Source organism: Dromiciops gliroides, chromosome 2, assembly GCF_019393635.1.
Source record: "Dromiciops gliroides isolate mDroGli1 chromosome 2, mDroGli1.pri, whole genome shotgun sequence".
Lineage (NCBI taxonomy): Eukaryota > Metazoa > Chordata > Mammalia > Microbiotheria > Microbiotheriidae > Dromiciops > Dromiciops gliroides.
Window position 1 is genome coordinate 148,946,299 of NC_057862.1, and position 101,672 is coordinate 149,047,970.

At 44.8% G+C, this 101,672-nt stretch overlaps 1 protein-coding gene and 1 pseudogene across 1 annotated transcript; both read right to left on the minus strand.

The window, feature by feature from the left end:
- Positions 1–16,577: 16,577 nt before the first annotated feature.
- Positions 16,578–90,019, minus strand: IGDCC3 (immunoglobulin superfamily DCC subclass member 3). Its single transcript, XM_043986444.1, has 14 exons — positions 89,896–90,019; positions 85,423–85,728; positions 32,921–33,065; positions 30,708–30,838; positions 28,848–28,985; positions 27,331–27,489; positions 25,189–25,354; positions 22,198–22,445; positions 21,534–21,698; positions 21,112–21,303; positions 20,075–20,179; positions 19,678–19,816; positions 18,197–18,404; positions 16,578–17,134 (listed from the first exon to the last, which is right to left on the minus strand). Exons 1-14 carry the CDS (start codon positions 89,981–89,983, stop codon positions 16,967–16,969), a joined length of 2,358 nt encoding a protein of 785 aa, XP_043842379.1. The 5' UTR covers positions 89,984–90,019; the 3' UTR covers positions 16,578–16,966.
- Positions 90,020–95,032: 5,013 nt separating this feature from the next.
- LOC122738413 lies at positions 95,033–95,525 on the minus strand (annotated as a pseudogene).
- Positions 95,526–101,672: the final 6,147 nt, after the last annotated feature.

A 101,672-nucleotide genomic window follows, 5' to 3' on the forward strand; every position in this document is an offset into this window, starting at 1 on the left:
AGAAGAGGAAAAGGGACTTCAAGTCACCTGGATGGAGAAGTCACACAAGGGACAACAACTGCTAGAAGCTTAGGTGATGGGGAGGGCTGCATATAGGCAGGCATCATTATTTTTCCATGAGATGGGAAGGAATATTATTTGTTTTCTTTGAATGTACTTAAATCTATACATTCCTTTAGTAAGCGATCTTCTTAATTTGCCAATCTGACCTTGTCATCTTCCTACTCAATAAACTCTAGTGGCTCCCTATTACCTCCAAGATCAAATAAAAGATCTTCCATTTGACTTTTTTTTTCAATTCAGGGTAAAGAGGGTTAAGTGACTTGTCCAGGGTCACACAGCTAGTAAGTATCAAGTGTCTGAGGTCAGATTTGAACTCAGGTCCTCCTGAATCCAGGGCCAGTGCTTTATCCACTGCACCACCTAGCTGCCCCTCTTTGACTTTTAAAAACCCTTCATAACCTGGCTCTGTTCTATCTTTCAAAGCTTCTTGCACTTTGCTCCCCACAATGTGTTCTGCAATCCAGGGACACTGACCTTCTTGCTGCTCTTTATTTTATTTTTTTGCAGGGCAGTGAGGGTTAAGTGACTTTCCCAGGGTCATACAGCTAGTAAGTGTCAAGTGTCTGAGGTTGTATTTGAACTCACGTCCTCCTGAATCCAGGGCCGGTGCTTTATCCACTGCACCACCTAGCTGCCCCCTCCTTGCTGCTCTTTAAACCAAGCACTCTATCTGGGCATTTTTGCTGGCTGTCCTCTTGCTGGAATGCCCCCCCTTCCTTATCTCCACCTCCTAGTTTCTCTGGATCTCTTCAGGTGTCAGCTAAAATCCTACCTTCTTCAAAAAGCCTTTCTTGGTCAACCTCAATGCCTTCCCTCTGAGATTATCTCCGGTTTACTTTGTTTATATCTCATTTGTATATAGGTATATATTGTCTCTCTCCATCATCATTAGATTGTCAACTTCTGAGAGCAAGGAGTATGTTTTTGCTTCCCTTTCTATCCCAATATTTAGCACAGTGCCTGGTACATAATAAATGATTAATCAATGCTTGTTGACTGACTATGAGTCAGTCAACAAGCATTTATTAAGTTTACGGTCTAATGGGGGAAGAAGCATGCAAAAAAAAATGTACAAACAAGATACACACAGGATAAATTGGAGATAACCAAGAGAGGCATTGAAGGGGATAGGGAAAGGCAAGATTTTTAGCTGAGACTTATAGGAAGTTGGGAGGTAGAGATGAGGGGGGAGAGCATTCCAAGCTTGAGGGACAGCCAATGAAAATGTCCAGCATCCAGAGATGGATTGTCTTGTTCAAGGACTAGCAAGGGGTCAGTGTCACCACATCAGAGTATGTGGGCAGGGCAGCTAGGTGGCACAGTGGATGGAGCACCGGCCCTGGATTCAGGAGGACCTGAGTTCAAATCTGACCTCAGATACTTGACATTTACTAACTGTGTGACCCTGGGCAAGTTACTTAACCCCCATTGCCCTGCCCCAAAACAAAAACAAAACAAAACAGAGTATGTGGGCAATGGGCAAGATAAGATTAAGAAGACCAATGTTCTTTGAGCTCTGTGATCCTTGTATATACAAACAAAGGTGGTGACAACTTCATGGATGGTATCTGATGGCAAAATGCCTACATTACCTGGGTGGGGATGAGTCAGAATAGTGAGAAGTAAGGCAGCACAGTGCACTAGAAATAGGCCTACATTAGGGCCAAGGTTCAAATTCTGCCTGGAGGATCAAGATGTGGTGAAATATCCTGCATGTTTGCTGGGAGTCTTTACCTTCCAGGAGAGTATAATGGGGGTAATGGGTCATTGATTCATGTTTAAAGTATTTGTTGATGTGGGATTAGAAGTATTTTATGTTTTAAGCATTTATTTTTTGGTAATAGAAATAAATGTCTTATACTCGATATCTAGTTTGTATCCCTTCCTAGAAAGGCCCTTGTTCATTCTTTTTGGGAGGATCCTAGATATGAGCTGTTTAAAATAGATATTTTCCCTAGAACTCCAGATTGGGGGCATATCCTCTCTTCCTTTTAAGATACAACTTGGGGCAGCTAGGTGGCACAGTGGATAGAGCACTGGCCCTGGAGTCAGAAGTACCTGAGTTCAAATCCGACCTCAGACACTTACCACTTACTAGTTGTGTGACCCTGGGCAAGTTACTTGACCCCTATTGCCTCACTAAAAAAAATAAATAAATAAAGACACAACTCAATCACCAGCTCCTGAATAAACCTTTTCTTGGTTTTGTTTTTTGGTTTTTTTGAGGGGCAATGAGGGTTGAGTGACTTGCCCAGGGTCACACAGCTAGTGTCAAGTGTATGAGGACGGACCTGAACTCAGGTCCTCTTGAATCCAAGGCCAGTGCTTATCTACTTCACCACCTAGCTGCCCCCAAATAAACCCTTTCTTGATCATCCCAAGTGCTAGTGACATTCCTTCCCAAATACTTTGTATTTAATCTCCAGGCCTACCAACTAAGGTAGGGCTGGGCCCTCATGAAAGACTTAGTTTTCAGGTTGTCCAAAAACTGTGCTGAAGTGTCTGCTACACAGCATTCAGGGAACCATTCAGAATTCTGCCACCCAGACTATATGAAGATTCTTTAGGGAAAGCATCAAAAGCACAATGCCTGAGCCTCTCCAAGTACCCACAGAACTTTCCAGAATTTGGAAGTGTGAGATGTAGCTATTTGTCTACAAGGCAGTTAAAAATAAGCACGCACGATGATCAGCTGTGATAGACTTGACTCTTCTCAGCAGTGCAATGATCCAAGACAACTCCAAAGGACTCATGATGGAAAGTGCTCTCCACACCCAGAAAAAAGAACTGTGGATTCTCAATGCAGATTGAACCGTACTGTTTCTACTTTGTTTTTTTCTTTTTTGAGGTTTTCCCTTGTGTTCTGATTCTTCTTTCACAACATGACTAATGAAGAAAAATGTTTAATGTGATGGTACATATATAACCTATATCAGATTGCTTTTTGTCTTGGGGAGCGGGGAGGGAAAAGAGGGAGGGAGAAAAGTTTGGAACTAAAAATCTTATAAAAAGAAATGTTGAAAACTATCTTTATATGTAACTGGAAAATAAAATACTTTTATGATTAAAAAAATAAGCACCAAACAGTTGGGGTACGGAAGAGAGGGTGGGGACCAGAAAAGGTTTCATACCAAAGATGCTACACAGCAGCATCTTTTTGTTGTTGTTGTTTATTTGTTTTGTTTTTGTGGGGCAATGAGAGTTAAGTGACTTGCCCAGGGTCACACAGCCAGTAAGTATCAAGTGTCCGGAGCTGGATTTGAACTCAGGTCCTCCATGAATCCAAGTCTGGTGCTTTATCCACTGCACCACCTAGCTCCGCCCTTATACAGCAGCATCTTGAAGGGAGACTCTATAAGACAGAGGTAAGGAGGGCAGCTAGGTGGCACCATAGTGCTCAGAGCACTGGGCCTGAAGTCAGGAAAACTCATCTTCCCAAGTTCAAATCCGGCCTCAGACACTCACTAGCTGTGTGACCTCAGGTGAATCACTAAACCGGTTGTGCCTCAGTTTCCCCATCTATAAAATGAGCTGGAGAAGGAAATGGCAAACCACTCCAGTATCTCTGCCAAGAAAACCTCAAATGGGGTCACAGAGTCAGACACGACTGAACAACTGAACACACTGAAGGAAGGAGTACCTTCAGGGTATATGGGATGGACAGCACAAAAGCACAGTGGCTGGAGATGGGGTGTCCTGTGTGGGGGACAAAGAGAAGGCCAATTCGACTGGATTGCAGAGTGTGGGAGGGGCAGTAACATCCAATGGTGCTGGTTGGGGTCAGGCTATGAAAGACTTTAAAAGTTTTAACAAGGGCAGCTAGGTGGCGCAGTGGATAAAGCACTAGCCCTGGATTCAGGAGGACCTGAGTTCAAATGCGACCTCAGACACTTGACACTTACTAGCTGTGTGACCCTGGGCAAGTCACTTAACCCCAATTGCCTCACCAAAAAAAAAAAAAAAAAGCTTTTCAGTTTATATTTGATTCCAGAAGCAAGAGACAATCACGAGAGTTGGTTAAATAGGGGAGTCAGATATGTGCTTGACAAAAATCACTTCGGCAGCAGTATGGACTCTGGACTGGAGGAGGGAGAGGCTGAGGCTGGCAGACCCAGCAGGAGGCTGTTGCAGTCATCCGGGTGAGAGGTGGCCAGGACCTGAACCGTAGCGGTATCTGTGTGAGTAGGGAGGAGATGTGAAGGTAGAGGCAACACAATGCGGCATCTGGTTGTCTGTGCATAGTTGGGAGGCTGAGGAGTCAAGAACAAAGCTGAAACTGTGCACCTGAGGAAGTGCCTTCAACAGAAACAGGGAGATGTGCAATAAATACCTGTTGACTCCACTTTGGGTGGTCTATCCACATCACAGACCCCAGAAGAGCCTACCCAGCATCTCTGGGGTAAAAGCAAATGGGGAAGATGTGGATCTGAAATATACTGAAACCTCCTACCAAGTTATCCCAGCTGAGCCCCTTCAAAGAGAATAGCATCTCATACATTCAAGGCTCCTGTTGCCCTTGTTCCTTGTCCCAGGTGAGAAGCAGCAACATAATAGAAAGAAATCTGGTCCCAGGATGGAAAGACCTGGGTTTGAATCTCTGTCTTGATGCTTATCTCTTCTGTGACTTGGGGCAGATACTTTGCCTCAGTTTCCTTCTCTGTAAAATGAGAGACTCTAAACTATCGACTCTAAAATCCCATGATGCTGGTATGTTTCAGTCTCTCAAAGCTGGCCAGCTCCATCTCTGTTCCCAAGAGCTCCCCCTCCTTTTAAAAGCTGGAATAAGATTCACACAGCTATTGATTTTTCAAGGAAAAATATCACCCTTGTTGGTTAAATATTATGTCTAAGGAGGGGTTGGCCTGGGATTCTTTAATAGCTGAAGGGGATCCTGGCCACAGTATAGTGTGTGTGGATCAGGTCTCTGTGTGTGGTTCCTTATAAAATTAAGAACCTATTAGTGGGAGATGCAGTCCTGGAGTTTTCCCCACCCTGATCAGTTTTCCTCCCCCTCCCCCTGCTAGCTCTGGAAGGGAGGCCTCTAGCATTGAATTCCAACAGCTGCCTTCCGAATGAAAATGTGGTTTAAATCCCCTTCCTGGATTCCCAGCAAATTAAAATTTATCTCTGCCAGAGGAAATGAGGGTTTTTCTCCCCTTCTTTTTCTTCTTGTTCTTAATGAGCACTGATGAAGGAAATGAGGGTAGAGTAGAAAAACAGAGCTAAGATCAGGCACTGAGCAGCTCAGAAAGATATGGGGCTCTCTATTCCTGTGGGGGTGGGGAGGGGGCAGCTGGCCACAGGCTGTTTTATTATATAATTAACCTTGACCTCCCTGGGTTCAAAGAGAGAGGTTAGATGGAAATAAATCAATAGTCTGGTCCGGTCACTTCAAAGGCTACCAAGTTAGACAAGGGACATTCCAGGCTCTTTCAGTGAATAAATTGAAATAGGATGTATAATTTGGGGGTTTTTTAGAGGTTGGTACTTTGAGGGGGAAAATTGGAACTAGGTCACATATTTCTTTAATCAACAGGAAGAGGCAAGCTGACTTCCCCTGTGTCACACAGCTAGTAAATAGAAGAGGGCCTAGAACCTAGTTCTTCTGATGCTCTGTCCACTGACACTGTATTTTTCTCCAAGACCTCTCAGCTGGTTGGTGAAGGGAAAAATCCCATTGTTCTAAGATGACTTCCTCTCATGGCACCTCAGTTAGACTAAATGACTTCTAAGTGAAACTATTGGGCTAGTAATAGAACCTATGATCTTATTGATGTAGGAGACTCCCATATGAGGAAGCTCTCTCTACCAATACAGATCTCAACAACTTCTCTGCAACTCAGTCTTAGAGATTTGCCTAGAACAGTGGTGTCAGATTCCTTCCAGTGGCATATTGACTTAGAAAACCACAAATTAATAATCTCTATGTTGTATTACATTGTTATTTATTTTGTTAAATGTTTCCCAATTACATATTTTTTTTTGGTGGGGCAATGGAGGTTAAGTGACTTGCCCATGATCATACAGCAAGTGTCAAGTGTCTGAGGTCAGATTTGAACTCAGGTTCCCCTGAATCCAAGGCCGGAGCTTCATCCACTACACCACCTAGCTGCCCCCTCCCAATTACATTTTGTCTTTTTTTTTTTTTAAGTGAGGCAATTGGGGTTAAGTGACTTGCCCAGGGTCACACAGCTAGTAAGTGTTAAGTGTCTGAGGCTGGATTTGAACTCAGGTACTCCTGACTCCAGGGCCGGTGCTCTATCCACTGCGCCACCTAGCTGCCCCACAATTACATTTTAATCTGGATCTGATTGAGGCTGTTTGACACTCTGTTCTAGAATGCTTAGAAGTTAAGTGATTTGCCCAGGGTCACAACATAGCCAGTTAATGTGCCAGAGACAGAACTTGAACCCAGGTTTTCTGGTCTCTAAATCCAGATCTCTACCCACAACACCATACTACCTCTAAGAGCCATAGCTAAAGAAAAAAAACAGAGGCAGGTGTTATAGCTGGGGCCAGTGCAGAGAACAGTCTGACAATAACTGTTATCATGCCAGAGAAGGAAGTTTAATAGTGGCGATAATGGGCATCCTTGCATTACCCGAGAACTTATTGGAAAGGCCTCTAGCATTTCACCATTATGGATTATTAATTTTTCTTTTAGAGCAGAGGTTCTTAACCTTTTTCTTTGCATTATGGATTCCTTTGTTGGTCTGGTGAAGCCTATGAACCTCTGCTAAGAGTGCTGTTTTTAATGTAGAAAAGCAAATATTATATTACAAAGGAAAGCAAAAATTAGTGAAAATAGGGATGAATTTCTTTCTACCCCAGTTCACAGGCCCCCTGAAATCTGCCCATAGACCCCTGTGGACACCATGTCCTATTTTAGGTAGATACTATTTACCATATTAAGCAAATATCTAGGATTTTTCTTTTCTTTCTTTTTTTTTTTCTTTTTTTGGGCGAAGCAATTGGGGTTAAGTGACTTGCCCAGGGTCACACAGCTAGTAAGTGTTAAGTGTCTGAGGCCAGATTTGAACTCAGGTCCTCCTGAATCCAGGGCTGGTGCTCTATCCACTGCGCCACCTAGCTGCCCCTCATTTTTTAAAAAAGAAATTAGTATTATATTTCACTAAATGTTTTTAATGTATCTATTAGTGACATGATTTTTATTGTTCCCCCTTCTCCTAGCATAGAAGTTCTTAACCTGGGGTCCATTAACTTGTTTTATTTTGTTTTTTATTATTTTGATAACTGTTTTTCAGTTATCAAAACTGGTTTCCTTTGTAATCTTATGTACTTTATTTTATCCATTGAAAAACATTATTCTGAGAACATGTCTATAGGTTTCACCAGACTCCCAAAAGGATCTATGACACAAAAAGGTTAAAAACCCCTGCTCTAACTCTTGTGGGGTTGGAGAAAAAGAGGAGCCACAGTGATAGGCTCCTGAGGGAGGTGGCTATGCCAAGTAATAATAATAATGATAGTATTTATATAGTACTTTAAGATCTCGTTTCATATTTAGGAGTCTACCTTCCAAGACAAACTCAGGAAATATATGAATACAATTACAAAACACTTTCTACACAAAGTCAGACCTAAACGATTGGAAAAATATCAATTACTCATGAGTTGACTGAGCTAATATGATAAAATGACAATTCTACCTAAATTAATTTACTTATTCAGTGCCATACCAAAAACTTATTTTATATAGCTAGAAAAAAATCATAACAAAATTCATCCAGAAGAACAAAAGGTCAAGAATATCAAGGGAATTAATGGGAAAAAATGCAAAGCAAGGTGGCCTAGCCATACCAGATCTAAAACAATATTATAAAGCAGCAATCATCAAAACTATTTGGTACTGACTAAGAAATAGAGTGGTAGATCAGTAGAATAGGTTATACACATAAGACACAGTAGTAAATGACTACAGTAATCTACTGTTTGAGAAACCTGAAGACTTCAGCTTCTGGAATAAGAGCTCACTATTTGACAAAAACTGCTGGGGAAACTGGAAAATAATATGGTGGAAGCTAGGCATAGACCAACATCTCACACCAAGATAAGGTCAAAATGGACACATGATTTAAACATAAAGGGTGATACCATAAGCAAACTAGCAGAACAAAGAATAGTTTACCTGTCAGATCTATGGAGAAGGAAAGAATTTATGACCAAAGAAGAGATAGAGACAATTATGAATGCAAAGTGGATAATTTTAATTACATTGAATTAAGAAGTTTTTTGCACAAACAAAACCAATGCAACCAAGATTAGAAGAAAAGCAGAGGGGGCAGCTAGGTGGCGCAGTGGATAGAGCACTGGCCCTGGAGTCAGGAGTACCTGAGTTTAAATCCGGCCTCAGACCCTTAACACTTACTAGCTGTGTGACCCTGGGCAAGTCACAACCCCAATTGCCTCACTAAAAAAAAAAACAAAAAACAAAGAAAAAAAAACCAAAAAGAAGGAAAGCAGAAAGCTGGGAAATAATTTTTATAGCCTGTGTTTCTGATAAAGGTCTCATTTCTCAAATATATGGAGACTACAAGTCATTCCCCAAATGATAAATGGTTAAAGGATATGAACAAGCAGTTTTCAGATGAAGAAATTAAAGCTATCCATGGTCATATGAAAAAATGCTCTAAATCATTATTATTAGAGAAATGAAAATCAAAACAACTCTGAGGTACCACCTCACACCTATCAGATTAACTAATATGGCAAAAAAAGAAAATGATAAATATTGGAAGTGTGGGAAAATTGGAATGCTAATGCATTGTTGGTGGAGTTATAAATTCATCTAACCATTCTGGAGAGCAATTTGGAACTATGCCCAAAGGGCTACAAAACTATGTATACCCATTGATCCAGCAATATCACTACCAGGTCTGTATCCTAGAGAGATCACAAAATAGGTGAAAGGGCCCATGTGTACAAAAATATTTATAACAGTTCTTTTTGTGGTGGCAAAGAATTGGAAATTATGGGGATGACCATCAATTAAGGAACAGTTTAACAAGTTGTGGTATATGAATGTAATGGAATACTATTGTGCTATAAGAAATGATGAACAGGCAAATTTCAGAAAAACTTGGAAAGACTTACATGAACTGATGCTAAGTGAAGTGAACAGAACCAGGAGAACATTGTACACAATAATAGCAACATTGTACATTGATCAACTATGATGAACTTAGTTCTTAGCAATGCAATGATCCAAGACAGTTCCAAAAGACTCATGATAGAAAATGCTCTCCACATACAGAAAAAAGAACTATGGAGTCTGAATGCAAATTGAAGCATATATCTTCACTTTTTTGTTGTTTTTTCTTTCTCCTGGTTCTTCCCTTTTGTTCTGATTCTTCTTTCACAACATGACTAATGCGGAAATATGTTTAACATGATTGTACTATATTAAAAAAAGGTCTCATTTTATTCCTCATAGTAGCACTAGGAGATTTGGTGCTATTATTATCCTCATTTTGCTGATGAAGAAACCAAGGCAGACAGACCAGAGTCACACAGCTAGTAAGTTTCTGAGGCTAGATTTGAACTCAGGTTTTCCTGATTTTGTGTGAGGGGGGTGGAGTTGGGGAAGAGAGTGTAAGTGACAAGGCCTAACTGAATCAGTTAATCAGTCAATAAACATTTATTAAACACCTACTATGTGCTAGGTACCGGGCTAAGTAAAGGACCATGAGGCATAGGGATGGCAGTTGCTTCAAGAAAGGAAATGTGACTGACTCCCCTGAGAGTCTCCTATGGGCATGGAGGTTCAGTGACTTGCTCAGGGGCTCTCAGTCATTATTAGGTGTCTGAGGTGACTTTTCCTGACTTCAAGATCAGCTCTCTCTCCTCTAGGCCACTCTTAAGTAACAATCAAATAGCTAAGTTGAAAACAGCAGGAAGTCTGTGGCCAATTGCTTAACAAGAGTGGTATAGCTGAGACAATAGGTAGAACACATACCAGCCCTTACTCTGCTCAGTTGGCAACTCAAGCTCAGATGTGATATGTCATACATACACACCCTCCTTCACTAAACTCCAATGGATTCCTATTTCCTCCAGGATCAAATATAAACTCCCCTGTGTAGCTGGCCCCTTCCTACCTTTGCCATTCTCTTATATTTTACTACCCTTTACATATTTTTCTAATTAAGTAACACTGGACTTCTTGCTGTACCTCCCATACAAAACTCTATCTCCCCACCCTTTGCCTTTTCATTGGCTCTCCTCCATTTCTGGGACATTTTTCCACCTCATTGGTACTTCTTGGCTTCTCTCAATTCCTTCAAGACTCAGCTCAAATCCCACTTTCAGCAAGATGTCTTTCCTGATGTCTCCCTACTCCTGTACCCAGCTGCATATATCTCACATATACAAAATTATTTGCATGTTGTCACCCCATTAGAGGGGACAGCTAGGTGGCACAGTGGATAGAGCACTAGGTCTGGAATCAGGAGGAGCTGAGTTCAAATTTGGCTTCAGACACTAGCTATGTGACCCTAAGCATGTCACATAATCCTATTTGCCTCAGTTTCCACAACTGTAAAATGAGCTGGAGAAGGATGGCAAACCACTCCCATATCTTTGCCAAGAAAACCTCAAAAGAGGTCATGAAGAGTCAGACATGACTGAAAACCACTACAACAACAACTCCAGTAAAATGTGAGCACGTTGAGAGCGGGGACTGTGTTTTTGCCTTTGTTTTTATCCTTAGCATTCAGCATAGCACCTAGAGCTTACTAATCACTAATAAATGCATGCTGACTGGTTATTGAGTAAAGGAGCAAGAAGAGAGAGATAGATCAGTGTGAGCTGGAGTAGTCTGGAAAGGACTCCCAGAAGAAATGAGGGTCAAGTCTCTGAGGGACTTAATGGATTTGGATAATTGAGGAGAAAAGGTGAGGGCAATACCCAGAAAAGGGGAAAGCAAAAGACAACACATGTAGGCTTGACACATCATCTCTGTGAAACTCTCCCTGAACAATCAAACTCTGATTAATCTCCCTTGTCTGAAATATTTGTAGCTTGAACCATAGAGTCCTATTTGAACTGTTCTCTCTTAGCATATAGGACAGATTTAAGCATACTGCTGTGTAGACCAAGACAGGTAAAATGGTCTACTGGTGGAAAGAGCACAAGCCTTAGAATCTTAAAAGATATTTATAAGTCTTTCTAAGTTGTTTGTTTTTATAGTGTTGTTTTTATGACATAAATTGTTCTCTCATTCTACTCACCTTACTCTTCATCAGTTTATGCAAATCTTTCCAAATTTCTCTGAAACCGTCCCTTTCACTGACATGAGAACTGTTATCAATGCAATGGCCAATGATGATTCTAGAGGATTGATAATGAAACATGGCAGAGAAGTGATAGACTCAGGGTATAGAATGAGACTTGCATTTTTGGAAATGGCCAATGCAGAAAATTGATTTACTTGGCTGTCCATATTTGTTACAAAGGGTTTCTTTTCTTTTATTTTCTTTTTCCAGTAGAGAGGGATGGGATGTAGAGGGGGAAAGTGCTTTTTAATTGAAAAAATTAATTAGAAGAATTGGAAGATGTGGGGCAGCTAGGTGGCTCAGGAGTCAAAAGGACCTGAGTTCAAATCCGGCCTGAGACACTTGACACTTACTAGCTGTGTGACCCTGGGCAAGTCACTTAACTCCAAGTGCCTTACCCCCCCCAAAAAAAAAAGAATTGGAAGATGCCTGTTTAAACCATAGTCATAAGTGTGCAAAGAACATGAGCTGGGTGTGTTGGCACATATAATCTGGGGAGAGCCTTTACAGGGAGGAACTTCTATGTTCACGTGCCCATGGTCCCAGTTCTGATACTCACTAGCTGCAGAACCTCTTCTTCTCTGGGGATCACTTTCCTTTTCTACAGAATGAGGAGGCTCTGGAAGAGAGGACCTCTAAGGTTCCTGCTAGTACTAACATTTCACAATGCTTTATAATCCACTGAAACTTGTAATCCCCAATTTCCCCATGTGATGGCAGCAGGAGCAACCTCAACACAGCCCCTGGAGTGACAAAGTTCCTCTCATAGAGAGGAATAGATCTGGGGTTTCTCCCTCTAGAAGTCCCAAGCTGACCATAGGCATCCCTGCCTTCAGAACTTCCTCTCCAGTTCCATTGCATGTGTATCTAACCCCATCTTCTCCAATGGCTCTCTGAAGCCAGAATGGTCAACATTCCCAGTGAATCCCCATTCTCCCTCATCCCCTTGTGTCAAAGAGCATAGATCTTACACACTCAAAGCTAGAAGGGACCTTGAAGGTCATCCAGTACCCTTCCACCCTCATTTTGCAGATAAGGAAACTGAGTCATAGAGAGGAGAAGTGATTTGCTCAAGGTTACACAGCTAATTAATTGCAAAGTTCAAATTAGAACCCAGAACTGGTAGACTCCCACTATGGCATTATCACTGTCTCTTAACTTGGAGGCAACTCAACTGGAGTGAATAGTTCAAATCCTGTCGCACTCTATGTAAGCATTACTTTTCAGAGCCTCGGTTTTCACATCTTTAAAATGGGTTCAAAATGGGTTATGAGCCATAGGGTCATCTGATGCCATCCTCTGGACAGACTCCAGTTATTCAATGTTACTCTTGGAATGTGGAGCCCAGAAGTGAACTCAATACTGTAGATGTGGTCTGAGTTGCCCAGAGAACAAAGTGACTATTGCTTCTCGTGATTTGGACACCATACTTCCATTAATGTAACCTAAGATTGGGTTAGCTTTTGTAAGCAGCTGCCTCCCATGTCGGTTCATGGTAAGTTTGTGGTCTACTAATCACCTCCCTTCCCTACCCCCCCCCCAGCCCCCAGATACTTTTCACATGATTGGCTACTAATCCAGGTTTCTGAAATCCTCTACTTGTATCATTACTGTTCTCTTCTCCACCCCTCACCTAGGAACAAGAAAGGGGAGGATTGTTAGGGAAGAGGGAAGACAGAGAATAGTGGAATGAAGGCTCCTTAAAGTTGACCATGGCCCCAGATTGGAAAGGGTTGGCTCAGAGGGTAAAATCTAAGGAGGTAGGATGAGAGATTTTCTGAGGTACTTTATTTGTGGATGGTAAGGATGATCCTACTCCATATCTGAAGGGGGCACAAATTTTTGTATTAGGAAAGTAGGGGATAGGAATTTGGGCGTGTCAGAGCCATGATAATGTGGAGCAAAACCTAACGGCAGCTTATCAGAATCTAGAATAAGCCGAATATCAGTGGAAGAGCAGTAAAGAAAAGGCCAGTGATGAAGTCGAGAAAGTTGGACATCAAATCCAACAGAGCAGGCAAAAGCAGAAACCAAAGAGATGTCTAATAGAACAATAATACAAAGAGGTACAGACCAAGCCAGAATAGGCAAGTCTGAAGGAGAAAACTCAAATGAAAAAGCCAGAGATCAAAACCTCATGAAAACTGAATGAATACCAAATGAGGACATGGTACAGATCAGTTGTCAGGACAACAGTTTGGCTGGTTTCTTCTGGTCTTTGGCTTCCTTTAGACAAGGTATTGGGCTGCAACAATTACTTCTAAGTAGGTAGTCTAAAGGAAATGGAGAAATTTCCCATGAGAAATTGAAGTCTGATCTTATATCACAGTTAAGGTAGAGTTGGACACTGTCCAGGGTTCTTGCCCGGTCAATTGGTCCCATCCCTACTAAGAAAGTTCAGAAGAGGAAGAATGAAGCAAACAACAACAACAACAACAACAACAAAAACACAAACAACTATTGTGGTTCCATACAGTTATAGAAGAAAACTTACTAAAGTATCACTAAACCCACTACTGGGCACATACATGACAGAAAGAAAGGTACCACATGTACCAATGTATTCATGAGAACATGTTTCATAGTAGCAAAAAACTAGAAATAAGTGAGTGTCCTCCTAATGGGGAATGCTGTGGTATGTGAGTATAATGGAATATTATTGTCTTAAGAAATGGCAAGAGTAAGGGATTCTGGGAAATGTGGGAAGACTTGCATCAAGTGGTAGAGATCAAAGAAAGTCAAGCCAAAAGAAAAAAAGCTATAGATTACAATAATGTAATTGAAAACAAGTCTAAGAAGACACGGTACCAAGTGAAATCTTTTGGGGGGGTAGGGCAATGAGGGTTAAGTGATTTGCCCAGGGTCACACAGTAAGTGTCAAGTGTCTGAGGTCGAATTTGAACTCAGGTCCTCCTAAATTCAGGGCCCGTGCTTTCTCCACTGCGTCACCTAGCTGCCCCACCAAGTGAAATCTAAGACCAGTCTTGGTTCCAGAAGATTGCTTTGGGAGTACACTTCTCTCCTCCAGGCAGAGAGGTGGTGATCTGTGGGCATGGAATGTTGTATACATAGTTCCTGAATCAGTTGGCTTTGTTTAACTATTCTGTTATATGTGGGGGCTGGGACTGGGCGTTAATCGATAAAACATTTTCTTTAAAAAGAGCCATAGGCAGCCTTCTTTTTCGACCATCCCAAATGCATCCCAACATTACAACTCCCACCCCACAGCTCCCTCCCTCCCTCCCCACCTTTGACCACCATCAGTACAACCACATACACAGGTGTTCACTTTGGCAACAGGACTTTATTCAGTCAGACAGAGCAGACAGCAAGAAATTCCTAGGTAGCCCAGGGCTCCAGCTCCCCCTTCCTTCTCTCCCTACTCCCTCTCCAGTACCCTCTTTTTCTACTCTATCACCCCAATAAGGATAGAAACAGGGATTGGAGGTGGAAGGAAATATACGAATTTTCTGATGAAAGAAGTGGTCTCCAGTGGATCCAACCCTCCAGCCTCCTTGACTTGGCTGGTCAGTGAGACTGAGATTCTCTGAGAACCCCTGTTTGCCAACAGAGCATCTGGGGAAGAGGAACATTTTTGTTACTGTATTATCACCCATTGAAACCCCATGGACACACAACCCTACAGCTATTACAACACCACAATTCTTTAACCTAATCAGCTAGTGAGGGAAAGGGGTGGGGTTGAAGGCCAGGATCCTAATAGTCTAATCTCTCATATTTGAGGGGGTACATTTTAAAGGGGTGAGGTTGCTTTTTTTGCTAATAAAATGTTTCTGTGCTTAATCAAAAATAGTTATTTTGTTTCTTCTCATTTCTGTTCATTGAGTAATCACAAACAAAACCAAACAAAACCCATACAGACCATGAAAATTCAAATCTTGAACATGCCACAATTTAAAAATAGCTTCAGCCCAATCTGGCAATGGAGGCCATGTCAACAGCCCAGGGGTGGTATGGGATACATAGGCCTAGTTGGTGTCCCAGTAGTCTTTGCCTGGGCATGTACTTTAACACACACATACATACGTGCACACACACACACACACACACACACTCATCACAATCATAGTACATTCTAGGGTATCTACTCCATCCACCTCCAGTCACTTGGGATCCACACCTGGATGGGAGCAAATGGAGATGGGAGAGATGTACCACTGTGGGATCTGGGCCAGGGGGAGACTGGTAGGGATAAGGGAGAGGTGGGGCCAGAATCAGGCAGGGGGATGAGTTGAGTAGGATGAGTTACTTAGGGGATGAGATAGAGATCTGTGGGGGTAAGTTTGGAGATAGCATAGATGTGAAATTTTAATGGAATAGAGATGAATGGGGCAAGCTTGGAGACTGGATGGAGGAGAAAGGGGAATATCCAGGAGTGGGAATTAAGGAAGATGTGATAGAAAGTAGGAGATGGCTCATTTGGTGTGGGGCGGGGGAGTGGTAACCATGAGAATATCACCAGGATTTTCAGGTCCACATTTTTTTCCTTTTTTTAATTCTCTCTTTAAAAGAAAAAGTTGTCTTTATGCAAGGTTGGGTAGGGTGGAGGAGGTGGGGAAAAGGGATAAGGTCTCTATGCAATAGGCAACTCTATCTACCCTTTCTCCTCTCACAGCAGATCCCAGGGCTATCTTTAGCAAGGACAGTTCAAATGGAAACAGAGGGGAGGAGGAAGACCACAGGAGGACAGGAGGCCCAGGGACACAAACAAGTGACCTGGAGTGAACCTTGAGGTAGAAAAAGTTTTGCTTTTGCGCCTAGAAGTGCTTTTTTCTCTCTCTTTACATCTGGACTAAACAAGGCCCTGAAGCTCGGGGGCCCAAAGCCAGGACCTGAGGTAGGATAGAGTGAGGACCAAGCTCCTCTAGGGCTCTATGGGGTCAGAGGGGTGGGTGCTTGGACCTCCCCTCCCCCAAGGACATTCATTCCGGCTGAGGTAGGTGCTGAGGTGCCTCTGACGCTTTGTAGTCGAGTCAAAACAGCCAAAAACCATCCTGAGAAAAAGAGGAAGTGAACAGAGCCACTTGGCCAGGGTGGGACGGAGTCAAGTGGGAGAACAACAGTCTAAGAGGGACCCGGCCAGGGCCAAGGATGATGAGGGAAGAAGGAGCATATTTTTGGAGTCACATTGGAAGGATTCACCTTCCTTTCTCTCTCTCTCTCTCTCTCTCTCTCTCTCTCTCTCTCTCTCTCTCTCTCTCTCTCTCTCTCTCTCTCTTTTTTTAGTTTTTTTTTTTTTTAAAGAAAATTAACCCCGAGTCATGAAGGTATCAGGGAGCTGGCTATAAGGATTGCCAGAGGAGACACCCTCTCCACATTACTCCCATGGAAGCATCTCTTGCAGTAGGATCAGGCCTAAGTGACCTGAAGGAAAAAAGGGCATATTCCCTAGCAGTGGCCTCCAGCCCAGATAAGCACTGGGGGAGTGAGTGCCCTTGGAGGCTCTGGTCAGACACAGCTTGATAGAAGAAAACTTTTCTTTCACCTGAGATTTAAGAAGTCACCATTCAGAACCTGACAGATACTGGCTATTGTCCAAATGCGGCCAGCTGGGGCACCTTGGAGGGGGTATGGTAAGACTTGGCAAACTATCCTTCATTGGTGGGACTGGGGCTGGGCACTTCATCCCGTTGGGGTGGGATGCCTGCAGACAGACAGGACATCTCAGTGATCTGTTCTTCCAGGATGCTGAGTTCATCAGGTGGAAGGGTCGAGAGCTGGGTCTCATCACATGGGGCCGGGGATCCGGGGTCCAGCTAAGGGAAGAGGGAAAGGGCAATATTAGGAACAGTACCTCCCCACTAACCCCAGTACTGATATTAGGAACAGTACCTTCCCACTAACTTCCATAGGGAAGCTGCAGTTCACCAAGACTGAGTACCTCCAAAATTTAATGCATGGGCTGACTATGTCTTACTGTAGTAGAAGCAGGTGCCTCAGCGGGTACTTCTCCTTTCCTGCTCCTACCACCCAGTTCCCAACAAGAACCAGGGGGACTAGAGGTGCAGGCACTATGAGGAACCCTTACCGCAACTTTCCTGCCAGTGTCCCCCCTTCTTCTTTCCCAGCCTGGGACTGTTGGGAGGAGAATGAGACACCCTCCCCCATCCCCCAACAATTCCCACAGTCCATGGGAGGGAACTCAGAGCCCATGTCTCATTTTCCTCCCAACAGTCCCAGGCTGGGATTCTTCTCCCTACAACCCAAGGAGAGGACATAACTGCTTACATTACTTGGATCAACAAAGACTTACCAATTAGAATTCTTTAGTAAGATGGAAGACTAGCAGACATCACTATCTGCTATGCCACTGTACCCTAAAGTCCACTGAGGTACCCTAAGGGCTCATAGGCTATGCCCTTTGGCCCACTGCACTGTTCCATTCACCCTGCAGCTAAACCGTCCTGTACCTATTGTCTTCCTCATTTCAAGAGGGAGCTCCCTGAGAACAGAGACATCTTGCTTTTCCATTGGTATCCCCAAAGTACTTAGTACTTTGTACATAATGCATGCTTAATCAGCTCTTTTATTCATTCATTGCTAAATGATCCCAGATAGCTGGCTTAGCCTCTTTTGACTTCAGTCGCTTAGTAAGAGGACCAAGGAGCACAGTCCACAACAGGGGTTAGTGTCTAGAAGGAACTCAGGCATGGGAGAAGCCTGAGGGCAGCTGGGGCTTGGGACAAGTGATGTGTCTAGGAGTCTGCCATCAGATGGCCACAAGTGAATTGGTCAGAATATTAATCCTTCTGCACGTAAGACTATGCTCCATGCCTCCTAAGCAGACACCAACACGTGCAGTTCTCTTGCTAACTTACCATAAGCCTGTTGCTCTGCTGCCCCGAAGCCAGAGAGAGTGGGAAAAGCTGCTCCAGTTCATTCATATCCAGACGCTTTTCATCCCCTCCAAGTTGGCCTCGGTCTCCTTGGCCCATTCCATTCAGAGCCAGAATGCCTAGGTCCCTCTGGCTCCGGGGCCCCTGGGGTGGGGACAGTTGATCCTCCACATCCTTACACTGGAGGAGCCTGGGGGGAGACACATGCACAATCTAATTCAAGAATCTCTTATTAAGGGGGCAGCTAGGTGGCACAGTGGATAAAGCACCGGCCCTGAATTCAGGAGGACCTGAGTTCAAATCTGACCTCAGACACTTGACACTTACTAGCTGTGTGACCCTGGACAAGTCACTTAACCCCCATTGCCCCGCAAAAAAAAAAAAAAAAATCACTTATTAAGCATCTGCTATGTGCCAGGAAGTAGGCTAGGGATGGGGTTAAAAATAAAACAGGAATAATGAAACAACACCTGCCCCTCAAGAAGCTTACGTTCTGTTGGAGAGCTATAATACAGAGACAAAGAGGGGCAGCTAGGTGGTGCAGTGGATAGAGCACTGGCCCTGGAGTAAGGAGGACCTGAGTTCAAATCTGGCCTCAGACACTTGACACTTACTAGCTGTGTGACCCTGGGCAAGTCACTTAATCCCAATTGCCTCACCAAAAAAAAGAAAAAAGAATACAGAGACAAAGAACAAGAGGAAAGACATACTGAGACAGAAATGTAGAGAAGGGAAGGAGGAGTGAGAGAATCATAGAAATGGTGATCAAAGAATTGGTAGAAAGAGAGAATGACAAAGACAAAGACAAAGAATGAATGAAATTCTTTGTTATGAGGAGTACTCTGTGACAGGAGAGGGGGGAGGGATACAGGAGAAACTTTACTTGATGGAAAAACAAAAGATAGTAATAACATTTTATTTTCCAAAAATCGAATGAGAAGTATTGAGTAAAGGAGAAATAATTAGGAAGGCAGATCAAGAGAGCAGCTAGGGGCAGGGCAGTGGATAAAGCACCGGGGCCCTGGATTCAGGAGGAACTCAGTTCAAATCCGGCCCCAGACACTTGACACTTACTAGCTGTGTGACCCTGGGCAAGTCACTTAACCCTCATTGCCCTGCCCACCCCCCCCCCAAAAAAAATGCAGGTCAAAAACATATGATTGAAGGAGAAAAGACAGTGAATAAACTAAATGGATAAAATGACTAAGCTGAACCTCTGTCCATCATTTTCTGCCCATCCTCCATCTAAGCTGATCCTTCCTTTACCCCCAGGCTGGGTGTCCCTAGCTTGGGCACAAAACCCAACCAAATCCTCCCCTCTCTACAGTTAGAAGACCTGGCAGGAAGAGGTTGTCTCCCTCCCGACCCGGGACTCCCCAGCAGTAAAACCCTCTCCTCCAATCACTCCCTCCTGCTCCTTCTTCTCCTCTCCCTCCCCATCCCTGGCCCACCCTGGCTCCTACCTGCCCCTGTAGCCAAACATAAGGAAGAGGACACAAAAAATGATGCAGGTGACTCCGATGTGGATGCCAATGATGATGCCTGTGGCAGAGGTCTTATTGCTTGTCTCATCCTTCCTGCAGTCACAGGGGGGACTCAGTGCTAAAACAAGGGCGGAGGAAGGAGGGCCAGGTTAGGGGGACTACAGTGACTCAGTCTCTAGGATCTCCTTGCTCCCTTCCCCCACCCTATGATCTCGGCTATTAGTCTGGGCAGAGCTAGGAGCCGAGCAGAGCTCCAGCCAACTCTGGAGCGCCGGCCCACAACCCCAAATCCTGATCCTCCAAGATGCCAAATCGCCACAGACTTCCTAAACTTCTGGGCTCAGTGTCTTCCCTCTTGTGCTCCATTTCCCTTTACCTGTCCTCTCAGAGGCTCCCCTCAGGGACACAAATCGGACGGTGGCATTGCCATCCCCGTGTTGGTTGTAGGCCAGGAGCTTCACTTCATACACCTCAGTTGGATCTGTGGGCAAAAAGGGAGGGGCTCCTTAGAGCAGAGATGGGTACCAAACCAGCCTGCACCAGGGGGATTTGTCTTCTTAGGGCTAGAGGGCTCTGGGCGTAGCCTGGGAAACCAGAGGCCATGGTTTAGGAAGGAGTGACAGGGATAATGGATAGCCTACTTATAGCTACTAAACAAATCTTGCTAATGTACAATTCTCCATGGGGCACTCCTCTGCTCAAAATCTTCCGCTTGTTCCCTATTGCCTACTGAGTACTGTTTCCTTGTCTGGCATTCAAAGCCCTCCTTATGAACAACCTCCATAGAACTTCTGTTCTAGCCACACTCGACCACTCTACTTTCCAGGCTCTGTGTTTCCTGTGCCTGCAATACAATTCCTTCCCCTCTTCACCTGCTGAATTTCTACCTGCTTCAACTCCAATGCCATCTCCTTCATAAAGCTTTCCTCAACCATACCAGTGGTAATGACCTCACACAGACCTTTGTTTGCATCTCTCTAAAGCATTTATCATGTAATCGAGTATATTATGGTTATCTATATTTGTGTCATCTCTTATTGCTAGACTGGAAATTAATTTAAAGTTTATATCTCCCTTGGGGGATATAATGAAGACTTGGATTAAGTGACCTCCAACAACTACACACCACCCCTTTTGCACCATACTTTGGTCAATAAGGCGTAGTTTGTGATGTCTAATGAGGGCAAATAGCTCACCCCTCACCAGCCCAATCAGCCACCATATGTTGGTTCATGGTGACTTCATAGCTCCTTTACTAAGCACACTAAAACACACACCCACCTTTACCATCACTGTGTACCATTCTTCCTCACATTACTGACCACCCCAACAATCTCATACCACTCCCTTCCTGACAAGACCATGAGGTTAGATCCACCCAGATGGGTGGTGAGACTCCCTGGGCTCCCTTACCCAGCTGGGTGATGTTGTAGGCTGTGAGGGTTCCTGGCAGTACAATGGGCCCTGTGAAGAGCGCTTGACTTGCTGGGCGGTAAAAAAGCTTGAAACCACCATCACGCTGTGTCAGCTTGGGGGACAGTTCCCATAGTAGCTGGACAGAGGAGCTGCTCAGAACTCGGATAGAGACTGGAGGTGGGGCAGGAACTGGAGAGGGGTGGGTGGGTTTAGAAGGAGACAGAAACAGAACAGCTAAATGTAAGTACCAGGTCCTCCTTCTCCCTAAGAGTATAGACCTACACCCAGCCTTCCTAGCACCTTCTTCCCCTGCCTGAGACCCCAGTTACTACCTTGTCACCACCTCTGGCTTCAGGATTCCCAGTGGTCCATCCTCCCCATCTCTCCCTCCCCTTCCACTGCCAAGGTCCAGTACTTACCCTCTCCCAGAGTGCTGGCCAGGGTGGGGACAGAGGCCAAGCTGGCTCCCCGAGGAGTATAGGCCTTGATGTAGAAGCTATAGCTTGTCGAAGGTTCCAGGTCACTCACCAGCTGCTGGAAGGTACTCTTGCTAACAGCTTCTTGATATTCCAGCTCAGGGGGGTCTGAGGAATGTGAAGAATAGAGGAAAGAGTGTAAGAGTCCAAAGGGAGGCTCTGGAGTGAAAAGTTCCCAAGCCTTGGGAAGAGAGCCAGGTTCAGAGGGAAAGCCAGTGGGGGAAAAAGTAGAGACTCAGAATATGGGAGGAGGGAGAAACCAGTATTGGGAAGGGGAAAGTAGATAAGGGGCAGCCAGGATAGGGAGAGAGCCCCATATGGGAATTGCAAAAGTATAGCAATGTAGGGGCAGCTAGGTGGCACAGTGGATAAAGCATGGGCCTGGGATTCAGGAGGACCTGAGTTCAAATTCGGCCTCAGACACTTGATACGTACTAGCTGTGTGACCCTGGGCAAGTCACTTAACCCCAAGTACCTCACAAAAAAAAAGAAGGAAAGGGAAAACCAGGATTGGGGGTGGGGGGAGGAGAGCCCCAAAATAATGGGGTAACGATAGAAAGAAGGGGACAGGGAGATTCAAGTTGAGGGATGCCACCCCTGGCCCCACCTGCTGCCTTCCTGATGTGTAGGACGTAGCCAATGATCTCCTTGGTATTCAGCAGTGGCTCACTCCAGGACACACGGACAGAAGTAGCAGACACAGAGACAGCACGTACATCCCGGGGAGGGCCTGGGAGGCCCTCAGCCCACAGCACAGTCAGCCGGGCGCTGGCCTGGGAGGACCCGGCACTGTTCTCAGCCACACACTGATAGATGGCCTCATCTTCAGGGCCAATCCCCGAAATGGTCAGTGTGCTGGAAGGAAAGAGAGATGGAGAATAACAGCAGTATAGTGGAGAAGATTCCCATCCTCCTGCATAGATGCCACTTAGAACTTTCCAAAGCATTTTTTATATCCACTTAATCATTTTGAAATTGCCAAACTCATGATTTCATCCATCTGGGGGCCTTCCAGGGGTTGAACCTTCCCCTACTGACACATAGTCTTAAGAGAGTTGCCTGGGGCACTGAGATCTTAAATAAATTGGCTAGACTTGAACTCTGGGCTTCCAGACTATAAGGCTGGCCCTCTATTAACTATGTCATGTCTTTTTCTGTTAGATCTAACAGAATTAGTGTAGGCAGATAGGGCAGCTGTCATTAACCCCATCTGTTTCAGTTGAAGGAACTAAGGCTGAGACTAAGGCTGTCTACAGAAAAGTCAAGACCAGAACCCAGTTCTTCTGGTTCTTAGGAATGATCTCTTTTGATCATACCCACTGCTCTCTGTCCTAGTTAAATGAAGACACTACCTTACATGTGAAAGTAAGCTCTGATGAGCAATTCTCCATGTATGCTGAGGCATCACTATTTTGCTGATTACAGACAGATCTCCCCTACCCCCAATTCCTTCCTCCCTCCCTCCCCCCTCCCTCCCTTCCTTCCTTCCTTCCTTCCTTCCTTCCTTCCTTCCTTCCTTCCTTCCTTCCTTCCTTCCTTCCTTCCTTCCTCCTTTCCTCCCTACCTTCCTATCTATGTGATGTGTGCCCAGACATACCCCAGCTCCTCCTGAGAAATCTAATAAACCTTGTCTGTCTTCTTGTGGACTTCCTAAACAAGATGTGAATTCCCTAGGAATTCTGTTCTGGTACTGACTCAAGTTCCCGTCTAGTTCACTCATTTGATTTGTTATTCTTGGACCTGGCTTTTAAAGGGGTAGGGGGATGATGATGCTAGATGGCACAGTGGATAGAACACTGGATCTGGAGTCAGGAAGACCTCAGACGCGTATTAGCTGTGTGCCCCTTGGGCAGGTCACTTCACCTCTCTTTGCCTCAGGTTCTTCATCTATAAAATGGGGCTAAAAATAGCACCTGCCTCCCAGAGTTGTTGTGAAGATAAAATAAGATAATATTTGTAAACACTTAACGCAGTGCCTAGGACATAGTAGATGCTATATAAATGTTAGAAATTGTTATCATTGTTGTTATTATTACTTCATTTTTAAAATGGAGCTGAAAGGAAAGGGTTATTTTATTCTGTAGTAACCCTGAGTTAATTCTTCTTACACGGGAGAACAGTGAGGCCCAATGGAAAGGAAAGGAGTTGTCTTGACTACTTAAGGGCTCAGATACCAGTTCTTTGCATTTTTCTTATAATAAAACTTGCCCTGTCTTTGATGTTTTGTTAGCTTCAGTGCTTGCATAGAAGTCAAGTATCCATCTAGACACAAGGCTGATCCTACTTTCCCCAGATAAATCCTGAATGGGAGCATGAGCCAAAGAGATTTATGATTAGGAAGCCTCTAAGATATGAACGCAGTTCCATATTTATCCAGACTTTTGAGCCACAGGTTACACACATGTTTTCTTTTTCTTTTTCTTTTTTTTGGCAGGGCAATGAGGGTTGTGACTTGCCCAGGGTCACACAGCCAGTAAGTGTAAAGTGTCTGAGGCTGAATTTGAACTCAGGTCCTCCTGAATCCAGGGCTGGTGCTTTATCTACTGTACCACCTAGCTGCCCCCTTACATATAAGTTTTCTAAAAAGGTATATGCAAAATGGATGTTGTAAGTAAAATCACACGTTTAAATGAACTAGGAATGTTGATCTATGGTGAGCCTGTGATGACTCTTTCAGAAAAGCCAAGAATCCTTCTGGAAAATGAAATTATCCACTGAACCCTCTCTCACCCTACCATGTGTCCAAGTTTCCAAATACTGCATGGGGTTTGCTTAGAGCCCCACCTATATTCATGTAGCAAACACTTACTGGAGGACCCCCTTTTGGATCTGCCCCTCCTACCTCTATCACTCAAAAGCACACCTGTTCTATTTTTTTTTTATTTTATTTTGCAGGGCAATGAGGGTTAAGTGACTTGCCCAGGGTCACACAGCTAGTTAAGTGTCTGAGGCTGGATTTGAACTCAGGTCCTCCTGAATCCAAGGCCAGTGCTTTATCCACTGCACCACCTAGCTGTCCCCAAGCACACCTGTTCTGAACATAACTAGTACCTGTTACTCTGCTGGCCTATGTTGAAGAAAATTCTTTTTCAAGTTTAAGGTACTTTATAAAAGTTAATATGAACAGGATGCTATCAGAAAAACCTGGAAAGACCTACATGAACTAAAGCAGAGTGAAATGCACTGTATACAAAATTACAGCAATAGTGTAAGATGATCTGCTGGGAAGCATGTGGTTATTTTCTGCAAGGCAATGATCCAGTATAACTCTGAAGCACTTATGAAAATTGCAATCCACCTACAGAGAAAGAACTGATGGTATCTGAAAACAGACTGAAACACATTTTTTTTTCCTTAATCTTAAGTTTTGTTTTTATCTGTTTTCTCTCATAACTAGCTAATATGGAGATGTTTTCCATGACTACTCATGTATAACTTATATTGAATTGAGTTCTTGGAAGTAGGGGGTGGAAAGGGAGGGAGGAAGAGAAGTTGGAACACAAAGCTTTAAAAAAATTGATGTCAAAATTTGTTTTTACATCTAATTTGGAAAATAAAATTCTAAACAGAAAAAAATATATAAAAAAATAACTAGTACCTGTTATTGTTCCTGAGACGAACATGACCTCCAGGGCCCAGGACCTGTCCATTCTTCAGCCACGTAACATGGGGGGGTGGCTCCCCCTGGGCCTGGCAAGTAAACATTGCTGTGGTTCCAGCTGGGCGGGAGATAGACTGGGGATGCTGGATGAACTCTGCAGGGGCTGGTGGGAGGGAGAGACAGGCATGAAGAAGAAGGGTGGGGGCAGCTAGATGGCGCAGTGGATAGAGTACCGGCCCTGGAGTCAGGAGGACCTGAGTTCAAATCCAGCCTCAGACACTTAACACTTACTGGCTGTGTGACCCCAGGCAAGTCACTTAACCCCAATTGCCTCACCAAAAAAAAAAAAGAAAGAAAGAAAGAAAGAAAGAAAGAAAGAAAGAAAGAAAGAAAGAGAGAAAGAAGAGAAAGAAGGGTGAGGATGGGGAGGCAGGAAAATGGGAGGGAAGAAGGGCAGGAACCCAGAAATTTCTGGATGACAGGACAGGCTCAGAAATAACGTCTCATCTCCGATGACTAAAAAGAGGAGGGTATTCCATTCCCTAAGGCTCCCAAGCCTCCGATGTTTCTTCCTCCTAGGTTTTTCCTGCTATTGTGTCTTGCTCTCCCCATCTTGGTCCCTACTGACCCTGATCCTCACTGATCCTTCATCCAGTTTCCTTAACTTCCAGCATATACACACTCCATGATTTTGTCCTCTATCAGGTGGAGATGGGGAAGAGGGGAGTTGGTGAGAGGTGAGAGATTTTGGAGTTAAGGCGCCCTGTGCAGAATCTGGGAGCATCCTGGCTGGATCCTTCTCCAGGCGTATATGAGAGATGCTTCCACTTTAATGCCAATGCCTGACGTTTCTATCCGAAAACGATCAAGCTGAGCTCCCCATTCGGAAATTGTTAAATAAATAAATGTGCTAATAGGTTTGGCTGTTCCTTGCAGGCTATAATGACTTGGAAGATGGATGGCCCATGAGCACCACCCCCTGCTACCCGCCTGCCTGCATTCCACTTCCCACCAATCCTGAGGCAGAAGGCTCCATTAACACTCCACAAATGAAACGCTCCGTCACTTTCATTTAGACAGATTAGTAGCACATGGAATGCTAAACAAGCGAGCATTTAAGTCACTAATTTTCTCTTTACCCCCATCTCCTACCCACAGCTCTCATGAGGAAACAACCAAGGATTAACCCTGAAAACTGAAATATGGGTCCAAGCTCTGGCTCTGAGGGATAGCTCACTGTGGAGGCAAGGATGCATGCAGATCCAATGTGATTGGTTTTTGTTCTTAATCCTGTATGTGATACTATATAGTAATGGAACTAATGATTACTCTATGGTAATGGTCCTAGAAGGGTAAGTGGAAAGACCTTGGGTATATAGAGGAAGATTCTATAAGTCTGGGAGCCTGTAGAAGTGTGCGGGCAGCAATAGCAATATTGTATGAAGATACAGCTGTGATAGACTCAGCTCTTCTCAGCAATACAATGATCCAAGACGAGGCCAAAAGACTCATGATGGGAAATGCTCTCCCCATCCAGAAAAAGAACCATGGAGGTTGAATACGGATAGAATCATACTATTTTTACTTTTGTTGTTGTTTTTTGTTTGTTTTTTCTTTCTCATGGTTTTTCCCTTTTGTTCTGATTCTTCTCTCACGACATGACTAATATGGAAATATGTTTATCATGATTGTACTTATAACTTATATCAGATTGCTTGCTTCTTGGGGAGGGGGGAGGGAAGGGAGGAAGGGAGAAAAATTTGGAACTTAAAATCTTACAAAAATGAATGTTGAAAACTCTCTTTGCATGTAATTGGAAAAATAAAATAAAATACTCTTAATCCCCCCAAAAAATAAAATAAAAAGGAGTGTGGGAATGATGAGAATAAGGAGATAAAGATGAGGGATGGAGACAAAGGATGGGATTGAGAAATAGGAATGAAGGATGAGGGACGAGGGATAGGGAAATAGGGCGAAAGGTGGGTGGGGGGCACGTGGGATGGGAGTGAGGATAAGAATGGAACTAATGATGGATGAGCATGCAGGGTGGGAATTCAGATGAGGATCAAAGAAAGGAATGAGTGGTGGGGCTAAGGAAGAGAGCTCCTCTCTCCTTTGGTCTCCCCTCAAAGTCCGTACCTTGAACTACAAGCCGGCCCTGGGCTGTACGTCGTACCCTTGTGCCAGGCCTGTTGGCAGCACAGACGTAGACTCCGGAGTGCTGGACAGTGACGTCAGAGATGATGAGGTTCCCCGTCCCCAGGACCTGGATCCCCTCCACTCCAATGGGGCGGCCATCTAGACAGGAGAGGGTATGGAAGCAGGCAGAAAGAGACATGGCAGGGAGAGGGGAGGGAAGAGTCAGAGAGGCATTGAGAGGGAAGATGATGGTGGTATTAATTGTCCCCCAGTTCTTCTTCTCGCACCCTGTTTCCCAAAGGATGGTGAAACCCTGACCTTTTGGTTTCTCTTCTCCTCAGACTGGAGGATGAAAGAACCAGCATGACAGAGTATTGAGAATACTAAATCAAATGTTAAGAATGCTGGTTCTAATACCATCAATGTCACTGCCAAGCTATATGACTTTAGGCACCTCAGTTTCCCTCTCTGTAAATTGAGAGACGTAGGCTAGACAGTCCCTAAGGCCCCTTCTAATTCAAACACAATGGGATTTTCTCATTGGCATCTTGCTGCAACAGCAGGGGGCGGGGTAGGGTGGGGTGGGGGAGGAGGATGGGGTGGCAGCAGCCCTGCCACTGGCTGTCCTAATGGTCACTTAGCTTGTTAGGAGTTCTTTGTCCAGCTCCTTGCCCTGGGACCTGAGCACTCCCCCTCCCCAGGAGCGGATCAGTACAGTCATAATACACATGGACAGCTCCCCATTCAGCCCCTGAAGTGGTGAAATTTACTCTATTATCCATCCCCCCTCCCCAGTTACCAATTACTTGGCTGCTACAATGTGGTACGGTCTCCTTCATGAATACTTACCTACCCTCCCCTACCCCTCCCACCTCCTCCTTTCCCCCTTTCTCAGGGATGGTGGTGGCGCACGGTCACTCTTTTTTCCCCCTCTCCTTCAGTAACTCAAGGATTCAGGCAGTGGGTAGAGGGGGGGAAGGGAGGGGGGGGGAAGCGGGCAACCAGGGATTGGAATGCTGGGACTCCAGGCTTAGGGGTGGGAGATTAGAGGAGTCTGGTGAGGATCCAGAGCAGGACAGAGGCTCCAGGCAGAGATTGGGAGGCTAGGACAATAGTCCTGTGGGGTTAGCAGAGATTGAAATCTGTCTAAGGTAAGGAACCAAGGTCGGAGATCAGGAGCTAGGCTGAAAGCAGAGTCGTGTACCCTAAAGGGGCCAAGTACAGATAGGACTCTGGGAGTCATATGTAGTTGGCTGCAGGGATGGTGGGGGGTGGGGCTAAGGTTAGCCCTAAAATAAGGTAGGATGATGAAACCCAGACACTATGACGTTTGCTCCCAGGGCCAGAGGATCCAATGGCTAGCCCAGCCACCCACATCCCATCATGCAGGGTCAAGTCATTGGCCTACTATCCATAAAGAGCACAGAGTCCACAGAGAACAAATAGAATTTGGAGTCTCCAAGTAATTGAACAAGACCAGCACTCCAGGGTTTATGGGATGGGAGAATGGGGCTCACCAAGTCGGCTCCAAGACACGATGGGGCGGGGGTTGCCTGTGGCAACACACTCCAACACAGCAGTCTGGTGCACAGTCAGGGTCAGGTTCTCAGGCCCCACGAGGATCGTCGGCTCCTTGTAGGCACTGGAGCCAGAGCCTGGGAAGACACCACCATGTTCTCCTTCCTGACTTAGCTAAAAGCTACCGTGGGAGTCACACCCTGCTGGACCTCTATTCTGACAACTCAGTGTGCACAAGCAACGGAGGAGGAAGCTGCAACTCAAGAAGACTCATCCCAGAGTCTAGAACTCAGGGGAAATAATAGCCACCAACCATGGGAAGACACTTCCTGCAAATGAACTCCCCTCTCCCCTGTTTGTGGAAACGAGGCCTCAACTCAGAGTTGAATGATGGAGGAGATATTCGAGCTGAGCAGTCATCCTGCCCTACCCCAACCCCACTCACTAAGTCCCAGAGGCCATTCTGAACTCAGGAACACCTAGGGCATTCCAGGGATACTCCCAAGGTTTGAACATCTTCTGGCTGAGTCCAGCATGACCCAAAGTCTGGGTTCAAAGTCACCTCAATCTATCCCTGCAGTCCTAGATTTGCGAAGCTCTTTATATATGTTATTCCACTTTCTCCCCATAGCAATCCCATATTACAGAGGAAGAACCTAAGACTGAAAACAGTTAAATTACTTACCCAGGGTCACACAGTAAGTATCTGAGGCAGGATTTGAAGTCAGGGTTTCCTGACTCCATGTCAAATACTCTATTCACTCTACCACCTAGCTGCCCAAGTCTTATTAAGTTGTATCCTGCCTCACAGGCAACTATATCATTATAGCTTCCACACACACACACACACACATTGGATCAAGCTGGTAATTAGGAGATGGGCTTCCTTTAGCTAAAGTAGAAACTCTCTGAGAGCAGGGACCAATTCTTTTCTTTCTTATGGATTCCCCATAGCAAGTAGTATAACACTCTTCAATAAATAGATGTTCAGCTTGTGCCTATTAACTACATCAATGGTTATCAAATCTTTGGGTCCCCTTTTATACTCTTAAAATTATTGAGGACCCCAAAGAGCTTTTACTTATATGAGTTATATCTATCAACAGTTACTATATTAGAAATGAAAACAACTTAGTATTATTATTCTATCATCCTACATTCAATGTGAAAACGTTTGAAAATTTAAAAATATGGTCAACAGTTTTAATTCATTGAAGGTATTATTTTATTATTTTACTTTAAATAACTAGGAATTTTTCCTGAAAACTCTCTCTACCTCTTCTTGAGCTCTATGTTGTTTTAATAATATGATTAATAAATATTTAAATAATGAAAAAACAAGAAAATAGTTTTGATCTTGAGGACCCCCTGAAAACATCTCAAGGACCCCCAGAAGTTCCCCAGACCACACTTTGAGAACTACCGAATTAGAGGAGAGTTAGCAGCCACAGAATTAGTGAATGGGAGGAAACAAGGAATGGTTGATAAAGGGGTCACCTCAGCAGAGAGGCTGGGGACTACTACAACCAGGTTGCTAGAAGGGTCACTGGACTTGATGTTTTTGCTTAATTATTTTTCTTTGTTACAAGGGGAGATTCAATTGGGTGGATGGAGGTAGTTTGGTATATTTCCCAAAATGACTACAGTGTCGAAAGGCACCCAAAAGACTTTTCTAAAAAACAAGATGTTAATTAGAGTTCTAGCTATTAACATTCTAATAATCATCATAATTAATAGGAGGGTAGTTGGTGAGAAGGGATTAGGATAATTATCCAGGGGAGATGGGAATCATCCAGGAAGAGGGCAGTGGGAAGTAGTAGTTAGTCCGGGAGGAGGGGAGGAGCAGGTGGAACTCTCACCTGACACAGTGAGGCTGGCTCCCCGACTGACTCGGACACTAGCGATGTTGGAGGCCACACAGTGAAAGATGCCGCTGTCCTCAGCCCGGAGCCCCGTGATCTGCAGGACACCCTTGGGCAGCAGAGTGTATCTGCCAGAGTCAGGGACAGAGATACACGGTTCATCACAATCACAGAAACAAAATGCCAGGCAGGAAGCCAACCACAGCCCTAGTCAGGACCGCACAGGCATAGTCCACATGCAAGAGATAGCCACAGCACTTTACAACCCAGTGGGGTCAAAGAGAGAGGGAAAGGCCTCATATCTGAAAAAAATATTCACAACAGCATTTTTTTTTGTAGAAACAAAAAACAGGAAGGGAAGTGGCTTCCCAGTGATTGGGCAAAGGCCAAATAAGTCATTGTACATGACAGTAATGGGATATTAGGGATAGGGACTCCATCACTGGCCTAAGGAACTCCTGGGTGAGAAAAGTCCCTCTACTAATGCAGTCATCCCAATCCTTCCATTCAGAGTTAAATTGAGGGTCCGAGAAATGAAGAGGCTTGGCCAAGGTTCCACAGTTAGTGACAGTCAGGTTTGAACCTCTTTCTCTGATTCCAAATTCAGCACTCATTCCAGTACACCACATGACTTCTTGCCTTCTTCAAACTCTTAAGCCATTTTGTGTCTACCACTTTTTTGCATTTATCATGAACAAAAGCTGGAACCCAGAGCCTCTTACTTCAAGCTCAGTTTTGTTTTGTTTTGTTTTTGTAAGCGGGGCAACAAGGGTTAAGTGACTTGCCCAAGGTCACACAGCTAGTAAGTGTCAAGTGTCTGAAGTCAGATTTAAACTCGGGTCCTCCTGAGTCCAGGGCCAGTGCTTTATCCACTTCACCACCTAGCTGCCCCCTCAAGCTCAGTTTTCTTTTGACTCATTAGATATTAACCAAGGTTCTGGGGACATCTCATCTGCCCTCCCCCCACTTTCTGCAGTCTCCTTTTGCTCCCTCAATGCAACGTCTAGCCTTAGAGAATTTCCTAGAGGACTGAGAGGTTAGATTATCCTAATCTCTTGTCATACGGGGGTCACACAGCCAGTAGGTGTCAGAACTTGAACTCCAGATCCTTCTGGCTTTTGGGTCATTTCTCTATCCACTTCATTATGCTACATCTCAATGGAATGTTGCTGTTGTTGTTGTTGTTTGTCCTTCAATCTCAAAGAGGACCATGATATCAGGAGGTGATGTTACGATTTACACTGAACTGGATTTAAGTGAGGGAGGGCTGTGTGCAAGGTCACTAACCTCACTCTCTCCTCCAGAGCCATCTGAGTCCAGTGGCAAGATATACATCAGGACAACTGGAGATGGCCCTGGATGTTTAAGGCAATTGGGGTTAAGTGACTTACCCAGGATCACACAGCTAGTAAATGTCTCAGGTGAGATTTGAACTCAGATCCTCCCAACTTCAGGGCCAGTGCTCTATCCACTGGGCCACCATAAAATGATGAAAAGAAGTATTTCAGAGAAACTTAGGGATTTGAACTGATGTTAAGTGAAGCAAGAAGAGCCAGGACAATTTACAAAATGATCATAATAATGGAAAAGAAAACCACACTCTTAAGACTTCAGATCTCTGATCAATACAATGACCACCTGTGACTACAGAATATATCAGGTGGAACAGAGTGGTGGTGGCCAATGGGTGCAGGATAAGGTACACATTTTTAGATATGGTCAATGTGTTGATTTATTTTATTTGACTGTGACTTACTGTTACTAATGAGGATTATATTCATATAGAGGAAGAAATCATTGGGAAGTAACAGTGATATTTTAAAAGGATATCAATGAAACATTTTAAAAAGAATTCTTTAGTTAAAAGGATCCATAGATATTTAGTCCAAGATATCCACAGATATGTAGTCTATCCACCCACTCCCCATTTTATAAATGAAGAAACCACACCTTAGACCAATGAAGTGGCCCTTAGTTGACAAGAGAACCAGGTTTCCTGGTTCCCTGGTTGATGCCAATTCCATTACCACTCCATGACATAGATAGTAACATTTGCAAATATACTCTTGCACACGGGGCTACAGTCACCTTATAGCACAAATGTCAGCAGTGAGCTCCTCTCCCAGGCATTAATGTCTCTAACAGCTCCCTATGACCACCATGACTTTGTATCTTCGTTAGTTTCTTTCCCATGGCAGATGCTCACTCACCTGTCATTTCTTGTATCAATGGGGATATGGTTCTTCTCCCACAAGATGAGGGGCTTGGGAAGCCCATGGATCTGGCACTGGAACCTGGCCACTCCACCCTCCTCACCCACCGTAGCCTGTGGGTGCACATGAAAGTCTGACATGGCTGGCAGGAGAGAAGAGGAGAAGGGAGGGAAATGGAGGTTAGAAAGGGCATCAGATGGGGCAACTAGGTGGCGCAGTGGATAAAGCACTGGCCCTGGATTCAGGAGGACCTGAGTTCAAAACCGACCTCAGACACTTGACATTTACTAGCTATGTGACCTGGGTAAGTCACTTAACCCTCATTGCCCCATCAAAAAAAAAAATAAGAAAGGTCATCAAAAATTTGACTCAAAGAGGACTCTGGGGTGACATCCTTCCATATACCACCTCATTCCTGGCTACAGATTTTGCATTTAAAAATGTGTGCAAAGACAATGATACTGGAAATGGAAAGAAAAATCAAAAAAGGAATAATGCAAAACTCCAAAGAACAAGAATGTCCCCAAAGAATAGATCAGAGAAGATATTTTCTTTATTCTTTTGCAGAGGTTGGAGGTCTATGAGTGTGAAATGCTGCATATAGTTTCAGATTTTTTGGCGGTGTATTGGGCTTTTACTGACTTTTTGCTCTTTTTTTAATCCTTTGTTCTATGCAATGGATCTCTGGTAAAGAAAGGAGGGCTCCAAGGGAGAAACTTAAGGGATGTAAAAACAAAAGGAGGGAAGGAGGGGAGGGTGGGAGAAAAATTTGAAACTAGAAATCTTATAAAAACAAATGTTGCGGGGCAGCTAGGTGGTGCAGTAAATAAAGCACTGGCTTTGGATTCAGGAGGACCTGAGTTCAAATCCAGCCTCAGACACTTGACACTTAACTAGCTGTGACCCTGGGCAAGTCACTTAACCCTCATTGCCCTGCAAAATAAAAATGTTGAAAACTACAAAATTAATTAATTTTTTAAAAAGCCATTGCATATCCTAAATGGCAGTGGTACATGGTGTTGCCTCCCCATTTAGAATGTAAGCTCCTTGAGAGCAGGCCTGTATCATTTTTGTCCTTGTATCCCCAGAGATCCTTCAGTACCTGGAATATAGTATTCAATACATGCTTTTTTTATTAGTTGGCTGGTTGGGCAGCTCACACCTTCCTTGTATCTGTATTGGGGTTTCCCACCTCTAAATCTTGCTGTATCTTCCACACCTTCAATTTGATCTCCTTCCAACTCTAATAATATTTGTGCCTTGAAATGCTATCAATCTTTCATGACCAAATAGCATCACCTCTATGAAGTCTTCCTTTATTCTCACCTCCCCACAATTGGAAAAAAAAAGATTATAGGACTTGGAATTCAAAGGGACCTCAGATCTAATCCAGAGGTTCTTAACCTAGGGTTCCTGGATACATTTCAAGGGATCAGTAAATTGGATGGAGAGGAGAGGAACTACATCTTTATTTCAACATAACTTTTTCCTTTGTGTACTATGCACTTTATTTTATGCATTTCATATTTTCATGAGAAGAGGTTCATAGATTTAAGCAGACTGCCAAAGGGTTCCATGACACAAAAAGGTTAAGAACCCCTGATCTAGTCCAACCCCTTCATTTTACAAGAAAAAAACCCTCACAACCTGGGACTCAGTAGGGTGCAGGGTCTTGGCTAAGGTCACACAGGTACTAAGTAGTAGGGTAGGGACTTGAACCTTTTTCTTCTGGCTCCAAATTCAGCACTCATTCATTCCTATGCACCACATTACCTCTGGTCCCTACCTAGCAGCAATTTGTGTCTCCCTCTTTTCTGTAGTTATCATGGACAAAGCTGGGACCCAGGTCATCTTACTTCCAGTTCATTCTTGTTTTTTACTATAACTAGATGTGAACGCAGGTCCTGGGAGCATCTCATCTGTACCCCACTTTCTTTGGTCTCCTGCTGTACCCTTAGTTCTGGAACCAGGGCCCCACCCCAATAAGACCCTTTCTTACAGCAAGGAAGGAGGATTGGGATTTAATCATCGAAGTGACAGACAAGTGGATGGTGGATTCTCAGACCCACCAATCTACATTTCAATGTGTCATAAATATTCAGAACTCTCTCCTCCACCCCCACCCCCACCACCTTTTGGGGCTCTAAATTAACCCCTTGGACTCTGGGTCCAGGGGAATGTGTACAGGGATGGCTGACCAAGCTCTCCCCCACCCCCCGCCCCCCCAAAAAAGTCCCAGTTGATGTTTTCGCCTTTTAAAATTGTATCATACCTCACACAAAGCCACTGGGAAATGAGGGGTGGGGGGAGGTGGCCAAGAGGCTGCTACAGCTTCAGGGTTCCTATTTCATTAATATCCATTTTGCTTCAAGTGCTGCGAGCCTAACTCACCATCTGTCCTCCCAGGCAGGCCGGGCCCCCTCCTTTCTGCCTGAGGCACTCCATCAACAGGGACAGTTGTTTCTCCCTCCCCTAAGGTGCCTCTTCCCCCTCCCCTATTCCCCGCCATTAGGGAGAAGAAGGGAAGCTCAGGAAGGCCCAAGGCCCTACACTGTCTGGTACCAATTCTGGTACTCACTTCCCAAGGCTTCCTCCTTTGGCCCTGGCCCCTTGGCCCACCACTATCCTTCGCTGGGAGCAGGATCTGCCACAGAATCATAGATTTAGGGTTCACCGAGTCTAATCCACTCATTTTGCAGACAAGGAAAATGAGGCCCAGAGAAATTAAGTGACCTGCCCAGGGTCCCACAGCTAGTAAGTGTCAAGTGTCTGAGGCCAGATTTGAACTCAGGTCCTCCTGAATCCAAGGCTGGTGCTTTATTCACTGTGCCAACCTAGCTGCCCCAACAAAATCTAGTTTTGAAGTGCCCACTATGTTCCAGGCACAATGTTAAATGCTAGACATATAAAGACAAAAAAGTAATATGAAACAGTCCTTCCCTCAAGGAGCTTACATTCTACTGATATTGTCCCTATCATTCACATGTCGTTCAATATCAAAACGCACTGAAAATCTGCTGGACCCATTCCTCTCTTTACATGGCCTCCCGAGTATCTGTGAACATGTGATTATGTATCTATACACATCAGCCTCCATGAATGTGTATGAGCAGTGATGTGGTGGTAAACGTTTAACAACAGGCTCTCCACCCTCTACCCTTCCCGAATGTACCATTTTAAGTTGCATTATTAAGCCTAGACAATGAACAAAATAATAAATGAAGCCCTGATTTATAGCATTTGGTGATTTTAGAATTCAAGAGGTTCCAGCACTCTCCTGTAACATCTAGGGATATGTGTCTGAAAGTGTGTATTTGTAGCTATGTCTCTATATAATTTGTTTCTTTTTATATAGGCATGTGTGTTAGTCTATGCAGGTATGTACATTTATGTAGAGATTCATGAGATTTAAAGCCAAGAAGGACCTTGGAGGTCATCTGTTCCAACTCCTTCGTTTTAGAGAGAAGAAAACTGAAGTTCATACCAGTTAAGTGACTTGCTTAATATAAGGCAATAAATAAGTGGCAGCATTGGGATTCAAACCCAGGTCCGACTGACTCAAAAACCAATATTTGTTCCACTAGACCATACTTTTATGTGTGAGGAATTGGTGACTGTAGTAAAATAACAAACAAACAAAAAATCCAAACACACACACACACACACACACACACACACACACACACACACACACTTGATCTGGTCTCAAAGGACCTGGGTTCAAGTCCTGCCTGGCTGCCCAGTCAGTTCTGAAACATTGGACAAATCACTTTACCTCTCTGAATCTCAGTTTTCTTATCTATAAAATGGGGGCAGTAACAATTGCACTACTCTAATGGGCTTCAGTGTGACCCTGGAGTCCACCAATTTAGAATTCAGGGCACAATGAACAAGTCTGGCTCCAGGTGCAGCCCCCCAGTTCATCTGCATTGGAGGCAGAGAAATCAGGGCTCCAGGCTGACATCTCTTCCACTCTACCGAGTTCTTTAGTCAATGGAAGGAAAATATTCATTCAACCCGCAAAACTAAATCTTCCTTGGTTCTAAAGAAGAGATGTTGGGGCAGCTGGGTGGCACAGTGGATAGGGCACTGGCCCTGGATTCAGGAGGACCTGAGTTCAAATCCAGCCTCAGACACTTGACATTTACTGTGTGACCCTGGGCAAGTCACTTAACTCCCATTGCCCCGCAAAAAAGAAAAAAAAAAGAAAAAAGAAAACCCTTCAGCCCCTCCCCCTATTCTTTTGAAGAGAGTGGGGGAATACATAGGTATCGAACATTGCACATGATGTCAGATTTTTTCCATATATTGACCAATTTTTTCGAATTGTTTTTCTTTTCTTTATTTTAAAAAAATATATCCTTTGTTATAGGGGATAACTCTCTGGGAGGGAGAAAGAAAGGGACACTCAGAAATCTCGGTGATATAAAAACAAAAGGTATTAATAAAATATTTTTAAAAGATGAAGCTAGATCACACACACACACACACACTCACCCCCCTCACCATAGTCAGGTACTTTTCTTGTTCATCCGCCTTCACCCAGATCACCTCCCACCTCAGTCTCAACACACATTGTTCACCTGACAGCTGAGGCCAAGAGCACGAGGCCAACCGGAAGATGCTGAAGCTAATCTTATCCAGTCATTGGATGTCTCCTTTCTTTGCAGAAATGGATCTCTACAAGTCCTCTTTGCTCTTTAGAGAATCCCTGCCCTTTTTCCTGGGCACAGAGAGAATGACCCCAACCTTGTACCGTGGTCTATTTCCTGGTCTTGTGTCACAGTTTATAATTAAGCTGGGGGGGGGGAGCGGATTGAGAGCTGGGTTCCACCAGCTCCTTCCCTCATCCTGGTGTCAAAGCCATAAGGACAGCCAAGAAGGTTTTGGCCTTGACCTCTGCACCAGGAAGGCACATGAAATTGGGAGAGGAAGAGAAAATTAGGGGCTTTTCTAACAAATCCCAGCTGGAACCAGCAGCGGAAGACTTACTGAGCATCCCAAGTCTGGGTCCCCATCCCTAAACCGTAACTTGTAGAACAAAGGGATCGTTCTCTTGTGTGTCGTGGATTTGTGCTCCAGAATAATATTTTTGACTAATTGAAGAAAATGCCAAATTTCAAATAGACTATAGTGAAAAATAAAGATGTAATTTATTCCCATCCAAGTGCACAGACTCCCTGAAATCTATCCCATGGACCCCTGACCCCAGGTTAAAAACACTCCTCTAAAGAAACAGTGAAACTTCCTAGCTCCTGACTCCCTAGCTGTGAGGACCAGATGTGGCCCCAGGGCCCTGCTTCACCCAGGGAGCTGGGAGGGAGGGGGTGCCGCCTGGAGCCAGGGGGCGAGGTGGGGGTGGGGGAAGGAGCCCTTTCTCCCCTCCATACTCCAGCTGGCGAGGAGCCTGTGCTGCCTCTACCCCAGGGACCCTGGGGAGGAACTAATGCAGTTGCCTCCTCATTAAAGGGCTTAATCCTTTTGTGTTTCCCTCCTCCTCTCCCTAGAGACTTACCAGCTAAAGGCAAAGCTGAATTGTTACCGAAGGGAAAGGGCTGGTGGAAGGATAAGGCGGGGAGAGAATGAATTCTGTCTTGGGGAGCATTGGAGATAGAGAAAATGTAGCCCCAACTAGCACTCATGCCCTTACATCCCCCCTTCCCCTGCCACCCTCCCTCCCCCTCTCTACTCCACTGCTCTAAGTCATGGGGTATATTAGAAATAGGATTTTGGAATCACAGAATGTTAGAGTTGGAAGGTACTTTAGAAATGACTGAAGCTGATGATTCAGAGGCAAAATGACCTATCCAGGGTCACAAGACTAGTTAGTGTCTCTGAAACAGGACTTCCCATTAGAATCGGGCACCTGGGGGTAGGTATGAGATTAATGTTTTTCTTTGTTTCCTCAGCATATAATCAATGTTTGTTGATTGATTAACGCCCACAAATCCCTTGAATTGGCCCCAAAATACCTGTATATACACAATTATATACACATATATGATATATAAGTGTATGTATGCTTATATATCCATATAATATATAGGTATATAATCTTAAATGTATATCATATATCATATTCTATATACCCTAATATCTAATATTTAGTAATAAATATATAAATATAATATATTTTAAAGTGAGGCTTTAGTCTCCCCCTCCCCCAATTTATTCATGTCAAAAGGAATAGGAGCTGGACAGTATATCATTTCATGGGCACTGGGAACTCCTTATGAGGAAGGTACCTCTACAGAGGCCAGTGGGTACCTCATAGTCTTAGAGAGTTGCCCAGGGCACTGAGAGATTAAATAATTGGCTCAGGATCATACAGCCACCAGGTATCAGAGACAAGATTTGAATGTTGATCCTCTTGGGTCCAAGTTTAATTTTTCATCTGCCATAGCATGTTGTCTCAGCATTCACGTCAATACCCAGAAAAATACCCACTTCCACCAGAGAGCAATAGGTGGTGACCACCAGGCCATTTGGGGCATGCAACTCATATTCAGCCATGCAAAGAAAGCTTCCTCCCAGAAGACCCTATCGGCCTGACCCAAGCCCAGCCCTCCTAGGTGATGTAATTCGGCATGGAGTGGGAATTCAGGGAAGTGGAAGCAATGTGTCTGAAGCCATCACCAGCCCCTCCCCCAAGTCACCCTGGTTCCAGCTAACAAGAGAGGTGTTTATTACTGCACAGTGCTGCAGGTGATGTGTGGGCTCCAGAGACCGGGCTCCATCTGCCTGGGGAAATGGTTCTTCTCCCTACACCTGCTCCGCCCGTGAGCACAACCTGTGGGGAAACTGGATGATGGCTCCTTGCAGATATGTAAGGGGTGGATGAATGAGGAAATCACTCTAGGCTTATCTGAAGACATGGTGTTTTCCACTAAGCTCCCCTGCTGCTATTCCACAGTAGGGTGAAGGAAGGAAGGAAGGAAGGAAGGAAGGAATGAATGAATGAATGAATGAATGAATGAATGAGGGAAGCATTTACTAAGCACCTACTATGTTCAACCCACTATACAAAAGTTAGAGTCCTTGCTCTCAAGAAACTCACATTATAATTGTTGTTCTTCAGTCATATCTGACTCTTCTTGACCCCATTTGGGGTATTCTTGGCAGAGACACTGGAATGGCTTGCCATTTCCTTCTCCAGCTCATTTTACAGAAGAAGAAACTGAAGCCAACAGGGTTGAGTGACTTGCCCCGGGTCACACAGCTATTAAGTGTCTGAGGCTGGATTTGAACTCAGGTCCTCCTGACTCCAGGCCTCCCACTTGCTGCATTTCACTGCCCCTTCACATTGTAATAAGGAGAGACAAAATACATAGGACAACAGTTTGTTTCTCCAATTCCTCAGCCAGACTTGCCAAAGCTAACTGGATTCATTAGGAACCTCTGGGAATCTTCCAAGGCACTTCCAATTTCTAGGCAGAATTCTTCTTTTAGGAATAATGACAATCCTCTCTCCAATAGCTCCCATTCTCTCCACTCGTGTTCCAGAATGGGAATGTGCCTGGCTGACAAGCCTGTTCTTGGCTCTGGTTAGCCTCCCTGGGATAGGACATGAATAGGGACTGTTTCATTCTTTGTACTTGTATGCCCAAGGCCTATCATAGTGCCTGACACTTAGTAGGTACTTAAAAACACTTTGATAATATCCTAGAAGCATAAGCTTAAGGTATAAGCAAATTCCAAAACCCAGCAGGAAGAATTTGGCAGGCCCATCTTACTGTCAGCCACAAACATTTCCCCAAATCACAAGTTCATGGGATCATAGGATTTAAAGCTAGAAGGGACCTGAGCCACCATATACTCTAAAGCACAGTGATCCCAGAGTCAGAGGATCTGGGTTCAGATCTCAGCCTCAAGTGTGACCTTGGCAAAGTCAATCTCCTTCCCTGGGGTACTTGTAAAATGAAGGGGTTGGATTAGATGACCTCTGAGATCTCTTCCAGCTCTGAATCTATGGTCCTCTCCTCTCATTCTAACTCTCTAATTTTATTGTATTTTTTTACTGATGTTTTTGTTTCCCTCCCCTATCCCGTGAATCTTCCCTTGTAACAAAGGTTTACAAAGGGGGGGAAAAGCAATTTCCAACTAAATGACACATCAGCCAAGTCTGACAGTTTATGTGATGCTCAACACCCATTATCCCCAATTTCTACAAAGAGGGAGGGAGGGAGGTACATTTTCTCATTTCTCTGCCTTCATTTGACAGAAGTAGAAGCTCAGTGGCACTCCAGGGAGATGTTCCCGCAGGACTGCATGGTGACTCAAGGCCTGGAAGCTGTATTTGAGATCCCAGGAGCTTAGGAGAAAACAACACTTTAAAAAGATGGGGAAAATTCACCTTGCCCCCAATTTGGTGCCCACCTGCATTGGAGCTTCTACGTTCCACAGCCTGGGCTGAAACTGATTAGCCAGTGTGCTGATTAATGGTTAGCCACCATTAGGGGCATACAATACACACACACACACACACACACACACACACTCACACACCCCTTAGGGAATCTGAGACAGAAATATACTCCCTCTCCCCTTTCCTTTTCTTGAAGGCAGAGCCTGATAGTAGAAAGTAGTCAGAGGGCCTGGGTTCAAATATTGCCTCTTAGCTTAGGCAAATCACTTAACTCACCTGAGCCTCAGTTTTCTCATTTGTAAAATGAGGAAGTTATACTAGATTAGGGACTCTTAAACTTTTTCCACTCAAGACCCCTTTTCACCAGAGATATTTTTAGGCAACCCTGGGTATGAAATAGGTGTACATAACCTTTTATTGTTGTCAAATTGTTCTCAACTCTCACATTCAGTTACATGACCCCATATGGGGTGGAGACCCACAGTTTAAGAAGCTAGGAACTAGATAGCTTCTAAGGGCCCTTTGGCTCTAGAGGTGAGATCCAAAGACATGAGACTGGTGTGCTAGGCTGTGGGAGGTTTTCCTGAACCCGCCTTCCAGAATCGAATACTGAGGATGGACCTTGGTCAATACAGTGTATGGATCAGAAAAACTGGCAGGATGAAGGCCCTGGGGGAGGAGGAGAAATGAAACATTTACTCCCAATAAGTTTAGGGATAGAATTCCCCCTATCCCTCCCTGCCCCTATGGCCACTGGGCTCCACACTTCATGGCAGGGATTGGGGGGGGGGGGCGGGTAAGGGGCCAGCTTTAGAGCGAGGCAATCCAAAGAAGGAGGAAGGAAACAAAAATGGTAGGGCAGGAAATGACTCCCTGATACCCTCTATAAATCACCCAGGGGGAGGGGGGCCTACTAGGAGGCCAAAGGCAGCTCAGGAAGGGGAGGAAAGGGCTTTCCTGGAGGAAGGGAGGGACTTATGTCTTGCCTGGTCCTGATTAGAGAGGATGGGGAAGAGAAGCTGCTAAAGGAGTTGAGGGGTGGGCTTGGGGGAAGAAACAAGGATGAGGATGGTGGAGAACAATGCTGGTGAAATGAAGCTGACTGATTAATACACCCAAATTTGGGACTTTGGGGCCTTGAGACCTTCTCCATCACTGAGGGGACCAGTCCCAAAGGTGCCCTGTTAGGGACCCTGGTAATGAAGGTTTACAATTATCTGAAATTCAGAGAAACATGGGTCAAAATCAGTAGCTCCCACCCTCACCCCAATATCACACAGTTGAGCTGTAAAAGCCCAATAGAAGAGGATGAGCCTGAGACAAACCCCTGGCCCATAGTCTCCCTCCAAAAGGGGCCCACCATACTTAAATTATTTTACCAAAGGGGCAACTAGGTGGCATAGTGGATAGAGCACTGGCCCTGGAGTCAGGAGTACCTGAGTTCAAATCCGGCCTTAGACACTTAACACTTACTAGCTGTGTGACCCTGGGCAAGTCACTTAACCCCAACTGCCTCACTAAAAAAATAAATAAATAAAATCATTTTACCAAGATCTCCCCTAATGGATTCCTTTGTGACAGAAGGGCTCTGTGTTGACATAGAATACTCTATCATCTCTCTTCTCTTTTGGAGGCAGAGGATCCAGCTATAAATCCTTCCTCTGATACTTCGATCAATAAACATTTATTAAATGCCTACTAGGTGTCAGTCACTGTGCTAAGAGCTAGGGATACAAGAAGAGGCAAAAGACAATATTTGCCTTTAAGGAACTCACAATCTATTAAAGGAGGCAAAATAGAAACAAATATGGGGGGCAGTTAGGTGGTACAGTAGATAAAGCACCAGCCCTGGATTCTGGAGGACCTGAGTTCAAATCCTGCCTCAGACACTTGACATTTACTAGCTGTGTGACCCTAGGCAAGTCACTTAACCCCCATTGCCTTGGGAAGAAAAAAAAAAGAAACAAATATGGACAAATAGGAACCATTAAGACAGGGAAAGCACTAAAATTAAGAGGGGTTGGGGAAGACTGCCAGTAAAAGATGGAATTTTGGTGATACTTAAAGGAAGCCAAAGTATAACCTTAGGCACATAACCCTTCTGCGCCTCAGTTTCCTTTTCTGTAAAACGAGGAGGCTAGACTAGATGATCTTTAAAGTCTCTTCCATTTCTAAATCTATAATTTCTCTCACCGTCCCCAACAGGGTAGAACCCTTTCCACCCAACAGGCCTAGTAAGTAGAGGCTCATAAATCCAAGTTCCCAGCCACTCTCCAACCCTGCCTCCACTCCTCCATTACTGGCCAGGAAGACCCATCCTTCAGACCTTTGTCCCTACACTCACCGACTTCTCTCCATTCACCCCCAACAGATTTTTTAAATTAATGCCCTTTGTTAAAATTTATGCCCTCAATTCTGATGCACAGAACCCAGCCTTGGAACAAAGAAAAACAACTTAGCAATACCAGCTCTATCTGGCAAGTGTAAGCAATGGTATATACCCATAGCCTCCCACCTTTCTTCCAAGAAGAGGAGCCTGTTTTATCCTTTTTGTTGGAAAGATTTTTCATTGCAATTATTCTGAATGCAACTACCTTTTATGTCTTGCATTACTTTTCGTTTTTCTTTTTCTTTTCTTTTTTTCTTTTTTGGTGAGGCAATTGGGCTTAAGTGATTTGCTTAGGGTCACACAGATAGTAACTGTTAAGTGTCTGAGGCCAGATTTGAACTCAGGTCCTCCTGAATCCAGGGCCAGTACTCTATCCACTTCACCATCTAGCTGCCCCATTACTTTTCAACCTATGCTAATTTCTAGTAAACCGCACACATCCTAGAACATCAACAGAGAAGTAACTTAAGAGATCAACAAAATGAGTCTAGCCTTCTTATTTTTGTAGATGGAAAAACTGGGGCCCAGTTAAGTGACATAACCCGTCCACCCATCACACAGTTAGGAAATGGCAGAGACTCATGGTTTTCTGTCCCTTCTCCTAGGGAGACTTACACGTTGGAATTTGTAGCCTCTACACAGATGATGGGTGGGTGGGGGAGTGGAAGGGAGGGGAGTGAGCACATTATAAATCAAAGTCAACCCAACCACTGAGACTTGCCAGCTTCTTGCTTCTTTGGTATGGGGCCTTTTAAGAGGCCCTAATAAACACACTCTTCATAGGAAGAAGCCAGGCCCAGTAATTGCGGCCTTGATTTCTCCAGTAAAATGTTTACAAAGCCCATAAACTCATGCCTTTATTAGTCCTGGCTCATTCACTGGATTGGGAGTAGCTCTCGGAGGTGTAATTAAAGCACCTGCTGTTGGCCAGCATCTAGCTTTACTCTCCAACCCAGTCCCCTACTAGAGACCTTAGCACCAGGGACATCACGTGTGAGTGTCCCAGCCTAGTTGTGGGGCAGGACTGCTGCCCTGATAATCACACCAATGAACCTTCTCACATGTGTGCTGTGCCTCTAACCTTTCACAGTCCCCTCCTTTTGATCTTTGAAACACCGTGGGAAGCAGGAGTTATTATTATCCCAGCTAATAGATGAGAACACTGAGGCTCTAGAAAGATTCTGTGACTTGTTATAGGAAATCTGGAAAGTTAGCGCCAGGGTCGACAGAGACCTCTTGATATCTGCCACACAGTGATGGCCTCTCTACTCTCCCCACCAGCTATGCTCCAGCTGTGTCGCTGGACATTGGCTTTGATCCAGGGCCGTTCCCACCCAACCCAGCTGTGGGAGAGCAGGAAAAGTAAGGGGATGGAGTGAAGAACTTTCTATTTTTTCCTTCCCTTGAACCCTGCCCCACTGGGCGCGGGGGGGGGGGGGGGGGGGGGCGACACCAAAGTGAAGGCCTAGGTTTAGATTCTAACCCCTAAATAGGAGCTCTGAGGGGAGGCATGGCCTGGGGGGGGGGGGAAGGGAAGTAGCTGGTGGGGGGGGAGAGATTCCCCGGATTTACAAATAGAATAAAAGAATCACAACAGGCCCCACTCAGTCTCGCTGAAAGGAATGATTTATTTATCTGGGGCCTTTGCCTGGATGACCCTGCCCTGGGGAGCCTCTGAATCCTCTTTGTCTGCCCCTGGGCCTCCTCACCTCCCACTCTCAGACCCAAGCCCCAGAATCCTACCCCCCTCCTTCTCTCATCAGCTCCCACCCCTACCCGATCCCTGGGCCCCATTTCTTAAACAAAAGCCAACTTTGTCTTTAAAGTGAGCAGCCATAAATCCACACTTCTTCTGTCCTTTGCCTCCTAAAACAGGGAATAGAAAGGGCACTGGGAAAGGGGCGGAAGGTGCTCCGCTTGAGAAAGGCAGCTTCTTCAGCTGCCCATTGGCCAGTCCAGGGTGAGGGAGCAGGTTGCCTTATGGCCTCATCTTGGCTTGAGATGGACAACAAAATGCACAGAGCAGCTGCCGGGGAGACACAATATGGGGGGGGGAGTCTCTGTCTGGCTCCATACTAGGCTTTTTATAACACAGAGGAAATGAAAGCCTCCGATCTTTGGCCAGTATCCTAGAATCTCTATAACGAGGAAGCCCTTCCCCAGTACCACAACAACTCACCTTTCCATATGGCATTATGGGGTTCAAAGCTCTCTACACAAACCCTAGTTTGAGCTTTACAACAATCTTGTGCTGTTGTCCATGACCCCATTTTATTGATGTGGAGCCCGAGGACAATTTGCAACTGGCCTAGGGTCCCTAGCTAGTTAGTAAGCAAGAACTCAGAATTTGCTGAGCCCAGGTTCCGTACTCTATCCATGACTCCATTTTCCCCTTTTGGAGAGTATAGGTTAAAAGCTAGGTAGGTATCCTTTTACCAAGCCCCAGGGGTTGTCTGATTCTCCCAATCACCATTATCATTACTACCAATATAATCACCACCACCTGCTCAACAAGAACTTTTTATAGTGTGTGAAGTGTGCTTTCTATCCCTTAATCTATCAATCAACAAGCATTTATTTATTGACCACCACATGTTGGGCGCTGTGATAGGCACTGAAAATAACAAAGACAAAAGGAAAACAATGCCTGCCCTCAAGGAGCTTAAATTCTTTTGGTAGAAAGTGGGAGAGCAACATACCATGTGGGTGGTGTAGGGTGTTGTGTAGGGGTATACTTGATAAAGTATCTTCTTTTTTTCCTTTCCTTTCCTTTCCTTTTCTCTTTCTTCCTTTCCTTTCCTTCCTTCTTTCCTTTCCTTTCCTTTCCTTTCTTTCTTGGTCAGCAAAGCTACTGTCCGTGATATTTTATTTTTTATTGATTTTTTTTATATACTTCAATCTGTATTCAGACACCATCACTTCTCTCTCTGTAGATGGACTGCATTTTTCATAGGACCTTCAGAGTGATACAGTATCTTCTTCTTCTTCTTTTGGTGAGGCAATTGGGGTTAAGTGACTTGGCCAGGGTCACACAGCTAGTAAGTGTTAAGTGTCTGAGGTCGAATTTGAACTCAGATCCTTCTGAATCCAGGGCCCGTGCTTTATCCACTGCACCACCTAGCTGCCCCCTACAGTATCTTCTTAAATAAAGTTGTATACATTGTCTGGGTGTTTACTTTATATCTTCTGAAACTCAGATCTGATCTTATCGTACCCCTATCCCACTCCAGCCAGCATCTAGGTGGTGCAACGGATAAGGTGCTGGGCCTGGAGACAGGAAGATTCATCTCTCTGAGCTCAAATCTGACCTCAGATGTTACTGGCTGTGTGACCCTGGTTGTAAAGAATTGTTATTTGAGGTTTTTACGCCTCGGAGTGCACTGGCCTGGGGCTCCGCAAACCGCCACATGGTGCTCCACCCACTGGTTGTAGCCGTTGCCATGGCGCTGGCTGGCACCTCACATTATCACCACTCCCCGATGCCTACATGGGCCTGGCAAAATTATAATGATTGGAAGCCTAGTGAGGGCAGTCACGTGACTGTCAGAGCGGCCAGACAATTGGTTGGGGGCTGTGTGGGGTTTCGGGGAACGGGGAGAAGTCGCTGGAAGGCGACAGGAGCGGGGCTGTGTATTCTCAGCTGATTCCTGGTCGGTAGTATTTTTTCAGGTTGCATAATTTCCCTTTCCCCATTTTATTTCCTTTCCCTTGATCCTACTGATCCTGTTTGTGTTTTTTTTTTTAAAGTTCGTTCTTGTTAAAATAAATCCTGTTCTATTTTGAGGGAGGCTGCCGGTCTCTTTCTGCGGTGAACCACTTAGCTAACACTCCCCAATTAAAAATTGGTCCCCACATGGTTAAGTCACTGAACCCTGTTTGCCTCAATTTCCTCATCTGTAAAATGAGCTAGTGAAGAAATGGCAAATGACTCCAGTATCTTTGCCAAGAAAATCCCAAATGGGGCCACAAAGAGTTGGACCGGACTGAAAACAACGCTGCAACCGAAACCCACTCCAGTGGCTCCCTGTTACCTCCAGGATCAAATGGAAAATCTTGTTTGTCTTTTTTTGTTTTATTTTGTTGTTTTTGGGGGGCGGGACAGGGAGGATTAAGTGACTTGCCCAAGGTCACACAGCTAGTAAGTGTCAAGTGTCTGAGGTCAGATTTGAACACAGGTACTCCTGACTCTAGGGCCAGTGCTTTATACACTGCGCCACCTAGCTGCACACCCCCCCCCCACCCCGTTTGTCTTTTAAAGTTATTTACAACCTGACTCCTTTCCTACCTGTGCTGGTTTCTTATGCCTTACTTTACCTCCACTTTACTCTGGCCTCTGAGCAGTTTCTGGAACAAAAACTCTGCCTGCCAACTGCAGATGTTTTTACTGGCTGTTCCCCATAACTGGAACATTCTCTCTCCTCATTTCTGCCTCCTGGCTTCCTTGGTTTCATTCATTATCCTGTATAGATCTTGTATATAAATGGTTGTTTGTCATATTATCTCCCCTATTAGACTGTGAACTCCTTGAGGGCAGAGATGGTTTGGTTTTTTTGCCTTTTTTGTATCCCCAGTGCTTAGCACAATGCCTGGAACATCAAGTCCTTGATAAACACCAGTTGGCTGACAATAGAATAAGAAATGTGGGGTATGCCTTAGAGATTGTGGGAATATCTTATAAAGTATGAGTTGAGGGGAACCTTACAGAATATGTGGGATGTCAAAGGTAATATAGAATACAAGTTACATTAGGGGCAGCTAGGTGGGGCAGGAGATAAAGCACCAGCCTTGGATTTAGGAGGACCTGAGTTCAAATCCAGCCTCAGACACTTGACACTTACTAGCTGTGTGGCCCTGGGCAAGTCACTTAACCCTCCTTGCCCTGCAAAAAACCCAAAACAATACAAAACAATACAAACCAAGTTACATTGCCAGATCCTGTCTCACAGGGCCTCCCCGGCACCCCTATCTATCATGGTAGCCACCTTCCCAAATATAACAGAGAGGCAGAAAAGATGTTTTGCTGTGACTCTGTCAAATGTAAGCTCCTTGAAGGCAAAGAATTGTTTTCATTTTTGTTTTTGTGCACCTGATTCCAAGAACAGGGCCCGGTATATAGTTGCCCCTTAAATACATGTTCACTGAATTGATTTCGATTGATCCCTTCCCTGAGCCTCCAGGTGGTTGGATTTTAGGCATGGGAAAGAGAGACAGAGTGAGGATAGGGCAGGACTGAAGCTACAAAAAGAATTATTGGGTAAGCAAGCCCTTCTGGAGAATCAGTCCAGGGGTATACAGCGTGACACCAGACGATGTTTGAGGTGAAAGAGACTGATCTACTATGGCACCAGATAATTATTTAGTTGAAAGGGACCTTAGAACCCTTCCTTTTATGTAAAGCTCAGCCTCCCAGGGTTGAGACTCCAGAGGGCCTTGACAACTTGTGCTCTTACTGAGAACAAAGAAATTTCAGAAATCACAAATTGATCAAGCAACACCTTCCCAGAGTCCTGAAGCACTTCCTGGGGATTACTGAATTTAACCCACCCCCAAAACCCAGAATCATCTGCCATGATAACTACTCACATTTATAAAGTTCTTTCAAATCTAAGTGTACTTTCCTCACAACAACCTTTCGAAAAAGATACTGCAAAAAGTACTAACCCCATTTTACAGGGGAAAAAATTGAGGCTGAGAAAGGGTGAGGCAAAGTGGTAGAAAGGCTGTTGTTATTGTTTAGTTGTTTCCAACTCTTTGTGACCCCATTTGGACTTTTCTTGGCAAAGACAATGGAGTGGATTTGCCATTTCCTTCTCCAGCTCATTTTACAGAAGAGGAAATTGAGGCAAGCAGGGTTAAGGGACTTGCCCAGGGTTACGCCAGTAGTGTCTGAAGCTAGATTTGAACTCAGGTCTTCCTGGCTCCAGGCCTGGCACTCTGTGCTTCCTAGCTGTATAAAGAACAGAGCCCTTATTCCACCCTAGGGTCTATTGTTGTTGTTATTATTATTGTTGTTGTTGTTGTTGTTGGGGTTTTAGGGCATAGGCTCCCCCCACCACCCCGAAGACCAGGCAAGTCTTAGAACATCCCATGTCAAGAGCTCCCAAACTCGGAATATAGTTCAATGACAGGGTAACATTCCTGAGAGAATGTGCACTCAGACCCCATGTACCTTTTCCCAAGAACCTTGAGCAGATCCAGGTCTATACTCTGGAACCTCCAAATGCCTCCTAGACATTTCCCTGTCTGTGGCCTGCTCTCATCTTAAACTTAACATGTTTTAAATCTCATCTTCCCTGAAAAGCCAATCCATCTTCCACTTCCCCTTATTTTGAAGGCAAGGAAGCCAAGACATGGAGATGTGAAATAATTCACTCTCTGCCACTTAAATAAGTTCAGAATCAGGATCTGAATCCAGGTCTCCTGACTCCAAGTTCAAAACACTTCCCACTCTCCTGCCTTGCCCCCTCTGCAGAAATAGACACATCGGTACACCTATCCAGGCTGAGATCACAAGTTTACTTATCTACAAAAAGCAGAAAAGCACAATTACCCAAGATGCATAGCAACAAAGATATACACACACACATAGAGGCACACATATCCATGCAAAGATACCAGCAAGCCTAGGAATTCGAAGAAAGAGCTCCACACCAGCACACACACACACACACACACACACACACACACACACACACACACACACACACACACACACAGCTCTTCACAGAGCTCCACACAGCTGACTTCATTTTAATTGAATCCCCTCAGGGTTTTTGGTACAGGCTTTATAGTGCATAACTAATACCGATGAGCAAGCTTGATAAAGGTGGCATTATCACTCTACTAATGGGTCACTTCATCCACAAAGGCTTCCTAATTTATTTGAAAACAGGTTCCTGAGCCACAAGTAATGGGGCATATATACCAGACTGGCTCCCCCCCTGCCCCGCTCTAAGGCCAGGACCTTTTCAAATGTGGGCAAGTATTATATGGGCTAATCAAAAGCTGGAAACAAAATGCTTAAGCATTGGGGAATGGCTGAACAAAGTGTGGCATATGAATGCAATTAGTCCTTTGGGCATCCACTGTAAGGACTGATGACTATGAAGTATTCAGAGAAGTCTGGGGAGACTTGAGAGTAGTGATTTGGGCATGAAGAGAGTGGAGGCAAAAGAAAGAAATACACGACTGGAACAACGTAAATACCCACCCCCTCCAAAAAAAGGTGTACGGGCCACCAAATTCTGCTCAAACACAACCGTCAATGTTAGCATCCCATTGGCAAAGCTCTCCTTTCTTTTAACATGGGATGAACCGTTTCCAGGAAAGGTGCTTTGTAGAGGCACTTTGGTATTTGTTGGGAAGTTTGCTTTGTCCAAACAAAATGCATTCACAAAGAATTTAGAGCTGGGAAAGGCCTTAGCATGCTAGGAACATAAATCTAGAGATAGAAGGTACCTCCAAGATTTTTCAGATGTGGAAGGTAGGACCCAGGAAAGTTAATGATTTGCCCCTTGGTTACCAAGGTCAGGTCTCCTGATTCCAGAGCCAACACTGTTTCCACTGTACCTTCTATGATCTTATAAATGAGGAAACTGAGGCATAAAGAGACGCTGACTTGCCTATAAAGTAGTCTTGCCCAGTGAATGATACAATTTGGAACTGAATGCTGGTGTTCAGACTCTCAATCCAAGGTTTGTTCCACTATACCATAAGAGCTAACTAAGAAATGGTGGTTGAGTGAACTGAACCCTGGGATGGGGTTAGGGGCCTGAGTTCTAGTCCTGGCTTTGCTATTGGCTAGCTGTGGTGGTCATTTCTCCTCATCAGGCCTCAGTTTTCTCATCCATAAAATGGTCATAGAGAATCATAGATTTAAGAGCTGGAAGGGAACTTAGAGGTTGTGTATACAAAACCCCCACATTTTATTGGTGAGAAATGGGAGGCCTAGAGAGATTAAGTGATTCTCCCAAGGTGGGTTGATAGTAAAAGTGCCGAGCTGTTATTCAAACCTAGGTGAGCTTATCTCCAAGGTTTCTCACAGTCCTAAAAGTTGTTCCAGTCGTGTATTTCTTTCTTTTGCCTCCACTCTCTTCATGCCCAAATTTAAGGTCCCAGAATTCAGAGATCATAGATTTAGAATTGCATGAGACCTTAAGGGCATCAAATCCAACTCCCCATTCTATAGCTGAGGAAACAATCGCAGAGAGTTTAGGTAACTTGCCCATAGTCACACAGCTAATAAGTGTCCAAATCAGGCTTCCAAACTAAGGTCTTCTTTGTTTCAGGTCTAATTTCCCCTTGGCCTGCTTCTCTTGGGAGACTAGGTACTAGAAACAGAGGTGGAGATGCAGGCCTGTCTAGGCCAGACAGAGGAACAGAAGCCTTGGCTCCCTATGGACTGAGCGTCAGGGCTAGGGCTGGAGGGAGGCAAGACCTTCACCTAGGATGTCAGATGGGAGAGAGAAGCGGGAGACTAGTGTACAGCCAGAGAGAATCCTCCCCAAATCTACAAAAGCCTTACTTTATATAAAATGCAAATATTGTAATGCCCAAAATTTCCATTTTCCAAAGCCACAGGTATTCATTTTCTGACAATCAGTCACAGCATCAGTTATGGCCAAGGCCTGAAATCTCTCGGGGACAGTCAGTCATGGGGAGGCAGAGGCACCATTTCCAAGCCTGGCCCGGGGCTCAGTTGGGCACAGACCTTGCCTCCAGAGGCTCTATTCTCTAGCCTAGACGGAAGGCTCCCAATTTTCTTTCACAAAAATGGGATCTATCCCACAGCATCTCATCATTAGACCCTTTTTGTTAGGACACAAGATCCCCTCATCCTCCGGAAAGGGGACTTGGAAGGAGTGGGGGTGGGGGTGGGGGCTGGCCTGGAGCTATTAAGTAAATTGCTTGCACATGAATGTCTGCTCCTTTCAACAAGGGAATGAAGCTTATTGGGGATTTGTAGGTCCTGAGGCATCCTAATGTAGTGAAAAGAATGCTGATCAAGGCATTGGGAGACCTCAGATTCTAGTCTTGGCTCTGCTACCATCTAGCTGTGTGACCTAGGGCAAATCACCCGACCTCTCTGAGTCTCATTTTCCTTAAAGAAGAACTTGGAATAGATGGGTTCTAAAGTTCCTTCCTGCGCTAAGATTCTAAGACTTTAATGAGAAATGCAGTGATTCTTCCATCCTCGTTTGGAGGCTTCCCCACTCCATACCAATAATTCCCAAGTTCCCTGTTCATCTTGCAAGATAACTCAATTCTGGAGTCTCTGTGCACCAAACCTTGGGGTCTGGAAGAACAAAGATACAGATATGAAGATCCTCAACCCAGAAGGGAGGGTGAATGGGAGTAAGAGGTGGGAAGGGGGAATATTACTTCCCAAAGAACTATTGTAAAACTCTGAAAATGACTAGGTGGTGCAGTGGATAGAGTACCAGGACTGGAGTTAGGAAGACCTGAGTTCAAATCCAACCTCAGACACTCACTAGCTGTGTGACCCTGGGAAAGTCACTTAACACTGTTGGCTTTAGTTTTCTCATCTGTAAAATGAGTTGGAGAAAGAAATGGCAAACCACTCCAGTATCTTTACTAAGAAAACTCTAAACGGGGTCACAAAGAGACATGACTAAAAAAATGACTGAGCAACAAAACAACAAGCCCTTAGCTTTCTTCACATTTTGCCCACTATGCTAGACTGGTCTAACTTCACCTTTGGAACTCACAGGTACACATTCATTCATTCATTCATTCATTCATTCATTCTTTTTTTTTTTTGGTGAAGCCATCGGGGTTAAGTGACTTGCCCAGGATCACACAGCTTGACACAGTGTCAAATGTCTGAGGCCAAATTTGAACTCATGTCCTTCTGACTCTGGGGCCAGTGCTCCTCTATCCACTGCACCACCTAGCTGCCCCTCCACATTCATTCTTTTTTTTTTCTCCCACATTCATTCTTTTTTTTTTTTTAAGTGAGGCAATTGGGGTTAAGTGACTTGCCCAGGGTCACACAGCTAGTGTTAAGTGTCTGAGGCCGGATTTGAACTCAGGTACTCCTGACTCCAGGGCTGGTGCTCTATCCACTGCGCCACCTAGCTGCCCCCACATTCATTCTTAAAGAACCTTTGCTGGACTGGAACTCAGGTTTCTTGACACCTCCTTCAGCACTTTTTTCACAGGACATATTCTAATCTATAAGTTCCACAGTCATGTGCAAGCAATTTGCTAAAAATCAATTTACTTAGTAGTGACCCTCTTCCCTTTTATTATGGGGTGGGGGAAGGGGGCCAAGGAGTCTCCTTAAAATCTATAAAAAGCCTACCTTTTACCACTGGGCTTGGAATATGTTTCTTCTTAAGGCCAAAGGGACAAAGTCAATCCCAGCTCTCGATGTCCACCAACCTGCACCCTGTGTCTAGAATCTGACAACTCAGCCTTCACAAAATCCCAAAAGAAAAACTGGGAAGCCAACGGGGTCCACTACCCAGAACACAGATTCTTTCATCCCACTCAGGCATACAAATTAATTTCCCAGGAGAGGATATTCCCCTCATCTTTCCTGCTCATTCTTGAGCCCTCAAACTGAAGGATTTAGTAGCACTGCCGAGTTTCAGTGCATTGGGAAGAGCATCCGGATCGGGAGATTTGAAGTCTTGAGGGCAATGGAATCCCAGCATGATACTTACCAGCTATGTGAACCTGGGCCAGTCTCTAACAGGATTTAGCCTCAGTTATTTCATCTATCTAATGGGGACAACACTTGCACAACGATGCTAGTGTCTTCCCTCTAGGAAATCTAGGTCGAATTTATACCGTTTATATATTGTTTGTACCTAGTTGTTTGCAAGTTGTTTCCCCCATTAGACCGAGTTCCTCTTTAGCCTTTCTAGCATATAGTAGGTACTTCATAAATGCTTATTAACTGACTGACAACCCATCTCACAAGATTGTTGTGAGGAAAGTCCTGTAGAAATGTGAGCTGTCAGAAATACTCCTGTGCCGGGTCACTTAGTGGGCAGTATCTGATCTCCCTTCACCTGCCAATGCATTCACCCATAGTCCAAGGGCCCAAGGGTCCGGGTGGGAGCCCCGGGAGGGAGTATGAGCGTCTGAGTGCAATCCCATCGAAACCAGGCAGAATGCACGCTGGAGGAGGGAAGCTGAGCCCCAGCTGGGGCCCCCAGAGTTCAGGCATTCAGATGGCAGGCAGGGTCAGAGCCCCTGGCCTCGGGGCCATGAGAGAGCCGCTCAGAGGAAAAAGAGGGGCCATCTGCTCCAGACTCCTCCAGAGGTCACTGCTGGGGGTCAAGCTTCCCCACCCCCACTCCTCACACTCCCTCCTTCCCTCCTTGCCCTCTGACTCCTGGCACTGAAAGGAAGAAAGCTCCCGCTTGCCGGAGCCCGGATGAAAGTGGAACCCTGATAGCAGAGGACAAGCTGCAAAGGCTCTAAGCAAAACCAGCCACATGCTCTCCCCCTACCCAGTTAAAGGAGCCGAGCTTCATTTCCCAGCTCCGGGGGACTCAGCGGTGCAGAAGGAACGGAACGGGAGCTCCGGGGGAATTAGCAAGGGATATTCAGCACCAGACAGCACTGCAGAGGGCTGGCCACCCCCGGACCAGAGGGTGCAGAACTCGAGCCGAGAGAGGGATGCACCGTGCCCCAGAACACACGCACACACACGCTCACACGCACCGATGCAGAGGGGAGGGAGGCTGGTCTGCAGCCAGGGGGAATATCGCTGGTTCCCACCACGCCACTGCCCCAGTGGGGCCCCTTTGAAGTGCCCGGCAGCTGCACACCCCAGCACCAGGCGGCTAATCCCAGCCAGACACGGGGCGTTCTCCTCCCCAGCCGCCCCCCTCCACCCGCGAATAGCAATAGTGTCTTCGCTGAATAGCGCTGGCTAATTACCTTGTTTCGCACCACCGCTGGTGAATGAGAGAATCCGCCATTGTGCTAGGGCAAATGGGAGAAAATAAGCTGCCCATTGTCCTCCAAAGCCAAACGAGGGTTTGATGTCGCTGTCGTTAGAGAGATACCATTTCCCTTCCCTCCTGTCCCCCCCCCTCCATCTTGAAATGAAATCCACCCCCACCTCCTCCCATCCGGGCCCGGGGCTCTCCCCTGAAAAGTGCCGCTATTAGTTGCTTCTGCAAGGAGATGAGGAGTTCAGTAGGAAAATGAGGCGGCTTTTCCTGACTCCCCGAAAATGTATTCTTACGCAACCATTCTTTTCATGAGAAACATTCATTCAACAAACAATTCATTCCACAAATATTTACTGAGCGCTCGCTATGGGCCCACAAACACAGTTCTGCCTCTTCCACCCACCCTTCGTTCCTCATACTCATCTTGGCCCGGCAGAGCCCAGAGAGTTCCCTCAAGTCCATTCAGTTCAATTCAGCGTTTATTAAATTCCTAATACATCCTAAGCCCTGTGGTTGCGATGCTGACTGGCTGCTGTAAATGTCATTTCTTCATGTAAGTGCCTGTCGAATGAAGGAAAATGAAAACCCCTGTCCTCAATGAGTTTAAAATCTAGGAGGTAGGTAAGATCTTAGGGAGAAAAGCGAGCTAGATTTCGGTCCAGAAGATTTGAGGCTCAAATCCCAGCTCTGCTACTGACTCCCTAAGTAAACCCGAGCAAATCGCTTATCATCATTGAGCCTCAGTTTCCTCATTTGTAAAATGAGGGGTAAGGGAGAGTGTACAGGATGACAATGAAGTCCCTTCCAGCTCTAAAGTTATGGTGATTTGCAGTAACGGCAACATTTTATGATGATCAGCTGTGATAGATTTGGCTCTTCTCAGCAGTGCAAAGATCTAAGACAGTTCCAAGAGCACTCATGATGGAAAATGTTCTCTTCACCCAGAAAAAAAAAAGAACTGTGGATTCTGAATGCAGATTGAGCCATACTGTTTCTTCTTTTTTATTGTTTTCTTTCCTTTTTTGAGTTTTTTCCCTTGTGTTCCGAGTGTTCTTTCACAATATGACTAATGCAAAAATGTTTAATGTGATTATACATATATAACCTATATCAGATTGCTTGCTGTCTATGGGAGGGGGGAGGGAAGGGAGGGAGGGAGAAAAATTCAGAAGTAAAAATCTTATGGAAACAAATGTTGAAAACTATCTTCACATGTAACTGGAAAATAAAATACTTTTATGATTTAAAAAAAGCTATGGTGATTTGCTTTGACTTTAATATACCTATACTCTTCAGTATAGGGCTGATCTTTTTCTACATTGCTAGGTACAGAGCAGTGCAATACCATAGATGAGAAACACTTAAAATCTCTTAGGGTTTAGGGTCAGAGGCACATGAAAATGGACCCGTTGAGGGTTGAAGCAAATCTATCAGCTGTGACATTATATGATTCCCTCCCCTACCCTAGGGTTGGCCTTATATATAGGCAGAATAAGCAGCTACCTCAAATTTGGCCTTAGATACTTACTAGCTGTGTGACCTTGGACAAGTCACTTAACCCTATTGGCCTCAGTTGCCTCATCTGTAAAATGAGCTGCAGAAGGAAATGGCGAATCACTCCAGTATCTTTGCCAAGAAAACCCTAAATGAGGTCACAAAGAGTTAGAAACCACTGGAAAAAAAAAAAAAGGACTGAAAACTATGAACCAACTAATCCCAAACCTCTAGTTAAGGAGGCAACATGCTGAAGTAGAATTATCACTGAATTCACACTCAGAAGACCTGGGTTTGAGTGTGAACCCTCCCAATTACTACCTGTATGGCTTTGATGCCCAGTGCTAGATTCAGAATTGGAAGACCTGGGTTCAAACCCTGGTTCTTCTAGGTAGCCTTAAGCTATGTGGTCTTGGGCAAGTCACTTCTCTGAGCCTCAGTTTTCCTCCACTACAAAATGAGGGGTTTGGATCAGACGATCTTTAAGGTCCCTTCCAGCTCAAAAAGTCTGTGATTCTAAATCTCTTACCTGATCCTGGCCTCAGTTTCATCATCAGTAAAATGATCGAGTTGACTGGACTTACAAGTCAATTAAAAAGTATTTAAGGTAGGGCAGCTAGGTATCGAAGTGGATAGAGCACTGGCCCTGGAGTAAGGAGGACCTGAGTTCAAATCCAGCCTCAGACACTTAACACTTACTAGCTGTGTGACCCTAGGCAAGTCACTTAACCCCAACTGCCTCACCAAAAAAAAAAAAAAAATTAAGGTGTGCCTACTGCCTGCCAGGCAAAGTAATAGGTATTAAAGTCACAAAGGAAAAAAAGAATCTGAAAAGAAGCTCACATTCTACCAAGAGAGACAAGATGGCATATATAACACAATGCATATATGAAATAAAATACAAAGTAATTTCAGGGTAGCAGTCCCTGGGAGAAGGGATCATGACAGGCCTCTTACCTACAGGAGATGGAGTTTGAGTTGTGCCTTTAAGGAAGGATTCTAGGGAACTAAGACCAGGAGGGAGTGTATTTTCCCCATGTGAAAGCAGGGAGACCTGAGATGTCATGTTGGGTAGAAGGAGCAGCCCATGGGCCCATTTGATTAGAATGTAAAGTCTGTGGATCGAGATGATGTGTTGTAGTCCTGGAGAGGGACCTTCCAAGCCAAAGAGAGAGAGAGAGAGATTTGCATTTTATTCCAAAAGCTGCAAGGTTTCCCTTGAGTTTTTTGAGCAGGGGATTAGAATGGCCAGATTGTACATTTAGAATGCCCTTCTTCAGTCAACATCCTCAAAACCTAGCAGGGTGTTACTTCTTTCTCTTTTCCCATCACCAAAAAGCAAAAACCAAACCAAACCATAAGAACCTGCTTCAGATCTTGGCTCATGGTTTTAAGTATGAACCATTTCTCTCAGTACACGTTTTTTAAGATGTTCTATTTCCTGCTTTGGAGGGGAGATATTGACTATCTGTATGGGGTATAGATAACAATTCAAAAAGAAGGGAGGCAGGTTTCTCCTCCCTCAGGTATTTGTCTACCAGTCCTGTATGCATCAGAATTGAACTCAATCAACAAATATTTACTGAACACCTGTATGCCCAACCCCAAGGTGGGGAATAGAGGGAGGAATAGAAAGGGGGAGAAGGCGCTCTTGGAATTCATTCAACTTAGTTTGAGACATATGGACAATTAAAGGCTAATTTAAGTCTGATTAATTAAGTGCTAAACTGTACAGTATATAGCCAATACCTAGCAGTTCAGAAAAGGGGGAGATCAGCATGGATTAGAGCTATATTGTCCAACTCAAGGAGAAATGGGGCCACTAATCGAGATATAATGAACCCTGTAGGACACATATTGATTTAGTTTGTAAATGTGATATTATCTGTTTTATTGTTTTCTTATTTATTTTGTTAATTATTTCCCAATTAAATTTTAATGTGGTTCAGGAGTATTATGGGTCACATGTGGACTGAGCTAGAACAATCAGAGGCTTTATAGAGTGACTGGGCTTCAAGAGATGACAAATATTCAAATAAACAAAATGGAGAGAGAATTCATTCCAGGTGTGTGTGGGAAGGGGGTGGAGAGCATGATCTGTGGTTTGATGGGGGATCAGGGAGTTAGACTGTCCTGAGCACAGTGGGAGAGGAATGCTGGAGAGTATGAGGAGATGAGGGTGGAAAACAAAGGTGGAGCCAGATTATAGAGGGCCTTGAAATCCAAGTATATGGGGCAGCTAGGTGGCACAGTGGATAAAGCACTTGCCCTGAAGTCAGGAGGACCTGAGTTCAAATCCAGCCTCAGACACTTGACACTTACTAGCTGTGTGGCCTTGGGCAAGTCAACCCCATTGCCCCTCCCCCCACCCCCCAAAAAACAAGAGCAAAACAAAAAAACCAAAAATCCAAGCAGGGAGGTTTACACTTTGCACAGTCGTTTCTCAGACATGAGGATGATTTGCATAGTGACAGATTAGAAGAAGCAGCAGAACCCCAACTATGGTGTAGGAAAAGGAAACTTATTTCCAAGGGTAATGTCCCAGTGGAGAGAAGATTGTATCTGGAGTTAAAGGACCTTAGTTTCAAGTTGGAGTTGAATTTCTTATAGCTTTATCACCTTGATCAAGTGACTTCATCTGTCTATCCCTTGGTTTTCTCTTTTGCAAAATTAGGGGTTTAGTCTAGATTATCCCCGAAAGTCAATTCCAATTCTTTTTTTCTTTAAATTAATAAAATATTTTTTCCCGTTACATGTAAAGATAGTTCTCAACTTTTGTTTATACAAGCTTTCCAATTTCAGATTTTTCTCCCTCCCTCCCCTCCCTCCCCCCTACCCTAGACAGCAGGTAATCTGATATAGGTGTTTTATATATAATATATATATATACACATAATAACATTAATCATATTTCTGCATTAGTCATAAGAGAAAAATCAGAGCAATGATGAAAAACCTCAAAATAGAAAAACAACAGCACCAAAAACAAAATAAATAGTATGGTTCATTTAGCATCTATACTCCACAGTTCTTTTTTTTCCCCTGGATTTGGAGATCCTCTTCTATCATGAGTTCCCTGGAACTCTTCTGTGCCATTGCATTGGTGAGAAGAATATAGTCCATCACAGTAGATCAACACTCAATGTTGATGTTACTGTGTACAATGTTCTTCTGGTTCTGCTCATCTCCCTCATCATCAGCCCACGCAAGACCCTCCAGGTTTCTCTGAACTCCTCCTGCTCATCGTTTTCTTACAGCACAATAGTATTCCATTGTATTCATATACCAAAAACTTGTCCAGCCATTACCCAATTGATGGGCATCCCCTCAACTTTCAATTCCTTGCCACCACATAAAGAGCAGCTATAAATATTTTTGTACATGTGGGTCCCTTTCCCCTTTCCATGATTTCTTTGGGAAAAAGACCCAAAAGTGGTATTGCTGGGTCAAAAGGTATGCACAGCTTTATCACCCTTTGGGCATAGTCAATTCCAATTCTAAAAGCCAAACTCAGAATGTCAATGGGTTGATTCCTTCAAAGGAATCATTGAGAACCCCCTAGGAAAATGGGACCACCCAAAGGCAAAGTGCTAAAGGTTCAACAAAGATTAGTTGTCCAATCCATGCAAGGCACTGTCTTGATCCATGATTGTTTGGACTCCAATTCTGCTTTCCAAGAATTTATAATCCATGGGGGCAGCTAGGTGGCGCAGTGGATAAAGCACCAGCCCCGGATTCAGGAGTTCCTGAGTTCAAATCCGGCCTCAGACACTTGACACTTACTAGCTGTGTGACCCTGGGCAAGTCACTTAACTCCCATTGCCCCACCAAAAAAAAAAGAAAAAAGAATTTATAATCCAACACCAGAGATAAGATGTGTGTGTGTGTACAATAACACAAGCACCTCAGTGGCACTAAATGCTAAGAAACTCAGAAACTGAGCTGGGGAGACCCCCATGGAATCTCAACATTGGAAGAGATTACCTCAGAACTTACCTGGTTCCAACTATATGCACAACATTTTGGACTAATGATCATTTGGCCTCTACTGGAAGATGCTCAGTGATGAGGGATCCATCACTGCCCACAGAAAAAATTCTAATCTTGAAGAAAGCTATCATTTCTCTTTCTCAGGCAAAACATTCCCTGTGCAGCTATGTGGCACAGTAAATAGAGTGGCTGGGCTTGGAATGAGGAAGACCTAATTTCAAACCTAGCCTCAGACACACACTAGCTGTGTGACCCTGGACAAGTCCCTTGCCTCATTTTCTCAACAGTAAAATGGGGATAATAATGGAATCTGCTTCCCAGGGTTCTTGTGCGGGTCAAATGAGACAATATTTTCTTTTTGGTGAGGCAATTGGAGTTAAGTGACTTGCCTAGGGTCCTCCTGAATCCAGGGTTAGTGCTCTATCCACTGCGCCACCTAGCTGCCCTGAGACAATATTTTTAAAGCACTTAACACGGTGTCTGGGATATAGTAGCCCCTCTCTCTCTCTCTCTCTCTCTCTCTCTCTCTCTCTCTCTCTCTCTCTCTTTTGGTGAGGCAATTGAGGTTAAGTGACTTGCCCAAGGTTACACAGCTAATAAGTGTGAAGTGTCTGAGGCCAGATTTGAACTCAGGTACTCCTGAATCCAGGGCTGCTGCTTTATCCACAGCACCCCCCCACCCCGCCCCGCCAGTTCTCTTTCCAATGTACCACTCTAGAAAACCAAGGGGGAGCAGTCACCAAAACCAAGGGAGCACAAAATGTCCAGGCAGATGGAGTGGTCAACTGTATCAAAAGTTACAGAAAGGTCAAGTGGGATGTGGACTAAAAAAAGACCATCAGATATAATAGATAAGAGATCACTAGTGACCTTGGAAAAAGCAATTTCAGTTAAGAGGTAGGGGTAAGAATTCAGACACTGAGTAAATGCCCATAGACATTATTATTCTTGGGAAAAGAGAGAATGCCATAGATGGGGGGGGGGGGAAGCAGCGGAGCCAAGATGGTGGAGGAAAGACATTAAACACACAGAGCTCCTGACACAATTACCCCTAAAACATCAATAAAACAAGCCCTGGAGCAGCAAAACCCACAAAAAGACACTGACATAATTTTCCACATTAAAGGGGGCTGTACTGGGATGCGAGCAGAATCCAATACCCAATCATGCCCACATTAATATTCTTGCTCTTCATTTCATTTCTTCTGCAAAAACCACCTGTACCTTCTAGGTAGCTTCTATGAGGCTATTTATACTTAAAGAAAGATCAAAATCCTCAAGTACCATGTTCCTATCAAGCTGATCAAGAAGTAAAAGATCAAATCTATTGTTCGGCGGGGGCAGTTAGGTGGAGCAGTGGATAGAGCACCCTGCCTGGAGTCGGGAAGACCTGAGTTCAAATCCAGCCTCAGATACTTATTGGTATGATCCTGTGCAAGTGATTTAACCCTATTTGCCTCATCTGTAAAATGATCTGGAAATGGCGAATCACACCAGTATCTTTGTCAAGAAAACCCCAAATGGGGTCACAAAGAGTCAGCCATGACTGAACATCAACCACAAAATTGTTGATCATATGGCAGTAATTTGTTTTTATAGCTCTGGCTTAATAGACTCACACCTTCTTGGGTTTGTCCTCATAGTTCACTGCTAATGAACTATGTTACTGACTCACATTTGAGAGATACCTTAAGATGATGTTTTAGACTTCAAGGTGTGCTGGAGCCAGCACCTACTTGAGTCAAATTTTCATTGTGAGCATTTACTATTTGGAAATCTGTGAACACTACAAACTAGGGCTGGATTTCTTGTTTTGTCGGTTGTCTAGACATAAGAAAGTGATGGAGAAAATGTTAAGAATGAAGATATCCTGTATATATTACCCACCCCCCAAGCTGGTTGTTAGACATTTGCCAGTATGCCCCTGCTTTCAATGATCTCTGTATCTCAAGCCCCAGTGTATATTCCCTCCACTAAGAGCACTTGGCATAGTGACTTCAACATAAAAGTCATTCACAGTCCTGGATGGGTGGCCCCAAGTAGCTAATTTTAGTCATATTGCATATTAGAGCCAAAAATATTCCTTGGAAAAATTCAATTAGGGAGAACCTTGGAAGAGAGTCTGATGCAAAGGATGGGATGGATGCAAAGCAGGGATGGAGGGCAGTGACTAGGGAGTAATTACCTGGAGAGGAGATGTGGGATGACAATGAAGGGTTGGGGAACATCCTGGCTGTTGGCAGAACTCCATTGATGCTATACTGGTTGTCACTCTGATGCATATTAAAAATGTTCCAATATTACCAAAGAAGAAATAGAAGAAGCCTCTCGAAATGCCACACTAGATGAATATGATTGGTCCTTTTCAGCTGCAAAGGTCTTTCAAATGAAATCTATTTCTCTCCCATCCCCTGAACCTGAGAACATTAATAACTTTCTTTAATATTGCTTAGTGGGTTAGTGCTATGATATGAAGATAATGATAATGAGCATTATGATAATGAAAAATTATGATTTCTACTATTAAACATTTCCAGAGTGCCAGGCAATGGCAAAGCACTTTGCCATAATTAGTTATTACTTTCAAAGATAAGAATGATGAATGTGTACTGTTTCAAAAAGGTGGGCAAGAACTGTATTGGTGTTTCTTAATAAGAGAGAATTAAGGCAGAAGAGAAATGAATCACGGGAAGGACACACTCAGGGGGGTGGGGGGGGACAGGGTGGCAGCCGTCTTAAAGTAAAAAGTCCCTGGGGTCTTACAAGCTGTGTGACTAAGGGTAAGTCACCTATATTCTCCAAACTTCAGCACCTTTATTGCTGTGGAGGAATTCTCAATGTAGCAACTTCCTCAACACAGCAGCAACTTGTCCTAGAACTTCTAGTCTCAGAGAATTGTCTGGGGCACTGGGAAGTTAAAGAACCCAGCTAGTAGATGTCAAGGGAAGGATTTGAACCCAGATCTTCATGACTCCTAGGAAAGTCTTTTATCCACCCATTTCAGAGATTAGAATGGAATCATAAATGAGAGATTTAGAGTTGGAAAAGGACCTAGAAAGATTAGTCTCCATAACTTTCCAATGAAGTGTTCTGGACTACAAGGGGTAGAACAAGGCACAAATCTCAGCCTTGCCTGAAGAAAGAAGCTAAATGGTTGAACTAGATAGAGATAGATTATTGCTTAGAATAACCCCTACTACAAATACTACTGGCTACTGGACTGATACTGGAAGACTAGAAAAATACTAGATGATCCAGAAAAATGATCCAACTAGAAACAGGATGAAAGGGAAACTTTAGGTCAAAAAGCAATAACACAAATAAAAACTGAGGAAAGATGGGTTGTAAGAGAAGATAGCAAAAGTGATCATGGATCCGAAGTTTATTTACTACCAACTGAATGTATCATCACTAAAAGCCACTGTGGCCAACATGTTATGTGATCAAAGAATGTGATGTGAAAAACCTGGGATCCAATCCTTTTGGTGTACTCTGCATAATGCTGAGTCTTAGTATTAAATCCAGTTTGGCTTACTCGGCTTCGAAATGGGGTAAAGGAATGTACAGGAAGACTGGTCAAAATGATCAAATGGATAGAGAAGGTTCTGAAAAGTAAGGTTAAAGGACCAAGAACTTTAAAATTTTTCTTTTTCTTTTCTTTTTCTTTTTCTTTTCTTTTTTTGCAGGGCAATGAGGGCTAAGTGACTTGCCCAAGGTCACACAGCTAGTAAGTGCCAAGTGTCTGAGGTTGGATTTAAACTCAGGTCCTCCTGAATCCAGGGTCAGTGCTTTATCCACTGTGCCACCTAGCTGCTCCTGACCAAGAACTTTTTAACCTGAAGAAAGAGTTAAGGGATGAGGGGCAGCTAGGTGGCACAGTGGATAGAGCACCGACCCTGGAGTCAGGAGTACCTGAGTTCAAATCTGGCCTCAGACACTTAACACTTACTAGCTGTGTGACCCTGGGCAAGTCACTTAACCCCAATTGCCTCACTAAAAAAAAAAAAAAAGAGTTAAGGGATAACTTCATCACTTCCTTGAAGTATAACAATGTTTGTTGTTGTTGTTGTTGTTGTTGTTGAGTCATTATCAAAAGAGTATGACTTTCTGAGACCTCATTCAGAGTTTTTTCTGGAAAGATACTGGAGTAGTTTGCCATTTCCTTCTCCAGCTCATCTGACAGATGAAGAAACCAAGGCAAACAGGAATAGGTGACTTGCCAGTATCACACACCTACTTAGTGTCGGAGACTGGATTTGAACTCAAGAAAACTCATCTTCCTGACCCCAGGCCTGGCACTCTATGCATTGTGCCATCTAGATACCCCAGGGTAATAATTACCCTGGCAAACAAACAAAAAAACACCTTTACAAGTGCACTTTGGTTCAGTGGATAGAGAATTAGGACTAGAGTCAGGCAGACCTGAGTTCAAACCCAACCTTAGATGCTTATTAGCTGTGTGATCTTGGGCAAGTCACTTTATATCTGTTTCTTCAACAGTAAAGTGGGGACAATAATAGTACCCACACCTCATGGATGTTGGGAAGATCAAATCAAATAATCTTTGTAAAATGATTAGCACAGTGCAGTTAAAAATGCTTGGGGTTTTTTTTTTCCTAGCATGATTTAGTGCAAAGAACCCTGGATTTGGAGTCAGACGAGATGGCTTTGTTTCCTTGCCACTTATGTATCCTTGAGGAAATAATTTAATTTCTAGGGAAACCAGTTTCTCATCTATGAAAAACCAGGGGATGCTCTCTAAGATCACTTCCAAATTCAAATTCCATGATTTACACATGGTTGTATGGCTAGCTCCAAGTTGCTCAATGTGATGCTGAAGAAGCAGGAATGGATTTAAATGGAGGTCAAAGATTTTGGCTGAAATACCACCACTGGGTCTTTATCTGAAAGAGATTATTAAAAAGAGAAAAGAATTCGCAGGTACAAAAATATTTATAGCAGCTCTTTTTGTGGTGGCAAGGAATTGGAAATTGAGGGAAGGTAAGTAGAAGAGCTGCAATTTGAACCCAGACCCTCCAACTCCAAATTCAGTGCTCTTTCCACTGCTTCTCTGGGTCTCAATTTCCTCATCTGTAAAAATCATAAGAGCAACAACTGAGAGCTAGAGGAGACCTCAGAGGCTACCTAGCTAACCCAGCCTCAACATTTTGCAGTAGAGAAACTTAAGTTTTTTCAGGGAAATTGTGACTTCCCCAAGTTCACTGTCCAGAGACAGGATGTGAACCAAGGTCCTGAGACTTGAGCGTCTTTGACCCTTTAAGCTATGATCCTATTATTCTAGCTCTAGCATTATATGGCTAAGTCAGCCTTTAAGTATTTTCAAGGGCCTAATGAGTTCTCTGTTTAGGACCATATGAAGTGACAGTACTTTTCCACCTTCTAGAAAATGTAATTCTTTCCTGGAACTACTCATCAAGGGATATTTGTCAAGGAACTTTTGACCATTCCTCTCCTTAATATTCCCCGATCTATAGCAATGTTAGCACAGCTAACCTTCAATGTACCTGAGATTCTCTCCAATTCCTCTCCGCCTGTACCTCCTATTCCTTCTTTCAGTTGCTTAAGGTTGAGATGGGTAGGCTACAGAATATATTTAGGAGGCCAGATCCCAATTTTCTATCTGGGAGAAAGATCTCATTTATAGAGTTGAAAGTGGTCCCCCTCGCCTCCTCCCTACCCACCCCCGCCCCCAACACACAAACGGGCTCGCATAGCTGCGTACGTTGCCAGGATGTTTTTGCATCTCCGAGGCAAAGGCAGAATAGCGCCAATCTCTCTCTCTCTCTCTCTCTCTCTCTCTCTCTCTCTCTCTCTCTCTCTCTCTCTCTCTCTCTCTCTCTCTCTCTCTCTCTCTCTCTCACTCTCCCTCTCTCCTCTCTCTCTCTCTCTCTCTCTCTCTCTCTCTCTCTCTCTCTCTCTCTCTCTCTCTCTCTCTCTCTCTCTCTCCTCTCTCTCTCCCTCTCTCCTCTCTCTCTCCCACACACACATATTCCTGCCCCCACCCCAGCAGCCCCGGCCGCTTTGACTTTATAGCCGCGACACTTGAAAGCGTCTGTTCCCGGCCGATCCATGGAGACTGCGCGGCGCGGGGGTTAATTGAATGCACATTGATTCCACCGAGGAGCCTCTAGAAGAAGCCGCGGCTTCTTTCATTGCCTTCCCCACCCCTACCCCACCTCGGAGTCCAGCCCGCGATCGTAGGTTGAGGCTGGAGGAAGGGGCACAACTCATCTTTGCCTGAATTCCCGATTCCCCAGTGATGACCCCAGCTGGGAAGCTTACCCTTCCACTCCCCCCAAAAAATACATCTCTGGATTTCCAACGACCCTTCCTCACAGTGTCCCAATCCTCTGAATCCCCCCTCCCCCCACCCCATCCCTCGTCCCGTAGCCTCTAGGAGCACAACCCAGGCCAGCGCAGGGAGTGTACCGGTGGTGTGTTCCTCTGTGTGTTTGTCGGGGGGAGGGGGGGGGCGCAAAGCATCCAGGCCGGGAGGGAATTAATTTTCTGCAAAGAGCTCCTTTCCCAGCTCCCAGCCCTCTCCCCACTCCCCCCCCCCCCCCAAGCCTGCTTACAATTGCAAATCCCCCGCTGCACAAAGAAACTGGATTGTAATGAGCTCGGTGCTTGGGGCAGGGGGCTTCTAGCGCCCAAGTCCTCGGTCTGTACCGTAGGGAGAGCCAAGAAAAGGTTCATCTGAATCATAAAACTCCAGACCCGGGTCGAGTAAGACGCCCAAGTAGCCCCGGCCCCACTCACTCCCTCTGGACATCTGCCTAGAGAGAGAAGCAGGGCCGGAGGAGAGGCCTGAGAGCCTAGGCTACAAAGGAAAGAGAGAACACAACAAAGGAGCCGGCTGATTGTTTGTTTGCTTGTTTGTTTGCAAAACTTTGAGCTTCAAACACTAAATAAAGACTAGACCGTGAGGTTCGAATTCTGGAGGGAGAGATGCTTACTCAAACAGAGAACAGAAAGGGAGGGAAGGAGAAGTTCCTGCTAGAAAGAGCAAAGAAATATTCGAGGCAAAGGAACGGAGATGAGTTTGAGATTCCATTTTAAAACAGTGATTTGTGCTAGAAGTGAGGCACACATTAGAAGAGCTAGGATGGGCAATGGTCACTCACTTCTCTGGGCCTCAGTATCCTGATCTATAAAATCAAGGCACCTTCCTGCTCTGGTGTTCTGTGATTCTACTCCCCAGTCAAATCTTCCCCTTCCTATATAGCCTGGAATGTCCTTCCTCCCCATTTCCTGTTAATTAAAACCCCTGGAATCTTTTGAGATCTATCTCAAATGGCATCTTTCCATGAAGTCTTCCTTAATCTTTCTCCCTCCCCAGATCAGAAGTGATCCTTCTTTTCTTTCAACTCATACCTGCCTGTACCTCTTAGACAATTTTTGTAGGTTGTATTATAGTTACTCAAATCAAGAAATATTTGTTGAGTCTACTGTGTACCAGGCGGTCCTAGGAACTGCAGACACAAAAAACAAAAAACATGAAAAAGAAAAAGAAATACACCCCCCCCACCACCCCTGTCCCTGCCCTCAAAAAGCTTAGATTTTACTGGGGACTAAATAATTACAATAACTGATTCTCCTTTCCACTCCCAGACAAATTGTAAACTCTGGGCGGGAGGGAGAATAACTATAAATTAGTAAATCATACCCATTCGCGTGTGACCAATTAATATTTGTAAAATTTGATTGAAGTCTCAGCATCTTTCCCTATATTCAAGCCCGCACATATTCCATTCCAGTCTCTTATCTTAGGGCCTATCTTCACCCAAGACACCTCGGAATGACTCCAGTATTAGAAAAACTGGTGGGGTTCCTCCTTCAGATCTCCAGCTAGTCCCTCAGTCCTAACTTAGAGACCTGGATTCCTACTGAGAAATGTCAAGAAGTGAGAGAGATAACATCACCCTTTGGGTGAGAAGATATATAATGCCTACCAGAAGCCAGCTTTGTCTCTGGGTCACAGATATCCAACCTCACTCCCACCCCAAAATGGGAGGAAAAACTTCCCCATTCTCCAAAGGGGGAAACCGCAGATGGAATGGTTAAGCGATAAAACTGGGGCCCCCTTCCTACCTCACAAAATACTTTCTTGCTCCCTCCTATGATTTTTGTCCTCTGTTAGTGTCTTATCTCTCGCCATACCTTAGCGAATTCCATGAGGGCAGGTAACCCTATCTTGGCTAAACTTCGTTAAACGTCCCCAGGGGCCTAACAGGGATCTGAAAGCAGTAGGCTTTTAATAAATGTGTTTAACAAGCGGACTGAGCTGAACTAGAGCTATATAGTGTTCTGATTCTCATCTCGGAGCTTCTACTATTAGGGGAACCCTGCTCCCCACTTCTAAGTACTCTCTGGATACTGGGTCAAGAGCCCAGCTCTCTCACCTCGATCCCACTACCATCTCACAAACACACGCAATTGACGTGGGGTGGGGGTGTTAACCGCCTTTGGGAACGGGGAGTGACTTTGCTAGGACTCTAAGGAGAATAGAAAAGGAGGTGGGGCCGGATTTGTGCTGAAATCCCGACTGAGGTCAACTCAAATTATCCAGCTCAGAGCCCAAAGCACCAGCCCGTCACCAACACCTCCCAGGGCTAGGCCTGGGGCTTCAAGCTTAAAGGGAGTAAGCGAAGCTCTGGGAATGAAGGGAGTTTGTCTTTGAACACACCGGGGCCACCGATTTCCAGTCCCTGGAGAGAGCAGCCTAGCCCTGTCACGTGTCCCAGGGATTAGCTGCCACGGAAACAAAGGCACTTAGAGAGTCAGCTTGGTGGGCATAGATCAGGGACTGGTAGCCCCGGCAGAAGCTAGAGCTCCTTGCCTCCCGTGGCCTGAAAATGGAGCTGAGGCCTGCCTGGGCGGGGGGTTGCCTCAGTTCAGGAGCCAGCATCTGGAATGCCAGGACTTGTTCAGTGTTAGAGCAGTTTAGCTCTGTTTGGCGGAGATTCTCAGGGGCACCTCACGCCTATGCACACTTCGGGGTGTTGGGGCCCCTGACATCCAGAAGCCCTGGGCTTCCGGTCCCGTGGGTTGTGCAAGTCCCCTGCCATTTAGGACTCCTTCCAGGGCCTCTTCCTTCCCTCCGCCCCCCACCCCATCCCTCCGGAGCTGGAGCCCCCGCCTTCTCAGTGGAGAGAACGAGTTGCTCGGGTTACAATGTTGCCCATGCTCCCCGGCCCATTGTTAGCGCTTCGGGCCTAACTTGAAGTTTCCAAGGTAGAAGTTTCCACACCAGCCCGCGCGGGCCGCACGCCTTGACTTCCCCTGGTTTTGGGGTCAGGGGCTGTGCCGAAGGGCCGAGGCAGAAGACGCAACTAGAGCGACCTTTTAGCTCTTAGCTCCTCATCTCCCACCCTTTTAGGGAAGGCCGAATTGCAGAGGGCGGGGGACGGCAACCTCCCTCCCTTCCTTCCCTCTCCAGCCCCCACGCGACTCCCCCCCTCACACCTCCAGGGGGAAGAAGCTTTTTCCTCCCGAGGCAAGCTAGTTCCTTTCGTTTGATTTGTTCTGAATTTTCAAACAATGACTAACTAATTGTGACAGATGCAGAGCAATCAGCATCATTATGCAAGGAACAGGAAAGGGGAGGAGAGAATGGGGGGGGGGGGGGAGAGGCAGTCTCACTCAGCCCTGGGGATACAACCTCTAGTCTCCGCCTTCCCCTTCCCTTACCTGCAGTGAGTTGGCAGCCAGCATTAATTGGAGCCCCCCTCTCTCCGAGAGGGATACCGCGGGGCTCACTACGGGAACTGAGGCCCGCAGAAACCCGCCCAGTGCGACCCCACCCACGTAGAGTCTCATCTACCGACCGGGTACAAGAGCAATAATAGTAACTTGAATTCAGAGACCTCCTCTACTTTAAAGCGCTCTCCTCACACAAGCCCTAGAAAGTAAAAGTATAAAAAACCAAGATGGAGCAGTGAACTGGATTTGGAGCGGGAGCCAGAAGTTCGATTCTTGGCTCTGCCACTTCATACCAAAGCAAGTTATTTGATTTTCTCTGGACCTCTCATTTCCCCATCTGTAAAATGAAGAGGTCGGTTTGATGACCTCTAAAGACCCTCCCAGGGGCACCTGGGGCTGCGAAGTGGATAGAGCACTGGGCTTGGAATTAGGAAGACTCATCTTCCTGAATTCAAAACCTGGCCTCAGATACTAGTTGTGTGACCTAGGGCAAATCATTTAATCCTTGTTACCTCAGGTTCCTCATCTGTAAAGTGAGCTGAAGAAGGTAATGACAAACCACTCTGGTATCTTTGCCAAAAAACCCCAAACCTTAAAGTGGGGTCACAAAGAGTCAGACAGGACTGAACAACAACAAGTCCCTTCCAGTTTCTAAATCTATGATCTCCAATTGCTTTGGTAATTCAGTGTTAGGCCTTAGATCTCGTGTGTGTGTGTGTGTGTGTGTGTGTGTGTGTGTGTGTGTGTGTGTGTGTGTGTGTGTGTTTCTCCACCTTCAGTATCTCTTCTCTCAATTACCTTTCTGGGGCTTAGAGAGGCTGGGTCTATTTTATGCCAGTTTTTTCTGTAAGAAGGAGAAAGGGTAATGAGCAGCTAGGTGGTGCTGGCCCTGGAGTCAGGAGACCTGAGTTCAAATCCAGCCTCAGACACTTAACACTTACTAGCTGTGTGACCTCTGGACAAGTAACTTAACCCCAATTGCCTCACAAAAAAAAGAAAGAAAGAAAGAAAGAAAGAGGGGCAGCTAGGTGGCGCAATGGATAGAGCACCGGCCCTGGATTCAGGAGGACCTGAGTTCAAATCCAGCCTCAGACACTTAACAATTACTAGCTGTGTGACCCTGGGCAAGTCACTTAACCCCAATTGCCTCACCAAAAAGAAAGAAAGAAAGAAAGAAAGAAAGAAAGAAAGAAAGAAAGAAAGAAAGAAAGAAAGAAAGAAGGAAAGAAAGAAAGAAAGAAGGAAAGGTGAAAGTATGAGGGGTCATTTCAGAAAGTCTTCTCCTCACCCCCTCAAAGCCATTTTTTCTGTAGGCCTCAATTCAGCCTCCAGCCTGGCCTGCAGATTGAAATGCTCCCTCTAACATACTGCAGACTCTGACTTCATTAAACATTTATTCATTTCCTCTTTATGGGTAGAATGTCGTGGCCCTCAGGAGGAAGGGGACAGGAGTACATTGGCATTACAGTGTCATCTTCAAATCAAAAAACATTTGTTTATTCATTTATTCATTCATTTATCCTTCCTCTGACACTTGTGTTATTTCAGGTAAGTCATTTCTCACACACACACACACACACACACACACACACACACACACACACAGCCAGGGCTTAGTTTCCTCAGCTGTAAAGTGAAGGGATTAGACAAAGTAGCCTTTGAGAGATCCTTACCAGCGCCACACCTATAGTCCCAGAAGACACAGCCTTCAGCTTGGGAAGCGTACTATATGTTTGGCAGGGTCCAAGACTAGACACAGTGAAGAAGTTTCTGACCAAAATGAGAGTTCAGCCATGGTTCAGTCACGTCTGACTCTTTGTGACCCCATTTGGGATTTTCTTGGCAAAGATCCTGGAGTGCTTTGCCATTTCCTTCTCCAGCTCATTTTACAGTTGAGGAAACTAAGGCAAACAGGGATAAGTGACTTAGTAAAGCACTGGGATAGACAAACAAGGAACAAAGTAGTTACAGGGCATGTAAGGACAAGAGAAGTTCCCTTATCAAGATCTTAGTCCCCAAGACGAGAATTAGGAGGGATGACTACCAAAGGACCTTCGGACACTGCTAATTTTAGGGCTTTCCAGGAGCGGGCTACAACTGGAAAACATGAAAGGGAGAGAAGGAATTTCTTTCTTTCATGGTGCTTGGCTCCCTCTTTCCCTTGCTAGGTGGTCTGTGCTCTTACTCTTTCTCACTCTCTCCCTTTCACTCCCTCCCTCCCTCTTTCTCTCTGTCTGTCTTTCTCTGACTCTCTGTCTCTGTCTCTGTCTCTGTCTCTGTCTCTCTCTTTCTCTCTTCCCCTGGGCCCCAGGTCCCTGGGGTTTGCAGCTACTTTTCCACACATTCCAATGGCTCCAACATCAGCAGCCCAGACCAGAAAGTCCAGTTCCTGCCCATTATCAGTACTTTCATCTGTGAAGCAACCTAACACCTGCATTCCTGAAGCAGCTTCCAGTCTTGGGTCATCAGTGGGCAGTCACTGCCCTGGGCCAGAGGGACCCTTCTCTGACCCAAGAAGATGTGATGGGGGAGGGAAGGGACTCCACTGTTTTCAACCTCAGGAAGGTCCAGTCTCCTGTAGTAATACTAGGACAAGCTAAATGGCTTCCACTTTGAAGTTCAACCTTTCTTCTTGCACTTTACTCCTAATTCCTGAAATAGAAGGGCTCTGCATCCCTTGGAGTCTAGCAGACAGGAATTCCTACAACTATACACAACTGTAAAAAGGGCTTTATTCACTGAGAACTGAGATTTAGACTAGATGACCTAAATTCTCCTCCAACTCTAGTATTCTATGATTCCAGCTGATAGGAGAAGGATAGGAAGACAAGCAGGAAAGAAGAGGGATGAGAGAGCGTCAGAGAAAATGAAAGAAGGATAAAGAGTAGGAGAAAGAAGGAGAAAAGAGGTGGGAAGAAAGAAATAAAAAAGAAACAAAGAATGAAGAAAAAGGGAAGAAAAGGAAGGAGAAAAAGAAAGGAAAAAGATGGGAGGGAGAGAAAGGAATCAGAAGAAGGAAGGAAGCATGAAACAGGAAATTGATTTAGTGGGATGGAATGGAGGGCTAGGAAAATAGAGGAGAATGGGAAGAAAACAGAGTGTATATATAGATAGTGTGCCCTAAATTTCCTAGAGTCCTTCAGTGCTGGTATTATTCACCAAAGACTTTGTCTTATACACCCAATCTCAACTATCTATGAACTTTCTTGAGCTCACATACCTCAGCCTCTGAAACATTCCCATGATTATCCAGATCCCCTCTCATCCACAAACGTTACCCCCCCCCTTAACCTCTCAAGAACCAAGCTTAGGTCACTTCTTTTGTGAATGATCACAAGCTCACTCTCCAATTAGCAAGCAGTCACTATGTGGCTGCAAAATTTCATTTGTCTCTTTCTCTCATACAGCCCAGGACTGGGTCAGGTACTGAGTTCAGGGGTTTAGACCAGGGCAGGAACTACATCAAAGGCATTAAATAGGCTTCTCTGGTAGGCAAAAGGGGGAGGGAAGAAGAAGAAAATGAAGAAGAAAAGAAGTGTTGGTTGAGAACCAAAGGAAAAAATGGAGAGAAACAAAAGGCTTTCCTTTTTCTCATTGGTAACAATTCTGGACTCCTCTGTCTGGCTTATAAGATTCTATCTCCCCATTCAACCTCACCTCTCAGTGTTCGTTTACTTGCAAGCTCCCTTCCCTCTAGTAAAAATCCCAGTCTCTATATGCTTTTTTTCCAACTCTCCTTGCCTTTGCTTATGTCAACCCCCTATTCCCCTCCACTTATCAAGAAGCAACTGATGCACCATCTTCTCCATGGCATCATTTCAGACCAACTACTGCAGCCTGGTCATCTTTCAGTTTTGTTTTGTTTTGTTTTTTCCTGAACAGTCTGAGGGATTAGTACTACAGGTAATAGCAGGCTATGGATTCAATATAGTCTGAAGCACAAGGGGAAAGAGCTCAGGATTTAAAGTGAGAGGACCTGGGTTTTCTCTTGTGTAGAATGAGGGGGTTAGATTAGAAGATTTCTTTCTTTCTTTGCTTCTTTCTTTCTTTCTTCCTTCCTTTCTTTCTTTTTTTTTGGGGGGGGGGGGAATGAGGGTTAAGTGACTTGCCCAGGATCAACAGCTAGTGAGTGTCAAATGTCTGAAGCTGTATTTGAACTCAGATCCTCCTGAATCCAGAGCCAGTAATTTATCCACTGCCCCACTTAGCTGCCCTCAGATTAGAAGATTTCTAAGGGTTAGGGTTAGGGTTAGGATCGCAATCCAGGGAGGGTGAGAAGCAAATCTGTGACAAACCAATACCCCCATTTGGAGGCCTGATTATAAGTCATTCAGGCCTTTTTATCCCATGTGAGTCTTACGCAGATTTTTGGTAAATCCTTCCTAAAGGATCTACTCAATTATGCTCCAGGCCTGCCTTGGATTCTTTTATGAATAATGAGAATAGCACTTATATAATGCTTCAAGGTGCACAAAATGCCTTATTATCGCATTTGATCCAAGGAAGTAAGTGTAAGTATTATCTCCATTTTCCTGATGAGCAAACTGAGGCAGAGCCTCAATCATCTCAAGGTCACATAGCCAGTAAGTTTCTGTGGTCAGATTTGAACTCAGATCTTCCTGCTCTAGGCTCTGTGCTACCTATTCACTACCCCTAACTGTCTTCAATTTTTCTAGATATAAGAGTAACACTTGGAAAGTTATTGTCATTTCTCATTAAGAATCATACTCTTGGGCAGCTAGGTGGTGCAGTGGATAAAGCACCGGCCCTGGATTCAGGAGGACCTGAGCTCAAATCCGGCCTCAGACACTTGACACTGTGTGAACCTGGGCAAGTCACTTAACCCTCATTGCCCCGCAAAAAAAAAAAAAAAGAAATCATACTCTTGGGGCAGCTAGGTGGTGCACTGGATAGAGCACCAGCCCTGGAGTCAGGAGGACCTAAGTTCAAATTTGACTTCAGACACTTAACACTTACTAGCTGTGTGACCCTGGACAAGTCACTTAACCCCAATTGCCTCACCAAAAAAAAAAAATCATACTCTTGTTAAAAATAAATTTTTATTGATTTATTTTGGTTTTATATGACCTAAATTTCCCCCTATAAGATATATTTCCCTTTCCCACTTCCAAGAGAATCATCAGCTATAGCAAAGAATGTTCAGTTCTTAGCCCCTAATTGGCCCTGGTATAATGGTGAGAAAGAAGAGGGAAGATGGGGGAGAGGTATCTTGATGTAGAATACACACTGGAGAGCTTTGGATTTGGAGTCAGAAAAACTTGGGCCCATATTCCCATATCAAAGACTTATTAGCTCTGAGACCTTGGGCAAACCACCTGGATGGGCTCTTTCTCTGTAAAATGATGAGATAGAACTGAATGACTTGTAAGGTCACTTTCAGCTCTACATCTATGACCCTATTAATTCAGGAAGGGTCTTCTGCAGGAAAGGAAAGGCAAAGAGGTGTGACCTTAGGTAAATCACTTAATCTCCTCAAGCCTCAATTTCCTCTTCTGTAAAATGGGATAGTGGGGGGGGGCAGCTAGATGGCACAGTGGATAGAGCACCGGCCCTGGATTCAGGAGTACCTGAGTTCAAATCCGGCCTCAGACACAACACTTACTAGCTGTGTGACCCTGGGCAAGTCACTTAACCCCAATTGCCCCGCAAAAAAAAAAAAGGGATAGTGGGAGGGGGTTGATCTAGGTTGCCTCTGAGTTCCTTCCAGCTCAAGAACTATTATCAGCATCTTTTTTTTTTTTAAGTGAGGCAATTGGGGTTAAGTGACTTGCCCAGGGTCACACAGCTAGTAAGTGTTAAGTGTCTGAGGCTGGATTTGAACTCAGGTACTCCTGACTCCAGGGCCGGTGCTCTATCCACTACGACACCTAGCTGCCCCCTATTATCACCATCTTGAACTCAGCAGTACTCCGAAAGGATATTTCCATTTCAGAGATCTATAAAACTGAGTCTAGAGCCCATGCTTACAAGATGTCTCAATAGAAAATCCAGGACACTGTATTCTCTCACCCCAGCTGGCTGGGATATGTCTTCTAATACCCTTAGAGCCCTCCCCTCCATATCCCTTCATTCCAAATCTCCAAATACACTTGGATTAAAAATAAGCAAATTCAGCATAATTAATCCCCTCCATCCATCAATCCATTCTCTCTGGCATGGTAACGCTGCTTGGTGGAGAATTTATTCCCTGGTTCTTCTCTAGGGCTTTGGAGAAATTGAGTCTGACCAGGTGGACTTTTGTATTTATACCCACCAATGAATCTGACTGCCCTAATGAACCTTCTTTCCTGTACAGAGCTACCCAGGCTCGCTCACTCTCACTCTCTCTCTCTCTCTCTCTCTCTCTCTCTCTCTCTCTCTCTCACACACACACACACACACACACACACACACACACACACACACACACGTTGTCTCTGCAGAATGAATTACACTGTAACCATGCCAAAGAACCATCCTCACAAAGGGCCGGCAAAGTTTCTGGCATATTTCATTTGAGAATGCACTTAGAGAAGTGAATTCGGTCGTGTTTTCTTCTGAAAATCTTTTCCCTGGGAGTGTGTATAAAGAGTTGCCCTCTAGGGATTGTCGAAATGTCAATTCCCCTACCTTGACCCAGGGGAAAGCCTCTCCCTTCCCACTCCCTATCCCCCAAATGACACAAGAGAGAAAAGCAAAGCAAACAGGAGGAGGGGGAAAAAAATCCCTTCTCTTTAGGGGTGGAGCAGAGGGAAAGATGGGAGGGGAGGTATGGGGGATGGGGGGGGCGAGAGGAGGGGAGGCAAGTTTCACTTGCAGGCTCCAAATGCCTCTGCCTTTCACTGGCCAACATTCCCAGAGCAGACCGAGAAGTGAACAATGGAAAGAACGAGGAAAGGAGAAGATTTGCACATTGTATTCAAGGGGCCATCTGGCTGGCTGGGGAACTAAGGTGTGGGAACTAGCGGGGGGGGGGGGGGGGGGGGGGGCGGCAGTTCCACTTCTAAATTCAAATTGCTTGGGGGCTAGGAGCTAGGGGCTGGGGGCTGGGGGCTGGGGGGGGAGACCCCAGTTGGAGAGATGGGATGAAGATACATGGTCCTCTGGCTAAGGGGAAAATGGGGCCAAAACAGGAGACCCACAGAAACAAGCAAGATCAACTGAGCACGCCTGATTCACTGTCCCCTCAAATCATTAAAAGAAGTCACCAGCACATCTAAACACAAACACACAGAACAGACACCATTTCTGTTCCCCACCACTGAGCAATCAGCTATTAATGAATGCATAATGAAGAGCTAGCTAGGAACCTAATGGCAAAGAGGAGGAGGAGGAAGACATTGGGAGTCAGATATTCATCAAGTGACTTCTAGGGACCATGTACTCGGCTGAGCACTGTTAAGAGTAGAAAGAATGCAGCAATTCCTCCTCCCGATGAACTAACATTCTGTATTAACGCTAGTTCACTATACTATCCCATGAGTTGTAAGAGATAAGGTAGGTTTGGGCTAGGGGAGGAGTTTTTGTTCTGACCATTTACACACAAAAACATGAAGATGACATCTCTTTCTCTGTCTCTATCTCTGTCTCTCTCTTGTCTCTGTCTCTCATACATAGAAACACACACACACACACACACAGAGTCACAAGCACATAGAGTATTTGTGGGGGGGGGGTGAGACAATTGGAGTTAAGTGACTTGCCCAGGGTCACACAGCTAGTAAGTGTTAAGTGTCTGAGGCTGGATTTGAACTCAGTTCCTCCTGACTCTAGGGCCAGGGCTCTATCCACTGTACCACCTAGCTGCCCCAAGCACATAGAGTGTTAATGAAACCTGGCATTCTACTTGAGCCAACATGCCTGCTCTTCAGGTCCCCTTGGGACCAGGAGGCAATTGGCATCCCCTTCCCCATTCTAATGGGGAAGCAGGTAGGTGGGAAGGAGAAGACAACATAAATGTGGGAGTTGACAGGGATAGGTGGGAGCTTCTTTCTCAGAGGTAACCTCTGGCCTCAGAGCAGCAAGCTAAAGAGATGAACACTCTGCTCAACTGCACTTGAGGGAGAGGAAACCCTTTCCCAAATGTGTACTTTTCTTGACTATTTCATAATCTGGTATTAGTTCATCCCATACATCAAGACCTGAGAATCTTTTCTTCCATGTGCCTAAATCAGCCTTCTCATTGTCCAGTGTCCCCAGAAATGCCCATTTTCTATGATCAGGAATGACTTCATCTTTCCATGACCTACAGTAGGGACCAACCTTCAGACCTACTTCTGACAACCCCAGAAAAAGCTTGGCTCCCCAGAACCCTGGGGAAGTCATTCCCAGTAAGACCTAGAGCCAGCCCTGCCTCCCCATTCCCTCCAAGCCTCTCCCCCCATTTCCCCTTCCTTTCTCACACCCTCCCCCCAGACCTCCCCCTCACAGGCACAGCTCCCTCCCTTGAATTCCCATAATCCTATCTCAGAGCAGGACCAAGCTTTAAGAAATCATTAGTCCAGGGATAGCTAGGTGGTGCAGAGGATAAAGCACCAGCCCTGGATTCAGGAAGACCTGAATTCAAATCCGGCCTCAAACACTTGACACTTACTAGCTCTGTGACCCTGGGCAAGTCACTTAATCCTCATTGCCCCACATTGGGGCAAGGGAAGGGTTCATCATTTACGTCTGTGATGGCCCTGACATTACTATCCTTGGAAAGATCTGTGGAGCTGGCAGTGTGCTATAGTGAAGAGAATTTCAGATATGGAATAAGGATGACTTGGGTTCAAATCTTTCCTCCAACACTTTACTAGCTGTGTGATGCTGAACAGGGATCATTTAACCTCTCTGGGACTCAGTTTCCTCATCTGTAAAATAGGGAGATTTGACTAGATGATCTCTAGGGTGTTTTCTAGTTCTAAACCTATGACCTTATGATCCATATGAGGCAGCTGGGTGGCTCAGTAGATAGAGTGCTGTGCCTGGAACCTGTGTTCAAATCCACTCCTAGACTCTTACTAGTTGTGTGACCCTGGGCAAGTCACTTAACTTCTGTTTGCCTTAATCCACTGGAGACGGAAATGTCAAACCAGTCCAGTGTCTTTGAAAAGAAAACCCCAGGGGGCAGCTAGGTGGCGCAGTGGATAAAGCACCAGCCCTGGATTCAGGAGGACCTGAGTTCAAATCTAGCCTCAGACACTTGACACTTACTAGCTGTGTGACCCTAGGCAAGTCACTTAACCCCAATTGCCTCACCAAAAACAAACAAACAAACAAAACCCCAGGGATAGTATGCTCCATAGGGTCACGAAGAATTGGACCGACTGATGCATATAGATTGCATAGCAAGATGACCTATTGAACTCTCTGATCAGGCTAACCCCAAATGGGTACCTTTGCCTGAGCAGGGATCACTTGGCTCCATTGATAAGTACATATTAAGTGCATACTATATGCCAGGCACTGTGCCAAGTGCTGGAGATACAGAGAGAAGCAAAAACAAACAGTCCTCACCCTCAAAGTGTTCACTTTGTAATGGAAGAAGTTATAAATAAGGTACATACAATAGATAGATTTCCAGCTTCCCCACTCAATGAGTGTTAAGTGACTTGCCCAGAGTCACACAGCTAGTATGAAGTGTCTAAGTGTCTGAGGCCAGATTTGAACTCAGTCCCCCTGAATCCAGGGCTGGTGCTTTATCCACTGTACCATCTAGCTTCCCCCTCCCACAATAGATAGATCTCAGATCTCAATCTCTGTAGAAAGAGACAGAGACAGAGAAACAGAAAGAGCAACAGACACACAGAGAGGAATATGGAAAGAAATCTGAAAGGGGAAGGACATTGTCATCTGGGAGGCTCAGGGAAAGTCTCTGGTAGAAGGTAGGATTTGAACTATCTTGAAGAAAGAGGTGAAGGAAGCCAGAGAGCCATTCCAGAAGCAGGTGCAAAACAGAAAGGGAGGTGGGCTGTAAAGGAGAAAGAAAACAGTAGGCTGGTCAAGATGGCTGGCTCCCTAGGCTGTACCCATTTTCATGGCGGGAATAAAGGATAGAAAGATTAGAGACTCAGGAAAGACCTGGGTTGTGAAGAACTGCACGGACCCTTATATCTGATCCTGAAGGTAATAGGGAGCTACTGGAGTTTGTTTCATGGAAGATGTAGAGCATGACTTAGATCTCTTCAGGAGTGTGCTGGTCAATGTTTAATAATGGGCTCTATGAAAAGGCAGGATGCACTTTTTTTTTGGGGGGGGGTGAAGCAATTGGGGTTAAGTGACTTGCCCAGGGTCACATAGCTAGTAAGTGTTAAGTGTCTGAGGCCAGATTTGAACTCAGGTACTCCTGACTCCAGGGCCAGTGCTCTATCCACCTGCCCCAGGCAGGATACACTTTAAAATTTAATTGACATTATTCATATTTTCTCCAACATGTTTTTTCCATTTACACAATCAACCAAATGAGAAATTGAGCCTTAACTGGAAGCATTTTTGGTTTTCCGAGGTGTAAATGTCCATGATCAAATTGAACAATTTAACAGTTGGCCCCGGAGTTGACTTCAGCATACCCAGAATCTGTACTTTAGCAGCTGAGAGGAGGTTGAGTTAAATTGAGGAGAGACTTGTAAAAAAGACTAACCAAAAGTCTCTTGAAATAGTCTGGGCAAGAGACAATGATGGCCTGAACTAGCTTGTTGGCTGTGTGAATGGAGAGAAGGGGTCACATATAAGAGATGTCATGAAGGTAGAAAGGTCAAGATTTGACCCTGGGCAAGGATTGGACATGTGGACATGAATTAAAGGATGACACCAGGGTTATGAGCCTGGGGAGATTAGGGGGAGAATGGTGCCCTTGATGAGAATGGGGAAATTTGGACGAGGGGTACGTTGGGGAAGAAGGACGAATTCTGTTTTGAATATGGTCTGGATGTGTTGGCCATCCAGACTGAGTCAGAAAGGCAGCTGGTAATGCCAACCCGAGCTCAGGAGAGGACCTAGGGCTACCTCTAGAGATCTCGGGAAACATCTACAGAAGAGCTGATCATTGAACCCCATGAGGGCTGATGAGATCACCAAGTCAGAATGCAGGTTCTTCATCTAGAACCAGTTTGGTTTTTTTTTGTTTTTGTTTTTTAGTGAGGCAATTGGGGTTAAGTGACTTGCCTAGGGTCACAGAGCTAGTAAGTGTTAAGTGTCTGAGGCCGGATTTGAACTCAGGTACTCCTGACTCCAGGGCCGGTGCTCTATCCACTGAGCCATCTAGCTGCCCCAGTTTTTTTAATAGTATATTGATAACAATATTTAATAGAATTTGTTTCCTATGTATTTCATTTGAAATCATTATTCTCAGAAGTAGCCCATGTTGGCTTCACCAGAATGCCAAAGGGACCATGACCTAAAAAAATAGATAAACTACTCCAGGAAGGAAAAAAGATTTAGACATAGAAGAGATCCTAGGGGATGATCATGGTTAGTGGGTGTGAAATAGATGAAGATCCAGCAAAGGAGATAAGAGCAGAAGCATGTATGGGGATTGATGGACTGGTGTAGAAACCCAATCTTTGGCATCCATCCAATGGTGAGGAGACTGAGAAGACCTAGGCTCCAGATTCAGTTATGACACTAACTAGCAGTGAGATCTTAGAGGAGGCATTTCACTTCTTGGTGGCTTAGTTTCATTATCTACCATCTGATACCTCTTCCCTACAGGGGGAGGGGGGAGGAGAGAGTAGAATTAGGAAAGATCTATGCTTGAAACTTTCTCTTACTTATATTAGTGATTCATGCTCCTGGCAAGGCAAGATTACATTTAAAATATCAATATCCATTGAACCGTGAGCCCACAGTAATATACTAACACAGCATTATAAGCCCAGAGAACCACCTAGCCTTGGAATTAACACAAGATTATGGCGCCATGAGTACAGCAGACCCTTAAGTCCAAGAACCCTGAGCTCACTGAACCCTGGACAAATGGACACCTGATATGCCGTTGATGTGGTCAATGTGCTAATTGTTTGGTTGAACTTTAAAAAAATCCTTAGTAGTAATCTTTAGAAAGGCCTTCTGGGTTGGTGCTAAAGCAGGAAAAAATTTTAAAATAAATGTGATATTAAAAAGCACTAATAAACCTTTAAAAGCAGCCCCAGATCTACCAACCAACCAACCCCAAACCTAATAGATGCCTAGTATTTTAGTGGGGGTGGGGCCAGGTAATGAGGGTTAAATGACCTTGTCAGGGTCACACAGCTAGTAAGTGTCAGTGTCTGAGGTCGGATTTGAATTCAGGTCCTCCAAGAGGACTGCTAAAAAGTATGATAGAAAGAAGGTCAGCTACATGGCTCACTGGGATGCAGCCCATGCTCCTATTGCTGCTCCCAAGTGAATCTATGTCTTATGTGGAAGAGGTGGTCACCAACAGACTCTATATTGTAACAATCTCAAGTTAACCTCTCAGCTAGATCTGGATAGAAAGGATTGGTTAACCACGTCAGTACTGGCACCAGCCACCCCACTTCAACCCTATCGCACAGCTCAATTTCTCACATTGTTATGAGTTTGAGAAACTAAACATCTTGAAGGTATTCACCATTTATAGAAAGAGTATGTAAGTGGTTATCTCTATGTAAACACACCTGGGATTTATGTCATAGAATCTGGACCTCATTGGGGGAAGGGTGGTTTAAATTCCAGAGGTCATGTAGTCCTTCCTTCCAGAAGAGAGGTTTCTCCTATCCTACTCGATCCCTTTATTTTCCCTGTTTCCTGGTATCTGCACCCAATATCTCACGTTTTTATCAGTTAAAATGAGAGACTTGGACCTAAATGAACACCTTAGCCAAGAACCCAAATCTTCCCTTTTGACACCAAAAGCTAATTTCCTCTTGTATTATCCTCAGGAGGAGAAGCAGTCACCCTCTGGGCTTGATTGGTCTTCAGGATTTGGAAGGCCATGATTCTATTCTACCTCCTCCCTCTCTCTGTACCCAAGGCAAGAGCAGTGACTCTGATAAGGTCCTTTTTTTTTTTTTTTTTTTTGGTGAGGGCAGTGAGGGTTAAGTGCCTTGCCAGGGTCACACAGCTAGTAAGTGTCAAGTGGCTGAGGCAGATTTAAAACTCAGGCCCTCCTGAATGGAGGCCAGTGCTTTATCCCACTGCCACCACCTAGCTGCCCCGACTTCCTGATACGGTCTTAACTATGAAAGGCCAGTGATAACCTGAACCCTACTTTATCAACACAGATCCTTCTGACATTTATATGGGGTACAGTGTCTCATCGACTCCCTCCCACTAGAACTTTCTCAGTTTCACTTTAAATGGAGGTGAATCTGGGTGGAGGGGGGGGCGGGGCGCAGCTAGGTGGCAAAATGGACAACAGCACGGCCTTGGACCTCAGACACTTGACACATACTAACTGTGTGACCCCCTGGGCCAAGTCACTTAACCCCATCTTCCCCCACAAAAAAACCCCAGAAAATCAAAACGAAAACCAAAAAAACAAATGGAGGTGATCTGAGGCAAAAAAATCTGATTTTTTTAGAGAAAGACAAATCTGGGAACTGTGATTTCATCAGTGCAGGGAAACTCCTGGTGTAAGAACTACTTCCATTAAAGCAGGTCAGCAGTTTGTACTGTAATACATACTCATAGATATAGAGCTGGAAAGGACTTCCGAAGGCATCTAGTCCACCCTCTTCATTTTACAAATGAGGAAACTGAGGCCAGGGAGGTAAATAATGTGTCCAAGATCACATATGTAATAAGCATCACAGACGGGATTTGAATGCAGGTCCTCTGACTTTAGACCCAGTGATTTTTCTACAAACTCCATCCCTACTGCTTCCAAAGTATAATCTTTGGGGGGCGGGGTAGAGGCAATAGGGGTTAAGTGACTTGCCCAGAGTCACACAGCTAGTAAGTGTCAAGTGTCTGAGGCTGGATTTGAACTCAGGTCCTTCTGACTCAGGACCAGTGCTCTTATCCACTGCACCACCTAGCTGCCCCCCTCCAAAATATAATCTTAAAGAGCTGTTTGGGGGGAGTGGGAGGTTAAGTGCATGGTCATACAGCTAAGTATGTGTCAGAGGAAGAGCCAGAATCCAGGACTTCTTCACTCAAGATTTCCCAGTCATTGCACCATATTATCTCTCAAGGATTCCAATATATCTATAAAAATTCCCTCATCACTGGCAAGAAACTGGAATATGGGTAGGTAAGAACAAAATCATTAAAGCAGAAAGTATTCCTTCTGTTTCCTTCTTCTCTGCTGGCTCTGGTCTCCATCCTTACCCAGGAGTCCATTATTAATGGCAGCGTGGGAGTTGGACAAGGTGAGGTCAGCTGTATCTTTCAGCATTCAGAGTTTTTGTTCCTTCTCTGTATTGTTATATTAGAATGAATGGAGAGCGAAAGACCTGATGATCCCAGATAATTCAAGGTCACCAGCTTGCCTCCAAGAGTCAAGGGGTGAGGAAAGGGGGGGGGGGATGGTATATACAGAGAGACAGAGACAAAGACAGAGATAGAGATAGAAAAGAGGCACAAATAGAGAAAGAGATACACAGAGAGACAGAGATAGACAAAACGACAGACAGACACACACACACATACACTCTTCACTTACTTGCAGCCTGGATTCGAGCTTTTCGGCTGACCACCAAGCCAAATCGATTTTGGGCCACACAGTCATAGTCTCCTTCATCAGAAGGTCCAGTTCCCTGATTTGGCCGGAAGCTGGGGAGGAGGAGTGACCCATTGGCCAGCACAAGGGCATGGGTACTCTCTGGAAGTTCTACTCCATTCTTCCTCCAGGTAACCCGAATGGGTGGTGTACCTTCTGCTCGGCAGCCCAGCACTACCGACTGCTCAGGTACAACAATCTCATCACTTGGTTCCACAATGAATGCCAGCTCTGTGGATCGACCTAGGTCTGGACAAAACACAAGGAAGAGAGAAAACAAATGTCAGTGCTAGGTGTTCATGGAGTTTATTATAGGGTCATACAAATACATGCAAATCCTCTTCATAAAACAGATGAGTTAGACAATCCCAGCTGCAGCTCCCACCCCAGTTCATGTATAGCTATTAGAAACTCCTACTTCTGGGGCAGCTAGGTGGTGCAGTGGATAAAGCACTGGCCTTGGATTCAGGAGGACCTGAGTTCAAATCCAGCCTCAGACACTTAAGCTTGTATGACCCTGGGCAAGTCACTTAACCCTCATTGCCCCTGCAAAAAATAAATAAAAAATAGAAACTCCTGTCTTCGAAAATGGGCATAGTATGTGACCAAATAAATACCTAGATGTCTATTTGATCAGCACAGTGTCTAGCACAAAGTAGGTGCTTGATAAATGCTAGTTGTTTGATCTATCCTGTTCATCCCTTTGCTTTTGGGTGACCACAACTCAACTGGATAGATTGGGGTCTTTCTCATTCTGAGAAATTTCCAAGGAAGATGTATTTTTAGGGGATTTTGTCATTTCCCCCCACTTTCTGAGCCCTATACAAAACCCATCTTTCTGTGACAGCTCCCTTTATCAGCAACCCTCGTCAGCATCAGCAGGAGGGAGAAATTTTGCATCTCCAATGCACATAGTAGGCATTTAATAAATGTTTGCCAAATGAATGAACTTAACTGCTCCATATCTCAGGTTCTTCATTTGTCAAATGGCATAATACCTCTAACCTAGTCTACCTGTCACATAAGACTGTATGTGAGTTGGTTGAAGTAACAAATGGGTGAGAGTGCTCTGAATAGTTAATAGCTCTAATACAAACTAAGGTATAATAATGATTTCTTCTCTTACTTCACCAGCAAATCATCTAAGCTCATACCAGATCTGAGTCTAGATCAGAAATCAGTTAATGCTCAAGACTAAAAGAAGGCAGACTCAGGGCAAAGTGGAAGAGAACTGCTTAAGATTCTTGCTTATCTCTTCTTCTGTTTTCCTTTTTACTAGACCTAGGATTTCACTAGGGCAGGGAGAAAGTGCCCAGTCTTTACCAAAGCAAATCTGCACCTTCTCTTCAATTTATAGTCTCAGAGATTGCCTAGGGCACTGAAGATTAAGTGACTTGCCTGGGGTCATAGAGTCAGTAAGTGTCAAAATCCAGCCTTGAACTCCAGGTCTTTGTGATTCAGAAGTCAGCCTTCTACTCACTTATTCTGAGCTGCTTCTTTTATCTATCTCTCTATCTCTCTATCTCTCTATCTGTCTGTCTGTCTGTCAGTCTGTCTGTCTGCCATCATAGAATTATGACAAGTTAGGTCTAGAGGGAACCTTAAGAGATAAGCCCCATCTTGTTTAGTCACTATCATTGCCAAAAGACTCCACAAATAATACTAGCTACCATTTATATGTTGCTTTAAGGTTTGCAAAGCACTTTACAAATATCTCATTTTATCCTCACAACTTCAGGAATTAGGTGCTATTATTATCTCCACCTTATAGAAGAGGAAACTGAGGCAGTCAGAGGATAAATGATCTGCCCAGGACCACACAGTAAGTGCCTAAGGAGGAATTTGAACTCAGACCTTCATCGACAGTACATCCAGGGTTCTATCGGGCGCCTGGAATCTTAATCATTCTTTGCCCTTTCCTATCCCAGATGAAGGGCACTGGTACCCACTCCAATACCTGGGGAGATCAGATGCCTGGGTTTGATTTCAGCATGACTTTCTGACCTAGTCTCTCTTCTGAGGTCGTTCTCCCCGCGCGCCGCCCCACCCCGCCCCGCCCCATTAAGGCACGCTGTGCCAAAGTGTACTGTAGGAGAAGAGAAAAGATACTCTCATTTTTCTTCCTTCTTCGGGAGGTCGACTCAAATCCATTTTTTTTTTTAGTGAGGCAATTGGGGTTAAGTGACTTGCCCAGGGTCACAGAGCTAGTAAGTGTTAAGTGTCTGAGGCCGGATTTGAACTCAGGTACTCCTGACTCCAGGGCCGGTGCTCTATCCACTGCGCCATCTAGCTGCCCCCATTTTGTTTTTTTTAAAGAGGGAAAGTCCTTTGAAACTTCTCCTCCTGCCAAGAGCCTGAAATGTGTTACATTCAGAGGATGAGTTTGAATTAGGTTTCGGCCACTTTACTATCTCTTTATCTTCGGCGAATCTACTCTCTGGAACTCAGGTTTCTTATGTTCAAAATCAGGAGGCTGAACTACATAGCTTCAGTTCCCTCAAGTGCAAAAGAACGGAGGGAATGGGGCGGCGGCGGGGGGGGGGGGGAGGAGAGAAGGGGAGAAGGGAGAAAGGAGGTGCAAGAGGAGATAAGATGTGAGAGGGAAAGCTTGTTCTCATCCCAAACCACTGAAAGTCCAGTTTCTCCATCTCCTTCACACCACAGGCTGTTGGCTTATTGGTTTATTATCCAATTAATGGGACCCAGCACCACAAACTGCTCAACTTTACCCTGAGGGTGAGGCAGTAGAGATTTCCACCACCCCCACCCCCGAGGAGCCATACAAAAGGATCTTGGGATTCAGAGCCAAACCCTGTTCTCCACCCTACCCACCCCCAGCTCACTCCCTTTGTGACCTCACCGAGACCAGTTCCCTCCCTCAGGCATTGGCTGACTGAGACTGATAGTTGACTGCTGACCCGGGGGGCAACCAAGGGAGGAAACATGCCGCTTAGGGAGCAGGCTAATCAGCATCTGGGTAAAACACCCGGACGAAGGAGCCAAGAGGATTTTCATTCCCTAGAGTGTAGCATCCATCTAAGTGCCCGAGTTACTTTCAACGAGTGAGCAAACGAAAACATCAACTCCTTCAATGCTTATGTACTGAAAAATTCTTAAGATGGGACAAAGCCTCCCGTTTCCAATTCTCTCCTTAACCTTCCTAGCCTCTGTCCAACACCTCCCCAACGCTGTTGAGGTGGCTGAAGTTTCTTCAGTGACTTCGGAAGGGAGAGAGTTGTATGCTGTTCAGAGAGGACATAAGCCCAGGAGAAGTGGAGATAAATGCAGGTCAAACATTAGGACCGAAGAAACCCGATAAGGATGGGAGCAGGGGTCAGAGCGCCGCTCCAATTCTGACGGGACACTATTGACATAGCCCCGTGCCTTGTGCTGCCAAGTGCGGGCAAGCCCAACCCAGTCCCGTAGTGAGTGTGCCTGTGTGGAGGCATCCCTGGATGGATGAGCGTTTGCCTGTGAGTATGAGCCTAGGTATCTCGGCGCACTTTGGAATGGGTGGGGAAAGCCATAGTGCTTGCCCGTCCTCCTAGGACTGCTATCTCTCACCCTGGCATCTCTTTCTGCGACGCTCGAAGCCTGGGTTCTGGCTTTATTTTTCTCTAAGACCAGGTGCGCTGACTATACACTGAGTGTCTCCTCTCCCGGCACACCTCCAGTCCCCTCTCTACCATCTCTTCTCGAATTTCACTCAGCTGCTCGCACACCAGTTGCTGAGTTCCAGTGCCCGCTCCCCTTATTCAGGGACCCGTCCCTTTCTGGCTTCCTTCATTTCAGTGTCCTCCAGTTTTTTCATTTCAATCGTGCTCTAAGCCCCCACCTCCCGTCTGAGTTTCTTCTCACTGCTTTCTGTGCTAGCTGTCTTTGCTCACTCCAGGATCAGAACCCTCTGGAACTCCGCTCCTTCTCTTTCTCCCTTCTGTCTGGGCTACGTTACCTCCTAGACTTTGCTTTACCTCCTTCACCTCTATCTGCCTTCACGCTGGGCTCCATCCACTCTCAGACTCAGCTGTCTCTCAGGCTGTACTCCATCCCCGCTTCATCTCCCTTCACTTCGGCGTCCCAACCCCTTCCATCTCTCTTCATTCCGGGCTCCATCTCCCTTCACTCCAGGGTCCATCTCCTCCCGGGATCCAACCCAGTGATCTCCCTTCATTTCGGGGATCATCCCCTCCCGGGATCCAACCCCGTCCATCTCCCTTCATTCCGGGCTTCATCTCCCTTCACTCCGGAGTCCATCCCCTCCCGGGGTCCATCCCCGCTCCATCCCCCTTCACTCCGGGCTTCTTCCCCTCTCGGACTCCGCCCCATCTAGTTTCGGTCCCGGGTCCGCTGTCCTCTCGGCCCCGCCTCCCCTTGCCCCTGCCCCTGTCCTTGCCCGGCCCCTGCCCCAACACTCACCGCTTCCGAGAACGAGCTGCAGCAGCAACAGCCGAAGCAGCAGCAGCCAGAAGCGGGGGCGCAGGAGCTCGGGGCGCGGCGGAGCCATGGGGTGCTTTGCTCTCTCCGCTCCGCTCCGGACCCGTTAGCGTCCTCACTACGCCCCTCAGGGACGGCGTCGGGGCCGAGATCGGGGCCCGGGCCGCGGCCGAGCCCGGGAGGCTGAAGTCTGGGGCTGCATGCCGCTGCCTAGGAGCGTCGGGGCTGCAGGGGACTCGGCGCTTGCGCCATCTTGCACATAGAGGAGCGATCTGTCAGCATCTCGCTCCGAGCGCTCGGAGCACACGCTCCCCACCCGCCGCTGGCCCGCTCTCTCCTCCCACTGCCTCCACTCCCTCCCCTCCTCCCTCCCCCTTTCCCCTCTAGCCACCCTGTCCCCTCCCCCCTCCTCCCCAACCCCCTCTCTCCGGAGGCCCAGTCTGGGGAACAAAAGACCCAACCAGCGCTTTATTCGGCCGGACATCCCCGGCAGCGCCGCTGCCTCCCCCCTCCCGCCCTCCTTCCACTCTTTGAACTGAGGCCGGCGGGGCCCTAGAACTCCCTAAGCTCCAGCAGTCCCGGAGAGCCGCGGAGCTCTCTGGACCTCAACCTCCCTTTGCGGGAAGGTCTTTAAGAGCGAGTTACCGAGAAAGACGAGGGGAGGGGGGGCACTCTCAGGCTTGACTTTCCCAATAACTGAGAGGGGAGAAGTGTGTGTGGCGGGGCGTTGGGGGGTTGGGGGGCTTAAGTACAAGGAGGCTGGAAGAAGAGAGGAAAGATGCAAAGATGTCCTGGTTTGAAATTGACCAACTCCCTTATGGCTCGATGGAAAACTGAAAACCGAAGTCCCTATCGAGGTGTATATGTACAGAGAAGATAGATAACAGAGCTTCTTGTTGTTAGTCGTGTCCGACTCTTCTGACCCAGTGGACTATACTGTCTGCGGAGTTTTCTTGGCAAAGATGCTGGAGTGGTTTTCCATTTCCTTCTCCAGTGGATTAAGGCAAACAGAGGTTAAGTGACTTGCTCAGGGTCACACAGTGTCTGAGGCTGAATTTGAACTCAAGCCTTCCTGACTCCAGGCCTGGCACTCTATCCACTGAGCCTCCTAGGTAATGGATAGACAGACAGACAGACAGACAGATAGATAGATAGATAGATAGATAGATAGATAGATAGATAGATAGATAGATAGATAGATATTTAGGTGTATATGTACAGAGAAGATAGGTAACAAGTAGGTATGTGTGTGGAGAGAAAAAACAAGAGGGAGGAAGAAGATAGGGGGAGAGAGAGAGACAGAGAGACAGAGAGACAGAAAGAGATGGAGGACAGAGAGAGTGTGTCCTTGAATAAAACAGCACCAAGTCTTTAGTGATCTTCTGGAATTCCCAGTTCTTCAAAAATGGTTAGGTCATTCAATTGTGAGATTTCTTGGGCTGCCCTCTTACCCTGGGATAACACATAGCTCCAGATCTACTATTATTTGGGTAAGAGAGCTAATAAGTTATTTTCTCTCTCTATGTCAGTTTCCTCATCTGTAAAATTGGTATGCAGCCAGTTGTAGTGGATGGTAGATAGAGGGCCTGCCTAGAGTCAGTGAGAACAAGGTTCAAGTCCTGATTCTGACATATATTAGCTGTGTGACACTGGTCAAGTCATTTAACTTCACAGTAACTCAGACAAGTCTTTGAGATTACAAATAATGGATGAATGGTAAATCTGTGTGGAGGAGGGAGGTTTTATACTGGCATCTTCCTATGCTGATGAAATCACAGGTCTAGGCCACCTACCCACCCTTCCCCAAAACTACTTCTGAAGTGTTATTTTTAAAATAAAAAAAAAATTTTTTTGGTGGGGAAATGAGGGTTAAGAGACTTGCCCAAGGTCACACAGCTAGTAAGTGTCAAGTGTCTGAGGCTGGATTTGAATTCAGGTCCTCCTGAATCCAGGACCAGTGCTTTTTTGTTTTTTTTTTGTTTTGTTTTGTGGGGCAATGAGGGTTAAGTGACTTGTCCAGGGTCACAAAGCTAGTAAGTATCAAGTGTCTGATGTCGGATTTGAACTCAGGTCCTCCTGAATCCAGGACCAGTGCTTTATCCACTGCACCACCTAGCTGCCCCTGAAGTGTTATTTTTTAAATCACATGACAAAAATGTTTAAACACAATGAAAAGTTTACAGTGTGACAGAAATTTAGGAAAGACTATTACCATGCTTCCTAATTGGAAAACTTTCAAAGACATAATCTGTCAAGAAACTGAAAGATACCCACCCATCAACTGGGGAATGGTTGAACAAGTTGTGGGATATTAATGTAATAGCATACTATTGTGCTTTAAGAAATGATGAGCAGGCAGATTTCAGAAAAACATGGAAAGACTTAAGTGGACTGATGCTGAGTGAAGTGAGCAGAACCAGGAGAACATTGTACACAGTAACAGCAATATTGTGTGATGAACATCTGTGATAGACTTAGCTCTTCTCAGCAATACAATGATCCACGACAATTCCAAAGGACTCATGATAGAAAATGTTTTCCGCATCCAGAAAAAGAACTGTGGGATCTGAATGAAGATTGAACCATACTAGTTCTACTTTTTGTGTTTGTTTGTTTGTTTGTTTGTGTTTGTTTGTTTGTGTTTGTTTGTTTTTTCTTTTTGGGTTTTTCCCCTTTTGTTCTGATTTTTCTTTTACAACACAACTAATGTGAAGGTGCTAGTAACAAAACATAGGACCCATTTGAAGGATATATATCAGGAGCATCCATGCCACAGATCACATAGAACACTGTACTATCCTATCAGGCTCATGAATCCTGAGTACTGTGACTCCTGATGAGTCTGTCATAAACTCATCAAATGTCAGGAACAGTTCAATCTCCCTCCTTTTACAAATGGGGAAACTGAGGTCCAGAGTGATAGTGACCTGCCCAAAGTCCCACATTTTCCTACTCAGTGGCAAAGTCATAATTGTAACTCAGGTCTCCTGACTTCAAAATCCAGTGCTCATTCATTCATACATTGATTCACTTACCATTTATTGAACACCCACTATGTACAAGGCAGTATGCTAGGAACCAAGGATTGAAGACAAAAACCAAACATTCCTGTCTTCAAAATGTTTCTGTTCTACAAAGGGGCCAATAATAGTGGAGCATTGATTTAAAGACGTAAAGGAATTTAAGTCATCTAATCCAACCAGTTCATTTTAAATATGAGGAAAACGAGGCCCAACTACATAGGTAAGGCAGTACAAAATATATTCTAAGTCAATATAAAATAATTTAGTGGGGGGAGGACACTAGTACTGGTAGGGGGCAGGGAGAATCAGGAAAGGTCCCATGTAGGAGGTGCCACTTAAGCTGAGCCTTAAAGGAAGTTAGGGATTCAAAGCAGAGAAGATGAGTGCATTCTGGGAATACATGGAGAACAGCCCAGTTTGGCTGTAAGGCAGAGTATGAGGAGAGTTTGGAACGACAGGCTGGGACCAGATTGTGACAGGCTTTAAATGCCAAACATTTGCATTGTTTGTATTTTATCCACTGCAACATTTCCACTAAATGCTGTCTGTTTCTATGTCTTCAATCTTTGTCTGGAATCAGGCAATCTTCTTACTCAGGAGGGGAGAGAATCTCACACCTTAGCTGGGACATTAGGATTTGTGTTTGGGAGGTGAGAGAAGGGCAATGAAGATAAGCTCGTCTCTTTTCTCGGTCAGTCACAAGTTGTTCAATCCTATTTTGATCTACTTGACTAGTAGGGCCATGCAGCATAATGGAAAAAAAAACATGAGTCCTGGGTCTAGTTTGAGCTCTTGCTAGGTACTTTGGGGAATGCTTATTCCTTTCTTTGGGCTTCATGTTCCCGAATGACTGAACAAGACAATCTAGAAGTTTTCTTCCAGTTCTCCTCACCCTTTCCCAGGTCTTGATTCTGGGACCAAGAGATTTTTGGGTGTCAGTGATTGCAATGTAGTCAGGTTGCCTCTAAAAGAATAGGTGTGAGGTTAGAATCACGCAAATTCAATTTAAATGAGATCTGCACAACTTTCTGAATTCTGAGTCTTCCACAAATTTGTTGTGTTAGGAAGGAGAAAAGGTATTGAAGGAAGAGGACAGGGGAAGACCACTTACCTGTGTAAAGCACTCATCTCTCAGTTCCTGAGGGTGTGGTGAAAGGATACCTAACTGGTTCCTATCCTGTTTTAACATAAAGGGAACATGGTGCCACTAGAAAGTGTTGAAGTTGGAATCAGTAAGAGCTGGGTTCACATTTTGATTTATGACCCTGGGCAAGCCACTTGTATTCTCTTGATCTCAGTTTCTTCATCTGGAAGGGGAAGCTAGGTGGCACAACGGATGGAACGTGGGACTTGGAATCAGGAAGGCTAATTTTCATAAGTTCAAATCCAGTCTCAGATACTTGCTAGCTAGGGGACCCCAGGCAAGTCACTGAAACCTGTTTGCCTCAGTTTCCTTATCTGTAAAATGAGATGGAGAAGGAAATGGCAAACTACTCCAGTGTCTGCCAAGAAAACCCCAAAGGGGGTCATGAAGAGTCAGACATGACTGAAATAATTCAACAACAAAATGAGGATAATATTAGCATTTACCTCACAGAGTTGCCAGGACCAAATGAGATAATATATGTATAAATTTTAAAGTCTATTATTATGATTATCCTACTATAGACACACCTACTAACTATGTGATCCCGGGCAAGTTTGCTTAACTTTCTGGAGTCTTAGTTTCATTATCTGTAAAATGGAAAGAATCATAACACCCTACCTCACAGGGTTGTTCAGAGGATCAAATGAAAATAATGTATATATAATGTTTTATAATCCAAGTGCTATATAGATGTGAACTTTTTTCATTGTTAAAGGGAGTGACTGGGCATGTGAACTGTTGGAATGAGGGGAGAAAGGGAAAGAAGTCTGTTCTGGTTGATGTGATTGACTTACCTGCAGGAGGTCATCAACCTTCCTACTTCTCACCCTACCTACTTCTCCAATTCTCAGGAGAGGTAGAGTAGGCTTCATCAATTGCTGCTACTAGTTTTTTTTCCTTTTTTTTTTATCTAGATGTGATTTTATTATTTTAGTACATAAACCAAAATTTATGCAACCAGAGCAGAGGCTGTGGATGATTCATATTTCCAATTGGGTGGGAGCACTCTCTTGGTATTGTAGTAATGAGCCAACCTGTGAATTCGGCTCTTGTTGAGAATCAGATGAATTTAGAATCCTTATCCTTTCTGTTTCTCTCAAGACGCTTTCGAACAGCAACAGCTTTCTTGATCAAGTGATAAAGATCTTCACGAAGATCAGGGGCAAGTCCCTTGGACTTGAGAATTCTCAAAATTTTGTTGCCAGTTACAAAGCACACTTGTGCCACATCATGAGAATCACACCAATATGGGAGGGTGTCAGGCCCTTCTTGGCCAGCTTGTAGATCTGTTCTTTCACGTCGTCAGAGGTGAGCTTCAGCCACGTGGACTCGCTGCAGTGGTAGGGCAAAGCTTACTGGGACAGGCCCTTCCCAGGAGCGTGCGACCCATGATGGTGACGATCAGGAGGCGAAAGAGAGGTGCTACTAGTTTTCAAAGTCATGCTCACAAGTGTGTTAAATGCTCCAAAATTTTAAAAGTTCATGGTTTGAATGATATGCAAAGATTGGTGATCTATCATGTACAAATATGCTTGCTCTCTTCGATGTCCTTCCAGCCTCCCTTCCCTTCCTCCATTACTTGAGGATCTCACCTACCAATTCACTCTGGGGTCAGAATTAAGACTGACTAGTCATTCTTTTTCCTTCTCCCATTACTATGGGGATTCACCCTGCTAGGAATCATGTGCCATGTCCACAGAGCCAGAGGTGGAGGATTGAGACCCCCAATGTGCTACTGAGTGTCTTCTACCTCTACTGATATGTTGCTGAATGCACGTGGAGAGAGTTACTCAAACATCTAGACTCTGTTTCCTATATATTTCCTATCTAATTTCACCTGACCCTTCCTGTTGCATGGAAATCCTTTGATTCTTCTCTTGTTGACTCATGTTCTCCTTAGAATCTCTTCTAAACCTCCTCATTTCTCAGATCTCCTCTACCACCTCCTCCCATTCTCTCTCAGCAAAGGACTTTGCCTCCTATCTTACTAAGAAAAGAGGCCATCTGTCCAAAGATCTCCCTTCTCCCCTCCACACTCCCAAACTGGTCTTCATCATCCTTCACTCTCTCCTCCCTCTCTCCAGTCTCTCATGAAAAGATGATCTTCTCGCCAAGACCAGACAGTCCACCACTTGTACTATTGGTCCCATACCCTCTTGTCTCTTTCAGGGGCCTCATTCCCTCTCTCTAGTCTCAATCTTTCCTTATTCACAACTATTTCCTCACCATCTACAAACATACCCCCATCTACCTCAACCTGAAAAAGACTTCCTGTCATAATCCTCAAGCTACTATCACACATTTTCTCCCTTTGGTGGTCAAATTCCTAGAAAGGAGTGTCTCCATTGTTTCAATTTCCTCCTCCTGGTTTCTTTCTTTCTCTCTTCCTTCCTTTCTTTCTTTTTTTTTTTTTTGGTGAGGCAATTGGGGTTAAGTGACTTGCCCAAGGTCACACAGCCGGTAAGTGTCAAGTGTTTGAGTCTGGATTTGAACTCAGGTCCTCCTGAATCCAGGGCTGGTGCTCTATCTACTGCGCCACCTAGCTGCCCCTCTCCTCCTGCTTTCTTAATCCATCCCTTGAAATCTGTCTTCCTACCCCTCCACTTGCCTGAAACTACTCCAATGCTATCCACAATTTCTTACTGACTAAATTTTTCAACTCTTTCTCCATCCTAACTTTGCTGAACTTTTGCCCATTCTGTCCCCAGGTTAGTCTTTCTTCCCATTGGAATTTCTTTTTTTTTTTTTTTTTTGATGAGGCAATTGGGGTTAAGTGATTTGCCCAGGGTCACACAGCTAGTAAGTGTCATGTGTCTGAGGCCGGATTTGAACTCAGGTCCTCCTGACTCTAGGGACACTGCGCCACCTAGCTGCCCCTTCCCATTAGATTTTCATGGCACTCTTCTTTCTTGGTTTCTTTCCTGCTTAGTCTCCTTTACTGGACTATCAACATCTTCCCACCTACTGAATGTGTCCTCTCTTCTTCTCTCTCTGCATTCTCTCTTGCTTATAAATTCCCATGGTAACTCTCATCGATTCAAGTTTCTTCTCTTTGTATATTACTTCCAAGTCTATATAGCCAGTCTTTATCACTCTCTTGATCTTCTGTTCTATATTACAACTGCCTTCTCAATTTCTCTATCTAAATGTTCCATAGGTATTTCAAGCTAAATATGTACCAAACAGAACTTATATTTTCCCCTAAAACCATCCCTTTCCAAACTTCCCCAAACTTCTGTTGACAGCATCACCACTATTCTGCTTATCCAGGTTAAAAACTTTGGGGTCATCCTCGACTCTTTCCTCATAACCAACCAGTTGCCAAGTCTGGTTTCTACTCCATAATATCTCTACCAGTGACTCTCTCCAACCACCATCTTTTAGTTCAAACCTTTCCTACCTCTAGCTAGACTACAGTCTCCTATCTCCTCCCCTATCTCCCAATTCTTTAAGCTGCCAGATTGAGATTCCAAAAACACAGTTCATGTCAACCACCTACTCAAACTCTCAAATATCCTTGTGGCCTCTGGGATAACATATCGAATCTTGAGAGGTGATCATGGTTGTAGCATGATGTTTTTTTTTTTTAATGTATGTGGTATTTTATTTTTTCCATTACATGTAAAGATAGTTCTCAACTTTTGTTTATACATGCTTTACAATTTCAGATTTTTCTCCCTCCCACCCCCTCCCTCCCCCCCTCCCCTAGACAGCAGGTAATCTGATATAGGTTATATCTATATATCTCTATACATATACATATAGATATAGATATATACCACACATTATATATACCACATAATAACATTAATCCTATTTCTGCATTAATCCTGTTACAAGAGAAAGAATAGAGCAGTGATGCAAAACCTCAAAATAGAAAGAAAAAAAAAACCAACAGCCCCAAAACAAAAGCAATACTATGGTTCAATCAGCATCTATACTCCACAGTTCTTTCTTTCTTTTTTTTTCTTGGATTTGGAGATCCTCTTCTATCATGAGTTCCCTGGAACTCTTCTGTACCATTGCATTGGTGAGGAAGGAATATAGTCCATCACAGTAGGTCACACTCAATGTTGATGACCACTGTGTACAATGTTCTTCTGGTTCTGCTCATCTCACTCATCACTCAGCTCACGTTAAGACCCTCCAGGTTTCTCTGAACTCTCTTGCTCATCATTTCTTACAGCACAATAGTATTCATTGTATTCATATACCACAACTTGTCCAGCCATTCCCAATTGATGGGCACCCCCTCAACTTCCAATTCCTTGCTACCATGTAAAGAGCAGCTATAAATATTTTTGACATGTGGGTCCCTTTCCCCCTTCCATGATTTCTTTGGGCACAAGACCTAAAAGTGTGATTGCTGGGTCAAAGGGTATGCACACCTTTATCACCCTATGGGCATAATTCCAAATTGCTCTCCAGAATGGTTGGATCAGCTCACAGCTCCACCAATAGCATGATGTTTTAAAAACATGATTTGGCTTTTTCTATCTTTCAAGTCAAGAAGCATTTATTAAGCATCTACTATGTGTCAAGCAAAAAACAAAAGGTAGTCTTTGTTCTCAGGAAGTTTACTCCCTTTTCACACACTCTCCATCTTGGTCAAAGTGACCTGCTAGATGTTGGTCATATATCTTTTCTCATCTTCCACTTTCATGATTCCCACATGGTCCCTCATGTCTAGAATGCACTCCCTACTTACCTTCTCACTCAAAGACCATTCCGTGGCTTCCTTTAAAATATAGTTCAGATGCAACCACCTGTACAAATCTTTTCTGATCCCTCCCCCAGTTATTTTTGCTCTTTCCTTCTTGAATTCGTTTTATGTAGCTTGTGTACTTTCTAACTCGTGTACATGGTTACACCATCATCACCTTTCTGGAATGCAAACTCTTTTAAGCACAGGACTCTCATTTTTGTATTGGTCTGCCCAGTGCTTAGACAAATGCCCTGCATACTGCTGTTCAGTTGTGTCTGACTCACCATGACCCCTTTTGGGTCTTGGCAAAGGTCACTGGAGTGGTTTGCCATTTCCTTCTCCCAGCTCTTTTACAAATGAGGAAACTAAGGCAAAGAGGGTTAAGTGATTTGCTAGCGTCACATAACGATGTCTGAAACTAGATTTGAACTCAGTCTTCCTGACTCTAGGTCTAGTGCTCTAATCCATCGTGCCACCTAGCTGCCCCTCGGCCGGCACATAGTAGGTGCTAAACAAAATGTTCTTCAGTTTTGTGTGCATTAGCATGTGTGTGGGAACAGGTACCATAACTATAAGCTCTAGAATACAGTAATCATGTACATATGTTTCTTGGGTAGGATATATTTCATAAAGGTTTATATTACAATGATGGAAATCCTAGGTCTATAGAAGGTGACATCTTACAGGCTCCACATTCCCAAGGGTCTTGTTCAGTGATGTGTAGGACAGAGGAAGTAAAGTTAACAAAGTGATGCCCAGATTGCCTTGAAGATTCCTATGGAGAAAGTTCAGATCTTTTCCCCTCTGTTTTTGTTTTTGTTTTTTTTTTGGTGAGGCAATTGGGGTTAAGTGACTTGCCTAGGGTCACACAGCTAGTAAGTGTTAAGTGTCTGAGGTCGGATTTGAACTCAGGTACTCCTGAATCCAGGGCCGGTGCTTTACCCACTGTGCCACCTAGTGCCCCTTCCCCTGTTTTTTTTGTTTTTTTTTTTTTTGCGGGGCAATGAGGGTTAAGTGACTTGCCAGGGTCACACAGCTAGTAAGTGTTAGTGTCTGAGGCTGGACTTTGTTGTTTTTCTATTTTGGTAATTGGGGTTAAGTGACTTGCCCAGGTACACACAGCTAGTAATTGTTAAGTGTCTCTAAGCCGGATTTGAACTAGGGTCCTCCCGAATGCAGGGCCAGTGCTCTATCCACTGCACCACCTAGTTGCCCCCCCTGAGGCCGGATTTGAACTCAGGTACTCCTGACTTCAGGGGCCAGTGCTCTATCCATTGCGCCACCTAGCCACCCCACCCCCACTCTGTTTTTTCTAAAGTAAAGAGGACTTTATTCCCCTACAGGGCAGTGGAAGAACACTGAATTTGGAGTCTTAAACCTGATTTCCAAAACTTGCACTGCCACTAATATGATGTTACCATTCACTCCTGTTTTTGTATACCCAGGACAGCCATAGTAGCACTTAATAAATATCTTTTGATGACTTGACATGCCAGGCCTCAGTTTCCTCATTGATAAAAGGAGGAGTTGGATTTTGTGACCTCTGTGTACCCTCTTAACTACATGACCTATGGCTATGTGCTTTCCCCACATCAGCAAACACCCTTTCTCAATCTTGGAGAAATTTCCCTGGGCAGAAAAGCTATTTTCCACCCCTTGTAAGTACTATTCTTTGGTTCTCTCCACTCATGTGGCTACTACCCTAGCTCAGGCCCTTCTAACCTCTTGCTAGCATTTCATAGCTTCCTAATTGCTCCCTCTGCCTCTGGTCTTTCCCCACTTTAATGTATCCCCTACATTCCTGTCAAATTGTTATTCCTAAAGTGCAGGTCTGAACTATGTCCTCCTTTTTAAGAAGGAGCCTCAGTTAACTTCCTGTTGCTTCTAAGATAAAATAGAAAATTCCCTTTTGGGGCTTTAAAAGCCCTTCACAATCTAGCTTCATCCTCTCTTTCCAGGCTGATTTCATTGAGCTCTCTGCATTAACTCTACATTCCAATCAGGTTGGCCCTAACTTGAAGCTCCCCATACATCATTCTGTTACTAGGGCAGCTAGGTGATGAAGTAGATAGAGCCTGAGTCCAGATTTTAGATAGACCTGAGTGCAAATATAGTCTTAGACACTTATTAGTTGTGTGACCCTGGGGAAGTCATTTAACTTGTCTGCCTCAGTTTCCTCATCTGTAAAACAGGGATAATAATAGCACCTCCCTCCTAGGGTTTTTGTGAGGAGCAGTGAAGATAATTGGGTGTGGTTTTTTTGGTCTTTTTGTGGGGCCACTTAGGGTTGAGTGACTTCCTCAAGGTCACACAGATAGTCAGTATCAAGTGTCTACAGCCAGATTTGAACTCAGGTCCTTCTGGATCCAGGGCAGGTGCTTTCTCCCACGGCATCACCTGGCTACCCCCAGTGAAGATAATTGTAAAGCACTTAGTACAGTGTCTGGCACAAGATAGCTACTATAAAAATGCTAGCTATTATTAATCTTAGTCATTATTGCATAGTCCGAAATAGTCTTCCCTCTTTCTGCCTGCGTCCTGATATATACCCATAGCTCCTTCAAGGACCAGTTCAAGTATCACCTCCTTGGAGATGCCTTCCCTGCATCTTCTAGGTATTAGCTGCCAGCTCCAACCCCATCTTGAAATTACAAAATCCAAATAAAATAAAACATTTTGACTTATCTGTGTAAAAGTGTCATTAATGCCCGCCCCCCCCCCCCAGTATAAGCTCTTGAAGTCAGGACTTTTGCTTTTCCATCTTTTTATTCCCATGCTTAGAACACAGTAGGTGCTTGTTGAATTGAACTGATTCCTGCGAGAGGAAACACAGCCTCTTTTTTTTGGAAAATAGTTTATTAATTCATTAATGAGGAGATACATG

Bases quoted from the DNA above. Each gene is read 5' to 3' on its own strand.
- IGDCC3 (XM_043986444.1), bottom strand. From the start codon at position 89,983: ATGGCTCCGCCGCGCCCCGAGCTCCTGCGCCCCCGCTTCTGGCTGCTG. The intron at 30,839-32,920 runs GTGAGTGAGCAT...TGACTCTGGCAG, and splicing joins ATTGATACAAGAAATGACAG to ATACACTCTGCTGCCCAAGG. The intron at 20,180-21,111 runs GTAAGGGAGCCC...TTTTGCCCACAG, and splicing joins CTACAACATCACCCAGCTGG to ATCCAACTGAGGTGTATGAA.